Here is a 122,024-nt window from a genome sequence, read left to right on the forward strand (position 1 = left end):
GGGATGAATTAATCCATGTCATGTGACATACAAAGCACCAATCAATTGACAAGTATCCACTCAGCCATTATATAATTACGTCCGCCAAGGAGGTTATGTTTTCGGTTGCGTCCGTTCATTTTTTGGTTGGTTGGTTGGTTGGTTTGTTAGCAGGATTACTCCAAAAAATCCTCAACGGATTTCAATGAAATTTTTACCAGGGGTGTATCTTGGCCTAACTTAGAAGTCATTAAATTTTGGTAATGATCCGGAACATGATACGGATCCAGTAATTTTTTATGGATTCTTTATCATTGCAGGATAGGGCCAGCAATAATTTAGCATTTGTTTCTCCTCATTGAATAAACTTGTTATTAGAAAATAAAAAAAACTTGTGTAGTTCATGCAGTTTCTCTTTATAAATACATTTGCTGAAGATCTAAGGGTTTAACCACTGAATCTGAAACATGACGGTAGATGCGTGAAACGACGTGGAATAAGTCTCTTTGCCAAAGGGTATTCCATGTGACGTCAGTGACCCTATGGCTTTGGCGGAGGTTTGCGCTCTCCAAGTGCTTCTAGTTTACATTATATCTTAATTAAACGTGCCCCAATCACTCTCATATTTGAAGTGAGGTACAGACTGGCACTCACTATTGCCTGACAAAGTTTAATCTGGATCTGATCTTGATTGTGGATTTTGTGGACATTTTAATTTACACTGAAAAGCCCATTTGTTGTACATTTTGCAGTATATCTCAATCAGAAGTGCCTCAATCACTCTCATATGTGAAATGAGGTGCAGACTGGCACTCATTATCACTTGACAAAGTTTGAGCCACATCTGATCTGTATTGCGGATTTAGCGGATATTTGATTTTAACATTGAAAAGCTCTTTTGATTGATATTTTGTATTATATTTTAGCTTACGAAAAGCCACTTATAACAGGACTTTGACCTTGAAAATGTTTTCCAAAGGTAAAAATTTGTGGAATTGGAAACTAGTGTTGGCAGAGGTTTGCGCTCTATGATCGCGGTGCTCTAGTTAACAATTTTGTTGACTTATTTGTGCTGGGTGGGGGTGGGGGGCTCCAAACAAGTGCTAAATTCCTACAATATTATTTATTATTATTAATTGTATTATTGCTATTATTATTATTTTACAATAATAATACAATAATACAATAATAATAACAATAATAATGCAAGTAGTTTTCATGAAGTTGAGTAAAAGCTTTACAAAGTTTGAGCCTATGCTGGAATATGTTTTACATTAAATTTGAAGCCAGGACATTTTTGTAATAATAATGAAAGTAAGTCCCTTTGGCTGCTCCCTTTGTTTCAGTCGAGGTTGCCACAGCAGATCCGAGCTGGATCTGGATGTTTGATATTTCTCAAGTTTTACTCCGGATGCCTTTCCTGACGCAACTAGATATTACATGGAGAATGCGCAGGCTACAGACTGGCCTTGAAAAGGGAACCTTCTGCACTGGAAACAAGCACACTTAACTGACTGGTCACTGCCCCTTGTATAATAATAATAATAATAATAAAAACAAAAATCCTTGTTGCGGTCTGAAATAGGCACAAGTACATTTAGAGATGGATCTGCATAAAGGAGTGAAACCTGGGAATTTAAAAATACTTTTTAAAAATTGTGATTTAAGCAATAAACATATTTTAACAAACCATATTCAAAATGATGTGTATGTCATGGAATCACATGTTGGGTTAGCTCTGGATAACAGGGAAGAGCCAGAAATTTAAGCTGCTAAAAAAAAAGACTACAACAACTTATACAATAAGATGTTTTACAAATTAAGCAAAGTTTGCAAAACCTGATGAAAAATTCGAAGTGCAAAAAGTTGCAAGGTGCCTCTGTAGAAGTATGGACAGCAAGAAGTACCTTTCAAGTGACACCCATGTACAGCAGTATTACTTGCAGGGGGATTTGTTTGTCTGTGTGTCCGTCTGTATGCAAACACAATAACTTGTAGAGTTTTGATCCGATCTGGATCAAACACGGCAGAGTGAGTGAGGGTCAAGGAAGTAGAAAGTGATTTAATTTGGTGAGAAACTATTTGAACTCAGTTCTTACAGTGTATGTGGTATTCTGAGAAAGTCATTAAAGATACACCTGAGGTCATTATTATACACCAATATTGAGTCATATAACACATTTGTATTGGTCATATGACCTTTGACCTTGGGTGAACTTGAAAGGTCAAACTCAAGGCCATAAGAGAAAACAGTTTGAAGCCCATATGGGGTAAAGATGGTGTAAGGTAACAATAAAGTGGGCTAATTTTGAACGGAACTGATTGAATATCAATGCTGCACAGAAACATAAATATTATATTTAAGTTATATTATTAAATCACATGTGATTCATTTAAGTCTTCAGAACTTGTAAAAAATATAATGCAATGCTAAAATACCCTCCGCCGTATGCGCATTGTCGTCTTTATAATTTGCAGTTGTTTAATTGGTATCCCAGTGCAAAGTGTGTGTGTGTGTATATATATATATATATATATATATATATATATATATATATATATATATATATATATATATATATTGTTATTTACATTAATTATTAAGATCCTATATTCTTACATACAGTTTGTACATGTTCAGTAAAGCCCCTCTATCAATCAATCAGTCAATCAGTCATAAACAATATTTAAGTTTTAACGGCATCTGCAGGAGGACATGCATGTGCGCATACAGGACCTTTTGACAAGAGCGGAAGTTAGCTTTGAGATAGTGGAAGTTAGAGTGCACGTTGACACCCGCAAAATGTAAATCACTCCAGAGGTGTTATCAGGTTACAAAAATAGCATTTTCAGTTTTAGAACTGTTTATTTCTCGTTTGCTTTTACATAATATATGACAAAGAGGTTATATTTACATACAAACAAAATGGAGTTTGCAGCTAGCTAGACAAGCCTGTGACGCCACCATGCTAACGTCTGCTAAATGTCTTTTAAATCACTTCAGGGGTGTTATTAGGTTCCAATAACAGCGTTGTCAGTTTTAGAACACTTAATTCACGCAAGCTTTTACTGTATATAATATATCACAAAGAGGATATTTATTTTACACAGAAACAAAACAGAGTTTGCAGCTAGCTAGACCAGCCACTGACATCACAGTGTCACTCTAATTGGCTGTCACCCCCCGCCCATAAAAAAAAAAAGGAACAGAATGAAACACAATATGAATTTTTAATGTCTTAAAATACCTCTTAAATAAGTCAAGGTTAGCATCTCTGAACTTGTCCAAGGTCTGTGTCCCAAGAATGTTCCCTGTGAATTTGAAGACTCTGGCACTAACAGGACTAGAGTTATGCTGAGCACAGACAGATGGACGGACGGACAGACAGACACAAAGTCTTTGCAATACCCGATGACCATATTTGATGGCCTCGGTTAATACACAGATGCACATTTACTTTGTGTTTGAACTTGAGGTTGCATGCATGATGATGGCGGGTGCAAGTTGAAGGGTGTTAATTATTGGATATATGAGGCCTTTATTTTCCACAGAGGGTTGTTGGATTGTATCTATTGGTCCGGCTGTCTGCTCAGCGGTGGCTGCCGTGGCCTCCCTCACTCTCCGTGTCACGCTGTGTGACTTCCCTCCATCACCGACTTTATGTCAGGAAAAATCTGGCCGGGTTAATTTCCCTCGCAGTAATTAATTTAGCTGGGCTGTTTCACATTGTGGTACTTCAGGATCGTCTCTGAAAGCAATCCTCTGCAGACGAGTCTGTGAGAAAAGACAACACAATATTTTTAGTAAGTCTGCAATGTGTTTTGGAATGAAGGGGTATTGAATGTTGTCATGGCAACTGCTAAGTGACGGTCTAGAGCTTGCGTGCGTGCGTGTGTGCGTGCATGTTTCCTCATGATCAGTCACTCAGTCATCCTAAATCATACAGGAGCAGAACCAAGAAGTGACTGCATCAAATTGGATTGTGAATAAATCCAATCAGATAGTTAATTTATGGGGAAAAAAAAAACGTAACAGATGAATGTTTATGAATTCAATGGTGTTAATATTTCATTAAATATTTCATCTTTCACCTCATGAAATATCCGTACCATTGAAAGAATGTAAAAACATTCATTATTTGTTTTATATAATGGTGAAAATAGATCCTTGTCATTTGATACAACCCCAATTCCAATGAAGTTGGGACATTGTGAAAAATGTAAATAAAAACAGAATACAATGATTTGCAAATCCTCTTCAAACTATATTCAATTGATTACACCACAAAGACAAGATATTTAATGTTCAAACTGATGAACTTTATTGTTTTTATGCAAATATTTCTCATTTTGAAATGGATGCCTGCAACACGTTTCAAAAAAAGCTGGGACAGTGATATGTTTACCACTGTGTTACATCACCTTTCCTTCTAATAACACTCAATAAGCATTTGGGAACTGACAACACCAATTGTTGAAGCTTTGTAGGTGGAATTCTTTCCCGTTCTTGCTTGATGTACGACTTCAGCTGTTCAACAGTCCGGGGTCTCCGTTGTCATATTTTGCGCTTCATAATGCGCCACATATTTTCAATGGGGGACAGGTCTGGACTGCAGGCAGGCCAGTCTAGTACCTGCACTCTTTTACTATGAAGACATGCTGTTGTAACACAGCAGGATGTGGCTTGGCATTGTCTTGCTGAAATAAGCAGAGACGTCTCTGAAAAAGACGTTGCTTGGATGGCAGTATGTGTTGCTCCAAAACCTGGATGTACCTTTCAGCATTGATGGTGCCATCACAGATGTGTAAGCTGTCCATGCCATGGGCACTAACACACCCCCATACCATCACAGATGCTGTCTTTTGAACTTTGCGCTGGTAACAATCTGGATGGTCTTTTTCCTCTTTTGTCCGGAGGACACGACATCCATGATTTCCAAAAACAATTTGAAATGTGGACTCATCAGACCACAGCACACTTTTCCACTTTGCATCTGTCCATTTCAAATGAGCTCGGGCCCAGAGAAGGGGGCGGCGTTTCTGGATGTTGTTGATGTTTGGCTTTCACTTTGCATGGCAGAGTTTTAACTTGCACTTGTAGATGTAGTGACAAATTGTGTTAACAGACAGTGGTTTTCTGAAGTTTTCCTGAGCTCATGCAGTAAGATCCTTTACATAATGATATCAGTTTTTAATGCAGTGCCGCCTGAGGGATTGAAGGTCACGGGCATTCAGCCTTGCCACTTACCTCTAGAAAGTTCTCCAGATTCTCTAAGTCTTCTGATTATATTGTGGACTGTAGATGATGGAATCCCTAAATTCCTTGCAATTGAACATTGAGAATCATTGTTCTTAAACTGTTGGACTGTTTTTTCACGCAGTTGTTCACAAAGTGGTGATCCTCACCCCATCTTTGCTTGTGAATGGCTGAGCCTTTTGAGGATGCTCCTTTTATACCCAATCATAACACTCACCTGTTTCCAATTAACCTATTCACCCATGGAATGTTCCAAACAGGTATTCTTTGAGCATTCATCAACTTTCCCAGTCTTTTGTTGCCCCTGTCAAAGCTTTTTTGAAATGTGTTGCAGGCATCCATTTCAAATTAAGCAAATATTTGCACAAAAACAAAAAAGTATATCAATTTGAACAGTACATATCTTGTCTTTGCAGTGTATTCAATTGAATATAGGTTGAAGAGGATTTGCAAATCATTGTATTCTGTTTTATTTACATTTCACACAATGTCCCAACTTCACTGGAATTGGGGTTGTATTATATTAATTTCTAAACAACAGAAAAGGGACTTACATTTTGGTATTCGTCACTGGTGCTTTGACATCAACAGTCCAACACGAACTTTAAATAGGAGTCCAAAATTGTTTTCAGTCGACTTGGAAAAACAGTTAGATAGTTCAAAAATAATTCTGATGATGTGGTCCGTGATATTTCCAAAAAAAAGAAAAAAAAAAAAGAAAAAAGACATTGTGTACTTCCTCAGTCCAGCAAAAAATTGTGTCAGGACTTTGTCCAGGTTTTCATCCTAACAGCTCTTCATGCTTCCAGACGGCTTTTGTCATAGTGGATTTGTTTTGTGTGTGTGTGTGTGTGTTCGAAGAATCAGCACAGTCAATTAGCTCGTTCAAATTCCACCATGTTTAGCTAAACGCTGCCCCCACTAGTGTGTGAGTGGGCAGGGTTTGCAGCGTGCAATGGTACAAAACGTATGTAGCCAAATTTGCATGGAAAATATAGGGGGGCATAATTGTAAAGCGCTTTGAGCATCTGATACAGATGGAAAAGCACTATATAAATGCAGTCCATTTATTTACCATTTAAAATGGAACCATATTTGCACGCTAAATGCAACGCAACACAGATGGGATGAATAATCCATGTCATGTGACATACAAAGTACCAATCAAATGACAAGGATCCACTCAGTCGTTATACAAAAACTTCTATATGCTGCAGCCAGGTGAAACATGGGCGTCCCCTTGGCGTTGGGTCCTCAACACTTGGGCACCTGTGTGGTGGATCGTGCACAGAGAAACGTGCCACATGGCCAAAATGTGAAAGCTGATGATGTTCTTTCACTTGCAGGGTTCGATTCGGGTCTGTGCTCCAGACTGTAGGCTGGTACTCAATGCGTTAGAGCCACCTACTATGCTGCTCATGTAGGTCTACTGAAAATGAAAAATGATTTACCCAAGGCAGATCCCAGTAATGAAACAGATCTCAGTAGATGGGGGTGACTTATGATGAAACCTGGTCATGCTTACAAAGCAAAAATCCACAAAACTCTTTGAATCTCTGAAGACCAACATCATCATGACAGCTGTCTTTTGGGTCGATGTCATCCGATCCAACTGCACAGCAATGAATGGTGATTTTTATATGACCTTCGATGGTGTGTGCACCAGCCTGTGTGAAAGAATCACAGCGGGAAAATCTGCGTGGAATCATCTTCGGAAATTCACAGAGCCACTGCAGTCATACAGGAACGTGAGCCGCTACCTGACTTTGTTATTTCTGTGCAACATTTTTTTCCTGAGACTTTGGCTGTGGTTGAAAATCTGCATTGCTGCCGTACCAAATTCTTGGACCTAGACTGTGCTTTTAATATTTTACAAAAGAACACGACATTCTAAAAACAAATTTATTTTGGCTTCTCCCGTTATGCAAGAGGTTAATACAGCAGAATACAGCACACTCTCGGAGCAGGGAAAAAGTTAATTGCTTTTGCTTATTAACCCAAAAATACACTCAACAAAAATATAAACGCAACACTTTTGGTTTTGCTCCCATTTTGTATGAAGATGAACTCAAAGATCTAAAACTTTTTCCACATACACAATATCACCATTTCCCTCAAATATTGTTCACAAACCAGTCTAAATCTGTGATAGTGAGCACTTCTCCTTTGCTGAGATAATCCATCCCACCTCCCAGGTGTGCCATATCAAGATGCTGATTAGACACCATGATTAGTGCACAGGTGTGCCTTAGACTGTCCACAATAAAAGGCCACTCTGAAAGGTGCAGTTTTATCACACAGCACAATGCCACAGATGTCGCAAGATTTGAGGGAGCGTGCAATTGGCATGCTGACAGCAGGAATGTCAACCAGAGCTGTTGCTCGTGTATTGAATGTTCATTTCTCTACCATAAGCCGTCTCCAAAGTTGTTTCAGAGAATTTGGCAGTACATCCAACCAGCCTCACAACCGCAGACCACGTGTAACCACACCAGCCCAGGACCTCCACATCCAGCGTGTTCACTTCCAAGATCGTCTGAAACCAGCCACTCGGACAGCTGCTGAAACAATCGGTTTGCATAACCAAAGAATTTCTGCACAAACTGTCAGAAACCGTCTCAGGGAAGCTCATCTGCATGCTCGTCGTCCTCATCGGGGTCTCGACCTGACTCCAGTTCGTCGTCGTAACCGACTTGAGTGGGCAAATGCTCACATTCGCTGGCATTTGGCACATTGGAGAGGTGTTCTCTTCACGGATGAATCCCGGTTCACACTGTTCAGGGCAGATAGATAGATAGATAGATAGATAGATATATACTTTTAATGTCCCCATGGGGAAATTTGTCTTGGACTTCTCAAAAATCATGACCCATACAAAGATACAGAACAAGACATAAACAGTTCATAACAATAAATAAATAAATACATAAATAAAGAATAAAAAACAAAACAAAAACAAAAAAACATACAAGTACTAAAACCTCCTAATGTGCCTGATTGTTAGCGGTGTTTATTATGATATTTGTTAAGGGCTATGATTGATATAGGAACAAAAGAGTTCCTATATCTATTCAGTCTGCAGTGGAGGACTCTGAAACGCCGGCCCGATGGTAGCAACTCGTATTGCGTGTGCAGAACATGGGAGGAGTCAGAAAGAATTCTGTCTGCTTCATCACGCACTGATCAAAAATTGACTGAGGATTGTTATACTGTTTCAAACCAATGATTTTCATTGCTGTGTGAACAAGGTAGTTTAATTTTGATCTTAGGGACACAGGAAGGTTCCCAAACCAAGTGGTTATGCCATATCTTAGAATGCTTTCAAGAACTGCCTGATGAAAAGTAACATAATTTTTTGGTCGACTCCATGAAAACGCAAACGCCGTAGAAAATAGAGTCGTTGATTCAAGCGGGAACATAACCAGTCAACATGAGTGTTCCATGTAAGGGAACTGTCTATACAGACACCAAGATATTTGTACAATTGCACCTGTGTGATTGGTTGCTGGTGTATAATTACAGGGTTGTGATTGCCAACTAACTTTGGGTCAAAAATGACTTCCTCTGTCTTTTTAACATTTAAAGTAAGGTAACTGGAATCACACCACTCAACAAACTGCCTCACCTCTGAATGATATATATTCAAATCATCATTCTGTTGAAGTAAGCACAGAAGTGCTGAGTCATCTGAATATTTAAAAATATAGTTCCCAGGGTGCTTGGCTGAACACTCATTAGTATATAAAGTAAAAAGGACAGGTGAGCTCACACATCCCTGTGGTGCTCCAGTACTGATGTCTTTGATTTGGGACAGGCTAGAATTTACCTTAACCTGCTGTCTTCTGTTTGTCAAAAAAAGAGTGAAACCACCGTATAAGTGACGGGTTGACATCCAACGCTTTAAGTTTCTGAATTAGTAAGTATGGCTGAAGCGTATTAAAGGCGGAGCTGAAGTCAATAAAAAGTAATCGGGCATATGATGGCAGACAGCGTGTGTGGCGTCGTGTGGGTAAGCGGTTTTCTGATGTCAATGTTGTGGATCGAGTGGCCCATGGTGGAGGTGGGGTTATGGTTTGGGCAGGCATCTGTTATGGACAAAGAACACAGGTGCATTTTATTGATGGCATTTTGAATGCACAGAGATACCGTGACGAGATCCTGAGGCCCATTGTTGTGCCATACATCCAAGAACATCACCTCATGTTGCAGCAGGATAATGCACGGCCCCATGTTGCAAGGATCTGTACACAATTCTTGGAAGCTGAAAATGTCCCAGTTCTTGCATGGCCGGCATACTCACCGGACATGTCACCCATTGAGCATGTTTGGGATGCTCTGGACCAGAGTATACAACAGCGTGTACCAGTTCCTGCCAATATCCAGCAACTTCGCACAGCCATTGAAGAGGAGTGGACCAACATTCCACAGGCCACAATTGACAACCTGATCAACTCTATGCGAAGGAGATGTGTTGCACTGCATGAGACAAATGGTGGTCACACCAGATACTGACTGGTATCCCCCCCCAATAAAACAAAACTGCACCTTTCAGAGTGGCCTTTTATTGTGGGCAGTCTAAGGCACACCTGTGCACTAATCATGGTGTCTAATCAGCATCTTGATATGGCACACCTGTGAGGTGGGATGGATTATCTCAGCAAAGGAGAAGTGCTCACTATCACAGATTTAGACTGGTTTGTGAACAATATTTGAGGGAAATGGTGATATTGTGTATGTGGAAAAAGTTTTAGATCTTTGAGTTCATCTCATACAAAATGGGAGCAAAATCAAAAGTGTTGCGTTTGTTGTGTGGGCCGCTGAAGAGGAGGTACTGCTGGCCCACCACCAGAAGATGGCGCCCTGCTTGAAGTGCAGGCTTCAAGCACGAGAGGGCGTCGGCTTTGCTGGAGGTGACAGCTGTCATCAATCAACACAAGCTGTCACCCATCACCACCACTACAAAGACCGGACTGCAACTCCACCTCCTCGCCGAGAAATCAACTACCATTCAGGTAATTTCTCTGCTGACTAACACTGTGTGTGTTTAACCTGAACTTCTATTTGCAGCCGTTTTCCTGGAGTGTTTCCTTATCTGGAGGATTGGCGTTTGGTGTGACAGCCACGGCTTCGCCTCACACCCCAACTCAGATAAGTGGTTGACCAGGAGCTGCACGAGTGTGTGTGATTGGAGGTGGAGGTTTTCCCTCCTTTACTTAATACAGACTGTGGGATTACTGAGTGTGCGAACTCACACTCATCAGGACTGTCTCTGTTCTCTGCCAGCAGTACCGGGTCTGACTGCTGAAGACAGCGGCCACCTGGGGCGCAGGGCTTGGCGGCTCCGGTGTTCTTCAGCTCCGTTGGTGGTGGAAGCTGTGTGGGGATCCAGCTCTTCTCTCTCCAGGCGTCTTCTATCGTCGAGCCTGCCCACACGTCACCTGGTGTATGATTGACAGTCCACCATATTGTTATTGTCTGTACGTTGTTGTGCGATTCACAACATTAAATGGTTACTTTTGGCTTATCCATTGTCCATTCATTAACACCCCCTGTTGTGGGTCCGTGCCACATCACTTTCACAACAGGATTTCTCGGCCAGTGTCATGGATCCCGAGGGGCGTCAACCATCGCTTGAACAGCCAATGGGAGAGCGAGGTGCACAGGCAGGAGGCATGTTGGGTGAGCTGCAGCACATCTTAACCGCCTTTGCCGCTCGGTTGGACTTAGTTACCGAGTAGAGCAGTGTTCTCAATCGCAGGATAGAGGCTCTCACCGCCCAGGTGGAAGCGCGTGCTCAGGGCGCTGCTGCAGCACCTCCTCCTGCTGACCGTGTGCCAGAAACAGACATTCCGCTGGTCGTTCAACGACCCTCCCCACCTTCCCCTGAAGCATACATAAGCCCTCCGGAGCCGTACGGAGGCTGTGTGGAGACGTGCGCGGACTTCTTGATGCAGTGCTCGCTCGTCTTTTCACAGCGTCCTGTCATGTACGCGTCAGACGCCAGCCGGGTGGCTTACGTTATAAACTTGCTTCGAGGAGAGGCACGCGCCTGGGCTACGGCGCTTTGGGAGCAGAATTCACGGCTCCTAACGGTTTATACTGAGTTTGTGAGGGAGTTCCGACAGGTGTTCGACCACCCTCATAGAGGCGAGACTGCTTCAAGTGTGCTGCTGTCGATAAGACAGGGGCGTCGGAGCGCAGCGAAGTATGCAGTCGACTTCCGCATCGCGGCAGCGCGAACCGGCTGGAATGCTGTTGCGCTCCACGCCGCCTTTGTAAACGGACTGTCTCTGGTCCTCAAGGAGCACCTGGTGGCGAAGGAGGAGCCGCGGGATTTAGATGGGCTTATCGACCTGGTTATACGGTTGGACAACCGATTAACAGAACACCGACGGGAGCGAGACGAAGGGCGTGGTCAGGCACAATCCGTCCCTCTTCCTCCCGGGTCTGAAAGGGAGCCGACTTCCCCACGCTCCACTGCCAGGGCTCTCCACGTGACGACAGCCCCCCCTGCTGATGTTGCTATGGAAACGAGCAGGGCCAAAAAACGATCAGATCAGAGACAAAGGAGGCTGATCCGTGGAGAGTGTTTTCTCTGCAGCTCTACTGAGCGCACACAGAGAGAATGCCCCAAATGATCAAAACAGCAGCACTCGTCCTTAGAGACTGGGCTAAGGGTGGGTCACAATACCCACGCGGGGAGACCCCGTAAATCTGCACGAATCCCAGTCACGATCCTGAGAGAGGATTTAACCCTTCACGCCCCAGCACTGGTGGACACGGGGTCGGAGGGGAATCTGCTGGATAGCAGATGGACAAAGGAGGTTGGGCTCCCTCTAGTGGCCTTACCGTCACCATTGTCGGTGCGGGCACTAGATGGCACCCTTCTTCCACTAATCACACACCAGACTCAGCCAGTGACATTGGTTGTGTCTGGGAATCACAGGGAGGAGATTGTGTTTTATGTAACACCTTCTACCTCCCGAGTGATTTTGGGTTTTCCATGGGTGTTAAAACACAATCCCCGGATTGATTGGCCGTCTGGGGTTGTGGTTCAGTGGAGCGAAACCTGCCACCGGGAGTGTTTAGGATCCTCGGTTCCACCCGGTGTGACAGCTAAGGAGGAGGTTTTAGTCCCCCCCAATCTGGCGGCGGTGCCAGCCGAGTACCACGACCTTGCTGACGTCTTCAGCAAGGATCTGGCACTCACGCTGCCCCCGCACCGTCCGTATGATTGTGCCATTGATTTGATACCGGGCGCGGAGTACCCATCCAGCAGGCTGTACAACCTCTCACGTCCGGAACGCGAATCAATGGAGACCTACATCCGGGACTCGTTAGCTGCCGGGTTGATCCGGAACTCCACCTCCCCGATGGGTGCTGGTTTCTTTTTTGTGGGAAAGAAGGACGGCGGACTCCGTCCATGCATTGATTACAGAGGGCTGAACGAGATCACGGTTCGAAACCGATACCCGTTACCTCTGTTGGATTCAGTGTTCACGCCCCTGCATGGAGCCCAAATTTTCACGAAATTGGATCTTAGGAATGCTTATCACCTGGTTCGGATCCGGGAGGGAGACGAGTGGAAGACGGCATTTAACACCCCGCTAGGTCACTTTGAGTACCTGGTCATGCCGTTCGGCCTCACCAATGCGCCCGCGACGTTCCAAGCATTGGTTAATGACGTCTTGTGGGACTTCCTGCATCGGTTTGTCTTCGTATATCTAGACGATATACTCATTTTTTCTCCGGATCCTGAGACCCATGTTAAGCATGTACGTCAGGTCCTACAGCGGTTGTTGGAGAACCGGCTGTTTGTGAAGAGCGAGAAGTGTGAGTTCCACCGCACTTCTTTGTCCTTCTTGGGGTTCATAATCTCTTCCAACTCCGTCGCCCCTGATCCGGCCAAGGTTGCGGCGGTGAGAGATTGGCCCCAACCAACGAACCGTAGGAAACTACAACAGTTCCTCGGTTTTGCAAATTTCTACTGGAGGTTCATCAAGGGCTACAGTCAGGTAGTTAGCCCCCTGACAGCCCTGACCTCCACAAAAGTCCCCTTCACCTGGTCGGATCGGTGCGAAGCCGCGTTTAGGGAGTTGAAACGCCGGTTCTCGACTGCACCGGTTCTGGTGCAGCCCGATCCCAAGCGCCAGTTTGTTGTTGAAGTGGATGCCTCTGACTCAGGGATAGGAGCCGTGCTATCCCAGAGCGGGGAGTCCGACAAGGTTCTCCATCCATGTGCCTACTTTTCCCGCAGGTTGACCCCAGCTGAACGGAACTATGACGTCGGCAATCGGGAACTTCTTGCGGTGAAGGAGGCTCTTGAAGAGTGGAGACACCTGTTGGAGGGAGCATCGGTACCATTTACAGTTTTCACGGACCATCGGAACCTGGAGTACATCCGGACCGCGAAGCGTCTGAACCCCAGGCAAGCCCGCTGGTCGCTGTTCTTCGGGCGTTTTGACTTCCGGATCACCTACCGCCCCGGGACAAAGAACCAACGATCTGATGCCCTGTCCCGGGTGCACGAAGAGGAGGTCAAGACCGAGCTGTCAGACCCCCCTGACACCATCATCCCCGAGTCCACTGTCGTGGCCGCCCTTACCTGGGACGTGGAGAAGACCGTCCGGGAGGCCCTGACACGGAGCCCGGACCCGGGGACCGGTCCGAAGAACAAACTGTACGTCCCACCAGAGGCCAGGGCTGCGGTCCTTGACTTCTGTCACGGTTCCAAGCTCTCCTGTCACCCAGGGGTGCGAAGAACCGTGGCAGTGGTCCGGCAGCGCTTCTGGTGGGCGTCTATGGAAGCCGACGTCCGGGAGTATGTCCAGGCCTGCACCACCTGCGCCAGGGGCAAAGCTGACCATCACAAGGCCCAAGGCCTCCTCCAGCCTCTGCCAGTGCCTCGTCGCCACTGGTCTCATAACGGCCTGGACTTTGTCACGGGCCTCCCGCCGTCCCAGGGAAACACCACCATCTTAACGATAGTGGACCGGTTCTCCAAGGCGGCCCACTTCGTGGCCCTCCCGAAGCTCCCGACGGCCCAGGAGACTGCAGACCTCCTGGTCCACCACGTCGTGCGTCTGCATGGGATTCCATCATACATTGTCTCGGATCGTGGTCCTCAGTTCTCCTCCCAGGTCTGGAGGAGTTTCTGTAGGGAACTGGGGGCCACCGTCAGTCTCTCGTCTGGGTACCACCCCCAGACGAACGGGCAGGCAGAGCGGACAAACCAGGAACTGGAGCAGGCCCTCCGTTGCGTGACCTCCGCGCACCCGACGGCCTGGAGTGACCATCTGGCCTGGATCGAGTACGCTCATAACAGCCAAGTCTCGTCTGCCACTGGCCTCTCCCCATTTGAAGTGTGTTTGGGGTACCAGCCCCCATTGTTCCCGCTAGTGGAGGGAGAGGTCGGGGTGCCCTCGGTCCAGGCCCATCTGAGAAGTTGCCGTCGGGTGTGGCGTACCGCCCGCTCTGCCCTGCTCAAAGCCCGGACGAGGGCCAAGAACCATGCAGACCGCCGGCGTGCCCCGGCCCCTGCGTACCAGCCTGGGCAGGAGGTTTGGCTTTCTACAAAGGACATTCCCCTGCAAGTGGAATCCCAAAAGTTGAAGGACAGATACATCAGACCTTTCCCTATCCTCAAGGTCCTCAGTCCAGCCGCAGTGAAGCTGAAGCTGCCAGCTTCACTGCAGATCCACCCGGTTTTCCATGTGTCCCACATCAAACCTCACCACGTGTCACCCCTCTGTACCCCCGGACCGGCGCCGCCTCCTGCCCGGATCATCGACGGGGAGCCGGCATGGACCGTGCGCCGGCTCCTGGACGTCCATCGGAAGGGCCGGGGGTTCCAGTATTTGGTGGACTGGGAGGGGTATGGACCCGAAGAACGCTCCTGGGTGAAGAGGAGCTTCATTCTGGATCCGGCCCTCCTGGCCGACTTCTACCCGGCGGCACCTGGACAAGCCTGGTCGGGCGGGGGGGGGGTCCTGTTGTGTGGGCCGCTGAAGAGGAGGTACTGCTGGCCCACCACCACAAGATGGCGCCCTGCTTGAAGTGCGGGCTTCAAGCACGAGAGGGCGTCGGCTTTGCTGGAGGTGACAGCTGTCATCAATCAACACAAGCTGTCACCCATCACCACCACTACAAAGACCGGACTGCAACTCCACCTCCTCGCCGAGAAATCAACTACCATTCAGGTAATTTCTCTGCTGACTAACACTGTGTGTGTTTAACCTGAACTTCTATTTGCAGCCGTTTTCCTGGAGTGTTTCCTTATCTGGAGGATTGGCGTTTGGTGTGACAGCCACGGCTTCGCCTCACACCCCAACTCAGATAAGTGGTTGACCAGGAGCTGCACGAGTGTGTGTGATTGGAGGTGGAGGTTTTCCCTCCTTTACTTAATACAGACTGTGGGATTACTGAGTGTGTGAACTCACACTCATCTGGACTGTCTCTGTTCTCTGCCAGCAGTACCGGGTCTGACTGCTGAAGACAGCGGCCACCTGGGGCGCAGGGCTTGGCGGCTCCGGTGTTCTTCAGCTCCGTTGGTGGTGGAAGCTGTGTGGGGATCCAGCTCTTCTCTCTCCAGGCGTCTTCTATTGTCGAGCCTGCCCACACGTCACCTGGTGTATGATTGACAGTCCACCATATTGTTATTGTCTGTACATTGTTGTGCGATTCACAACATTAAATTGTTACTTTTGGCTTATCCATTGTCCGTTCATTAACGCCCCCTGTTGTGGGTCCGTGCCACGTCACTTTCACAACAATTAAGCTGCATTTGTATGCAGAAGCTGAGTGACAAGGGGCCGACGGTGCATTTTCAGCAGGAGGAGGTATTTACCATTCAAAGCCTGTGGTCAGGAAAAAGGAACGTGATGGGACACCCAGAGAAATTCACCTGTCACTGAGAGTCTACTCACCAAACGCGTAGGGGTGAAATGGCACAAAGTTTTTCTTTCTTCGATTTTAAGGGCAACTGGCATAAAGCAGCAACAATCATAAAGAAGCACTTCATAAAACACAAAGTACACAGAGAAACACTTCAGACAAAAGCTGGGGAGGAGGAGTAACAGGAAGACAGAGAACGGGAAGGAGAGGAACAGTAGTAGCCAGTAAACCACTAGCGAGCATTATTTCTGGTATTTATGAGGGGATATCAAAAAGTTTTGAACCTCAAACAGAAAGAGCAAGATATTTGGATTTATCATGTTTTATTTTTCAACATAGTCCCCTTCCAACTCCATGCACTTGTTCCATCTAGTGTGCCAGTCACTGATACCCAATCAGTAGAACTCAACATCTTGGTCCCCTAACCAGCCCTCTGCTGCAGCAGCCAGCTCATCGTCATCCTTAAATCTCTGGCCCTGAAGGTATTTTTTGAGCCTGGGAAAGAGGTGGACGTCACTAGGGGCTAGGTCTGGAGAATAGGGTGGGTGAGGAAGAAGTTCATAGCTACACTCGTGCACAGCGTCCATGGCAACCCGATTGGTGTGGACTGGTGCATTGTCCTGGAGAAGCAGAATGCCAGGACTGACACTGGAGGGTATGTCTATTCCACGCAGTGTTATGACTCAACAAGTGGAGTGAGCAATATGATCCTACATGAAATAAGTAGCTAAGGCATTGATGTAGATCAGGTGTGATGCTTTGTAATATCCGACTGGGAAAAAATGTGCGAGACTCAAAACTTTTTGACATCCCCTCGTATAGTTGTGTATTTATATTTGCAAATTGTTTTTTTACTTTCACTTTTGATACTCTGTGCTTCATACCCCGTGTGCTGCTATACAATGCTGCTGGAACCTCAGTTTCCCTGAGGAAGTCTTCCCAAAGGATTAATAAAGTTCTATCTAATCTGATCTAAAAGGCACTTAAATTTGTAGAATCTTCCACCAAATTTGAGGGAATCTGGAATTCTGATTAAAAATTCAGTGCTTGCAATCTTTTTAAAATATTATCTTAATATGCAAATATATGCACCAAATACACAAAAGGCTACTCAGCTCAGCTACCCCCAGTGGGTACCTATAAGTATCAAGGGTGCACTATGCACTATTAATGATTTCCTGTGTTCAGAAGAGAAGTCACTTCATCTTCATTAATATGCAAAAATATGAACCAAACAATCCCAGAATATCATCAGCCCAGCTAGTCCCCAGGGAATGCCTATGGTGTAAGTATCAAGTGTCACCAGAATGTGTCCACCAACAGACATAAGTATAACTGCAAGACATTAAAACAACAAACAAAACCTACATTAATTTGCTTGAAGAGGATTGCCAAACACTCCCTTAGGTGGCTGCAGGAGCCAGTAAGATCTGTACTATGTGAGGCTGGTTTGGCTTTCCGTCGTTCTCACCAGCTCTGATAAACAACAATGTTGTTTATCTTTGGTGGATCTAGAGAATCCCAAGAATTCCTCGAACCAGTCGGACACAGTCGCAGTGAGTGAAACATATTTCACATTTCCTAACAGCACATATGCACACTCGGAGTCTGACTCACCGCCTCTTGAGCATGAGGAGTTCACAGCACGAGTTAAGTGGTCTGAACAGAGTTCATTTAAATTTCAGATCACAGCACTTACAGTATGACAAGAAAACTCCTGAGGCTGCCAGAGACCGAGCAAACACAATCTGTCCCCCAGCATCAGCCCTGGAGACACACACACACACAAAATTCAATTCGACAGGTCAGCAACACACATTCGCTTCTTGTATGGCCCAGACCTCCCGATCCACATAAATGTTTGAGTGCACTGGTGAAATGATTCAGATCTGCTTTCCTCAGTCCAGCGAAAAACTGCAACAGAAATTTGTCGAGCTCTTCATCTGACAACGGTTCTAGTTCAGCTGGAAACGTCCCAACAAATACTGCAAATGTCTCCAGATGACTTGCGGCATAGTGGATTTGTTTTTGTGTGTGTGTGTGTGTTAGAACAATGAGCTTGTTCAATCCCCACCATGTTTGTTTTTAAGATGAGCACCATGGCGTGAGCGTGCGGTGGTCGCAGCGTGCAATAGTACAAAATGTATAGGTAATTGGAACCAAAATTGCATAGTGAATGGAACCAAAATTGCACACTAAATGGAACCAAAATTGCATGGTAAATGGAACCAAAATTGCACACTAAATGACATGGTAAATGGAACCAAAATTGCACATTAAATAGAACCAAAATTGCACAGTAAATAGAACCAAAATTGCACGGTAAATGGAACCAAAATTGCATGGTAAATAGAACCAAAATGACACGGTAAATGGAACCAAAATTGCACACTAAATACACAAAAATTGCACAGTAAATGGAACCAAAATTGCACACTAAATAGAAGCAAAATTGCACACTAAGTAGAACCAAAATTGCACGGTAAATGGCAAATGGTACGAATGATCTATATCGACACACAAACCACCATAATCCCCTTGGAGGCCCCCTGCGCCGTGGCACCAGCAGAATTCCGGCGTCTCACAGCACATGTAAACAATGGCAAAGCGAGGACGTGGATGGCGCTGATTCAGAGAGTTCATGGGCAAGTTGAGAGGGTTATCTAGAGAAGGTGTCTATACATCACGAGGTGTGCCCTGAACTTGAACTCTGCTGAAACTGATCTCTCACGTGAGTCAGATCGCAAGACGGCATGAGTTTCACAACTGCGAAACATCAAATGAACACTTCAGATTCTAATTCTTTTTATCTGATTAAACACAATATTTAGTTTATGTGAAATGACTCAAATGGATTTGCTGCAACAGAAAACAAAATTTACAGATGTCCTGAACCAAATAGGTGCAATATTTTTGCATATACCAGATAACCAAGGCTCTGATTCTTTGTTTACTGCAGAAGTCAAATGTTTTGCTAGGCACAGACCAGCGTCACATCGGCTGTTTTAGTGACCAGGTCAAAGGGCACGGCAGAGTGATGACAGATCAGGTTGCGTTCAGTGTCTATTTTGCTTTCATTTCGCTGTTACATTGCTAATTTGCTTCTGCGGTTTAAAACCCTCAGTGAAACTTCAGCGTTTCATTCCAGCTGAAAATAAAAAATTGGTTAAGACTGAAGCAAAGGCACCGAGCGAGGGAGACGCAGCGTCGCTGAGCATGAAGCAGCTTGATTTCACCAGAGGGCTGCAGCTGTGTAGTGCTGTTTAACGGTAATTACAAAGCAACAAGATTTCCAGAAGCAGGAAAGTAATTTTTATAACCACAAATAAATAAAATAAAATGACTGCTACAACGGGGATAGCACAAAGAAAGCTGTGAATTTGCTATATTGCCATATTCAGATGTCAAACACTGAAATCAATGCATGTACAAGTGCGCTACACAAAACAGGAAAAAAAAAACATATTGAAATAATATTTTACAAGTTTCAGATTTGTCACAGTACTAAAACAGTGGTCGGGACATCAAACAATAAAAAAATATGCATATCACAGTCACATCACAAGTGACGCTACACCATGAAACCATAATTAACTCTCCCCGAGAGAACACACCATGAATTAAAGTCGTAACACCGCCCATGCTGCCTGACACGTTTTGTACTCTGTCACATTTACAGCTGCACAAATTCATATTCAGTCTGCAAAGTGGTTCTGATCTGATGGAAAAGTGATGTAAATTGATTGAAATTAAAATCACAAAGAAACAGCACTGAAAAATCAAATCCATTTTTTTATATAGTCCACAGTGTAGTAAACATTGCAGAGTTATATTGACTCTGCAGCGTGTTCATATTGTCCAACTCCAGTGTTAAATCATCACTATCGTAGTCTGGATTAAAGTTTTTGTTTAAACATCGTGACGATGAAGAATTCAAATTAGTGGTTGATCAACCATATGATTAATCAACCTGATTAAATGGATTTTGGGATAATCAGCTGGGGTTGATGTCTGTGATTATGTCATGAACAGCCCCCCCCCCCCCCCCCAAAAGAAATAAAAATAAAAAAAATCTGTACTTGCCAGTGTGGCTTGTGTGGAATAAGGCTAGGGCTCCTCCTTGTGCCAAGTTACATACAGACTCCAAACAGTTGTGGGTGTTTTGAAACAGTCACAATTGTGTGTATGTATATATATATATATTACATTATATGTACAAAACAGGGGAATTGGAAACTTAAAAAAAAAAATTGTCCAGGTCTTCCTTGTAAAAGAGATCTCAAACTCAATGGGACTAAACCTGGTTAAATAAAGGTTACATTTATAAATCAAAATCAGCTCACCATCGGTCCTTGGAAAATCCATATGTATCGACCACTATTTAACACTTTGAAGAGGGACCATATCTACTCACTGCAGAGTTAATTTAATCTGTATGAGCAAAAATGCTGAAAGACTGAATGGAAGAAACATCTAGCATGATAGAAAACTTTTTTGGAGGGTCAGATGTGTTCGCCGCTCGTCTGCATTCCAACACAATGCACCAAGAATCAAAAATGAAAAAATACTGGATTTGTGGTTGCTCATCCAAGTGTTTGCTCTGCTTTTGAAGGCTTGTTCCCTCATTGCTTGGTGTTGAGTCCATGCAGCATATTTCAGGCCATGCTGGATTGTCACACAAAAGGGCGAGTTTCTTTAAGGCACAACGAGAGACACGACAGCAAAATACAACTGACGTTCGGCATGGAAGAGATGAAAGCCGAACCAGCAACATGGTCTGTAAATTTATATTGAAACTAAGGGATCACTCACTCCACAACTGCTCAAAAACAAAACAGCAGCCTCAAATCAAATTCATTTGGACATAGTAGGCGTAGTCATTGAAGGGTATTAATGCAAAACACAGCCAACATGCAGCTGCGTGTCTCAAACGAGAGCTCATTACACATTTCAAATTTACTGATTTGTTTGTTGTTGTTTTTTTAATGAGGGCAGGAACTAAAAATTATTTCCATTATTTCCATTTCTTGATTGTTGATTTGGAAATTAATAGCTTGATTTGTACATCAAATTATTACAAAATGCCAATCAAATTGCAGCAGAAAGCCTGATGTGTCACCTAATAGTCGCCAAACACCAGATATTCACATCTACTTTGATATACTACAGCAAATGTTCAAAATTCAGAAGATGTAACCATTCAAAATTCGATATTTTTCCATAATAAATAACTTAGGAGTCATAGCATACACTACTAGAGCTCTTGCCAACATTCTGTTGTACCTGCATTAATGGTAAATGTCCACCGATTGGAGATATTGTTCCATTTCAAGAACCTTGGGGCATGACGACAGCTAACCTGTTGCTTATAGTAGTAGATTTCGTTCGTTGTGAGAAATTTCACAGTGAGGCAATGCACAATGCCTCTTAAAAAAAAACTCAAAGAAATTAACCACTTCTGTTACTTTAAATATAGATGGTGCAGATCACTCCCCTCTCCAAAAGAAGGAGGAGATTGAACAATACTGTCTCTCTCCCACAGATTGCATGTGTAAAACAAGCTATTTCAGATCATTTTTGCTTGTAGATTTAAAAAAATGAGCACAACATGACCCCTTTAATTTTTACAGCTAAACATGTTTTAATTTACTTTACATTTCAGTGTTGTTTTTCCTTGCAGGAATTTGCTTTCCCTTAAATCTGTGTGTTTGACGCACCATGGATGAGCTCAACTTGCTGCATCACAGTGGCAGTGGGCGGGGCAAGAGGATGCATTCACATGCCCCTGCATTTTTTTTTTTTTTTTTGGAAATGTGAGCGTTCAGACCTTTTTCGACAGTTGTCTCTACAGTTAAAGAAAATAAAAAAATCCTGCATGAAAGTATTATTTTTATGAGATTATTTGTTTATGCCTCAAAATGTACCTTCTTCAACACCATGTAAAATTTAGCATAGTTAGTCAATTTTGGGTCAGTGATTAGTTTTCAATCAAATCAACGAATAAACCAACTTCGACAGAAGATCTGACTCTTTGTCCAGACTAAATTCATTTCTAATAAATTACTTTGAGCAAATATATATAATGTCTTGACAAATAATAAAAATTAAATGTCATATGACAAAACATATGACATAACTTTTCAATACAGCTGATTCCAGTTTTAATGTGCACATTCAATATTTTGCAATTCCAACACAAAAAATAATTTTACATGATATAGTCAAATTTATATATATTTAGAAAATAAATTACCGTACACCCGGAAAGTATTCACAGCACTTCACCTTTTCCACATTTTGTTATGTTACAGCCTTGTTCCAAAATGGAGTAAATAAATTTTTTCCCTCAAGATTCTACTCACAACACCCCATAATGACAACATGAAAAAAGTTTTCACACCCTTTGCTCAATACTTTGTTGATGTACTTTTGGCAGCCTTTTTACAGCCTCAAGTCTACTTGAATATGATACCACAAGCTTGGTGCACCTATCTTTGGGCAGTTTTGCCCATTCCTCTTTGCAGCTCAAGCTCCATCAGGTTGGATGGGGAGCGTCGGTGCACAGACATTTTCAGATCTCTCCAGAGGTGTTCAATCAGATTCAGGTCTGGGCTCTGGCTGGGCCACTCAAGGACATTCAGAGAGTTGTCTTGAAGCCACTACTTTGATATCTTGGCTGTGTTCTTAGGGACATGGTCCTGCTGAAAGATGAATTGTTGCCCCAGTCTGAGGTCAAGTGTGCTCTGGAGCAGGTTTTCATCCAGGATGTCTCTGTACATTGCTCCATACATCTTTCCCTCAATCCTGACTAGTCTCCCAGTCCCTGCTGCTGAAAAACATCCCCACAGCCTGATGCTGCCACCACCATGCTTCACTGTAGGGATGGTGCTTGATTTCCTCCAAACATGACACCTGGCATTCACACCAAAGTGCTCAATCTTTGTCTCATCAGACCAGAGAATTTTGTTTCTCATGATCTGAAAGTTTGCCACCTGGAGTTTGGCAAACTCCAGGTGGGCCGCCATGTGCTTTATACTAAGGAGTGGCTTCCATCTGGCCACTCTACCATACAGGCCTGATTGGTGGATCACTGCATCCATCTGGAAGGTTCTTCTGGAAGGTTGTCTCCGAGGTCTACAGACAATTCCTTTGACTTCATGCTTGGTTTGTGCTCTGACATGACTCTCCCTACCCACATAGGTGGGTAGGGAGAGTTCCCATGGGATAAAAAAGCTTTTCAACCTACCATCCCTGGTTCTCAAGACCAGGCACCTAAGTGGCTCTATTCTCTTTTTTTCTCTTTAAGATATTTAGGTGTACCTTAGTAAACACTAGTAGAGTTCCCCTTAAATTTGGAATGTATAATAGAAGATATACCTTACTGAATTTTCATGTCCTGTCAACTGTGGGTACTTATATGCAGACAGGTGTGTGTCTTTCCACATCATGTCCAATCGACTGACATTACCCCAGGTGGACTCCAATTAAGTTGTAGAAACATCTTAAGGATGATGAGTGGAAACAGGATGTGCCTGTTTTCTGAGCTTCATGGCAAAGGCTGTGAAACGTATGTACATGTGGATTACTTAGTTTTTTTAATAAATTTGCAAAAATATATACCCCCCCCCCATTCACAATGTCATTATAGGGTATTGTGTGTAGAATTTTGAAGAAAATAAAATAATTCCATCCATTTTGGAATAAGGCTGTAACATAAAAGGTGGAAAAAGTGAAGCGCTGTGAATAATTTCCAGATCCACTGTATGTGTCACAGTAAAAATAGCACAATAAAGCAACCTCTCTGTAAATCCTCGACCGATCTCCCCAAAGCTCATGCTCTGAAGAAAAAACTGCAGCAAGTACAGCGACCTGGGATTGATAATGACACTGAGTTTCAGGTACGGTTAAGCCTCTGTGGAATATCTATACATATTACAGCACGTCGTCTCTGAGCTGCACTCGGCCCTCTGTCTGTCTGCTCTCTCACTGCAGATGGCTTCACAAGTCGCTGCCCTCACCCTCAGCCTTCCCTGACAGATATCACCCTCACCGGGCCGCGCCATCAGTCTGCCGGGGCAGGCCTGCTCACACCACCCACTCCTCTGGGAACTTTTGCCACCGCTCGGCTCCAGGCGGCACACATGGACGGGGGATCTCTGCCACATTCAACCACTTCTCGCACACAGACGACGCCATATTAGAACACGGTGTCCCTGTCACGACGCACAAACCCGAATGATCTGTACATCTATTCAGCCCCTCGAGTTGTCACTGAGATCCTGGAAGCAAGAGACTGTCCTTCATTAGCTTCTGAATCCTTCCCAAAAAGCCTGATATAGTCTCAGCGCCACTGGCAGCTAGATTGGAGTCTGAGGTTGGCGGTGAAAACAAAGCATTGCAGTATTTATCAGTCTGTAAATCTCCAGGTGAAGCACGCGTGGACGGTATCTGGGGGGGTATTTTGCTGTTACTGGAAGCCCACGGGGCTGTCCATGAGTGGGCTGGAACCATACAGGTCAGAAGGATCTTGGAGCTCAGTCTCACGAGTCTGAGCATGGCCTTCCTCGCACTCCTCTTCCGCCGCTGCTCCGCGACTGGAGCTCTGCGACCTGGCCATGGCGCCGTAGCTGTGGTGGGCCGGGGACGGCATGGGAGTCAAACCGAGCTCCGGCTCCAGCAACACGGATGCCACAAACAGCTGAGGGAGGAAGACCAACATGCTGGTTACATCCCTTCATCAACAGAATGAGATTCAGTTATGTAGTTTAACTAAATCAGCAATGTTTTCATTCAAGAAGTGTGTACATGCAGTATTTCAAATGAGTTGATGGTGATTGTCGAGTTGCGGTTTGCACTGTGAGGTCACCTGGATGTGTGTGTGTGTGTGTGCTTCCCAAATTACTCAAAAAACTAACATATTTTAGGTCCGACTCCAAAAGAAAAAGCAGATTATTATTATTATTACAAATATTATTATTGTTATTATTATTATCCATCCATCCAGTTCTATACCTGCTTATTCCAATTAAGGGTTACAGGGGGGTGGAGCCTATCCCAGCAGTCACATGGCACAAGGCAGGGTAGACCCTGGACAGAATGCCAGTCGTCTTCTTATTATTATTATCATTAATATTTTGCATGTTACAAGCAAATAAATAAATAGAATCAGGAACAAGTGAAAAGTCGCTTGATAAAATTTACTGAAATAAGGTCTTGAAAGTTTGAGCTTTATTATGCTCACATTAGTAAGTGTTACATCTTTTACAAAGACAGGAAACAGAATCTTAAAAATCTTATAGTGTGTCAAAAAAAAAAATCCTGCTTCATCTCTGGTATGACTCAAAACAAGATGTTTCCAAGATACTTTATTTTAATAAGATTTTGAAGACATATTTTCTAAAAACAAGTCCTTATATCCTTCTGAAGTTTTACTTAAGTGACTGCTTCTTATATTAAGTAGAAGTAGATATTTTGAGGAGAAATTAGACAAAAACACTTGGTAAGAGCTTGTCTTTTTACAGTGTATCTTGTTACCCTGTGTGTGTGTGTGTGTGTGTGTGTGTGTGTGTGTGTGTGTGTGTGTGTGTGTGTGTGTGTGTGTGTGTGTGTGTGTGTGTGTGTGTGTGTGTGTGTGTGTGTGTGTGTGTGTGTGTGTGTGTGTGTGTAACTAAAAACAGCTGGATGGATTTTCACAAAATATTGTTCAGATATCTCGAGATGATTAATTTTGGAGGAGCATCGGACAAAGGCCAACAAAAACATGATGCAACTAGAAGCACTCGGAGAGCGCAAACCTCCACCAAGGCCATAGGATCGCTGACATCACATGGAATAGCAGAGGGCATTTTTTGGACAGTTCACTCGCCTGGCATAAATGTTTTATTATTGCTGTTAACAGCTCTCCCTGCATCCCACAATCAAGTTTTATGTCTCTTTTTTCAGGACAACCTGTGCTTTCAAAATATATATGCTATAGTTGTGTTTTATAAGTGTAATAAAGGTTTACAATTAGAAATAAGAAAGGAAAAAGTATAGCGGAAAAATTTTCCACACACATTTATTCAAAACACAGAGCAAACTATAATAAACTAGTAACATATCATTCCTAAAAACGATCTTTGGTGTGTCACGTGAGGTGAATCTGCCCTACGATTGGATTTTGGAAAGCCATGTGACAGTGAACAAATTCCGATTGGACACTCACATTGCTCGTCATCACACAGCTTCTATGAGGAGTACAAAGATGGTGGATGGTGGCTCGAAAGTCTGCGGAGTTAACTTTTCAGCAAAAAAAAAAAAAAATAAAAGTACGTTTCTATCTCATATCATTAAAAAGTTATTTATAATTTAGTAAAGCTTGGTCTCAGCCGTCGTATACAACGGCATCAGCCCCAGAGGGTTAAACCCTTAGATCTTCAGCAAATGTATTTATAAAGAGAAACTGCATGAACTACACAAGTTTTTTATTTTCTAATAACAAGTTTATTCAATGAGGAGAAACAAATGCTAAATCATTGTTGTGTCGTAACTTAATTTTTGTTCAGCCTTTGTGACCCATCTTCATGAAGTTAGATGCAAAAATGTTGAAATTGGCCCTATCCTGCAATGACAATCCTTAAAGAATCCTTAAAAAATTACTGGATCTGGATCGTGTTCTGGCTCATTACCAAAATTTAATGACCTCTAAGTTAGGCCAAGATACACCCCTGGTAAAAATTTCATTCAAATCCGTTGAGGATTTTTTGAGTAATTCTGCTAACAAACCAACCAACCAACAAACAAACGGATGCGGCCGAAAACATAACCTCCTTGGCAGAGGTAAAAAACCTATTTCCTGATATTTGCTCCACAACCCATAGGGCAAGAGAGATGATCTAAAGTTTCTAATGTTCTGCAAAAATATTTGTGATTGACTGGCGTGAGTGGTGGTATGAAGTCACCAGGAGGTCATAAAAGGAAGCCATGTTTGTTCAAAGAATACACATCTCGCACTCCATGAGGTTACCGTGCTCCCCATTTGTAAATGAGTCCGGTTTGGGAGTGATAAAACAACAGGAAGTTGTATTAGCTTTCAACAAAATAAAATGATGAAGGATTCTACACAAATTATCACCACCACTTTTTGAAATCAAAATACTGTGCACACGTTTCACCTGCGTTTTAGTGCAGCAGATAAGAGAATATTTACAGAGGAATCCTTCAAATGGTGATGCAAGCACCAAATTTGGCACAAATTCTCTTTCGAAAAAGCAGAGTGCCCACTTGATTTTTCAATAGGTGGCCAAGTCGGGGTCAACTGAAGAATTAGACAGGGGTCAAAATTTAAAAATACATCATATTGAAAGGTATTCCATATTATTTGTCTGATCATAAAGATTTAACAAAGGTATACTTTGGACTATCTATGACTGAATTCTATAGCGTTATGAGGCAAAAAATAATACAAATGGTGAGAAAGCTCCATTTCAATTTGTACAGAGGTTAAAAAAATAAAGTTGCTCCAATTTTGGTAAAAAATGATGCAAATTATTGGTTGAACTAATAGGATTAATAAATGGAATAGTTTTGACTGTGTTGCATGCTTGGTCTGCAAAGTAAAGGTCAAACAATGTCAACACCCATTGGATTCTATGACATGTGACATATGTAAGAGAAACCCGTAACATGACAACTAAGCATGACACATGATGCAAACTATTCCTTTTTAAAACCCTATTAACTCAACCAATAATTTACATTAATGTTTTCCAAAATTAGAGCAACCCTGTACAAACTGAAATTGACCTTTATCACCAGTCTTGCTGTTTTTACCTCATAACTCCATAACATTCAGTCACAGATAGTCCAAACTATACCTTTTTGGAATCTCTGTGATTAGGCAAATAATGTGGTATAGATTTCAATATGACTGGAGCATCTTTTCATTTTGACCCCTGTGTAAATCCTGTGTAATAACTGTCTGCCTATTGAAAATTCAAGTGGCCACCCTACCTTTTCAAAACGGTAATGTCTAAGGTGTATTTGTGCCAAATTAGATGCTTGCATCACAATTTGAAAGATTTCTTCACTTTGCCGCTGCACTATTTCATATGAAGTTTAAATTATTTTGAGTAGAAATTTGACAAATTAGGTAAGATTTTGTGTTTTTTGAAAGGAAACCAGTGGCAAAAAGACAGAAAACCACATTTTAAAACCAAAGCAGATTACACATATATTATCTTTGGTAAGAACCAACATATACTGTACGTCTTCTGTCCAAAAATATACTGTGTAGCATATTGGGTGTATTAAATGTGCAGGTGGGTGCAGGGGCACCGTCAGGGATTTTGGGCCCCATAAAAGGAAATCTTACTGGGCCACCCCCATATTATTTTGTCAGTATTATAATTGTATTAGAGGCCTCTATGGACCCCTGTCAATCGTGGGCTCCTAGAATCCTTCTCAATTTTTCTCCCCTTTTCGGCACCCCTTTGTGGGTGCGTCACTTATTGATATTGTTATTCATTGTGAATAATGTCCTCTCAGAGAAAATATTTCCATCAAGATTCATGAAAAAGAACGTGTAAAATTAACTCAATGGAATTCAATAAAAATGTAGCTGTATCTATTTTTGATTCAATTTTTAAAATCATAATAAACTGGTGCAGAAATTAGTGTACGAGGGCTGTCCGTAAAGTATAGGTCCTTTTTATTTTTTTCTAAAACTATATGGATTTCATTCATATGTTTTTACGTCAGACATGCTTGAACCCTCGTGCGCATGCGTGAGTTTTTCCACGCCTGTCGGTGACGTCATTCACCTGTGAGCACTCCTTGTGGGAGGAGTCGTCCAGCCCCTCGTCGGAATTCCTTTGTCTGAGAAGTTGCTGAGAGACTGGCGCTTTGTTTGATCAAAATTTTTTCTAAACCTGTGAGACACATCGAAGTGGACACGGTTCGAAAAATTAAGCTGGTCTTCAGTGAAAATTTTAACAGCTGATGAGAGATTTTGAGGTGATTCTGTCGCTTTAAGGACTTTTCACGGTGCGAGACGTCGCGCTGCGCTCTCAGGCGGCGTCATCAGCCTGTTTCAAGCTTAAAACCTCCACATTTCAGGCTCTATTGATCCAGGACGTCGTGAGAGAACAGAGAAGTTTCAGAAGAAGTCGGTTTCAGCATTTTATCCGGATATTCCACTGTTAAAGGAGATTTTTTTAATGAAAGACGTGCAGGCGGATTGCAGCGTCGGCTCGCAGCCGCCGCGACGCTCCGCCACAGGAAAAACACCTCTGTTGGAAGCCTTGAGGACAAGTTGGAACATCTCCAGCTGATAAACAATTTCTCATATACTCACTCCACTGAAAGCCATCAAAAGCCGCCTGGATTTTACAAATGGTTATCAACACGGAGGTGTTTTTCCTGTGCTGCCGCACCGCGTCGGCTGCGTCCCGACGCGCGGACCCGTCCGCACGTCTTTCATTAAAAAAATCTCCTTTAACAGTGGAATATCCGGATAAAATGCTGAAACCGACTTCTTCTGAAACTTCTCTGTTCTCTCACGACGTCCTGGATCAATAGAGCCTGAAATGTGGAGGTTTTAAGCTTGAAACAGGCTGATGACGCTGCCTGAGAGTGCTGCATGACGTCTCGCACCGTGGGAAGTCCTTAAAGCGACAGTATCACCTCAAAATCTCTCATCAGCTGTTAAAATTTTCACTGAAAACCAGCTTAATTTTTCGAACCATGTCCACTTCGATGTGTCTCACAGGTTTAGAAAAAATTTTGATCAAACAAAGCGGCAGTCTCTCAGCAACTTCTCAGACAAAGGAATTCTGACGAGGGGCTGGACGACTCCTCCCACAAGGAGTGCTCACAGGCGAATGACGTCACCGACAGGCGTGGAAAAACTCACGCATGCGCACGAGGGTTCAAGCATGTCTGACGTAAAAACATATGAATGAAATCCATATAGTTTTTGAAAAAAATAAAAAAGGACCTATACTTTACGGACAGACCTCGTATACGGACAAAAATGTGATACTGTACACTGGATGCAGTCGAGGATGGAACAGTACTCCTGTCTGCATCACTGAACGTCCCCTCAGCTGGCTGGTCGGACATCTGGAACAAAGAACAAACACATGATGGCACGCCGCTCTGAAAAAATATTATTCATCCAGTATTAGTGCATTATTCTGGAAGAGCTAACCTGGTAGCTGGTCGACTTGTCCGGCCGCTTCCTAAGGCACAAGCGGAAGAAGGAGAGTGTGATACAGGAGAGCAGAGACACGAAGGTGAAGAGGGTGATGGGCTGCATCGGACCTGTGACAGCGAGCAGATCACAGAAGCAATAACACCGTCATTATCTGGTCATAGATAATTACGAGAACTGTATCTGGGTAAGGATGGTGGTGAGGGAGTACCCAGTCTGAGCACGGAAAAGAAGAGCAGCCAGAACATACAGAGGATGGGAGCCACAATGACGTGGCTGATGGCTGCTCTGTGAATCCGCTGGTTGAGTTTGGTGGGAACGTACGCGTAGTAGATGTTGTAGCGGTCCACCATGTGCTTCAGGATCACATAGAGCAGCCCTACAGAAGGACAAGCATGGACTGATCACTACAAAAAGTACAAAAGACACATGCAATTCAGAGATGTTTGCTTTCTCTGTTGCACTTATATGTATAGTAGTGTTCAGAATAATAGTAGTGCTTTGTGACTAAAAAGATTAATCCAGGTTTTGAGTATATTTCTTATTGTTACATGGGAAACAAGGTACCAGTAGAATCAGTAGATTCTCACAAATCCAACAAGACCAAGCATTCATGATATGCACACTCTTAAGGCTATGAAATTGGGCTATTAGTAAAAAAAAGTAGAAAAGGCCACCCAGATCTTGGTGTGCATTTTTTACCTACTTAAAAATGTCATTTTTACCCTGTGTCCATTTTTACCATTATCCATTCCCTCACAATGGAAGAGATACTCCTCCTCTGAGTTTCCCAATGTAAGCTTTTGTTTGACACAAATTCATTCCAGCAGTACCCAAGGACCCTCTGTAGAGACGTAGTACCAAAGACATCTAGTGGTGAGTGGTCAACATCCAAGTCTCACAACCATATAAGAAGACAGGAAGCACTAGGACCCTAAAGACGTGGATCATTGCTCTCCTAAAAAGGTACCAACATCACCAAACTCCTCTGTCCAGCCTCCTCATGACTCCATAAGCTCTTCCCAAGCATCTCTCTATCTCAAAGGCCAATGAGCCAGCAACATGCCAAAGATAAGTGAAAGTGTCTACAGGTTCGACACTTTCACCCCATACAGATACACAAGAAGTCATCGAAAGCCTGGATCTCAGGACAACTGCAAACACATCACTCAGATTGTCCAGTGCTGCAATCACTGATTCCACAAAGATCCCAGCACAGTCCAAGAAATCACGGTCAGTAAAGCTTTCCAGCAAGGGCAAGTTGGTGGTTTCCACACCGTAATGAAACAACAGGCCCATGTAAGCATTAAACAATGTAGGAGCCAGAAAATATCCCTGTGCCATTTGTGCATTGAAACATGTATTTTATATCCATCTGTGATGTCTTATCTAACTTAGAGCAAGACTCCGACACCCACACATGGACTAACATCTCCGAAACAAACTGCTGAACAGGTCGGCAGAGACCTCAGTGGTTCGCTGCCTAATCAAATCATTCATTCATCATCAATCACTAGAGCATAACCTTGTTTGTTAATAAGTGACTATTTCACATTTCTGTTTCATGTTTAACTTCAAACAGATCTGGTGGTTGAGTGAAAATCTTGGCTCCTCTTTTGTGGTTGCGCTTGGTCAGGTTAGGGTTGTTAACAGGAGAACGACACGCCGCCGCCGCAGGGTCGGGTTTATGAAAGAACCCGTTCGGACTGAGGATTCGAGTGCAGAAATAAATAGAATCGCGGCGAGCTCTGGGCAGAGACAGAAACAAGAGTGGGCGTCTGGCTTGCATCTCACTGCGTCTGAGTGTCTGGGACTACAGCAGCAAATTCACACCGTCTGCAACGGGCTGGCAGGCACAAGGTGGTAAGAAGAAGAAGAACTAAATCAAAATCAAATCAATTTTATTTATATAGCGCCAAATCACAACAAACGGTTGCCCCAAGGCGCTTTATACTGTAAGGCAAAGCCATACAATAATTACGGAAAAACCCCAACGGTCAAAACGACCCCCTGTGATCAAGCACTTGGCGACAGTGGGAAGGAAAAACTCCCTTACAAACCCTAGGAACTACAAGTAAGCCTGCAGTCTGAGAGCGAAGCGCTCTACTGGGGTGATATGGTACTATGAGGTCCCTAAGATAAGATGGGACCTGATTATTCAAAACCTTATAAGTAAGAAGAAGAATATTAAATTCTATTCTAGAATTAACAGGAAGCCAATGAAGAGAGGCCAATATGGGTGAAATATGCTCTCTCCTTCTAGTCCCCGTCAGTACTCTAGCTGCAGCATTTTGAATTAACTGAAGGCTTTTCAGGGAACTTTTAGGACAACCTGATAATAATGAATTACAATAGTCCAGCCTAGAGGAAATAAATGCATGAATTAGTTTTTCAGCATCACTGTGAGACAAGACCTTTCTAATTTTAGAGATATTGTGCAAATGCAAAAAAGCAGTCCTACATATTTGTTTAATATGTGCATTGAATGACATATCCTGATCAAAAATGACTCCAAGATTTCTCACAGTATTACTAGAGGTCAGGGTAATGCCATCCAGAGTAAGGATCTGGTTAGACACCATGTTTCTAAGATTTGTGGGGCCAAGTACAATAACTTCAGTTTTATCTGAGTTTAAAAGCAGGAAATTAGAGGTCATCCATGTCTTTATGTCTGTAAGACAATCCTGCAGTTTAGCTAATTGGTGTGTGTCCTCTGGCTTCATGGATAGATAAAGCTGGGTATCATCTGCGTAACAATGAAAATTTAAGCAATGCTGTCTAATAATACTGCCTAAGGGAAGCATGTATAAAGTGAATAAAATTGGTCCTAGCACAGAACCTTGTGGAACTCCATAATTAACCTTAGTCTGTGAAGAAGATTCCCCATTTACATGAACAAATTGTAATCTATTAGATAAATATGATTCAAACCACCGCAGCGCAGTGCCTTTAATACCTATGGCATGCTCTAATCTCTGTAATAAAATTTTATGGTCAACAGTATAAAAAGCAGCACTTAGGTCTAACAGAACAAGCACAGAGATGAGTCCACTGTCTGAGGCCATAAGAAGATCATTTGTAACTTTCACTAATGCTGTTTCTGTACTATGATGAATTCTAAACCCTGACTGAAACTCTTCAAAGAGACCATTCCTCTGCAGATGATCAGTTAGCTGTTTTACAACTACCCTTTCAAGAATTTTTGAGAGAAAAGGAAGGTTGGAGATTGGCCTATAATTGGCTAAGATAGCTGGGTCAAGTGATGGCTTTTTAAGTAATGGTTTAATTACTGCCACCTTAAAAGCCTGTGGTACATAGCCAACTAATAAAGATAGACTGATCATATTTAAGATCGAAGCATTAATTAATGGTAGGGCTTCCTTGAGCAGCCTGGTAGGAATGGGGTCTAATAGACATGTTGATGGTTTGGAGGAAGTAACTAATGAAAATAACTCAGACAGAACAATCGGAGAGAAAGAGTCTAACCAAATACCGGCATCACTGAAAGCAGCCAAAGAGAACGATACGTCTTTGGGATGTTATGAGTAATTTTTTGTCTAATAGTTAAAATTTTATTAGCAAAGAAAGTCATGAAGTCATTACTAGTTAAAGTTAAAGGAATACTTGGCTCAATAGAGCTCTGACTCTTTGTCAGCCTGGCTACAGTGCTGAAAAGAAACCTGGGGTTGTTCTTATTTTCTTCAATTAGTGATGAGTAGTAAGATGTCCTAGCTTTATGGAGGGCTTTTTTATAGAGCAACAGACTCTTTTTCCAGGCTAAGTGAAGATTTTCTAAATTGGTGAGACGCCATTTCCTCTCCAACTTACGGGTTATCTGCTTTAAGCTGCAAGTTTGTGAGTTATACCACGGAGTCAGGCACTTCTGATTTAAAGCTCTCTTTTCAGAGGAGCTACAGCATCCAAAGTTGTCCTCAATGAGGATATAAAACTACTGACGAGATAAATCTATCTCACTCACAGAGTTTAGGTAGCTACTCTGCCCTGTGTTGGTATATGGCATTAGAGAACATAAAGAAGGAATCATATCCTTAAACCTAGTTACAGTGCTTTCTGAAAGATTTCTACTGTAATGAAACTTATTCCCCACTGCTGGGTAGTCCATCAGAGTAAATGTAAATGTTATTAAGAAATGATCAGACAGAGGGGGGTTTTCAGGGAATACTGTTAAGTCTTCAACTAAGGTATGATTAAAGTGGTGGGTGGACTCATTTACATTTTGAGCAAAGCCAATCGAGTCTAACAATAGATTAAATGCAGTGTTGAGGCTGTCATTCTCAGCATCTGTGTGGATGTTAAAATCGCCCACTATAATTATCTTATCTGAGCTAAGCACTAAGTCAGACAAAAGGTCTGAAAATTCACAGAGAAACTCACAGTAACGACCAGGTGGACGATAGATAATAACAAATAAAACTGGTTTTTGGGACTTCCAATTTGGATGGACAAGACTAAGAGTCAAGCTTTCAAATGAATTAAAGCTCTGTCTGGGTTTTTGATTAATTAATAAGCTGGAATGGAAGATTGCTGCTAATCCTCCGCCCCGGCCCGTGCTACGAGCATTCTGGCAGTTAGTGTGACTCGGGGGTGTTGACTCATTTAAACTAACATATTCATCCTGCTGTAACCAGGTTTCTGTAAGGCAGAATAAATCAATATGTTGATCAATTATTATATCATTTACTAACAGGGACTTAGAAGAGCAAGACCTAATGTTTAATAGACCACATTTAACTGTTTTAGTCTGTGGTGCAGTTGAAGGTGCTATATTATTTTTTCTTTTTGAATTTTTATGCTTAAATATATTTTTGCTGGTTATTGGTGTTCTGGGAGCAGGCACCGTCTCTACGGGGATGGGGTAATGAGGGGATGGCAGGGGGAGAGAAGCTGCAGAGAGGTGTGTAAGACTAGAAGGAGAAGGGTGGAGGTGTGCTTACCGAAGGGTGTAATGATGGGACACGTGATGCTGTAGGTCATACTGACTGCAAAGATACACATGGTCCAGGCGTACTCCAGGCCAAACTGGAACTCGTAGGCCTGGCTCTGCAGAGCAGAACCACAAACACAGCTCGGTCAAACGGAAGCAAAGTCCACCCGACATGAAAACAGCACAGTGGGTATGAACGGCTGACCCGTTTGATATGAATGCGTTCAGCCTGCGACTTGGCGACGCAAAGGCGCAGGGCGTAAACTGTCAGCGCCGGGATGCGAAGCAGCTCCATGGCTGTGCCAATTAGACTGGACGTAATCACGTAGTTGACGAAGAATGCCCCGTTGTCTGGAAGAAACACGCACCTGCACAAAGAGAGAGAGATGGTTCAAAGACACCAAAACGAGTCTCGCAGGAACAACTCTGCTCAAGTTCCCCTTCCTTCATAACTGCCTGATTGATACCAAAATTGGTACATATGTTGTAAAAGCCTTCTGCTGAAAAGCGTTACTTGTCAAAGAGACGCTTATTAATGTTTGCTGTGGGTTACTGCAGACTACGCGCTTGTTTTAAGAGATAGAAAAGGGTTTCTTACTGGAATTTGACATCCTTCTCATCCAGGAAGTTGACATCAAAGAGCCATGTGAAGAACAAGTCCAGACTACAGGAAGAATAAAATATGAAAAGACCATAAAGTTATGTTCAAAAATCATTGGTGTAGAAAAAAATAATGCAAATATGCAAAAACTAGAGCGCGCCGTTCATAGAGTGCAAACCTCTGCCAACATTAGTTTCCAGTTCCACAAATTTTCACATTGGTATTGTTTTTTTTACAAAGTCCTGTTAGAAGTGGCTTTTCATAAGCTAAAATATAATACAAAATATAGATGAAAAGGGCTTTTCAATGTTAAAATCAAATAACTGCTCAACCAGTAATACGGATCAGATGTGGATCAAACTTAGTCTATTCATTGAGAGTGCCAGTTTGCATCTCATTGTCACAAATGAGAGTGATTGAGGCACTTTTGATTGAGATATAATGCAAAATGTACATCAAATGGCCTTTTCAATATTAAATTCAAATGTCCACAAAATCCACAATCTGGATCAGATCAGAATCAAACTTTGTCAGGAGACAGTGAGTGCCAGTCTGCATCTCACTTTCAAATATGAGAGTGATTGGGGCACGTTTGATTAAGATATAATGTAAAATATACGAGGTCTGTCCGTAAAGTATAGGTCCTTTTTATTTTTTTCTAAAACTATATGGATTTCATTCATATGTTTTTACGTCAGACATGCTTGAACCCTCGTGCGCATGCGTGAGTTTTTCCACGCCTGTCGGTGACGTCATTCGCCTGTGAGCACTCCTTGTGGGAGGAGTCGTCCAGCCCCTCGTCGGAATTCCTTTGTCTGAGAAGTTGCTGAGAGACTGGCGCTTTGTTTGATCAAAATTTTTTCTAAACCTGTGAGACACATCGAAGTGGACATGGTTCGAAAAATTAAGCTGGTCTTCAGTGAAAATTTTAACAGCTGATGAGAGATTTTGAGGTGATTCTGTCGCTTTAAGGACTTTTCACGGTGCGAGACGTCGCTCAGCGCTCTCAGGCGGCGTCATCAGCCTGTTTCAAGCTTAAAACCTCCACATTTCAGGCTCTATTGATCCAGGACGTCATGAGAGAACAGAGAAGTTTCAGAAGAAGTCGGTTTCAGCATTTTATCCGGATATTCCACTGTTAAAGGAGATTTTTTTAATGAAAGACGTGCGGGCGGATTGCAGCGTCGGCTCGCAGCCGCCGCGACGCTCCGCCACAGGAAAAACACCTCTGTTGGAAGCCTTAAGGACAAGTTGGAACATCTCCAGCTGATAAACAATTTCTCATATACTCACTCCACTGAAAGCCATCAAAAGCCAACTGGATTTTAACAAATGGTTATCAACACGGAGGTGTTTTTCCTGTGCCGCCGCGCCGCATCGGCTGCGTCCCGACGCGCGGACCCGTCCGCACGTCTTTCATTAAAAAAATCTCCTTTAACAGTGGAATATCCGGATAAAATGCTGAAACCGACTTCTTCTGAAACTTCTCTGTTCTCTCACGACGTCCTGGATCAATAGAGCCTGAAATGTGGAGGTTTTAAGCTTGAAACAGGCTGATGACGCCGCCTGAGAGCGCAGCGCGACGTCTCGCACCGTGAAAAGTCCTTAAAGCGACAGAATCACCTCAAAATCTCTCATCAGCTGTTAAAATTTTCACTGAAAACCAGCTTAATTTTTCGAACCGTGTCCACTTCGATGTGTCTCACAGGTTTAGAAAAAATTTTGATCAAACAAAGCGCCAGTCTCTCAGCAACTTCTCAGACAAAGGAATTCCGACGAGGGGCTGGACGACTCCTCCCACAAGGAGTGCTCACAGGCGAATGACGTCACCGACAGGCGTGGAAAAACTCACGCATGCGCACGAGGGTTCAAGCATGTCTGACGTAAAAACATATGAATGAAATCCATATAGTTTTTGAAAAAAATAAAAAGGACCTATACTTTACGGACAGCCCTCGTACATTAAATGGGGTTTTCAATGTTAAATTTCAATGGTCACAAAATCTGTAATGTGGATCAGATCTGGATCAAACTTTGTCATGTTATAGCGAATGCCGGTCTCCACCTCACTTTCAAATTTGAGAGTGATTGGGGCATGTTTGATTAAGATATAATGTAAAATATACATTAAAAGGGGTTTTTAATGTTAAATTTAAATGGTCACAAAATCTGTGATGTGGGTCAGCTCCAGATCAAACCTTGCCAGTCGAGAAAGAATACCATCCTACATAACTCTGTCAAACATGAAAGAAATCTGATCTTTTTGACAGAGTTATGAATTTTTAAAAATTTATTCAATGTTAAAGATAGGGATTTTCCCAATTATTCAAGATTTTTTTTTCCGACTTTGCCCTTTGACGTATTACATTGAAAACTGAATCAGTTCTTGCCTACCAAGATATGAATCTTCAGTAAAAATTTCATAATGATATATGAAAAATTGTGGGCTCCAGGCTGTTCACAAACCTTGGCAGAGGTAATAATGAAAATCTACTAAACAGTTGCAAATTTATGACAAAGAGTGACAAGTACTAAATATAAAACAAATACTCATCTCATGTGACTTCCCTTTACTATAAAAACTGAACTATTTTTGGCAAAGTGACCCGAATAAATCTTTATTCATTGACAATTGTTCTGTTTGTGGTCTTTGTGGAAACATGCCCTGGGCTAGAAACCCTACAATCAATCAGGTTTTCTCAATCTGAAAATATCTTACTTTCTGTAATACACTAGTATTTTAAGAAAATAGGTCAATATAATATTAGTCTTTTCAAGAAAGAAACAAAAAATTGCATTTTAGTCCCTTACAGACTAATAAAGATCAAAAAACATTTATGTTTTATCACATTTATTCATTTAGTTTATTTTAACAAAACACTACAGTAAAAAACATATTGCACATTCATATATAATTAAGTAGATGATTTTTGTGACTGACTTTTTGAATACAAGCGCAACAAAACATGAAATTTAAAATGCAGATATCAGTAATAAGTTTGATAATAAATGAAAATTTAGAGTCGTGGAAATGCATTTATTGGCACACAAACAGAAATTCAAATTCCTTCATTACATCACTCATTTTTATGCCAATTTCTATATTCTGGGACAGACGTGAACACAGGCCCAAAAGCATTTTTAAAAAAATCTCCTCATGTTTTCAGTAAATATTTGGCAACTAAACTGAATAATTTAACAGCCCAGAATGCACCCTTCTGCAATTTTAAAAGTAAGTTATTTATTTATTTTTCAAAAATGCCTTCTCCGGGTGAAGACTGGCTGTTTCAAAACCGGTTCACAATCTAAATGAAATATGTGAAATGCTCAGGGTGATAATAGCAGCAAAGGAGCAAATCCTTTCCAAGGATGCAAACGGACATTTTTGTCTTTCTAATTTTACAATGCAGCTATGTAGGATGGTTTTTGGCTCTGTTCCATCGATTGCATGAACATGCACGCTGTGTTCAGAGCGTTCGACAAGAAGAAGTGAAGAGTTTTCAAGCAGTCTTTGAAGTGTAGAACAGAAAAGCTGAAGGTGGGCCACTGAGTCCAAACAGTTACCGGCCATCTCAGCCAGCAAGCAAAAACACATAATGTCCACCCAGTGAGGCGAGTAGCTGTTACGCCACCTACAGATGGTATTTAATGTGTGAAAGAATGGATGGGCAACAGTGTTCTCTGTGATTCCTTCACCTGAGGAAGAAGTTTAAAAAACCTACATAATGATAATGTTGAGTTTCAATCAGATTCTACTTCTACACAAAGATGATTAAACGTCATTCTAATCCAATTACATTTTTTCCGTGAATCTGATTGGTTAATCATGTGAATTTTCCATATAATATCGGGGTAACGGTGGCAAAATATTCCACCAGTTCACTTTTGGATGTATTACTCTGCACCCTGACCAGTGTTCTGATGAGGTCATTCCTGTTTAATATCATTCCTGTCCTCCGCGCAACTGCGCATGCACATGCATGCAGATGCACATGCATGCACATGCGAGCGCATGCGCAGTTGCGCATAGGACACAACTGTGCACACATGCGCAGTATTGTCGGGATGTGGAATTGTCGATTTATGCGACAAGATGCACAAATCGACAGAACAACAAGCACGCGCGCTGTTAGCTGAGAGCAAGAGAAAGTCACATACCGCTGCTGCCACCACCGCTGCCACCGCCGCTTTAATGGTTGAATTTCTGCACCGCCAAAATGGAATTTATTGATGTGGATTCTGATACAGAATTACCGTATCACATTTGATGGATTTTCACATTTGACAGATTACTCCACGCCCTGACCGCTGTTGGAGCGACGTGGCCTCGGCTCGACGGTAAGACACGCCGATCGAATTACCTACAGAAAAATAAACCATGCAAGCAATGGAATTGAATTAGAATGGGAATAACCCCTTGTGTCTGATGATTTGCGGATGTTCATTCTGTTATACGGTCGCAAATAGCGGTTTTATGGCTCTGCTGATGAGTCGCCGGTAAAGCTCAATTTACGACCATATAATCAGCACGAACGTCCGCAAATCATCAGACACAACAAGGTTATTCTCTAATAGATACTACTGTAGACTATTGATACTATTGTAGCATCTTTCAATAATCAGAATAATCAGGTCCCATCTTATCTTAGGGACCTCATAGTACCATATCACCCCAATAGAGCGCTTCGCTCTCAGACTGCAGGCTTACTTGTAGTTCCTAGGGTTTGTAAGAGTAGAATGGGAGGCAGAGCCTTCAGCTTTCAGGCTCCTCTCCTGTGGAACCAGCTCCCAATTCAGATCAGGGAGACAGACACCCTCTCTACTTTTAAGATTAGGCTTAAAACCTTCCTTTTTGCTAAAGCTTATAGTTAGGGCTGGATCAGGTGACCCTGAACCATCCCTTAGTTATGCTGCTATAGACTTAGACTGCTGGGGGGTTCCCATAATGCACTGAGTGTTTCCTTCTCTTTTTGCTCTGTATGCACCACTCTGCATTTAATCATTAGTGATTGATCTCTGCTCCCCTCCACAGCATGTCTTTTTCCTGGTTCTCTCCCTCAGCCCCAACCAGTCCCAGCAGAAGACTGCCCCTCCCTGAGCCTGGTTCTGCTGGAGGTTTCTTCCTGTTAAAAGGGAGTTTTTCCTTCCCACTGTAGCCAAGTGCTTGCTCACAGGGGGTCGTTTTGACCGTTGGGGTTTTTCCGTAATTATTGTATGGCCTTGCCTTACAATATAAAGTGCCTTGGGGCAACTGTTTGTTGTGATTTGGCGCTATATAAATAAAATTGATTTGATTTGATTCAATGGACAGACACAAAAACGGATGGACAGATGCTGCTGCGTGTGCATAAATATTCACGTTGTGACTCTGCAGAACTGGTGTACCTGGACAGACCAAGTGAGGGCAGGACGATCACCATGAAGACCAGCAGGAAGAAGCACTTGTGCATCGTCACCTGGTTCTCACCCGATCTGAGCAACAAACAAACACACAGGTAAAGACAGATGACTTCTCATGTGAGTTCATGAGCTTAAACTACATGTTGCACTCCAGAGAAAGAGTTAATTTGCACGCAGCACTTCGCACATCACGCCTGCACAACACGTTTGTGGGGGTGGTTATATAAAAAAGGGGGCGATCAAAGGTGCCGTCTCCTTATGCACAGTCACACCGCTCCTCCTGCTGCTAGTCACCATGTGCTGCTCCCTCTGTGCACGGTGGCTACTGTGCATATCATTATGTGCACACAGAGATCTCTATGACAACCTGCCCAGAATAACAGCGCAGCCAGAGTGACAGGGAGAAGGAGGGAGAGAGTTTAAAAAAAGAGATGGATAGAAAACAGAAATACTTGAGAGGAAGACACAATGAAGACGTGAACAGTAACCAGTGCCATGTCAGAGGTGAGGTGAGGGGCGGCTGATGGCCAGTGAGTACCTGGTCCAGTGGGACTCGAAGAAAGCCGAGTAGTAGACGATGAACGGCAGCAGCACCGAAAACGCCCACAGTAGGAGGGTCGAGAAGAACTCTGTAATGACTGGGCTCTGTATGGAGAAAACGGTGAGTTCCCCAGAGAGAAACAGGTTAGAAATCAGGTTCTGACCCAGTTCAAGGAGTGAAAACAAAAACCAGAAACACAAAGCCACAAACGTTACATTTTTATGTTCCGGAACAGAAACATTTATTTATTTAGGGGTGTACAGATCTGTTATTTCAAATCAGTATTGGTCTGATGTTGGCCAAAATTACTGAATTGGATTTTCTGAATTTGGGGGATGACAATCCAGGTCTTCTATTGCACTCCAGTGTAAAACTTGTGGCAAATTTCAATGCAGATGTGCAGATCTCTACCAGATCTGCACATCTGCCGTGGTGACCCTGAGAAACAAAAGGCAGCAAAAAAAAAACAAACAAAAAAAAAAACAACAACAAAAATGAGTGAGAGAGAGATGGAAAGTGAGAGTGAGTAATTTTAAACATTATGACAAAACTGAAAATCAAAGATGCTGTTTTAAATGTGTTTTTAATGACGTCTTACAGCTGATCTGCAGTACTGTCACAGCCCAGGAGGAGGCCACGGCCTGCACTATGAGAATCACTGCCACAGCATACACGGTCAAATTCAGACTTTTTTATGTCTGAAAGATGGATAATTTAATTGAATTAATTTATTTCATTTGTATGCGCCAAATCACAACAAAGTCGCCTCAAGGTGCTTCACACAAGTAAGGTCTAACCTTACCAACCCGCAGAGCAACAGTGGTAAGGAAAAACTCCCTCTGAGGAAGAAACCTCAAGCAGACCAGATTCAAAGGGGTGACCCTCTGCTAGGGCCATGCTACAGACATAAATTACAAAATGAATATACAGAAAATGTTGCTGGTGCACAAGACAGGAGGGTTTCAGAAACAGACACCACACCCATCTCTGGATGGAGCTGCACCGCTCACAGAGAGAAAAAAAACAGAATCGGGCATCACAAAGACAACAAATACAGTATAAATAAGCAGCACGAAGAACAAAAGAAATACTAAGGTGATCGCCGGCCACTAGTCCTAAGCTTCACTAAAAGACCCAGAATTTAGATAAAGTTGAGGTAGCAGCCCGCTCTGTTTACTAATAAAATTAATTTAAAAGGGTAAAAAGCATAGTAGCATACTATGCCAGTATGCTAGCCATACGAAAAGGAAAATAAGTGCGTCTTAAGTCCGGACTTGAAAGTCTCTACAGAATCTGACTGTTTTATTGACGCAGGGAGATCATTCTACAGAACAGGGGCACGATAAGAGAAAGCTCTGTGACCCACAGACTTCTTATTCACCTTAGGGACACAAAGTAGTCCTGCACCCTGAGAACGGCACCGGTACGCAGGGTTTAATTAGGTCAGCTAAGGAGGTGCCAGTCCATGAACAATTTTATAGGCTAGTAGCAGAACCTTAAAATCTGATCTCACTGGGACAGGAAGCCAGTGAAGAGATGCCAAAATGGGTGTAATGTGGTCGCACTTTCTGCTTCGTGTCAAAAGTCTGGCAGCAGCATTTTTAACCAATTGGAGAGCCCTAATGCTGGACTGTAATAAACGAGAAAATAAAACATTGCAGTAGTCCAATTGAGAAGAGACAAACGCATGAATCAGGGTCTCAGCATCAGCCATAGACATAATGAGACAAAGGTGGAAGAAAGCAGTCCTCGTAATATCTCTAATGTGGAATTCAAAGGACAACAAAGGATCACAAATTACCCCAAGGTTCCTCACTTTGTCAATGTGATGCATGACATATGAGCCTAGGTTAAGCGTTAGCTGGTCAAATTGATGCTGATGTCTCACTGGACCAAGAACCATCATTTCAGTCTTATCAGAGTTTAAAAGCAGGAAGTTACAAGACATCCAGCAAGGTTTTTATGTGAATAAGCAGTTATTGGCATGTATATCTGAGTATCATCAGCATAGCAGTGAAAAGTAATCCCAAAACGCCACAATATGTGCCCAAGGGGTGTTATATAAAGGGAGAAAAGCAGGGGGCCTAAGACGGACCCCTGTGCAAACCCAAATTTCATATCACTAAGGTTAGAAGTAGTGTTATTGTACAAAACACAGTGACAATGACTGGTCAGGTATAACGTCAACCACGCAAGGGCATTCCCAGTAATCCCAAAATAAGATCATTCACCACTTTAGTGAGAGCTGTCTCTGTGGATGATGCTAATCACACAGCCTTACTACATAGAACATTATTAAACAATGTATCATTTTGGTTCTAACAGGTTTGTTCTAAGGGGGGAATAACTATAAGGTGGAACCCGAAACCGGAAATATTATAATACACATATTGTTCGGAACTAACATATTGACATAGAAAAAAAGTCTGGTTTGACGCCCCAGTCTTAATCTACCTTAGAGTTAGTTACATGTTTAAAATTTAAAGCTAAGCATGATCAAAGTTCAAAAATTCTGTTTATCCATGCAGAAGCGTCCCCACTAGAAGCGCCTTGTTTAACATTTCAGTGGTTAATATGATCTCTGTAAGTTCATATGCAGTAAAGAAAGAAAACATCTAAGAGAGATGGCAGTGCGTCTGGGGGAAGTTGATGTCTGACCCTGAGGCTCTCCACCGGCCTGGTGACATTGAACTTGTCCATGGTGTTGACGATGATGGCGGGAGTGGTGAGGAAAAACAGCAGGAGAAAGAGAAGGATGTTGAGGAGGACACATCGGAGCCACCAGCGGGATCCACACACGGACAGGTTTTCCCTGGCGACAGGAAAAAAAAAGAACAAACAAAAATGCTTTGCTGTCGGTACGCAGTTTCACAAAAACAGGCCCTGACGTGCTTTTCCAGCATGCACGGTCCAAAACCGGAATTAACAAAACCAGTTTGTCTCTGCGTTCTGACTAAAGCCCACAGCCGGCAGCCAATCGGGCATGAAGTGCACGCAGCGAGCGTTACCATCTCACTGGTTAATCTCACATACATATGCATCAGTCATCTGTTACATAATGCCGTCTGGACCGCTGTAATTTGCCTTTTTGGAATCTGCACAATACCGTGTATCACATGTATTAATAGAGATCAGTGGAGTTGTTTTTGAGAGGTTGACTAAAATCTCAGTGAGGGAATCATCTCCACATCTAAATGTCTGGATCCTGATGAAGACCAATATCCATCTGGACAAGACTGAGTTAAAGATTAAACCCAGTCAAGTCAGTGATTGACACCGTGGTTACACACCTATGTTCTGATTTTCACGGAAAAAAGCATGACTTTTCTTTTTTAAGGATTTCATAGGTCTGCGAAAATGAAATAAAGGGATATTTTTCTACATTTGCCTCAGTTTAATTCAAACCCAATATTCCAGAACAGCTTTCTGCTGCACGTTCCTGGTTTCTCTGTCTTAATATTGTGACATTTTGTGTAACTGAAATTAAAAGTACAAAAGTAAATGGCAGCACAGTGGATAAGTGGTTAGCACTGTTGTCTCACAGCAAGAAGGTCATGGGTTTGATTCCCTCCTGTGGCCTTTCTCTGTGGAGTTTACATGTTCTCCCAGTGTTTGAGTGGGTTTCCTCCAGGTGCTCTGGTTTCCTCCCACATTTAAAGACATGCAGGTTAATTGGAAACTTGTCCAGGTCTCCTTTGCAAAAGAGGTCTCGATCTCAGCAGGACTAACCTGGTTAAATAAATAGTTTTTAAAGCAACAATTTGACTCTTGTTCATCATTTGAAAGGTAATTGGACTGCATCTCTGTAGCGCTTTTCCATCTGAAGCAGATGGTCAATATGCTTTACAATGATGCCTCATATTCACCCATTCACACCCTGATGTCAGTGTGCTGTCATGCAAGGTGCTCAACTGCACACCAGGAAAAAGCTGTGGATTAACGCCCTTGCCCAACTGTGTTTTTCTGGTCTGATGGGGATTTGAACCAAGGATCATCTGTTCTCACGTCCACCACTTTAATATCACCTCCCTGCATTTAAGGCCCAAAATCTCCTCAGTTTGGTGAGAAGAGAGGGTATCATCATTCCACTGACATGACTGGGAGAGTAAGTTTGTTTACAGTGATCCTGCTGACATATTTAGGTTTATTAAAGCTTAAGAAGCAGCAGATAAGTGTTTTCCACAGGTGTTGGCACTGACCAGATGATGTCAGAGGGAGCCGGGGCGTAGCTGACCAACCACTTTTGAGACTGGACCACGGTGGTGATGCTGGACTGCTGGGGTCTTCGGTGGCAGCGCACCCAACTGTAGTCCTTCACAATGCTACGAAACAAAAGAAGACGTGCAACTTTTAACTGCGCAGCAGGCGATCTGCAGAGGTCACGTGACGGACATGACCTCACGCCGTTGTATACTCACGCGGCGGTCATCCTCTCATCACGGAACGTCACAAAGGCTATGCCCAGCCTCTTCATGGAGGTTCGATTCTTCTCGGCGTTAAACTCGTCTGTCCACTTCTCTTCTAACTCGCTGTAGTACTGTTCTGCATCTACCTGCAGGAAAACAACAATTACAAAAAAAGTCACAGCAGGCAAACGTTACTCACCTAGTCTCAAATACCAAATTTTAGGCATTTAGATTGCACCGCCATCTGGTGGTGAAATCCTATGCAGCAACCACCAAAAGTCTGATGCTGCAGCGTGACAAAAACAAACCTTTTCAAAGCCACAAAAGTCACAGCAGAATATCCGAGCGCACGGATGAGTCTTGATCATGATCTTTCCCTCTTTCTGAGCCTTTGTGGTGAAATACAGTCGTCCTTTCATCGCTTTGCGCCTGCAAACAGCAAAACACTCACATCCTAATCATTAACTCTGCTATTCTGATCCATGCTTGGGCCTCCCTGTGCCTTATTTCACCCATCTTACCCCCATCTCAGTAGGTAAAGCTTGTATTTTATTTTATTTTTTTAAGACTGGGTGTCTCCTGGTTCTTTTTACTGGCAGTGCAGGGAAGCCCAGGTGCAGGATGGATGATGGGTAACCAGAGCGGTTGCTACTGTACCTTTCCAAGTCCAGCCTCATCAGCTTGTGGACATCAAAGCAGAAACGGATGTCAGTGACGGTACAGCTGGGGTAGGCTTCACTGGAGGACGGAGCAAAATCAGCACATGAAGAGTTCAGATACAAAACCCAGTATCTCCAAAACCATAAATTTTTAGTTGAGGCCAACATGTATTTGGCTGTCAAGGGGTCCATCAGTGTGCAAAATATGAAAGAATTTGAACAAACTGCTTTCATTTTATTGATGAAAGTCTGTGCATTTCCGAATATGTTTCCTTTAAATCTCCATTTTCAACTGCATTTTTCTCCATTAAAAAAAAAAAAAAAATACTTACTGGGTTTTGCATCTGAACTCTTCACATTTTCCCTGCGTGTTTGATTTGTAACAGAGACACCACAATGGTGCAGCTGGTTACTGCGCATGCTTCTAAAACCAAAAGCTCAACCTATGCCTGACTGACCATTGACACCTGGAGTTGCATCAGTATGAACATCAAACATTTTTTAATAACTAAATCTTGTGCCAAATGAACACACAGATAGATACACATCATACACAGAGGTCAAACTTTAAAAATGCTCCAATCATGTTGAAAACTATATCACGTTACTTGTCTGATCACAATGATTCCAAAAAGGTATAGCTTGGACTACAACCCCTGCCAAAAATTATGGAATCACCGGCCTCAGAGGATGTTCATTCAGTTGTTTAATTTTGTAGAAAAAAAGCAGATCACAGACATGACACAAAACTAAAGTCATTTCAAATGGCAACTTTCTGGCTTTAAGAAACACTATAAGAAATCAGGAAAAATAATTGTGGCAGTCAGTAACAGTTACTTTTTTAGACCAAGCAGAGGGAAAAAAATATGGAATCACTCAATTCTGAGGAAAAAATTATGGAATCACCCTGTAAATTTTCATCCCCCAAATTAACACCTGCATCAAATCAGATCTGCTCATTGACATTGACCCTATGTGTGTTTTTGCAAGGAATGTTTTTGCAGTTTTTTGCTCTATGGCAAGATGCATTATCATCTTGAAAAATGATTTCATCATCCCCAAACATCCTTTCAATTGTCCAAAATATCAACATAAACTTGTGCATTTATTGATGATGTAATGACAGCCATCTCCCCAGTGCCTTTACCTGACATGCAGCCCCATATCATCAATGACTGTGGAAATTTACATGTTCTCTTCAGGCAGTCATCTTTATAAATCTCATTGGAAAGGCACCAAACAAAAGTTCCAGCATCATCACCTTGCCCAATGCAGATTCAAGATTCATCACTGAATATGACTTTCATCCAGTCATCCACAGTCCACAATTGCTTTTCCTTAGCCCACTGTAACCTTGTTTTTTTCTGTTTAGGTGTTAATGATGCCTTTCGTTTAGCTTTTCTGTATGTACGAGGTCTGTCCATAAAGTATCGTACCTTTTTATTTTTTTCAAAAACTATATGGATTTCATTCATATGTTTTTACGTCAGACATGCTTGAACCCTCGTGCACATGCGTGAGTTTTTCCACACCTGTCGGTGACGTCATTCGCCTGTGAGCACGCCTTGTGGAAGGAGTGGTCCCGCCCCCTCGTCGGATTTTCATTGTCTGGAAATGGCGGAATGAAAAGGACTTTTTTTCCATCAGAATTTTTTCAGAAGCTGTTAGAGACTGGCACCTGGAAACCATTCGAAAAATTTATCTGGCTTTCAGTGAAAATTTTACGGGCTTCACAGAGAATAAGGACTTTAACTACAGGTTTAAGGACCCCTTTAAAGGACGGTCGGTGCGCCGCGCTGCAAGCTGCGACGATGCGGCACAAACCACTGGATCATTTCTAAGCTGATGGCTCTGTGGATACGAGACCGTCGTATGCTTTTTCTCTGGTTATCACAAGACCTGGACATCAGCCATTTTCCGGCAGATTTCACTTTTAACAAGAGATTTTGTCATGGAAAGCCGCGCGGAGGCTTCGCGCGTCACGACCGATTCGCTGATGAAGCGAGACAAAGGAACACCTCCGTTTCGGAGTGTTAGAGGACAAGTTGGGACATGTCCAGCTCTCCACAAGTTCTTTTATACTCACTCGACTGGTAAGCACTGAAAGCCGAGATAGACATGTCCCAAGCCAGATAAATATGAACTAATGAAATCCATATAGTTTTTGAAAAAAATAAAAAGGTACGATACTTTATGGACAGACCTCGTAAATCCCATTTCCTTTAGGCGGTTTCTTACAGTTCGGTCACAGACGTTGACTCCAGTTTCCTCCCATTCGTTCCTCATTTGTTTTGTTGTACATTTTTCGATTTTTGAGACATATTGCTTTAAGTTTTCTGTCTTGACGCTTTGATGTCTTCCTTGGTCTACCAGTATGTTTGCCTTTAACAACCTTCCCATGTTGTTTGTATTTGGTCCAGAGTTTAGACACAGCTGACTGTGAACAACCAACATCCTTTGCAACATTGCGTGATGATTTACCCTCTTTTAAGAGTTTGATAATCCTCTCCTTTGTTTCAATTGACATCTCTCATGTTGGAGCCATGATTCATGTCAGTCCACTTGGTGCAACAGGTCTCCAAGGTGTGATCACTCCTTTTTAGATGCAGACTAACGAGCAGATCTGATATGATGCAGGTGTTAGTTTTGGGGATGAAAATTTACAGGGTGATTCCATAATTTTTTCCTCAGAATTGAGTGATTCCATATTTTTTTCCTCTGCTTGGTCTAAAAAAGTAACCGTTACTGACTGCCACAATCTTTTTTTCTTGATTTCTTATAGTGTTTCTTAAAGCCAGAAAGTTGCCATTTGAAATGACTTTAGTTTTGTGTCATGTCTGTGATCTGCTATTTTTCTACAAAATTAAACAACTGAATGAACATCCTCCGAGGCCGGTGATTCCATAATTTTTGCCAGGGGTTGTATCTGTGATGGAATGTTCTGGAGTTATGGGGTCAAAACAGCAAAAATGGTGACAAAGGTCAATTTCAGTTTGTATAGGGGTCAAAAGTTAAAGTTGCTAAAATTCAGTAAAAAATGATGCAAATTATTGTTTGGGTTAATAGGGTTCTAATAAGGAATAGTTTGCACCATCTGTCATGCTTAGTTATCATGTTACAGGGTAACATATGTCACATGTCATAGAATCCAATAGGTTGACCTTGTTTGACCTTTACCTTGAAGATCAAACATTCAACACAGTCAAAACTATTCCTTTTTTTTCAAGCAGTAATTTGCATCATTTTGTACTGAAACTGGAGCAACTTTAACTTTTGACCCCTGTACAAACTGAAACTGACCTTTGTCACCATTTTTGCTGTTTTTACCCCATAACTCATAAACATTAGTCCAAACTACACCTTTTTGGAATCATTATGACCAGACAAGTAATGTGATATAGTTTTCAACATGATTGGAGCATTTTTAAAGTTTGACCTCTGTGTAATTCTTCATTGACCCCAATCTGGCTACAGCTACCACCCTAGGATGGCTATCATATGTTTTTGTGTAGGCATGATACACTGAGGCTGGATTCTAAGTGTTGTTTATTCCCCTTAAGTGGTACCGAAAACCTGCTTGGCTCATGGACTATAACAAAGACTGAACTTGTTTTGTGTAAAACTGCGCTGAAGAGTAAACATGATAAAGTGTACTGGAAGTGTTTGGTGATGAGTCCTGGGTCGGTGATCTCTTTGGGATATGGAGGTAACCATCAGAGTCCTGGCAACCTGAAACACATAATGCAGATGTGATGAGTGGTTATGCTAGAATGTTGGGCCAGGATGATTACCGAGTGGTTCCCAATCCTGGTCCTTGGGGGGGGGGGGGGGGGGGTGCTAGCCTGCACATTTTGCACCTGCGCCTGCTCTACCAAAGGCTGGTCAGCTCATTCAGTTGTGCTCAGCCAAAACAAGAGACAACAAATGCCTGAATGGGGCAATTAGATGTTGGCAGAGCACGAAGAGACGGCCCCTGAGGTTCATGGTCCCTGAGGACCAGGATCGGGAACCGCTGGATTATGTACTCAGTTTAACATGATGACGACAAACCTTCTCGTCCTCTTTGTAATCCAACTTCATGGAGTGGTGAGCCATGCACAGCAACGTGATGATGAAGTAGACCAAGGCAAAGATGCTGTGGAGCCACAGGAAGTGGTCCCTGTGAGGGACAAAAAGAGGTGTTTTTATTCTCTGTGAGATTTCACAGGATCCACTGCCCTTCGTGTCGTGTTAGACTTACCTTGCACTAACATTCGCCAGCGTCGTTTTCCCAAAATCTGCAGGACTGTCTCCTGTAGAAATAATGAAATGTGACAGTGGGAACCATTTTCATTTCATTTCATCTCATTTCATCTGCCATAACGGAGCATTATTCCAAGAAATATGCTTTCCACCCTATTTAATGACATCGCACTCATCTCAATTAAATTTCACAGATAATTAAAACCCTGCAGCTTTAATTGCAGCACCCTTGGTTTGCTGTTGCCATGGCAGCCTGTCTGTTGGTGTATTTAATGACGGGATGACATGCTGCTCCATAAGATGAAAGCCAGCAGTAATAAAAAAAAAAAAAACTTTTGGTGGAACACCCGGCTCCTTTCTGCACGGCTTAGTCAATGCTTCCTGTAAAATAAACACCCAGCTGCTATTTAGGCCCTGGTTTGTTCCACCCCTGACACCTATACGTTAATGCTACGAGGAAATGAAGCACTTTCTGCTCCTATAATCCTGGTGGGCCAAATGCTTAAAGAATTCCCGCAGGTATTCTAGGGAGTTGTTAAAGTCTTACTCATAATATTGTTTCATGCTAGGATTACAGTGGAAGTCACTTTTTGAGAAGTGTTTATTTTTGCATTCTACCACTTTTTGTCACAGCTTTTCTTTTTTAAAATCTGGACTTAATTTTAGTTTTAAGGGAATTTAACAGTGTGTACATGTGTGTGATGATTTCTGTGTGGCCTGGCCTCACGTGAGATTAAAGTTGTCCCTAAAGCTTTTTTTTTTTTTTTTTTTTTTAACAAATGGTCAAATGATGCTCAAATCACAATGTGAGAACTAAAATACCCAAGAGGTTGCCGGAAAAGTTCACTGGCAGAATCACGGCCAGAGAGAGCAGGCACACCGCCGACATCAGCAGGATGATGTGGCGCTGGAAGGACAGGTACGTGACGGCGTCGATGCCGCATTTACTGCGGATCTCCTCGTCCCTGCAGGAACAGAGAGAAGACCGTGAAAGAGGACATACTCCGGCTGCTTTTCCACCAAATCAAACAAACAAATAAATAAATCAAAAGCTGTTAGAGCTCATTGCTACTCATCTCTGAAGGTGTTTTGTCTGATTAAAAGATTAAGTAAAAATTAATCCATAGTTCTCCTCATGCTCAGTCTATTAACCAATATGGAATATGTCGAACAGATTAGGGCCCTGTGTCCATATTCTCCCCCCGCTGAGCGCCTTTTTTTTTCAGCTGCTCTAAATTAGAATGGATTGTTTGTGGTTGCAAGAAGTTGTTGCCAGAAAAGACACTGCATCCAGTATTTCATCTTTTTTTCTGAGGCCACTCAGAGCACTTTTAAGTTACAATTTCCTGAACTTTTCAGAAAGACACTGTGATGTCACTGCAGTGCCTTTTCAGGCAATTGGGAGGTTTATTTTTTGTAGATTTTTACTCAAATCTGTCACAGTAAAGAAAAAAACTACACTGTGAAAGCAATTTGGACAGACGCTTGGTTCTTTGCTGAGGGTGAGTACTTTTTAATCACCATAAATTATAAACTACTCATTAGCTATTTATTGTTATCATAGAAACAAATCCCATAAGGAGCCCCCCCACTTAAAACACTGAAATTGTGGTATGTGGGCCATCTCTCAGCGCTTTTCCACCAGATAAAAAATTGATATACAGACACAGGGTCTTTATCATTGACATTTATCATCCTGGTTCCAAAATTTAGTAATGGTGGTGCTCATTTTTTGACTTGTAATGCCTCAGTAGACAGCAGCGCTGTGAAAAGGTGACGAGGCTGAGGTGCTGACATTAGCAAGATCACATGATGTTGGAGACTGTATCAATAATATGTGTGAACAGAGTAATTAGACAGAAATTCCATTTAAGAAAAACTCATGTGAATATGTCAAATCTCTGTCATTGCTGGGTCCACTGTGAAAGGTCTTTATAAAACTCTGATTGTGCACGGTGTACAGCTCTGTTCCATCTGACTGCATGAACATACATCTATACTATGTCCAGAACATTCAACAAGAAGTAGCAAATTTCGAAGATTGTCCAGTAAGCTGCAGAAATCCAAAGAGGTGTCTTAAATTTGAACAATCACTGGTCCATTGGACAAAAACCCCTGAAATGAAACTTAACGTCCAATCCTGGACAAATGAGCCTAGGATTGTACCGCATCGTGTGTAAATTTGCAGCTGTGCCTTCAAGGCAGGTGGTTCAACAAACCCAGCGGCAGAAAATAGAACCCCAAAAAACTGAAGAAGTAAAGTGGTGCATGCCGAACGTACGACGGCCCACACAGTGAGAACTTGCATGGTGGGTTTGCACTTTCCCAGGGATCCCAGGGTGAACCACCGGCGTGAGAGCTAAAAAGAGGAGCGCCCAAACTTCACCATAATACTATAGAAACCATGGACACTGTGGAAATCCCTTTTTATGGCCCTAAATCTGTTGTGTGCAGTCAAGCAAGTGCAAATTTTCAAAGTGAAACCACTGCACCAGTGAGCCCAGGCCTGTTTGTTTTTGCTGCTAATTGATATATGTGATGAGAGCTTACATTTGACAGTGACATCATCTTCGAAGAAAGAAGGCCAATAAAACGACGGCAGCACAAATGAAGAGAAAAAAAATGATTGCAAGGGCAAGGGTTTTGTGGACTTACTTCATCTGGTAAAGTGATGTCAGCCACGAGCAGAAGCCCTGGGAAAAGAGGACAATCAGAAAACATCAGATAGACTGCACATTTAGATAATAAACAACACGTGCATGCTCGACTGTGCACAAGGAGATATTTGCATAGTAATAATGTTTCCAGAGTGACATACCGATGGAGGTTTAATATGTCTAGCCTGGAGCAGAAACTGTTTTACTGCAGTTTCATCTCTGTGTAGAAATTAGCCCATGACTCTCGTCTGACTCTGCTGCTATAACCGCGATAGGAGTGATGTCACCGTAACACACAGAGGTCATCGAGTCCCAGACTAGGCAGATGAGTCATGCTCCACACTTTCCTCTTAAAAGCATTCCCACAGTGCTGTTGCTGACACGTGGAGCTTTTTTTAAACATCAATATATCATCAGTCAATTCGGTCCAATGCCAACAAGAAGTAAGATTCAGGAGGGCCTGCACATGTTAGCGTCGCGCCAGTCTCCACGTGGTCTCCATGTGGTTTCAAACTGGGTGAATGTTTTTACACAGTGGTTGGAGGCCTAATCCATCAATCACGGTTGGTGGGAGGAAACCAGAGTGACCAAAGGAAACCCACACAGTCACACGGATAATACGATGGACCCAAATCTACAGCCTTCTACCTGTGAGGCAACAGCACTGACCACTGCACCACCATGTTTCCCATCAAATAAACATGCAATTATGTGAAAATCTGAATGAATCTAAAACCAAATGGACTAAACCTAAATTAATCTAAATCTAACTCAATATGAAGCTAACTGAATCCAAAATTAGATTTAAAACTGACAACTGAAACTAGTCGAATGCAAAGGTAATAGATAAGCTAAACTGAATGAATGGATGAATTTATTCGGCACAGACACATCCAGAACAACAAAAAACTTACAAAGAAAGAAAGAAAATAGTCCAACAATGCACCCAGGTGCCCAAAAGGGTGTAGGCAGAAGTAAAAGTTTGTAAAGGCCTATCCCTTTAACAAAATTGAAAATTATGCATATGTATATAAAATTAGACATATACCCATCATAACTAATACAAAGTATACATTGATCCATGAATTAGAATAAAAAAAACAACAAAAAACATGCAAACAGCAGTGTACCAACCCCCCCCCCCCCCCCAAATAAAAACAGAATCAATAAACCTAATTTAACATTCTATAGCATGTAATCAAATAATTTTTATAGAGCCTTTTAAAACTGACCAAACTACCAAGTGATTTTATGTTATCCGGGCAATTATTACAAATATTTACACCTTTAACAGAAATACAATGACTTTTTACGGTAGTTTGAATCTTCTGAAATAATAATGTTCCTCCTAAATTATAATTGGAGTCCCTCATTTTAAACAGGTCCTGGATGTGTTGTGGCAGAAGTCTATTTTTCACTTTGAACATAATTTGTATTATGATGTAATCAATCAGGTACCAGAATTTTCAAAACATGTAAATGGATAAACAAAGGATTAGTTGGCTCATTATTTTCTTACTAATAATTCCTATAGTTTTCTTTTGAAGTAAAAATATAGGATTTGTGTTAGTTTTTAATCTAAAGTTAATCTAAAAGTAACTGAATGTGTAGCGAAGGGAATCTGAAACAAAGTGAATATAGAGCAAGCAGAATATAAAGCAAACGGAAAATCTAAAAACAATATAAACTGCAGAAAATTATAAATACCTGAAGCTAATGCTAATGGGTTATAAAGCTAAGCAAAAATAAAGCAAGCCGAAAACCTAAATTAATCTAAAAATAATAACATAAACCTGTGGAAAAATAAAAATACCTGAATCTGATGCTAACTGGCTACAAATCTAACTGAAAACCTGCAGTGCATCCAGAAAGTATTCACGGCACTGCACTTTCCCCCCACATTTTTTTTTTATGTTACAGCCTTATTCCAAAATGGATGATATTAATTTTTCCCCCCAAAATTCTGCACACAACACCCCATAATGACAACATGAAAAAAGCTTCTTTTTTAAAGATTTTTGCAAATTTATTAAAAATAAAAAACTAAGAAATCACATGTACATAAGTATTCACAGTCTCTCCACTGATCATCCCTGAGATGTTTCTACAGCTTAACTGGAGTCCACCTGCGGTAGATTCAGTTGATTGGACATGATTTGTAAAGACACACACCCGTCTACATATAAGGTCCCACAGTTGACAGTGCATGTCAGAGCACAAACCAAGCATTAGAAACATAAACTGTGCAAATGATAAACGTTTTACTGGCTCCACTAATGCGTTGCCGGTAAAACTCAATTTGCGACCATAAAATCCAGCATTAATGTCCACAAATCTTCAGACACAACAGGGTTATTCCCTAATTTATATTGTTGTTTGTTTGTTTTTTGTTTTTTTTTCTTGGTGGAGTGGGGGTGGGGACTATATTACCTTCAACTAACTAAATAAAAGTCGCCAGATTTGTTGCTATTCGCTAGAGAGGATTTTTAGTTGCTAGGAAGGTCAAAAAGGCAGCTAAATTTACTGACAGAGTGGGAAAATTGGCAACACTGGAGGCACAGTAAGCAACAACTCCTTTCCATTTAAAGTGACAGGACCAGAGCAAGTATCACCTCTGAGTGGAAGTATAGCTTTTACTAGAAACATTTTAATGACCATAACTGTCAAACTCACCACGTCTTTAGTCTCAGAGTCAGAGGGACTGGATTCTGACGGAGACTTCTCCTTCTCACTCGGCTCTCCATAAAACAGGGACGTGAGACTGAAGTGGGCAGACAAGATCCAAAAAGAAAGTGATCACGACTCAGTATGACCTTGTCATGTGCCGTAAAGTCGAATTAGATCTCCTGCAAGCAGCCTGAGTTTTTATCTAATAAAGTCAATGTGATTTCTGTGCAAGTGCATCTCCGTGGACGGTACCACTCGTAGTTAAACACTGTTAAATTCAGCAGGATAATTAAATTAGTATGAGAGAGAATTGTTCAGTGAAACAAACACACATGCTGCTTGCTGTCCTGCGACATGTCAGGGAGAACTAATCCTGGGAGACAGGACTGGGTGAATTTTAAACTAGTTGTCCAGTATCTTCCAGACAATAATCCAGCATATGCATGCATGAATATGTTATTTCACAGGAAAAAGTACAGTCATCATTCAACTAAATAATGAATATCAGAAGCACACAGTGCAGCAGATAACAGAATATTTACAGAGGAATCCTGCAAATGGTGATACAAGCACCAAATCTTGCATAAATTCTCCTTAGACATTACTCTTTTGAAAAAAACTGACTGGCTACTTGAATTTTCAATAAACGGCCAGGTAGGGGTCAACTGAAGAATTACACAGGGTTCAACATTTTAAAATGCTGCAATCATATTGAACACTATACCACATTATTTGTCTGATCATAAAGATTCCAAAAAGGTATGGTTTGGACTATCTATGACTGAATGTTATGGAGTTATGGGGTAAAACAGCAAAAATGGTGTCAAAGGTCAGTTCCAGTTTGTACAGGGGTCAAAAGTTAAGTTGCTCCAGTTTTGGTCAAACATGATGCAAATTATTGGTTGAGTTAATATGGGTTAAAAAAAGGAATAGTTTGCACCGTGTCATGTTTAGTTATCACGTTATAGGGGAACATATGTCATAGAATTCAATAGACGTTGACATCGTTTGACCATTACTTTGGAGACCAAACACACAACACAATCAATCTTTTCCATTTATTAATGCGATTAGCTCAACCAATAATTTGTACCAGTTTTTACTAAAATTGGAGCAGCTTTGACGTTTGACCCCTGTATAAACTGAAACTGACCTTTGTCACCATTCTTGCTGTTTTTACCCCATAACTCCATAACATTCAGTCATAGATAGTCCAAACTATACCTTTTTGGAATCATTAGATCAAGTGAATAATGTGATATAGGTTTCTACATGACTGGAGCATTTTTATATTTGACCCCTGTGTAATTCTTCAATTGAACCCTACCTGGTCACCTACTGACAATTCAAGTGGCCAATCGTTTTTCTTCAAATTCATGTCTAGGAGTCTTTGTACCGGATTTGTTGTGTGTGGGCCGCCAGAAGAGGAGGTACTGCTGGCCCACCATCAGAGGGCGCCCTGCCTGAAGTGCGGGCTTCAGGCACGAGAGGGCGCTGCCGCCATGGACGCAGCCGGGGGTGGACAGCTGTCACTCATTACTCTTGACAGCTGTCACCCATCTACTCAACGTCCTCTCACTCCATAAAGACCAGACGTCATCTCCACCTCGTTGCCGAGATATCATACTCATTGGAGGTAATATCCTCAGCATTTGTGATTGCAATATTTGTATATTGTGACTGTTTGCAGGAGTACTGGTACCTCGTCGGTGAAAGCTGACTGAGAGCGTTGAAGGCACTCTTTTCCCCTGAGGAATCTACAGTACTCTGCAGGTTATGAGTGAGAGGTGGACGGTGGCATTCCCACCGCTGTTGTTGCTGGGTGTTCACAACCCACACTTGACTGTCTTTGTTCTCGCCAGCCAGTACCAGATCCGACAGTCGGGGACGGTGATCACCTGGGAATTCGGGACTTGGCGGCTCCACTATCACCAGGTTCTGTGGCAGCGGAAATCGTGTGGTTCCGGCTCTTCTCAGGACAGACGTCTTCTATCCGCGAGCCTGCCCACACGTCACCCTTTGTGGATTGACTGTAATTATATCTGAGATTGTCTGTATGTTCGTTGTGCACATTTCACAACATTAAATTGTTACCTTTTGGCTCATCTATTGACCGTTCATTTGCGCCCCTGTTGTGGGTCCGTGTCACTACACTTTCACAACAGGATTGGTGCTTGCATCATCATTTGAATTATTTCAGCTATCTGCTGCACTAACAAGCAGAGCAGAAACTTCATGCAATTTAAATTACTATGCCGTAATATGTACGATCAGCAGAGGGAGCTGCAGGCTGCAAAACCAGCACACAGGCATGTTTCAGTGGGGATTATTGTTACTCCATTTTAAATGTTGACTCAGCTCACAAAGCAGCAAGTGCATCAGTGGTTATTCATCTCTGAGGAGATTTTATTTTCATCTGCACAGATTTTTACTGGGATACTCAAAAACTCTTCACAAAACTCTGTAAACATTTTAAACTAGCCAGGCACACACATGGATATGTGAGCAGATGGGCCTTAATTGGCAGAGGAGTACTATTCATTTGTTTTTCTGTTCATGTATGTTCATTTTTAGACCGTTACTGTCGTTTTCCATCAGCAGGGCCAGCCGGCCGTAATCCCACGCAGCCTTCCTCAGGCAGGAGAAGATGAGTAACAGGAACTATAATAAAACCATAAACACAAATGCATCACTCCTCAAAGTCAGAATTATGTAAAGAAATTATTTTATCAAACAATCCACAACGAACTGGGAACTGAAATGACTTAAATCTATTTCAAAGAGTAGAAATAGAAATCTAAACTACTACACTGGGAGCTGTTTTTAGAGAGATAAATGGATGTTAGATATGGCATAAGCATCTACGTATAAATGGGGTATAGTTTTGCTTTTTCACAAATATGATAGACTGTTTTATGTGAGGTCAAGGAAACTAAACTGAAATGGATTTGGTTTTGTAATGTCTTTATATGTGAGTTTTTACTGCAATAAAACTGATTAATATTGTAGAATAAAGCCAAAACGCTGAAAAGTCTTTGCACAGAATACATATTTGTGGACTATTTTATTTTATTTTATTTTTTTTTAACTAAATTGCACAAATTAAAGCAAGCAATTATTAATAATTTACTGCACATTTGTATACTAGAAATGCTTGAAAAGTGACCCTATAGAGCCATTTAATGCTACCAATAGAGTATTTAAAAATAATGAAAGACAAAAGTGTTTATAAGATTATTTAGTGAGTGCAGTTGAAAGGTATACTGACACTGTTTTTTTAAAGATTTAAATCATAAAAATAATTTTCTTTAGCACCACTCTAATGTATTCCTTAACATTTAGATAAGGGCAGTCATAATATGACATTCCTAATTGATCAAAATTCATGCTGTCTGGAAACAATTTAGGATTTCAACCCCTGAGGGGGAAAAATTCAAAGGATCAGATGCTATGACCAACATGTGTAGATCTGGAAGTGATTTATAAGAAGATATCTTATGGATGGGATGTAAGATGGGTCACAGGTAATCTCAAAACCTCATGCATGCGCACATCCGCCCGATGTAGTAATATTGGTAGGATTGGGTATTTAGCTAGCTACCATAGAGCACAGCCACTACAGATGAAAAATTAACAATATTCAGTGTGATTATTTTCTGTGATTCGCAGTATGTGCATAGATTAATGGAGTCAGTCAGCTAGTAGTAGTGAGTCATTGAGTAAGTCCACAACATTTCTTGAACTAACTGCATAAAAATTGTTGCATGTTCACTTCTGACATTTTGGGTTTTGATAGATGCAGGTGAGGACCAGCATGCTTTCTACTTTGGACCCATTTTGGTACCTTTTAACCATTGTTTGTGTTTATTGTGAAGCCTACTTGCAGGGTCATGGTGGCCCAGAGGCTGCTGTTTTACTAAATGGAGGAGAAGCCAACCTCAGGGGATCTACTTTTTTTTCTTTCAAAGAGGTGTGCAGGTAAATTAGAGGGATACTTTTTTACGGTTTACATTTTTTCACGTATACGTTCAATTCCTTGTAAGCCTGGTTTTACTGCTCAGACTCTGTGCATGGAGCTGCATATAGATTAGACTGTTCAGTATGCTGCCCCAACCCAAAAAATACAAATCAAAACTCTTATCACAGTGTATTGTGAGTCTAATATAATTAAATGTCTGCGTGATCTGAATATTTTAATAAACTGAAGATGAAATCCAACATGTAGCAGCAACAGCGAGCAATCTCGCTTTCTTTAGAGTAGTAAGTTGGTGGTCGTCTTGGAAACTGCCCGGGACATGTCTGCATTCACCTAAGAACAGACACTGTAGAAGACACTGTGCACAGATAAAGAAAACCTCTGATCAAGTGCATGAATAACTAAGAATAGCTTCCAGTGTGCCACAAAAAAAAAGCAGAATAATCATCAGAGTGAAGTCAAAAATAAAAATCTGTTCATGGAACTGCTTCATATATAAACGCTTTTCAATGAGGAAGTTTTCCTGTAACCTGTTGCATCTATCTGTCTGTTCATACTTCTGCCTATCAATCAATGCTCCTGCTTCGCCTACTCAAAATTCTTGGGAGATTTGTGCCTAATAAATTAGGATACAAGTGAACTTAAAGGGTGAACTACAAGGTTTTACTAAATGTGAAACAAGAACCCCCTGCCCTCTCAATCATCTTATCATGCACTAAATGTCCATGCACAGTCAGACCAAGAATGTAAACACAAGAAGAAAAAAGCTCAGGGAACAGAGGGAGTGTTGTTTCACTCTCTGCACAGGATGCCATTAAGCCACTCAAGTTTAACAGAGAAATAGCTGCTGGCTGCCACATTAATATGCATTTAATTTTTGAACTACCGATCATGCCACACTAGTTTCAAAACAAAAACAGTGCTATGGAGCTGAAATGTAAGATTTGGAGCACTGTTTCGACCCTTGAGCAATTATGAAGCATAAAATTTAAATATCCACACATATATCAGCATCAATAATAATGATTTTGATGTTTTCTGTTTCTATTTGTTCATATATGCTGAGAATATGTGGACTGTGGCTGCCCACTGCTCCTCGTGGTTGGATTGTTGAACTGTAATTAGGACGGGTTAAATGCAGAGGACAAATTTTGTTGTAAGTGTAACGGAGGCCAGCAGGTGTCGCTGTGCAGATATAGTTAGTAAACCTCACTCCCAACAGCTCAAAGGATTCTCTGGTCACAAGGCCAGAGCCCTGGGTTTTAGCCTTCTGATTAGAGAGTCCGACTCCATGCCGGAGCTCGCGAGTTTGCGTCCCGAGGGGACGCGATACATGGGCGGAAGTCATAACAACACAACGCAGAGTGCAGCCGCTACAATGGTGCCGTGTTACCTGGATGGGAGTGAGTTTAGGGGGTGAGTGTAACGGAGGCCAGCAGGTGTCGCTGTGCAGATGTAGTTGGTAAACCTCACTCCCAACAGCTCAAAAGGATTCTCTGGTCACAAGGCCAGAGCCCTGGGTTTTAGCCTTCTGGTTAGAGAGTCCGACTCCCATGCCGGAGCTCGCGAGTTTGCGTCCCGAGGGGAGCGAATGGGTGGAATCATAACAACACAACGCAGAGTGCAGCCGCTACAATGGTGCCGTGTACCTGGATGGGAGTGAGTTAGGGGGGTGAGTGTAACGGAGGCCAGCAGGTGTCGCTGTGCAGATGTAGTTGGTAAACCTCACTCCCAACAGCTCAAAAGGATTCTCTGGTCACAAGGCCAGAGCCCTGGGTTTTAGCCTTCTGGTTAGAGAGTCCGACTCCCATGCCGGAGCTCGCGAGTTCGCGTCCCGAGGGGAGCGAATGGGTGGAATCATAACACACAACGCAGAGTGCAGCCACTACATATGTATGTACATATGTGCAATGACAATAAAGATTCTATTCTATTGTATATACGAGGTCTGTTAGAAAACTATCCGACCTTTTTATTTTTTTAAAAAACTATAGGATTTGAATCATGTGTGCTTGCATCAGCCAAGCTTGAACCTTCGTGCGCATGCTTGAGTTTTTTCACGCCTGTCGGTTGCGTCATTCGCCTGTGAGCACGCTTTGAGTGAGCAGTGGTCCACCCCTCCTCGTCGGATTTTATTGTGAGGAAAATTTGGAAGATTTAGATGGCTTTCAGGGACAATTCTATGGGGATCACATAGTCTTTTCATGACCAAAACTCCTGTAACAGTAGAATGTGCCAAAAAGTGCTATGTCCACATCTTCTGCCATTTCTCTGGTAGTCAGACGACGTCCCAGATCAACACAGCGTTCAGTTTGGAAATGATCTGGTCGTTTCAGCCTGTCGATCGCCGCTCGGAGCGCAGCGCGCCCTCCGCCATTGTGCGCCGTCTTCAAACCGGTTGTAACACTCCTTAATCTGTGTGATCCCCATAGAATCGTCCCTGAAAGCTGTCTGAATCTTCCGAATGGTGTCCACCTGGAGGTCTCTCACAGTTTCTGGAAAAATTTGATGCAGCAAAGCTCCAAATCGTTCAGACATTTTCCTCACCATAAAAATCGACGAGGAGGCTGGACCACTGCCTCACTCAAAGCGTGCTCACAGGCGAATGACGCAACCGACAGGCGTGAAAAAACTCACGCATGCGCACGAAGGTTCAAGCTTGGCTGATGCAAGCGCAAATGATTGAAATCCATACAGTTTTAAAAAAAAATAAAAAGGTCAGATAGTTTTCTAACAGACCTCATATATAAAAAAACAACAATCCATTGCACAACTTTTTAAATGTGTCCTTCCTTAGCAAGACTAGCTAACAATACATAAAGAAATATTATATCAGATATAATTAAAATATAAAGACTATTTACCAAACTGAAAGTACACAAAAGCATTGAATATAGTCATGTTATCACATTTGTAATATGTGTTTGGACTTTTCTTTTTTGACAAGTACAACTATAATGATATACATGCTTTGTATTTGCAAGGTGCAAAGATGTTTTTTTATATTTTAAAAATGCTAATGAATAGTCATTGTTCTTTACAGTATTGTCTTTTAATATTGTGTTGATGTGTGGGCAAGTTCTCAAGTGATTTATTCTGTATGATGACGGAACTGTGTGCTGGTTCCTATTTTCAAGAACAAGGGTGATGTGCAGAGCTGCAGTAACTACAGAGGCAATAAAGCTGATCAGCCACAGCATGAAGTTATAGGAAAGAGTAGTAGAAGCTAGGCTTAGAAAACAGGTGAAGATCTGTGAGCAGCAATATGGTTTCATGCCGAGAAAGAGCACTACAGATGCAATGTTTGCTCTGAGAATACTGTTGGAAAAGTACAGAGAAGGACAGAAAGACTACATTGTGTGTTGTGGACTTAGAAAAGCTTATGATAGGGTGCCAAGCGCAGAGTTGTGGTATTGTATGAGGAAGCCTGGAGTGGCAGAGAAGTATGTTAGGGTAGTGCAGGACCTGTACAAGAATAGTGTGACAGCGGTGAGATGCGCAGTCGGAATGACAGACCTCATTCAAGGTGGAGGGTGGGATACACCAAGGATCAGCTCTGAGTCCTTTTCCTCTGTTTGCAGTGGTGATGGACAGGTTGACGGATGAGATCAGACAGGAGTCCCCAGACTATGATGTTTGCAGATGACATTGTGATCTGTAGTGAGAGAGTAGAGAGCAAGTTGAGTCTAGTCTGGAGAAGGGAGATCTGCTTGGAGAGAAGGGGAATGAAAGTCAGTAGAAGCAAGACTGAGTAACATGTGTGTGAATGAGAGGGAGCCCAGTGGAATAGTGCAGTTACAAGGAGTAGAAGTGGTGAAAGTAGATGAGTTCTAAATATTGGGGTCAACTGTTCAAAGTTAATGGAGGTGTGGTAGAGAGGTGAAGAAGAGAGTGCAGCAGGGTGGAGTGGGTGGAGAAAGGTGGCAGGAGTGATTTGTGACCAAAGGATATCAGCAAGGGTGAAGGGGAAAGTTTACAAAACAGTAGTGAGACCAGCTATGTTGTATGGTTTAGAGACAGTGGCACTAACAAAAAGACAGGAGGCAGAGCTGGAGGTGGCAGAGCTGAAGATGTTGAGATTCTCTTTGGGAGTGACAAGAATGGACAAGATTAGGAATGAACATATCAGAGGGACAGCTCAGGTGGGGCGGTTTGGAGACAAAGTCAAGAGGTGAGATTGAGATGGTTTGGACATGTGCAGAGGAGGGACCCAGGGTATATAGGAGAAGGATGCTGAGGATGGAGCCACCAGGCAGGAGGAGAAGAGGGAGACCAAAGAGGAGGTTCATGGATGTGCTGAGAGAGGACATGCAGGTGGTTGGTGTGACAGAGGAGTACAGAGGACAGGGTGAGATGGAAATGATTGATCTGCTGTAGCGACCCCTAACGGGAACAGCAGACAAAGAAGAAGAAGAAGAAGACGGAACTGAAGCAGAGGCGTCCTACTGTCACCTGGGGGGTGCTCTGACTCATGCTCGTCATTAGGAGACATTGCTCAACCTTCTGTGTTGTCTTGGCAACCAGGCAGCCATAAAAAGAGCCAATTAAAAGCCCGAGATAGCAGACGGAGAGGGATCTCAGTGCAGACATCAAGCCTGACTACAAAACCAAGGTAGATAAAATGTGTGGGACTCAAGAGGAATTTTTTTTTAGCTAAAATAAATACAAATCCAATATTTTTATTACAAAAGAAAGCTGTATAAACCACACTGTGAGCCAATAAACCACTATTTGTCTGTTGACACATTTTGAAAATCTGGGACTTGGTTGATTATATAACAATACAATCATGTATAAAGTTAAAAATAAACTTTTACCTCAACATGTCCAGGATCTGTTAAAAATGAAGGAGTCCAGCTATAATTTGAGAGGAACATTATTATTCAATAATTAAACACTCGAACTACTGTAAAAAGTCCTTGTGTTTCCATATAAAATGTATAAAATTTGGAATAATTGTCCTGATAAAATTTAATTATCTGGCACCTTAGTTGGCTTTAAAAGACTTGATAAAAACAATATAATTACTTGTTATAGTGTGAAGAATTAGGTTTACTAATTTTGTTATTGGGTTTTTTTTTGGATTGTGCACTATTGTTTGTTCTGTTGTGTTGAGAAATTTTAGTTAATTAATTAATCTATTAGTCTGTGCTTTTTCAGTATTTTTGTATAATTAATGTATATATTTTTTTAATGGTAAAAGGGGTGGGTTTTTGTTTTACGAGTTTTTTTGTTAAGTGTGTGCGCGCTGAATAAATTCATTCATTCATTAAAACACACTGTACAAAACTAAGAGCTGGGGAAAAAAGAAGTTTAATTTAAAGTTTCAATGGGCCAAGAAAATGGTCAATGATGAAAAAAAGTCCATCACCCAAAAAACTAAATGAAGGAAACCAGAGTGACAATAGAGAAAATGGAAACACTGGAATTCTGAATTGATCATTGGTGGATATAACAGATGATAAGTGAACCTGTCTGAGTACAAAATGCAACAGTTGACAGTTGTGTTAAAATGTTGTGTAAAATGCATGTGTTTGTTGGTGTGTGGCACGTACCATCCAGAGTACTACATTGATGGCGAGGACAGTGGGCACGCCTCCAAAAGGCAAACCCTGCAGGACACTGCTGCGGGAGTGCGAGCGGTAGCACCTCACCGCTGTGCTGTTTTCATCCTCAGGAGGGTCCAGGAAACCTAGAACATCCAGGCCCACACCCCTCCCATCCACAGAGGGCGCCATGCTTGCAAACAGCTCCGAGCGTGCCATCTGCCCTGCACCAAACAAGAAAAAGCAAAAAAGAGAGATATCTGGATAAGGAAATATGTATGTTAATGGTAAATAAACAGGGCCCAAACTGGTACTCATGGTGCTCATGTGTGCTAAACATCATTGATGACAAGCAGAGGACACTTTTCCTACAATATGTCATTGCTTTCCTCTTATGAAGCACTTTGCTTGTGTTTTCTGCTGCGCATCATTTATTTTTAGCATGCACATGCACCATGAGTACCAGCTATGTGCATGTCTGTTTATAACACAAGACAAACATGCTAAAGCTTCATCATGTGATTTAATTCTGTAGAATCAATTTTTTTTCTTTTGGCATTGTCACCCTGTTCAATCTGTTCAAGTGCAAAAACTGACAATTGTATACACACACACACACACACACATATATACATATATATATATATATATACAGTAGTGTTCGGAATAATAGTAGTGCTATGTGACTACAAGGTCTGTTAGAAAAGTATCCGACCTTTTTATTTTTGCAAAAACCATATGGATTTGAATCATGTGTGATTGCATCAGCCAAGCTTGAACCTTCGTGCGCAGTTTTTTCACGCCTGTCGGTTGCGTCTTCGCCTGTGAGCAGGCTTTGTGTGAGCAGTGGTCCACCCCTCTCGTCGGATTTTTATTGCAAATAAAATGTCTGAACGATTTGGAGCTTTGCTGCATCAAATTTTTCCAGAAACTGTGAGAGACCTCCAGGTGGACACCATTCGGAAAATTCAGATGGCTTTCAGGGGCGATTTTATGGGGATTACACAGATTAAGGAGTGCTCCAGCCGGTTTAAAGACCGCCCGCAGTGTCTGAGAGTGCGGCACACTCCGAGCGCCGATGGACAGGCTGAAACCCCGCTGAAACAACCAGATCATTTCCAACGTGAAGGCTTTGTTGATCCAGGACGTCCTCTGACTTCCACAAAAATGGCAAGACGTGGACATCAGCACTTTTTCCGCACATTCCACTGTTACAGCAGTTTTGTCATGGAAAGAGAAGCGGAGGGATGGGCCACAGAGCCACGAATGGTGCGGGACAAAAGCACCTCCGTGTTGGTCACACAGGACGGCTTTCAGATGGCTTTCAGACGGCTTTCAGTGGCTTTTCAGTCGTGTGACTATCCAAGAAATTGTGCATGAGCTGGACATGCCACAACATGTCCTGTGAGGCTTCATCACGGCGTTGCTTTGCGCCATGCGGCTCTGTCCCGATGCACCTCTTTCCATGACAAAAACTCCTGTAACAGTGGAATGTGCGGTTCATTTCCAAACTGGACGCTTTGTTGATCCAGGACATTGTCTGACTACCACAGGAATTGCGGAAGACGTGGACATCAGCACTTTTTCGGCACACTGAGACAGATGTACGGAGGAATTCCACGCGTTGGGATGGAGCCGCATGGTGCAAAGCAACACCGTGATGAAGCCTCACAGGACATGTTCTGGCATGTCCAGCTCATGCACAATTTCCGGATAGTCACACGACTGAAAAGCCACCAAAAGCCATCTGAAAGCCGTCCTGTGAGACCAACACGGAGGTGCTTTTGTACCGCGCCCGACAGGCGTGAAAAAACTCGCGCATGCGCATGAAGGTTCAAGCGTGGCTGATGCAATCAGACGTGATTCAAATCCATATGGTTTTTGCAAAAAATAAAAAGGTTGGATACTTTTCTAACAGACCTCGTAAAAAGATTAATCCAGGTTTTGAGTATATTTCATATTGTTACATGGGAAACAAGGTACCAGTAGATTTAGTAGATTCTCACAAATCCAACAAGACCAAGCATTCATGATATGCACACTCTTAAGGCTATGAAATTAAGCTATTAGTAAAAAAAAAGTAGAAAAGGGGGTGTTCACAATAATAGTAGCATCTGCTGTTGACGCTACAAAGTCAAAAATTATGTTCAAACTGCTTTTTTAGCAATCCTGTGAATCACTAAACTAGTATTTAGTTGTATAATCACAGTTTTTCATGATTTCTTCACATCTGCAAGGCATTAATTTTGTTGGTTTGGAACCAAGATTTTGCTCGTTTACTAGTGTGCTTGGGGTCATTGTCTTGTTGAAACACCCATTTCAAGGGAATGTCCTCTTCAGCATAAGGCAACATGACCTCTTCAAGTATTTTGACATATCCAAACTGATCCATGATACCTGGTATGCGATATATAGGCCCAACACCATAGTAGGAGAAACATGCCCATATCATGATACTTGCACCACCATGCTTCACTGTCTTCACTGTGAACTGTGGCTTGAATTCAGAGTTTGGGGGTCGTCTCACAAACGTGGCCCTTGGACCCAAAAAGAACAATTTTACTCTCATCAGTACTCTCATCAGTCCTCTCATCAGTCCGACAGAAACTTAGCCCTGTGCGGTAAGACTCGCGGTGGAGGACTGTGTGTCTACATCAACACAGAATGGTGCAAGAACTCTGTACTAGTCTCCAGTCACTGTTCATCTCTGGTGGAGTTCATGGTCATCAAATGCAGACCTTTTATCTCCTGATGGAATTCACCACAGTGCTGATCATCAGCGTTTACATCCCCCCGCCGCCAACGCTAAAGGCGCGCTCTGTGACCTGTACAGCACTATCAGCAGGCTGCAAAAACACACCCCGATGGACTGGTTATTGTTGCTGGAGATTTCAACCATGTGAATCTCAAGTCAGTTCTCCCTAAATTCCACCAACATGTGAACTTTGCAACAAGAGGAGCGAACGCACTGGACCTCGTTTACACAAACGTTCCCAGCGTGTACCGGGCAGAGCCCCGCCTTCACCTCGGATACTCAGATCTCTGTTATGCTGATTCCAGCATACAGACCGCTCGTCAGACGCTCATAACTGGTTCTGAAGCAGGTAAGAACCTGGCCATCAGGACCCATCTGCTCTCCAGGACTGCTTTGAGCACACTGACTGGCAAATGTTTATGGAGGCTGCAACCTACAGTAACACCATAGACTTGGAGGTGTACACTTCATCTGTAACCAGCTACATCAGCAAGTGCATAGATGATGTGACTGTCTCCAAGACCATCATTGCATGTCCCAATCAGAAGCCGTGGATGACTGCGAGGTGCATGCTCTGCTGAAGGCTAGAGACTCTGCCTTCACAGCAGGAGACAAGGCAGCTCTAAAAAAAGCAAGGGTCAAACTGTCCCGGGCCATCAGAGAGGCAAAGCGCGCACACGGTAAGAACATCCACAGCCACTTCAGAGACAGGGGAGACACATGGCGCATGTGGCAGGGCATCCAGGCCATCACCAACTACAGGGAAACACCACCTGCCTGTGACGGTGATGCCTCCCTTCCAGATGCGCTGAATGACTTCTACGCTCGGTTCGAGACACAGAACAGTGTGGCAGCGAGGAAGACCACCCCTCCTCCTGATGACCAGGTGTTGTGCCTTACAGCAGCTGAAAGCTGCTGGACCAGCCACATTCCTGGTAGAGTGCTCAGGGAATGTGCAGACCAGCTAACAGATGTCTGCACTGACATCTTCAACATCTCCCTGAGCAGTGCCACCATCCCAATGTGTCTCAAGGCAACCACCATCATACCTGTGCCAAAGAAGTCTTCAGTGTCCTGCCTCAATGACTACTGTCCCGTCGCACTCACATCCATCATCATGAAGTGCTTCGAGAGGCTTGTCATGAGGCACTCAAGACCCTGCTGCCTCCTTCACTAGACCCTATGCAGTTTGCGTACTGTCCCAACCGCTCAACAGACGACGCCATATCCACCACCCTTCACCTGGCCTCACCCATCTGGACAACAGAGACACTTATGTTCGAATGCTGTTCATAGACTTTAGTTCAGCATTCAACACAATCATTCCCCAGCACCTGATCAGGAAGCTGAACCTACTGGGCCTGAACACTTCCCTCTGTACCTGGACCCTGGACTTCCTGACTGGGAGACCTCAGTCAGTGCGGATCAGACCTAACACCTCCAGCACCACCATGCTGAGTACTGGGGCCCCCCAGGGCTGTGTGCTCAGTCCACTGCTGTTCACTTTGCTGACTCACGACTGTGCAGCAATCAGTGCACAGCTCGAACACATCATTAAGTTTGCAGATGATATGACTGTGGTGGGTCTCCATCAGCAAGAATGACGAGTCAGCATACAGAGAGGAAGTGCTACGGTAATGGACTGGGCAGAACCAACAACTGTCTCTGAACGTAGACAAGACCAAAGAGATGGTTGTTGACTTCAGAGGGACAAGGCATGATCACTCTCTATGCACATCGACAGCTCTGCTGTGAATATCGTCAAGAACAACCGTTTCTTGGGGTTCACCAGGCAGAGGATCTCACCTGGTCCTCAACACCAGCACCATAACCAAGAAAGCCCAGAGAAGTAACTAATGAAAATAACTCAGACAGAACAATCGGAGAGAAAGAGTCTAACCAAATACCGGCATCACTGAAAGCAGCCAAAGAGAACGATACGTCTTTGGGATGTATGAGTAATTTTTTGTCTAATAGTTAAAATTTTATTAGCAAAGAAAGTCATGAAGTCATTACTAGTTAAAGTTAAAGGAATACTTGGCTCAATAGAGCTCTGACTCTTTGTCAGCCTGGCTACAGTGCTGAAAAGAAACCTGGGGTTGTTCTTATTTTCTTCAATTAGTGATGAGTAGTAAGATGTCCTAGCTTTATGGAGGGCTTTTTTATAGAGCAACAGACTCTTTTTCCAGGCTAAGTGAAGATTTTCTAAATTGGTGAGACGCCATTTCCTCTCCAACTTACGGGTTATCTGCTTTAAGCTGCAAGTTTGTGAGTTATACCACGGAGTCAGGCACTTCTGATTTAAAGCTCTCTTTTCAGAGGAGCTACAGCATCCAAAGTTGTCCTCAATGAGGATATAAAACTACTGACGAGATAAATCTATCTCACTCACAGAGTTTAGGTAGCTACTCTGCCCTGTGTTGGTATATGGCATTAGAGAACATAAAGAAGGAATCATATCCTTAAACCTAGTTACAGTGCTTTCTGAAAGATTTCTACTGTAATGAAACTTATTCCCCACTGCTGGGTAGTCCATCAGAGTAAATGTAAATGTTATTAAGAAATGATCAGACAGAGGGGGGTTTTCAGGGAATACTGTTAAGTCTTCAACTAAGGTATGATTAAAGTGGTGGGTGGACTCATTTACATTTTGAGCAAAGCCAATCGAGTCTAACAATAGATTAAATGCAGTGTTGAGGCTGTCATTCTCAGCATCTGTGTGGATGTTAAAATCGCCCACTATAATTATCTTATCTGAGCTAAGCACTAAGTCAGACAAAAGGTCTGAAAATTCACAGAGAAACTCACAGTAACGACCAGGTGGACGATAGATAATAACAATAAAACTGGTTTTGGGACTTCCAATTTGGATGGACAAGACTAAGAGTCAAGCTTTCAAATGAATTAAAGCTCTGTCTGGGTTTTTGATTAATTAATAAGCTGGAATGGAAGATTGCTGCTAATCCTCCCCCGGCCCGTGCTACGAGCATTCTGGCAGTTAGTGTGACTCGGGGTGTTGACTCATTTAAACTAACATATTCATCTGCTGTAACCAGGTTTCTGTAAGGCAGAATAAATCAATATGTTGATCAATTATTATATCATTTACTAACAGGGACTTAGAAGAGCAAGACCTAATGTTTAATAGACCACATTTAACTGTTTTAGTCTGTGGTGCAGTTGAAGGTGCTATATTATTTTTTCTTTTTGAATTTTTATGCTTAAATATATTTTTGCTGGTTATTGGTGTTCTGGGAGCAGGCACCGTCTCTACGGGGATGGGGTAATGAGGGGATGGCAGGGGGAGAGAAGCTGCAGAGAGGTGTGTAAGACTAGAAGGAGAAGGGTGGAGGTGTGCTTACCGAAGGGTGTAATGATGGGACACGTGATGCTGTAGGTCATACTGACTGCAAAGATACACATGGTCCAGGCGTACTCCAGGCCAAACTGGAACTCGTAGGCCTGGCTGCGAGCAGAACCACAAACACAGCTCGGTCAAACGGAAGCAAAGTCCACCCGACATGAAAACAGCACAGTGGGTATGAACGGCTGACCCGTTTGATATGAATGCGTTCAGCCTGCGACTTGGCGACGCAAAGGCGCAGGGCGTAAACTGTCAGCGCCGGGATGCGAAGCAGCTCCATGGCTGTGCCAATTAGACTGGACGTAATCACGTAGTTGACGAAGAATGCCCCGTTGTCTGGAAGAAACACGCACCTGCACAAAGAGAGAGAGATGGTTCAAAGACACCAAAACGAGTCTCGCAGGAACAACTCTGCTCAAGTTCCCCTTCCTTCATAACTGCCTGATTGATACCAAAATTGGTACATATGTTGTAAAAGCCTTCTGCTGAAAAGCGTTACTTGTCAAGAGACGCTTATTAATGTTTGCTGTGGGTTACTGCAGACTACGCGCTTGTTTTAAGAGATAGAAAAGGGTTTCTTACTGGAATTTGACATCCTTCTCATCCAGGAAGTTGACATCAAAGAGCCATGTGAAGAACAAGTCCAGACTACAGGAAGAATAAAATATGAAAAGACCATAAAGTTATGTTCAAAAATCATTGGTGTAGAAAAAAATAATGCAAATATGCAAAAACTAGAGCGCGCCGTTCATAGAGTGCAAACCTCTGCCAACATTAGTTTCCAGTTCCACAAATTTTCACATTGGTATTGTTTTTTTTACAAAGTCCTGTTAGAAGTGGCTTTTCATAAGCTAAAATATAATAAAATATAGATGAAAAGGGCTTTTCAATGTTAAAATCAAATAACTGCTCAACCAGTAATACGGATCAGATGTGGATCAAACTTAGTCTATTCATTGAGAGTGCCAGTTTGCATCTCATTGTCACAAATGAGAGTGATTGAGGCACTTTTGATTGAGATATAATGCAAAATGTACATCAAATGGCCTTTTCAATATTAAATTCAAATGTCCACAAAATCCACAATCTGGATCAGATCAGAATCAAACTTTGTCAGGAGACAGTGAGTGCCAGTCTGCATCTCACTTTCAAATATGAGAGTGATTGGGGCACGTTTGATTAAGATATAATGTAAAATATACGAGGTCTGTCCGTAAAGTATAGGTCCTTTTTATTTTTTTCTAAAACTATATGGATTTCATTCATATGTTTTTACGTCAGACATGCTTGAACCCTCGTGCGCATGCGTGAGTTTTTCCACGCCTGTCGGTGACGTCATTCGCCTGTGAGCACTCCTTGTGGGAGGAGTCGTCCAGCCCCTCGTCGGAATTCCTTTGTCTGAGAAGTTGCTGAGAGACTGGCGCTTTGTTTGATCAAAATTTTTTCTAAACCTGTGAGACACATCGAAGTGGACATGGTTCGAAAATTAAGCTGGTCTTCAGTGAAAATTTTAACAGCTGATGAGAGATTTTGAGGTGATTCTGTCGCTTTAAGGACTTTTCACGGTGCGAGACGTCGCTCAGCGCTCTCAGGCGGCGTCATCAGCCTGTTTCAAGCTTAAAACCTCCACATTTCAGGCTCTATTGATCCAGGACGTCATGAGAGAACAGAGAAGTTTCAGAAGAAGTCGGTTTCAGCATTTTATCCGGATATTCCACTGTTAAAGGAGATTTTTTTAATGAAAGACGTGCGGGCGGATTGCAGCGTCGGCTCGCAGCCGCCGCGACGCTCCGCCACAGGAAAAACACCTCTGTTGGAAGCCTTAAGGACAAGTTGGAACATCTCCAGCTGATAAACAATTTCTCATACTCACTCCACTGAAAGCCATCAAAAGCCAACTGGATTTTAACAAATGGTTATCAACACGGAGGTGTTTTTCCTGTGCCGCCGCGCCGCATCGGCTGCGTCCCGACGCGCGGACCCGTCCGCACGTCTTTCATTAAAAAAATCTCCTTTAACAGTGGAATATCCGGATAAAATGCTGAAACCGACTTCTTCTGAAACTTCTCTGTTCTCTCACGACGTCCTGGATCAATAGAGCCTGAAATGTGGAGGTTTTAAGCTTGAAACAGGCTGATGACGCCGCCTGAGAGCGCAGCGCGACGTCTCGCACCGTGAAAAGTCCTTAAAGCGACAGAATCACCTCAAAATCTCTCATCAGCTGTTAAAATTTTCACTGAAAACCAGCTTAATTTTCGAACCGTGTCCACTTCGATGTGTCTCACAGGTTTAGAAAAAATTTTGATCAAACAAAGCGCCAGTCTCTCAGCAACTTCTCAGACAAAGGAATTCCGACGAGGGGCTGGACGACTCCTCCCACAAGGAGTGCTCACAGGCGAATGACGTCACCGACAGGCGTGGAAAAACTCACGCATGCGCACGAGGGTTCAAGCATGTCTGACGTAAAAACATATGAATGAAATCCATATAGTTTTTGAAAAAATAAAAAGGACCTATACTTTACGGACAGCCCTCGTACATTAAATGGGGTTTTCAATGTTAAATTTCAATGGTCACAAAATCTGTAATGTGGATCAGATCTGGATCAAACTTTGTCATGTTATAGCGAATGCGGTCTCCACCTCACTTTCAAATTTGAGAGTGATTGGGGCATGTTTGATTAAGATATAATGTAAAATATACATTAAAAGGGGTTTTTAATGTTAAATTTAATGGTCACAAAATCTGTGATGTGGGTCAGCTCCAGATCAAACCTTGCCAGTCAAGAAAGATACCATCCTACATAACTCTGTCAAACATGAAAGAAATCTGATTCTTTTTGACAGAGTATGAATTTTTAAAAATTTATTCAATTTAAAGATAGGGATTTTCCCAATTATCAAGATTTTGTTTTTCCCGACTTTGCCCTTTGACGTATTACATTGAAAACTGAATCAGTTCTTGCCTACCAAGATATGATCTCAGTAAAAATTTCATAATGATATATGAAAAATTGTGGGCTCCAGGCTGTTCACAAACCTTGGCAGAGTAATAATGAAAATCTACTAAACAGTTGCAAATTTATGACAACGAGTGACAAGTAATAAATATAAAACAAATACTCATCTCATGTGACTTCCCTTTACTATAAAAACTGAAACTATTTTTGGCAAAGTGGACCCGAATAAATCTTTATTCATTGACAATTGTTCTGTTTGTGGTCTTTGTGGAAACATGCCCTGGGCTAGAAACCTACAATCATTCAGTTTTCTAAATCTGAAAATATCTTACTTTCTGTAATACACTAGTATTTTAAGAAAATAGGTCAATAGTAATATTAGTCTTTCAAGAAAGAAACAAAAAATTGCATTTTAGTCCTTACAGAACTAATAAAGATCAAAAACATTTATGTTTTATCACATTTATTCATTTAGTTTATTTTAACAAAACACTACAGTAAAAAACATATTGCACATTCATATATAATTAAGTAGATGATTTGTGTGACTGACTTTTTGAATACAAGCGCAACAAAACATGAAATTTAAAATGCAGATATCAGTAATAAGTTTGATAATAAATGAAATTTAGAGTCGTGGAAATGCATTTATTGGCACACAACAGAAATTCAAATTCCTTCATTACAATCACTCATTTTTTATGCCAATTTCTATATTCTGGGACAGACGTGAACACAGGGCCCAAAAGCATTTTTAAAAAAATCTCCTCATGTTTTCAGTAAATATTTGGCAACTAAACTGAATAATTTAACAGCCCAGAATGCACCCTTCTGCAATTTAAAAGTAAGTTATTTATTTATTTTTCAAAATGCCTTCTCCGGGGAAGGACTGGCTGTTTCAAAACCGGGTTCACAATCTAAATGAAATATGTGAAATGCTCAGGGTGATAATAGCAGCAAAGGAGCAAATCCTTTCCAAGGATGCAAACGGACATTTTTGTCTTTCTAATTTTACAATGCAGCTATGTAGGATGGTTTTGGCCTCTGTTCCATCGATTGTCATGAACATGCACGCTGTGTTCAGAGCGTTCCGACCAGAAGAAAGTAGTGAAGAGTTTTCAAGCCGTCCTTTGAAGTGTAGAACAGAAAAGCTGAAGGTGGCCACTGAGTCCAAACCGTTACCGGCCACTACTCAGCCAGCAAGCAAAACACATACTGTCCACCACAGTGAGGCGAGTAGCTGTTCACGCCACCTACAGATGGTATTTAATGGTGAAGAAGCATGGATGGGCAAACAGTGTTCTCTGTGATTCCTTCACGCTGAGGAGAAGTTTAAAGAAACTACATAATTATAATGTTGAGTTTCATCAGATTCTACGTCTACACAAAGATGATTTAAACGTCATTCTAATCCAATTACATTTTTCTCCCGTGAATCTGATTGGTTATCATGGTGACTTTTCCATATAATATCGGGGGTCACGGTGGCAAAATATAGTCCACCAGTTCACCTTTTGGATTGTATACTCTGCGCACCCTGACCAGTGTTCTGATGAGGTCATCCTGTTTAATATCATCCTGTCCTCCGCGCAACTGCGCATGCACATGCATGCAGATGCACATGCATGCACATGCGAGCGCATGCGCAGTTGCGGCATAGGACACAACTGTGCACACATGCGCAGTATTGTCGGGATGTGGAATTGTCGATTTATGCGCACAAGATGCACAAATCGACAGACAACAAGCACGCGCGCTGTTAGCTGAGAGCAAGAGAAAGTCACATACCGCTGCTGCCACCCACCGCTGCCACCGCCGCTTTAATGGTTGAATTTCTGCACCGCCAAAATGGAATTTATTGATGGGATTCTGATACAGAATTACCGTATCCCATTTGATTGATTTTCACATTTGACAGATTACTCCACGCCCTGACCGCTGTTGGAGCGACGTGGCCTCGGCTCGACTGTAAGACACGCCGATCGAATTACCCTACAGAAAAATAAACCATGCAAGCAATGGAATTGAATTAGAATGGGAATACCCCTGTGTCCTGATGATATTTCGGATGTTCATTCTGTTATACGGTCGCAAAGAGCGGTTTTTTATGGCTCTGCTGCTGAGTCGCCGGTAAAGCTCAATTTACGACCAGATAATCAGCACCACGAACGTCCGCCAAATCATCAGACACAACAAGGTTATTCTCTAAATAGATACTACTGTAGACTATTGATACTATTGTAGCATCTTTCAATAATCAGAATAATCAGGTCCCATCTTATCGTAGGGACCTCAATAGTACCATATCACCCCATAGAGCGCTTCAGCTCTCATAACTGCAGGCTTACTTGTAGTTCCTAGGGTTTGTAGAGAGTAGAATGGGAGGCAGAGCCTCAGCTTTCAGGCTCCTCTCCTGTGGAACCAGCTCCCAATTCAGAGTAAGGGGAGACAGACACCCTCTCTACTTTTAAGATTAGGCTTAAACCTTCCTTTTTTGCTAAAGCTTATAGTTAGGGCTGGATCATGTGACCCTGAACCATCCCTTAGTTATGCTGCTATAGACTTAGACTGCTGGGGGGTTCCCATAATGCACTGAGTGTTTCTTCTCTTTTGCTCTGTATGCACCAACTCTGCCATTTAATCATTAGTGATTGATCTCTGCTCCCCTCCACAGCATGTCTTTTTCCTGGTTCCTCTCCCTCGAGCCCCCAACCAGTCCCAGCAGAAGACTGCCCCTCCCTGAGCCTGGTTCTGCTGGAGGTTTCTTCTTCCTGTTAAAAGGGAGTTTTTTCCTTCCCGCTGTAGCCAAGTGCTTACTCACAGGGGGTCGTTTGACCGTTGGGTTTTCCGTAATTATGTATGGCCTTGCCTTACAATATAAAGTGCCTTGGGGCAACTGTTGTTGTGATTTGGCGCTATATAAATAAAATTGATTTGATTTGATTCAATGGACAGACACAAAAACGGATGGACCAGATGCTGCTGCGTGTGCATAAATATTCACGTTGTGACTCTGCAGAACTGGTGTACCGGGACAGACCAAGTGAGGGCAGGACGATCCACCATGAAGACCAGCAGGAAGAAGCACTTGTGCATCGTCACCTGGTTCTCACCCGATCTGAGCAACAAACAAAACACAGGTAAAGACAGATGACTTCTCATGTGAGTTCATGAGCTTAAACTACATGTTGCACTCCAGAGAAAGAGTTAATTTGCACGCAGCACTTCGCACATCACGCCTGCACAACACGTTTGTGGGGGTGGTTATATAAAAAAGGGGGCGATCAAAGGTGCCGTCTCCTTATGCACAGTCACACCGCTCCTCCTGCTGCTAGTCACCATGTGCTGCTCCCTCTGTGCACGGTGGCTACTGTGCATATCATTATGTGCACACAGAGATCTCTATGACAACCTGCCCAGAATAACAGCGCAGCCAGAGTGACAGGGAGAAGGAGGGAGAGAGTTTAAAAAAAGAGATGGATAGAAAACAGAAATACTTGAGAGGAAGACACAATGAAGACGTGAACAGTAACCAGTGCCATGTCAGAGGTGAGGTGAGGGGCGGCTGATGGCCAGTGAGTAACTGGTCCAGTGGGACTCGAAGAAAGCCGAGTAGTAGACGATGAACGTCAGCAGCACCCGAAAACGCCCACAGTAGGGAGGGTCGAGAAGAACTCTGTAATGACTGGGCTCTGTATGGAGAAAACGGTGAGTTCCCCAGAGAGAAACAGGTTAGAAATCAGGTTCTGACCCAGTTCAAGGAGTGAAAAACAAAAACCAGAACACAAAGCCACAAAACGTTACATTTTTATGTTCCGGAACAGAAACATTTATTTATTTAGGGGTGTACAGATCTGTTATTTCAAATCAGTATTGGTCTGATGTTGGCCAAAAATTACTGAATTGGATTTTCTGAATTTGGGGGATGACAATCCAGGTCTTCTATTGCACTCCAGTGTAAACCTTGTGCAAATTTCAATGCAGATGTGCAGATCTCTACCAGATCTGCACATCTGCCGTGTTGACCCTGAGAACAAAAGGCAAGCAAAAAAAACAAACAAAAAAAAAAAACAACAACAAAAATGAGTGAGAGAGAGATGGAAAGTGAGAGTGATAATTTTAAACATTATGACAAAACTGAAAATCAAAGATGCTGTTTTAAATGTGTTTTTAAATGACGTCTTACAGCTGATCTGCAGTACGTCACAGCCCAGGAGGAGGCCACGGCCTGCACTATGAGAATCACTGCCACAGCATACACGGTCAAATTCAGACTTTTTTATGTCTGATAGATGGATAATTTAATTGAATTAATTTATTTCATTTGTATGCGCCAAATCACAACAAAGTCGCCTCAAGGTGCTTCACACAAGTAAGGTCTAACCTTACCAACCCGCAGAGCAACAGTGGTAAGGAAAAACTCCCTCTGAGGAAGAAACCTCAGCAGACCAGATTCAAGGGGTGACCCTCTGCTAGGGCCATGCTACAGACATAAATTACAAAATGAATATACAGAAAATGTTGCTGGTGCACAAGACAGGAGGGTTCAGAAACAGACACCACACCCATCTCTGGATGGAGCTGCACCGCTCACAGAGAGAAAAAAAACAGAAATCGGGCATCACAAAGACAACAATACAGTATAAATAAGCAGCACGAAGAACAAAAGAAATACTAAGGGATCGCCGGCCACTAGTCCTAAGCTTCACTAAAAGACCCAGAATTTAGATAAAGTTGAGGTAGCAGCCCGCTCTGTTATCCTAATAAAATGAATTTAAAAGGGTAAAAAGCATAGTAGCATACTATGCCAGTATGCTAGCCATACGAAAGGAAAATAAGTGCGTCTTAAGTCCGGACTTGAAAGTCTCTACAGAATCTGACTGTTTTATTGACGCAGGGAGATCATTCTACAGAACAGGGGCACGATAAGAGAAAGCTCTGTGACCCACAGACTTCTTATTCACCTTAGGGACACAAAGTCGTCCTGCACCCTGAGAACGGCACCAGGTACGCAGGGTTTAATTAGGTCAGCTAAGGAGGTGCCAGTCCATGAACAATTTTATAGGCTAGTAGCAGAACCTTAAAATCTGATCTCACTGGGACAGGAAGCCAGTGAAGAGATGCCAAAATGGGTGTAATGTGTCGCACTTTCTGCTTCGTGTCAAAAGTCTGGCAGCAGCATTTTAAACCAATTGGAGAGCCCTAATGCTGGACTGTAATAAACGAGAAAATAAAACATTGCAGTAGTCCAATTGAGAAGAGACAAACGCATGAATCAGGGTCTCAGCATCAGCCATAGACATAATGAGACAAAGGTGGAAGAAAGCAGTCCTCGTAATATCTCTAATGTGGAATTCAAAGGACAACAAAGGATCACAAATTACCACCAAGGTTCCTCACTTTGTCAATGTGATGCATGACATATGAGCCTAGGTTAAGCGTTAGCTGGTCAAATTGATGCTGATGTCTCACTGACCAAGAACCATCATTTCAGTCTTATCAGAGTTTAAAAGCAGGAAGTTACAAGACATCCAGCAAGGTTTTTATGTGAATAAGCAGTTATTGGCATGTATATCTGAGTATCATCAGCATAGCAGTGAAAAGTAATCCCAAAACGCCACAATATGTGCCCAAGGGGTGTTATATAAAGGGAGAAAAGCAGGGGGCCTAAGACGGACCCCTGTGCAAACCCAAATTTCATATCACTAAGGTTAGAAGTAGTGTTATTGTACAAAACACAGTGACAATGACTGGTCAGGTATAACGTCAACCACGCAAGGGCATTCCCAGTAATCCCAAATAAGATCATTCACCACTTTAGTGAGAGCTGTCTCTGTGGATGATGCTAATCACACAGCCTTACTACATAGAACATTATTAAACAATGTAGCATTTTGGTTCTAACAGGTTTGTTCGTAAGGGGGGAATAACTATAAGGTGGAAACCCGAAACCGGAAATATTATAATACACATATTGTTCGGAAACTAACATATTGACATAGAAAAAAAGTCTGGTTTGACGCCCCAGTCTTAATCTACCTTAGAGTTAGTTACATGTGTTAAAATTTAAAGCTAAGCATGATCAAGTTCAAAAATTCCTGTTTATCCATGCAGAAGCGTCCCCACTAGAAGCGCCTTGTTTAACATTTCAGTGGTTAATATGATCTCTGTAAGTTCATATCAGTAAAGAAAGAAAACATCTAAGAGAGATGGCAGTGCGTCTGGGGGAAGTTGATGTCTGACCCTGAGGCTCTCCACCGGCGCCTGGTGACATTGAACTTGTCCATGGGTGGTTGACGATGATGGCGGGAGTGGTGAGGAAAAACAGCAGGAGAAAGAGAAGGATGTTGAGGAGGACACATCGGAGCCACCAGCGGGATCCACACACGGACAGGTTTTCCCTGGCGACAGGAAAAAAAAAGAACAAACAAAAATGCTTTGCTGTCGGTACGCAGTTTCACAAAAACAGGCCCTGACGTGCTTTTCCAGCATGCACGGTCCAAAACCGGAATTAACAAAACCAGTTTGTCTCTGCGTTCTGACTAAAGCCCACAGCCGGCAGCCAATCGGGCATGAAGTGCACGCAGCGAGCGTTACCATCTCACTGGTTAATCTCACATACATATGCATCAGTCATCTGTTACATAATGCCGTCTGGACCGCTGTAATTTGCCTTTTGGAATCTGCACAATACCGTGTATCACATGTATTAATAGAGATCAGTGGAGTTGTTTTTGAGAGGTTGACTAAAATCTCAGTGAGGGAATCATCTCCACATCTAAATGTCTGGATCCTGATGAAGACCAATATCCATCTGGACAAGACTGAGTTAAAGATTAAACCCAGTCAAGTCAGTGATTGACACCGTGGTTACACACCTATGTTCTGATTTTCCACGGAAAAAAGCATGACTTTTCTTTTTAAGGATTTCATAGGTCTGCGAAAATGAAATAAAGGGATATTTTTCTACATTTGCCTCAGTTTATTCAAACCCAATATTCCAGAACAGCTTTCTGCTGCACGTTCCTGGTTTCTCTGTCTTATATTGTGACATTTTGTGTAACTGAAATTAAAAGTACAAAAGTAAATGGCAGCACAGTGGATAAGTGGTTAGCACTGTTGTCTCACAGCAAGAAGGTCATGGTTTGATTCCCTCCTGTGGCCTTTCTCTGTGGAGTTTACATGTTCTCCCAGTGTTTGAGTGGGTTTCCTCCAGGTGCTCTGGTTTCCTCCCACATTTAAAGACATGCAGGTTAATTGGAAACTTGTCCAGGTCTCCTTTGCAAAAGAGTCTCGATCTCAGCAGGACTAACCTGGTTAAATAAATAGTTTTTAAAGCAACAATTTGACTCTTGTTCATCATTTGAAAGGTAATTGGACTGCATCTCTGTAGCGCTTTTCCATCTGAAGCAGATGGTCAATATGCTTTACAATGATGCCTCATATTCACCCATTCACACCCTGATGTCAGTGTGCTGTCATGCAAGGTGCTCAACTGCACACCAGGAAAAAGCTGTGGATTAACGCCCTTGCCCAACTGTGTTTTTCTGGTCTGATGGGGATTTGAACCAAGGATCATCTGTTCTCACGTCCACCACTTTAATATCACCTCCCTGCATTTAAGGCCCAAAATCTCCTCAGTTTGGTGAGAAGAGAGGGTATCATCATTCCACTGACATGACTGGGAGAGTAAGTTTGTTTACAGTGATCCTGCTGACATATTTAGGTTTATTAAAGCTTAAGAAGCAGCAGATAAGTGTTTTCCACAGGTGTTGGCACTGACCAGATGATGTCAGAGGGAGCCGGGGCGTAGCTGACCAACCACTTTTGAGACTGGACCACGGTGGTGATGCTGGACTGCTGGGGTCTTCGGTGGCAGCGCACCCAACTGTAGTCCTTCACAATGCTACGAAACAAAAGAAGACGTGCAACTTTTAACTGCGCAGCAGGCGATCTGCAGAGGTCACGTGACGGACATGACCTCACGCCGTTGTATACTCACGCGGCGGTCATCCTCTCATCACGGAACGTCACAAAGGCTATGCCCAGCCTCTTCATGGAGGTTCGATTCTTCTCGGCGTTAAACTCGTCTGTCCACTTCTCTTCTAACTCGCTGTAGTATGTTCTGCATCTACCTGCAGGAAAACAACAATTACAAAAAAAGTCACAGCAGGCAAACGTTACTCACCTAGTCTCAAATACCAAATTTAGGCATTTAGATTGCACCGCCATCTGGTGGTGAAATCCTATGCAGCAACCACCAAAAGTCTGATGCTGCAGCGTGACAAAAACAAACCTTTTCAAAGCCACAAAAGTCACAGCAGAATATCCGAGCGCACGGATGAGTCTTGATCATGATCTTTCCCTCTTTCTGAGCCTTTGTGGTGAAATACAGTCGTCCTTTCATCGCTTTGCGCCTGCAAACAGCAAAACACTCACATCCTAATCATTAACTCTGCTATTCTGATCCATGCTTGGGGCCTCCCTGTGCCTTATTTTCACCCATCTTACCCCCATCTCAGTAGGTAAGCTTGTATTTTATTTTATTTTTTTAAGACTGGGTGTCTCCTGGTTCTTTTTACTGGCAGTGCAGGGAAGCCCAGGTGCAGGATGGATGATGGGTAACCAGAGCGTTGCTACTGTACCTTTCCAAGTCCAGCCTCATCAGCTTGTGGACATCAAAGCAGAAACGGATGTCAGTGACGGTACAGCTGGGGTAGGCTTCACTGGAGGACGGAGCAAAATCAGCACATGAAGAGTTCAGATACAAAACCCAGTATCTCCAAAACCATAAATTTTTAGTTGAGGCCAACATGTATTTGGCTGTCAAGGGGGTCCATCAGTGTGCAAAATATGAAAGAATTTGAAACAAACTGCTTTCATTTTATTGATGAAAGTCTGTGCATTTCCGAATATGTTTCCTTTAAATCTCCATTTTCAACTGCATTTTTCTCCATTAAAAAAAAAAAAAAAAAATACTTACTGGGTTTTGCATCTGAACTCTTCACATTTTCCCTGCGTGTTTGATTTGTAACAGAGACACCACAATGGTGCAGCTGGTTACTGCGCATGCTTCTAAAACCAAAAGCTCAACCTATGCCTGACTGACCATTGACACCTGGAGTTGCATCAGTATGAACATCAAACATTTTTTAATAACTAAATCTTGTGCCAAATGAACACACAGATAGATACACATCATACACAGAGGTCAAACTTTAAAAATGCTCCAATCATGTTGAAAACTATATCACGTTACTTGTCTGATCACAATGATTCCAAAAAGGTATAGCTTGGACTACAACCCCTGCCAAAAATTATGGAATCACCGGCCTCAGAAGATGTTCATTCAGTTGTTTAATTTTGTAGAAAAAAAGCAGATCACAGACATGACACAAAACTAAAGTCATTTCAAATGGCAACTTTCTGGCTTTAAGAAACACTATAAGAAATCAGGAAAAATAATTGTGGCAGTCAGTAACAGTTACTTTTTTAGACCAAGCAGAGGGAAAAAAATATGGAATCACTCAATTCTGAGGAAAAAATTATGGAATCACCCTGTAAATTTTCATCCCCCAAATTAACACCTGCATCAAATCAGATCTGCTCATTGACATTGACCCTATGTGTGTTTTTGCAAGGAATGTTTTTGCAGTTTTTTGCTCTATGGCAAGATGCATTATCATCTTGAAAAAATGATTTCATCATCCCCAAACATCCTTTCAATTGTCCAAAATATCAACATAAACTTGTGCATTTATTGATGATGTAATGACAGCCATCTCCCCAGTGCCTTTACCTGACATGCAGCCCCATATCATCAATGACTGTGGAAATTTACATGTTCTCTTCAGGCAGTCATCTTTATAAAATCTCATTGGAAAGGCACCAAACAAAAGTTCCAGCATCATCACCTTGCCCAATGCAGATTCAAGATTCATCACTGAATATGACTTTCATCCAGTCATCCACAGTCCACAATTGCTTTTCCTTAGCCCACTGTAACCTTGTTTTTTCTGTTTAGGTGTTAATGATGCCTTTCGTTTAGCTTTCTGTATGTACGAGGTCTGTCCATAAGTATCGTACCTTTTTATTTTTTTCAAAAACTATATGGATTTCATTCATATGTTTTTACGTCAGACATGCTTGAACCCTCGTGCAGCATGCGTGAGTTTTTCCACACCTGTCGGTGACGTCATTCGCCTGTGAGCACGCCTTGTGGAAGGAGTGGTCCCGCCCCCTCGTCGGATTTTCATTGTCTGGAAATGGCGGAATGAAAAGGACTTTTTTTCCATCAGAATTTTTTCAGAAGCTGTTAGAGACTGGCACCTGGAAACCATTCGAAAAATTTATCTGGCTTTCAGTGAAAATTTTACGGGCTTCACAGAGAATAAGGACTTTAACTACAGGTTTAAGGACCCCTTTAAAGGACGGTCGGTGCGCCGCGCTGCAAGCTGCGACGATGCGGCACAAACCACTGGATCATTTCTAAGCTGATGGCTCTGTGGATACGAGACCGTCGTGTGCTTTTTCTCTGGTTATCACAAGACCTGGACATCAGCCATTTTCCGGCAGATTTCACTTTTAACAAGAGATTTTGTCATGGAAAGCCGCGCGGAGGCTTCGCGCGTCACGACCGATTCGCTGATGAAGCGAGACAAAGGAACACCTCCGTTTCGGAGTGTTAGAGGACAAGTTGGGACATGTCCAGCTCTCCACAAGTTCTTTTATACTCACTCGACTGGTAAGCACTGAAAGCCGAGATAGACATGTCCCAAGCCAGATAAATATGAACTAATGAAATCCATATAGTTTTTGAAAAAAATAAAAAGGTACGATACTTTATGGACAGACCTCGTAAATCCCATTTCCTTTAGGCGGTTTCTTACAGTTCGGTCACAGACGTTGACTCCAGTTTCCTCCCATTCGTTCCTCATTTGTTTTGTTGTACATTTTTCGATTTTTGAGACATATTGCTTTAAGTTTTCTGTCTTGACGCTTTGATGTCTTCCTTGGTCTACCAGTATGTTTGCCTTTAACAACCTTCCCATGTTGTTTGTATTTGGTCCAGAGTTTAGACACAGCTGACTGTGAACAACCAACATCCTTTGCAACATTGCGTGATGATTTACCCTCTTTTAAGAGTTTGATAATCCTCTCCTTTGTTTCAATTGACATCTCTCATGTTGGAGCCATGATTCATGTCAGTCCACTTGGTGCAACAGGTCTCCAAGGTGTGATCACTCCTTTTTAGATGCAGACTAACGAGCAGATCTGATATGATGCAGGTGTTAGTTTTGGGGATGAAAATTTACAGGGTGATTCCATAATTTTTTCCTCAGAATTGAGTGATTCCATATTTTTTTCCTCTGCTTGGTCTAAAAAAGTAACCGTTACTGACTGCCACAATCTTTTTTTCTTGATTTCTTATAGTGTTTCTTAAAGCCAGAAAGTTGCCATTTGAAATGACTTTAGTTTTGTGTCATGTCTGTGATCTGCTATTTTTCTACAAAATTAAACAACTGAATGAACATCCTCCGAGGCCGGTGATTCCATAATTTTTGCCAGGGGTTGTATCTGTGATGGAATGTTCTGGAGTTATGGGGTCAAAACAGCAAAAATGGTGACAAAGGTCAATTTCAGTTTGTATAGGGGTCAAAAGTTAAAGTTGCTAAAATTCAGTAAAAAATGATGCAAATTATTGTTTGGGTTAATAGGGTTCTAATAAGGAATAGTTTGCACCATCTGTCATGCTTAGTTATCATGTTACAGGGTAACATATGTCACATGTCATAGAATCCAATAGGTTGACCTTGTTTGACCTTTACCTTGAAGATCAAACATTCAACACAGTCAAAACTATTCCTTTTTTTTTCAAGCAGTAATTTGCATCATTTTGTACTGAAACTGGAGCAACTTTAACTTTTGACCCCTGTACAAACTGAAACTGACCTTTGTCACCATTTTTGCTGTTTTTACCCCATAACTCATAAACATTAGTCCAAACTACACCTTTTTGGAATCATTATGACCAGACAAGTAATGTGATATAGTTTTCAACATGATTGGAGCATTTTTAAAGTTTGACCCTCTGTGTAATTCTTCATTGACCCCAATCTGGCTACAGCTACCACCCTAGGATGGCTATCATATGTTTTTGTGTAGGCATGATACGCTGAGGCTGGATTCTAAGTGTTGTTTATTCCCCTTAAGTGGTACCGAAAACCTGCTTGGCTCATGGACTATAACAAAGACTGAACTTGTTTTGTGTAAAACTGCGCTGAAGAGTAAACATGATAAAGTGTACTGGAAGTGTTTGGTGATGAGTCCTGGGTCGGTGATCTCTTTGGGTATGGAGGTAACCATCAGAGTCCTGGCAACCTGAAACACATAATGCAGATGTGATGAGTGGTTATGCTAGAATGTTGGGCCAGGATGATTACCCGAGTGGTTCCCAATCCTGGTCCTTGGGGGGGGGGGGGGGGGGTGCTAGCCTGCACATTTTGCACCTGCGCCTGCTCTACCAAAGGCTGGTCAGCTCATTCAGTTGTGCTCAGCCAAAACAAGAGACAACAAATGCCTGAATGGGGCAATTAGATGTTGGCAGAGCACGAAGAGACGGCCCCTGAGGTTCATGGTCCCTGAGGACCAGGATCGGGAACCGCTGGATTATGTACTCAGTTTAACATGATGACGACAAACCTTCTCGTCCTCTTTGTAATCCAACTTCATGGAGTGGTGAGCCATGCACAGCAACGTGATGATGAAGTAGACCAAGGCAAAGATGCTGTGGAGCCACAGGAAGTGGTCCCTGTGAGGGACAAAAAGAGGTGTTTTTATTCTCTGTGAGATTTCACAGGATCCACTGCCCTTCGTGTCGTGTTAGACTTACCTTGCACTAACATTCGCCAGCGTCGTTTTCCCAAAATCTGCAGGACTGTCTCCTGTAGAAATAATGAAATGTGACAGTGGGAACCATTTTCATTTCATTTCATCTCATTTCATCTGCCATAACGGAGCATTATTCCAAGAAATATGCTTTCCACCCTATTTAATGACATCGCACTCATCTCAATTAAATTTCACAGATAATTAAAACCCTGCAGCTTTAATTGCAGCACCCTTGGTTTGCTGTTGCCATGGCAGCCTGTCTGTTGGTGTATTTAATGACGGGATGACATGCTGCTCCATAAGATGAAAGCCAGCAGTAATAAAAAAAAAAAAAAAACTTTTGGTGGAACACCCGGCTCCTTTCTGCACGGCTTAGTCAATGCTTCCTGTAAAATAAACACCCAGCTGCTATTTAGGCCCTGGTTTGTTCCACCCCTGACACCTATACGTTAATGCTACGAGGAAATGAAGCACTTTCTGCTCCTATAATCCTGGTGGGCCAAATGCTTAAAGAATTCCCGCAGGTATTCTAGGGAGTTGTTAAAGTCTTACTCATAATATTGTTTCATGCTAGGATTACAGTGGAAGTCACTTTTTGAGAAGTGTTTATTTTTGCATTCTACCACTTTTTGTCACAGCTTTTCTTTTTTAAAATCTGGACTTAATTTTAGTTTTAAGGGAATTTAACAGTGTGTACATGTGTGTGATGATTTCTGTGTGGCCTGGCCTCACGTGAGATTAAAGTTGTCCCTAAAGCTTTTTTTTTTTTTTTTTTTTTAACAAATGGTCAAATGATGCTCAAATCACAATGTGAGAACTAAAATACCCAAGAGGTTGCCGGAAAAGTTCACTGGCAGAATCACGGCCAGAGAGAGCAGGCACACCGCCGACATCAGCAGGATGATGTGGCGCTGGAAGGACAGGTACGTGACGGCGTCGATGCCGCATTTACTGCGGATCTCCTCGTCCCTGCAGGAACAGAGAGAAGACCGTGAAAGAGGACATACTCCGGCTGCTTTTCCACCAAATCAAACAAACAAATAAATAAATCAAAAAGCTGTTAGAGCTCATTGCTACTCATCTCTGAAGGTGTTTTGTCTGATTAAAAGATTAAGTAAAAATTAATCCATAGTTCTCCTCATGCTCAGTCTATTAACCAATATGGAATATGTCGAACAGATTAGGGCCCTGTGTCCATATTCTCCCCCCGCTGAGCGCCTTTTTTTTTCAGCTGCTCTAAATTAGAATGGATTGTTTGTGGTTGCAAGAAGTTGTTGCCAGAAAAGACACTGCATCCAGTATTTCATCTTTTTTTCTGAGGCCACTCAGAGCACTTTTAAGTTACAATTTCCTGAACTTTTCAGAAAGACACTGTGATGTCACTGCAGTGCCTTTTCAGGCAATTGGGAGGTTTATTTTTTGTAGATTTTTACTCAAAATCTGTCACAGTAAAGAAAAAAACTACACTGTGAAAGCAATTTGGACAGACGCTTGGTTCTTTGCTGAGGGTGAGTACTTTTTAATCACCATAAATTATAAACTACTCATTAGCTATTTATTGTTATCATAGAAACAAATCCCATAAGGAGCCCCCCCACTTAAAACACTGAAATTGTGGTATGTGGGCCATCTCTCAGCGCTTTTCCACCAGATAAAAAATTGATATACAGACACAGGGTCTTTATCATTGACATTTATCATCCTGGTTCCAAAATTTAGTAATGGTGGTGCTCATTTTTTGACTTGTAATGCCTCAGTAGACAGCAGCGCTGTGAAAAGGTGACGAGGCTGAGGTGCTGACATTAGCAAGATCACATGATGTTGGAGACTGTATCAATAATATGTGTGAACAGAGTAATTAGACAGAAATTCCATTTAAGAAAAACTCATGTGAATATGTCAAATCTCTGTCATTGCTGGGTCCACTGTGAAAGGTCTTTATAAAACTCTGATTGTGCACGGTGTACAGCTCTGTTCCATCTGACTGCATGAACATACATCTATACTATGTCCAGAACATTCAACAAGAAGTAGCAAATTTCGAAGATTGTCCAGTAAAGCTGCAGAAATCCAAAGAGGTGTCTTAAATTTGAACAATCACTGGTCCATTGGACAAAAACCCCTGAAATGAAACTTAACGTCCAATCCTGGACAAATGAGCCTAGGATTGTACCGCATCGTGTGTAAATTTGCAGCTGTGCCTTCAAGGCAGGTGGTTCAACAAACCCAGCGGCAGAAAATAGAACCCAAAAAACTGAAGAAGTAAAGTGGTGCATGCCGAACGTACGACGGCCCACACAGTGAGAACTTGCATGGTGGGTTTGCACTTTCCCAGGGATCCCAGGGTGAACCACCGGCGTGAGAGCTAAAAAGAGGAGCGCCCAAACTTCACCATAATACTATAGAAACCATGGACACTGTGGAAATCCCTTTTTATGGCCCTAAATCTGTTGTGTGCAGTCAAGCAAGTGCAAATTTTCAAAGTGAAACCACTGCACCAGTGAGCCCAGGCCTGTTTGTTTTTGCTGCTAATTGATATATGTGATGAGAGCTTACATTTGACAGTGACATCATCTTCGAAGAAAGAAGGCCAATAAAACGACGGCAGCACAAATGAAGAGAAAAAAAATGATTGCAAGGGCAAGGGTTTTGTGGACTTACTTCATCTGGTAAAGTGATGTCAGCCACGAGCAGAAGCCCTGGGAAAAGAGGACAATCAGAAAACATCAGATAGACTGCACATTTAGATAATAAACAACACGTGCATGCTCGACTGTGCACAAGGAGATATTTGCATAGTAATAATGTTTCCAGAGTGACATACCGATGGAGGTTTAATATGTCTAGCCTGGAGCAGAAACTGTTTTACTGCAGTTTCATCTCTGTGTAGAAATTAGCCCATGACTCTCGTCTGACTCTGCTGCTATAACCGCGATAGGAGTGATGTCACCGTAACACACAGAGGTCATCGAGTCCCAGACTAGGCAGATGAGTCATGCTCCACACTTTCCTCTTAAAAGCATTCCCACAGTGCTGTTGCTGACACGTGGAGCTTTTTTTAAACATCAATATATCATCAGTCAATTCGGTCCAATGCCAACAAGAAGTAAGATTCAGGAGGGCCTGCACATGTTAGCGTCGCGCCAGTCTCCACGTGGTCTCCATGTGGTTTCAAACTGGGTGAATGTTTTTACACAGTGGTTGGAGGCCTAATCCATCAATCACGGTTGGTGGGAGGAAACCAGAGTGACCAAAGGAAACCCACACAGTCACACGGATAATACGATGGACCCAAATCTACAGCCTTCTACCTGTGAGGCAACAGCACTGACCACTGCACCACCATGTTTCCCATCAAATAAACATGCAATTATGTGAAAATCTGAATGAATCTAAAACCAAATGGACTAAACCTAAATTAATCTAAATCTAACTCAATATGAAGCTAACTGAATCCAAAATTAGATTTAAAACTGACAACTGAAACTAGTCGAATGCAAAGGTAATAGATAAGCTAAACTGAATGAATGGATGAATTTATTCGGCACAGACACATCCAGAACAACAAAAACTTACAAAGAAAGAAAGAAATAGTCCAACAATGCACCCAGGTGCCCAAAAGGGTGTAGGCAGAAGTAAAAGTTTGTAAAGGCCTATCCCTTTAACAAAATTGAAAATTATGCATATGTATATAAAATTAGACATATACCCATCATAACTAATACAAAGTATACATTGATCCATGAATTAGAATAAAAAAAACAACAAAAAACATGCAAACAGCAGTGTACCAACCCCCCCCCCCCCCCCAAATAAAAACAGAATCAATAAACCTAATTTAACATTCTATAGCATGTAATCAAATAATTTTTATAGAGCCTTTTAAAACTGACCAAACTACCAAGTGATTTTATGTTATCCGGGCAATTATTACAAATATTTACACCTTTAACAGAAATACAATGACTTTTTACGGTAGTTTGAATCTTCTGAAATAATAATGTTCCTCCTAAATTATAATTGGAGTCCCTCATTTTAAACAGGTCCTGGATGTGTTGTGGCAGAAGTCTATTTTTCACTTTGAACATAATTTGTATTATGATGTAATCAATCAGGTACCAGAATTTTCAAAACATGTAAATGGATAAACAAAGGATTAGTTGGCTCATTATTTTCTTACTAATAATTCCTATAGTTTTCTTTTGAAGTAAAAATATAGGATTTGTGTTAGTTTTTAATCTAAAAGTTAATCTAAAAGTAACTGAATGTGTAGCGAAGGGAATCTGAAACAAAGTGAATATAGAGCAAGCAGAATATAAAGCAAACGGAAAATCTAAAAACAATATAAACTGCAGAAAATTATAAATACCTGAAGCTAATGCTAATGGGTTATAAAGCTAAGCAAAAATAAAGCAAGCCGAAAACCTAAATTAGTCTAAAAATAATAACATAAACCTGTGGAAAAATAAAAATACCTGAATCTGATGCTAACTGGCTACAAATCTAACTGAAAACCTGCAGTGCATCCAGAAAGTATTCACGGCACTGCACTTTCCCCCCACATTTTTTTTTTATGTTACAGCCTTATTCCAAAATGGATGATATTAATTTTTCCCCCCAAAATTCTGCACACAACACCCCATAATGACAACATGAAAAAAGCTTCTTTTTTAAAGATTTTTGCAAATTTATTAAAAATAAAAAACTAAGAAATCACATGTACATAAGTATTCACAGTCTCTCCACTGATCATCCCTGAGATGTTTCTACAGCTTAACTGGAGTCCACCTGCGGTAGATTCAGTTGATTGGACATGATTTGTAAAGACACACACCCGTCTACATATAAGGTCCCACAGTTGACAGTGCATGTCAGAGCACAAACCAAGCATTAGAAACATAAACTGTGCAAATGATAAACGTTTTACTGGCTCCACTAATGCGTTGCCGGTAAAACTCAATTTGCGACCATAAAATCCAGCATTAATGTCCACAAATCTTCAGACACAACAGGGTTATTCCCTAATTTATATTGTTGTTTGTTTGTTTTTTGTTTTTTTTTCTTGGTGGAGTGGGGGTGGGGACTATATTACCTTCAACTAACTAAATAAAAGTCGCCAGATTTGTTGCTATTCGCTAGAGAGGATTTTTAGTTGCTAGGAAGGTCAAAAAGGCAGCTAAATTTACTGACAGAGTGGGAAAATTGGCAACACTGGAGGCACAGTAAGCAACAACTCCTTTCCATTTAAAGTGACAGGACCAGAGCAAGTATCACCTCTGAGTGGAAGTATAGCTTTTACTAGAAACATTTTAATGACCATAACTGTCAAACTCACCACGTCTTTAGTCTCAGAGTCAGAGGGACTGGATTCTGACGGAGACTTCTCCTTCTCACTCGGCTCTCCATAAAACAGGGACGTGAGACTGAAGTGGGCAGACAAGATCCAAAAAGAAAGTGATCACGACTCAGTATGACCTTGTCATGTGCCGTAAAGTCGAATTAGATCTCCTGCAAGCAGCCTGAGTTTTTATCTAATAAAGTCAATGTGATTTCTGTGCAAGTGCATCTCCGTGGACGGTACCACTCGTAGTTAAACACTGTTAAATTCAGCAGGATAATTAAATTAGTATGAGAGAGAATTGTTCAGTGAAACAAACACACATGCTGCTTGCTGTCCTGCGACATGTCAGGGAGAACTAATCCTGGGAGACAGGACTGGGTGAATTTTAAACTAGTTGTCCAGTATCTTCCAGACAATAATCCAGCATATGCATGCATGAATATGTTATTTCACAGGAAAAAGTACAGTCATCATTCAACTAAATAATGAATATCAGAAGCACACAGTGCAGCAGATAACAGAATATTTACAGAGGAATCCTGCAAATGGTGATACAAGCACCAAATCTTGCATAAATTCTCCTTAGACATTACTCTTTTGAAAAAACTGACTGGCTACTTGAATTTTCAATAAACGGCCAGGTAGGGGTCAACTGAAGAATTACACAGGGTTCAACATTTTAAAATGCTGCAATCATATTGAACACTATACCACATTATTTGTCTGATCATAAAGATTCCAAAAAGGTATGGTTTGGACTATCTATGACTGAATGTTATGGAGTTATGGGGTAAAAACAGCAAAAATGGTGTCAAAGGTCAGTTCCAGTTTGTACAGGGGTCAAAAGTTAAAGTTGCTCCAGTTTTGGTCAAACATGATGCAAATTATTGGTTGAGTTAATATGGGTTAAAAAAAGGAATAGTTTGCACCGTGTCATGTTTAGTTATCACGTTATAGGGGAACATATGTCATAGAATTCAATAGACGTTGACATCGTTTGACCATTACTTTGGAGACCAAACACACAACACAATCAATCTTTTCCATTTATTAATGCGATTAGCTCAACCAATAATTTGTACCAGTTTTTACTAAAATTGGAGCAGCTTTGACGTTTGACCCCTGTATAAACTGAAACTGACCTTTGTCACCATTCTTGCTGTTTTTACCCCATAACTCCATAACATTCAGTCATAGATAGTCCAAACTATACCTTTTTGGAATCATTATGATCAAGTGAATAATGTGATATAGGTTTCTACATGACTGGAGCATTTTTATATTTTGACCCCTGTGTAATTCTTCAATTGAACCCTACCTGGTCACCTACTGACAATTCAAGTGGCCAATCGTTTTTCTTCAAATTCATGTCTAGGAGTCTTTGTACCGGATTTGTTGTGTGTGGGCCGCCAGAAGAGGAGGTACTGCTGGCCCACCATCAGAGGGCGCCCTGCCTGAAGTGCGGGCTTCAGGCACGAGAGGGCGCTGCCGCCATGGACGCAGCCGGGGGTGACAGCTGTCACTCATTACCTCTTGACAGCTGTCACCCATCTACTCAACGTCCTCTCACTCCATAAAGACCAGACGTCATCTCCACCTCGTTGCCGAGATATCATACTTCATTGGAGGTAATATCCTCAGCCATTTGTGATTGCAATATTTGTATATTGTGACTGTTTGCAGGAGTACTGGTACCTCCGTCGGTGAAAGCTGAGAGAGCGTTGAAGGCACTCTTTTCCCCTGAGGAATCTACAGTACTCTGCAGTTATTGAGTGAGAGGTGGAGGTGGCATTCCCACCGCTGTTGTTGCTGGGTGTTCACACACCCACACTTGACTGTCTTTGTTCTCGCCAGCAGTACCAGATCCGACAGTCGGGGACGGTGATCACCTGGGAATTCGGGACTTGGCGGCTCCACTATTCACCAGGTTCTGTGGCAGCGGAAATCGTGTGGTTCCGGCTCTTCTTAGGACAGACGTCTTCTATCCTCGAGCCTGCCCACACGTCACCTTTGTGGATTGACTGTAATTATATTCTGAGATTGTCTGTATGTTCGTTGTGCACATTTCACAACATTAAATTGTTACCTTTTGGCTCATCTATTGACCGTTCATTTGCGCCCCCTGTTGTGGGTCCGTGTCACTACACTTTCACAACAGGATTTGGTGCTTGCATCATCATTTGAATTATTTCAGCTATCTGCTGCACTAACAAGCAGAGCAGAAACTTCATGCAATTTAAATTACTATGCAGTAATATGTACGATCAGCAGAGGGAGCTGCAGGCTGCAAAACCAGCACACAGGCATTGTTTCAGTGGGGATTATTGTTACTCCATTTTAAATGTTGACTCAGCTCACAAAGCAGCAAGTGCATCAGTGTTATTCATCTCTGAGGAGATTTTATTTTCATCTGCACAGATTTTTACTGGGATTACTCAAAAACTCTTCACAAAACTCTGTAAACATTTTAAACTAGCCAGGCACACACATGGATATGTGAGCAGATGGGCCTTAATTGGCAGAGGAGTACTATTCATTTGTTTTTCTGTTCATGTATGTTCATTTTTAGACCGTTACCTGTCGTTTTCCATCAGCAGGGCCAGCCGGCCGTAATCCCACGCAGCCTTCCTCAGGCAGGAGAAGATGAGTAACAGGAACTATAATAAACCATAAACACAAATGCATCACTCCTCAAAGTCAGAATTATGTAAAGAAATTATTTTATCAAACAATCCACAAAGAACTGGGAACTGAAATGACTTTAAATCTATTTCAAAGAGTAGAAATAGAAATCTAAAACTACTACACTGGGAGCTGTTTTTAGAGAGATAAATGGATGTTAGATATGGCATAAGCATCTACGTATAAATGGGGTATATTTTTGCTTTTCACAAATATGATAGACTGTTTTATGTGAGGTCAAGGAAACTAAAATGAAATGGATTTGGTTTTGTAATGTCTTTATATTGTGAGTTTTTACTGCAATAAAACTGATTAAATTATTGTAGAATAAAGCCAAAACGCTGAAAAGTCTTTGCACAGAATACATATTTGTGGACTATTTTATTTTATTTTATTTTTTTTAACTAAATTGCACAAATTAAAGCAAGCAATTTATTAATAATTTACTGCACATTTGTATACTAGAAATGCTTGAAAAGTGACCCTATAGAGCCATTTAATGCTACCAATAGAGTTATTTAAAAATAATGAAAGACAAAAGTGTTTATAAGATTATTTAGTGAGTGCAGTTGAAAGGTATACTGACACTGTTTTTTTAAAGATTTAAATCATAAAAATAATTTTCTTTAGCACCACTATAATTGTATTCCTTAACATTTAGATAAGGGAGTCATAATATGACATTCCTAATATGATCAAAATTCATGCTGTCTGGAAACAATTTAGGATTTCAACCCCTGAGGGGGAAAAATTCAAAGGATCAGATGCTATGACCAACATGTGGTAGATCTGGAAGTGATTTATAAGAAGATATCTTATGGATGGGATGTAAGATGGGTCACAGGTAATCTCAAAACCTCATGCATGCGCACATCCTGCCCGATGTAGTAATATTGGTAGGCTTGGGTATTTAGCTAGCTACCATAGAGCACAGCCACTACAGATGAAAAATTAACAATTATTCAGTGTGATTATTTTCTGTGATTCGCAGGATGTGCATTAGATTAATGGAGTCAGTCAGCTAGTTAGTGAGTCATTGAGTAAGTCCACAACATTTCTTGAACTAACTGCATAAAAATTGTTGCATGTTCACTTCTGACATTTTGGGTTTTGATAGATGCAGGTGAGGACCAGCATGCTTTCTACTTTGGACCCATTTTGGTACCTTTTAACCATTGTTTGTGTTTATTGTGAAGCCTACTTGCAGGGTCATGGTGGCCCAGAGGCTGCTGTTTTACTAAATGGAGGAGAAGCCAACCTCAGGGGATCTACTTTTTTTTCTTTCAAAGAGGTGTGCAGGTAAATTAGAGGGATACTTTTTACGGTTTTACATTTTTTCACGTATACGTTCAATTCCTTGTAAGCCTGGTTTTACTGCTCAGACTCTGTGCATGGAGCTGCATATAGATTAGACTGTTCAGTATGCTGCCCCAACCCAAAAAATACAAATCAAAACTCTTATCACAGTGTATTGTGAGTCTAATATAATTAAATGTCTGCGTGATCTGAATTATTTTAATAAACTGAAGATGAAATCCAACATGTAGCAGCAACAGCGAGCAATCTCGCTTTCTTTAGAGTAGTAAGTTGGTGGTCGTCTTGGAAACTGCCCGGGACATGTCTGCATTCACATAAGAACAGACACTGTAGAAGACACTGTGCACAGATAAAGAAAACCTCTGATCAAGTGCATGAATAACTAAGAATAGCTTCCAGTGTGCCACAAAAAAAAAGCAGAATAATCATCAGAGTGAAGTCAAAAATAAAAATCTGTTCATGGAATTGCTTCATATATAAAAGCTTTTCAAATGAGACGTTTTCCTGTAACCTGTTGCATCTATCTGTCTGTTCATACTTCTGCCTATCAATCAATGCTCCTGCTTCGCCTACTCAAAATTCTTGGGAGATTTGTGCCTAATAAATTAGGATACAAGTGAAACTTAAAGTGTGAACTACAAGGTTTTACTAAATGTGAAAACAAGAACCCCCTGCCCTCTCAATCATCTTATCATGCACTAAATGTCCATGCACAGTCAGACCAAGAATGTAAACAAAGAAGAAAAAAGCTCAGGGAACAGAGGGAGTGTTGTTTCACTCTCTGCACAGGATGCCATTAAGCCACTCAAGTTTAACAGAGAAAATAGCTGCTGGCTGCCACATTAATATGCATTTAATTTTGAACTACCGATCATGCCACATAGTTTCAAAACAAAAACAGTGCTATGGAGCTGAAATGTAAGATTTGGGAGCACTGTTTCGACCTTGAGCAATTATGAAGCATAAAATTTAAATATCCACACATATATCAGCATCAATAATAATGATTTTGATGTTTTCTGTTTCTATTTGTTCATATATGCTGAGAATATGTGGACTGTGGCTGCCCACTGCTCCTCGTGGTTGGATTGTTGAACTGTAATTAGGACGGGTTAAATGCAGAGGACAAATTTTGTTGTAAGTGTAACGGAGGCCAGCAGGTGTCGCTGTGCAGATATAGTTAGTAAACCTCACTCCCAACAGCTCAAAAGGATTCTCTGGTCACAAGGCCAGAGCCCTGGGTTTTAGCCTTCTGATTAGAGAGTCCGACTCCCATGCCGGAGCTCGCGAGTTTGCGTCCCGAGGGGAGCGAATGGGCGGAGTCATAACAACACAACGCAGAGTGCAGCCGCTACAATGGTGCCGTGTACCTGGATGGGAGTGAGTTTAGGGGGGTGAGTGTAACGGAGGCCAGCAGGTGTCGCTGTGCAGATGTAGTTGGTAAACCTCACTCCCAACAGCTCAAAAGGATTCTCTGGTCACAAGGCCAGAGCCCTGGGTTTTAGCCTTCTGGTTAGAGAGTCCGACTCCCATGCCGGAGCTCGCGAGTTTGCGTCCCGAGGGGAGCGAATGGGTGGAATCATAACAACACAACGCAGAGTGCAGCCGCTACAATGGTGCCGTGTACCTGGATGGGAGTGAGTTTAGGGGGGTGAGTGTAACGGAGGCCAGCAGGTGTCGCTGTGCAGATGTAGTTGGTAAACCTCACTCCCAACAGCTCAAAAGGATTCTCTGGTCACAAGGCCAGAGCCCTGGGTTTTAGCCTTCTGGTTAGAGAGTCCGACTCCCATGCCGGAGCTCGCGAGTTCGCGTCCCGAGGGGAGCGAATGGGTGGAATCATAACAACACAACGCAGAGTGCAGCCACTACATATGTATGTACATATGTGCAATGACAATAAAGATTCTATTCTATTGTATATACGAGGTCTGTTAGAAAACTATCCGACCTTTTTATTTTTTTAAAAAACTATATGGATTTGAATCATGTGTGCTTGCATCAGCCAAGCTTGAACCTTCGTGCGCATGCTTGAGTTTTTTCACGCCTGTCGGTTGCGTCATTCGCCTGTGAGCACGCTTTGAGTGAGCAGTGGTCCACCCTCCTCGTCGGATTTTTATTGTGAGGAAAATTTGGAAGATTTAGATGGCTTTCAGGGACAATTCTATGGGGATCACATAGTCTTTTCATGACCAAAACTCCTGTAACAGTAGAATGTGCCAAAAAAGTGCTATGTCCACATCTTCTGCCATTTCTCTGGTAGTCAGACGACGTCCCAGATCAACACAGCGTTCAGTTTGGAAATGATCTGGTCGTTTCAGCCTGTCGATCGCCGCTCGGAGCGCAGCGCGCCCTCCGCCATTGTGCGCCGTCTTCAAACCGGTTGTAACACTCCTTAATCTGTGTGATCCCCATAGAATCGTCCCTGAAAGCTGTCTGAATCTTCCGAATGGTGTCCACCTGGAGGTCTCTCACAGTTTCTGGAAAAATTTGATGCAGCAAAGCTCCAAATCGTTCAGACATTTTCCTCACAATAAAAATCCGACGAGGAGGCTGGACCACTGCTCACTCAAAGCGTGCTCACAGGCGAATGACGCAACCGACAGGCGTGAAAAAACTCACGCATGCGCACGAAGGTTCAAGCTTGGCTGATGCAAGCACACATGATTCAAATCCATATAGTTTTAAAAAAAAATAAAAAGGTCAGATAGTTTTCTAACAGACCTCGTATGTAAAAAAAAAACAATCCATTGCACAACTTTTTAAATGTGTCCTTCCTTAGCAAGACTAGCTAACAATACATAAAGAAATATTATATCAGATATAATTAAAATATAAAGACTATTTACCAAACTGAAAGTACACAAAAGCATTGAATATAGTCATGTTATCACATTTGTAATATGTGTTTTGACTTTTCTTTTTTGACAAGTACAACTTATAATGATTATACATGCTTTGTATTTGCAAGGTGCAAAGATTGTTTTTTTATATTTTAAAAAATGCTAATGAATAGTCATTGTTCTTTACAGTATTGTCTTTTAATATTGTGTTGATGTGTGGGCAAGTTCTCAAGTGATTTATTCTGTATGATGACGGAACTGTGTGCTGGTTCCTATTTTCAAGAACAAGGGTGATGTGCAGAGCTGCAGTAACTACAGAGGCATAAAGCTGATCAGCCACAGCATGAAGTTATAGGAAAGAGTAGTAGAAGCTAGGCTTAGAAAACAGGTGAAGATCTGTGAGCAGCAATATGGTTTCATGCCGAGAAAGAGCACTACAGATGCAATGTTTGCTCTGAGAATACTGTTGGAAAAGTACAGAGAAGGACAGAAAGACTTACATTGTGTGTTTGTGGACTTAGAAAAAGCTTATGATAGGGTGCCAAGAGAAGAGTTGTGGTATTGTATGAGGAAGTCTGGAGTGGCAGAGAAGTATGTTAGGGTAGTGCAGGACATGTACAAGAATAGTGTGACAGCGGTGAGATGCGCAGTCGGAATGACAGACTCATTCAAGGTGGAGGTGGGATTACACCAAGGATCAGCTCTGAGTCCTTTCTTGTTTGCAGTGGTGATGGACAGGTTGACGGATGAGATCAGACAGGAGTCCCCATGGACTATGATGTTTGCAGATGACATTGTGATCTGTAGTGAGAGTAGAGAGCAAGTTGAGTCTAGTCTGGAGAAGTGGAGATATGCTTTGGAGAGAAGGGGAATGAAAGTCAGTAGAAGCAAGACTGAGTACATGTGTGTGAATGAGAGGGAGCCCAGTGGAATAGTGCAGTTACAAGGAGTAGAAGTGGTGAAAGTAGATGAGTTTAAATATTTGGGGTCAACTGTTCAAAGTAATGGAGAGTGTGGTAGAGAGGTGAAGAAGAGAGTGCAGGCAGGGTGGAGTGGGTGGAGAAAGGTGGCAGGAGTGATTTGTGACCAAAGGATATCAGCAAGGGTGAAGGGGAAAGTTTACAAAACAGTAGTGAGACCAGCTATGTTGTATGGTTTAGAGACAGTGGCACTAACAAAAAGACAGGAGGCAGAGCTGGAGGTGGCAGAGCTGAAGATGTTGAGATTCTCTTTGGGAGTGACAAGAATGGACAAGATTAGGAATGAACATATCAGAGGGACAGCTCAGGTGGGGCGGTTTGGAGACAAAGTCAGAGAGGTGAGATTGAGATGGTTTGGACATGTGCAGAGGAGGGACCCAGGGTATATAGGGAGAAGGATGCTGAGGATGGAGCCACCAGGCAGGAGGAGAAGAGGGAGACCAAAGAGGAGGTTCATGGATGTGCTGAGAGAGGACATGCAGGTGGTTGGTGTGACAGAGGAAGATACAGAGGACAGGGTGAGATGGAAATGATTGATCTGCTGTAGCGACCCCTAACGGGAACAGCCGAAAGACAAAGAAGAAGAAGAAGAAGACGGAACTGAAGCAGAGGCGTCCTACTGTCACCTGGGGGGTGCTCTGACTCATGCTCGTCATTAGGAGACATTGCTCAACCTTCTGTGTTGTCTTGGCAACCAGGCAGCCATAAAATGAGCCAATTAAAAGCCCGAGATAGCAGACGGAGAGGGATCTCAGTGCAGACATCAAGCCTGACTACAAAACCAAGGTAGATAAAATGTGTGGGACTCAAGAGGAATTTTTTTTTAGCTAAAATAAATACAAATCCAATATTTTTATTACAAAAGAAAGCTGTATAAACCACACTGTGAGCCAATAAACCCACTATTTGTCTGTTGACACATTTTGAAAATCTGGGACTTGGTTGATTATATAACAATACAATCATGTATAAAGTTAAAAATAAACTTTTACCTCAACATGTCCAGGATCTGTTAAAAATGAAGGAGTCCAGCTATAATTTGAGAGGAACATTATTATTCAATAAATTAAACACTCGAACTACTGTAAAAAGTCCTTGTGTTTCCATATAAAATGTATAAATATTTGGAATAATTGTCCTGATAAAATTTAATTATCTGGCACCTTAGTTGGCTTTAAAAGACTTGATAAAAACAATATAATTACTTGTTATAGTGTGAAGAATTAGGTTTACTAATTTTGTTATTGGGTTTTTTTTTTGGATTGTGCACTATTGTTTGTTCTGTTGTGTTGAGAAATTTTAGTTAATTAATTAATCTATATAGTCTGTGCTTTTTCAGTATTTTTTGTATAATTAATGTATATATTTTTTTTAATGGTAAAAGGGGTGGGTTTTTGTTTTACGAGTTTTTTTGTTAAGTGTGTGCGCGCTGAATAAATTCATTCATTCATTAAAACTTACACTGTACAAAACTAAGAGCTGGGGAAAAAAGAAGTTTAATTTAAAGTTTCAATGGGCCAAGAAAATGGTCAATGATGAAAAAAAGTCCATCACCCAAAAAACTAAATGAAGGAAACCAGAGTGACAATAGAGAAAATGGAAACACTGGAATTCTGAATTGATCATTGGTGGATATAACAGATGATAAGTGAACCTGTCTGAGTACAAAATGCAACAGTTGACAGTTGTGTTAAAATGTTGTGTAAAATGCATGTGTTTGTTGGTGTGTGGCACGTACCATCCAGAGTACTACATTGATGGCGAGGACAGTGGGCACGCCTCCAAAAGGCAAACCCTGCAGGACACTGCTGCGGGAGTGCGAGCGGTAGCACCTCACCGCTGTGCTGTTTTCATCCTCAGGAGGGTCCAGGAAACCTAGAACATCCAGGCCCACACCCCTCCCATCCACAGAGGGCGCCATGCTTGCAAACAGCTCCGAGCGTGCCATCTGCCCTGCACCAAACAAGAAAAAGCAAAAAAGAGAGATATCTGGATAAGGAAATATGTATGTTAATGGTAAATAAACAGAGCCCAAACTGGTACTCATGGTGCTCATGTGTGCTAAACATCATTGATGACAAGCAGAGGACACTTTTCCTACAATATGTCATTGCTTTCCTCTTATGAAGCACTTTGCTTGTGTTTTCTGCTGCGCATCATTTATTTTTAGCATGCACATGCACCATGAGTACCAGCTATGTGCATGTCTGTTTATAACACAAGACAAACATGCTAAAGCTTCATCATGTGATTTAATTCTGTAGAATCAATTTTTTTTCTTTTGGCATTGTCACCCTGTTCAATCTGTTCAAGTGCAAAAACTGACAATTGTATACACACACACACACACACACACATATATACATATATATATATATATATATACAGTAGTGTTCGGAATAATAGTAGTGCTATGTGACTACAAGGTCTGTTAGAAAAGTATCCGACCTTTTTATTTTTTGCAAAAACCATATGGATTTGAATCATGTGTGATTGCATCAGCCAAGCTTGAACCTTCGTGCGCAGTTTTTTCACGCCTGTCGGTTGCGTCATTCGCCTGTGAGCAGGCTTTGTGTGAGCAGTGGTCCACCCCTCTCGTCGGATTTTTATTGCAAATAAAATGTCTGAACGATTTGGAGCTTTGCTGCATCAAATTTTTCCAGAAACTGTGAGAGACCTCCAGGTGGACACCATTCGGAAAATTCAGATGGCTTTCAGGGGCGATTTTATGGGGATTACACAGATTAAGGAGTGCTCCAGCCGGTTTAAAGACCGCCCGCAGTGTCTGAGAGTGCGGCACACTCCGAGCGCCGATGGACAGGCTGAAACCCCGCTGAAACAACCAGATCATTTCCAACGTGAAGGCTTTGTTGATCCAGGACGTCCTCTGACTTCCACAAAAATGGCAAGACGTGGACATCAGCACTTTTTCCGCACATTCCACTGTTACAGCAGTTTTGTCATGGAAAGAGAAGCGGAGGGATGGGCCACAGAGCCACGAATGGTGCGGGACAAAAGCACCTCCGTGTTGGTCACACAGGACGGCTTTCAGATGGCTTTCAGACGGCTTTCAGTGGCTTTTCAGTCGTGTGACTATCCAAGAAATTGTGCATGAGCTGGACATGCCACAACATGTCCTGTGAGGCTTCATCACGGCGTTGCTTTGCGCCATGCGGCTCTGTCCCGATGCACCTCTTTCCATGACAAAAACTCCTGTAACAGTGGAATGTGCGGTTCATTTCCAAACTGGACGCTTTGTTGATCCAGGACATTGTCTGACTACCACAGGAATTGCGGAAGACGTGGACATCAGCACTTTTTCGGCACACTGAGACAGATGTACGGAGGAATTCCACGCGTTGGGATGGAGCCGCATGGTGCAAAGCAACACCGTGATGAAGCCTCACAGGACATGTTCTGGCATGTCCAGCTCATGCACAATTTCTCGGATAGTCACACGACTGAAAAGCCACCAAAAGCCATCTGAAAGCCGTCCTGTGAGACCAACACGGAGGTGCTTTTGTACCGCGCCCGACAGGCGTGAAAAAACTCGCGCATGCGCATGAAGGTTCAAGCGTGGCTGATGCAATCAGACGTGATTCAAATCCATATGGTTTTTGCAAAAAATAAAAAGGTTGGATACTTTTCTAACAGACCTCGTAAAAAGATTAATCCAGGTTTTGAGTATATTTCATATTGTTACATGGGAAACAAGGTACCAGTAGATTTAGTAGATTCTCACAAATCCAACAAGACCAAGCATTCATGATATGCACACTCTTAAGGCTATGAAATTAAGCTATTAGTAAAAAAAAAGTAGAAAAGGGGGTGTTCACAATAATAGTAGCATCTGCTGTTGACGCTACAAAGTCAAAACTATTATGTTCAAACTGCTTTTTTAGCAATCCTGTGAATCACTAAACTAGTATTTAGTTGTATAATCACAGTTTTTCATGATTTCTTCACATCTGCAAGGCATTAATTTTGTTGGTTTGGAACCAAGATTTTGCTCGTTTACTAGTGTGCTTGGGGTCATTGTCTTGTTGAAACACCCATTTCAAGGGAATGTCCTCTTCAGCATAAGGCAACATGACCTCTTCAAGTATTTTGACATATCCAAACTGATCCATGATACCTGGTATGCGATATATAGGCCCAACACCATAGTAGGAGAAACATGCCCATATCATGATACTTGCACCACCATGCTTCACTGTCTTCACTGTGAACTGTGGCTTGAATTCAGAGTTTGGGGGTCGTCTCACAAACGTGGCCCTTGGACCCAAAAAGAACAATTTTACTCTCATCAGTACTCTCATCAGTCCTCTCATCAGTCCGACAGAAACTTAGCCCTGTGCGGTAAGACTCGCGGTGGAGGACTGTGTGTCTACATCAACACAGAATGGTGCAAGAACTCTGTACTAGTCTCCAGTCACTGTTCATCTCTGGTGGAGTTCATGGTCATCAAATGCAGACCTTTTTATCTCCTGATGGAATTCACCACAGTGCTGATCATCAGCGTTTACATCCCACCCGCCGCCAACGCTAAAGGCGCGCTCTGTGACCTGTACAGCACTATCAGCAGGCTGCAAAACACACACCCCGATGGACTGGTTATTGTTGCTGGAGATTTCAACCATGTGAATCTCAAGTCAGTTCTCCCTAAATTCCACCAACATGTGAACTTTGCAACAAGAGGAGCGAACGCACTGGACCTCGTTTACACAAACGTTCCCAGCGTGTACCGGGCAGAGCCCCGCCTTCACCTCGGATACTCAGATCTCTGTTATGCTGATTCCAGCATACAGACCGCTCGTCAGACGCTCATAACTGGTTCTGAAGCAGGTAAGAACCTGGCCATCAGGACCCATCTCTGCTCTCCAGGACTGCTTTGAGCACACTGACTGGCAAATGTTTATGGAGGCTGCAACCTACAGTAACACCATAGACTTGGAGGTGTACACTTCATCTGTAACCAGCTACATCAGCAAGTGCATAGATGATGTGACTGTCTCCAAGACCATCATTGCATGTCCCAATCAGAAGCCGTGGATGACTGCGAGGTGCATGCTCTGCTGAAGGCTAGAGACTCTGCCTTCACAGCAGGAGACAAGGCAGCTCTAAAAAAAGCAAGGGTCAAACTGTCCCGGGCCATCAGAGAGGCAAAGCGCGCACACGGTAAGAACATCCACAGCCACTTCAGAGACAGGGGAGACACATGGCGCATGTGGCAGGGCATCCAGGCCATCACCAACTACAGGGAAACACCACCTGCCTGTGACGGTGATGCCTCCCTTCCAGATGCGCTGAATGACTTCTACGCTCGGTTCGAGACACAGAACAGTGTGGCAGCGAGGAAGACCACCCCTCCTCCTGATGACCAGGTGTTGTGCCTTACAGCAGCTGAAAGCTGCTGGACCAGCCACATTCCTGGTAGAGTGCTCAGGGAATGTGCAGACCAGCTAACAGATGTCTGCACTGACATCTTCAACATCTCCCTGAGCAGTGCCACCATCCCAATGTGTCTCAAGGCAACCACCATCATACCTGTGCCAAAGAAGTCTTCAGTGTCCTGCCTCAATGACTACTGTCCCGTCGCACTCACATCCATCATCATGAAGTGCTTCGAGAGGCTTGTCATGAGGCACATCAAGACCCTGCTGCCTCCTTCACTAGACCCTATGCAGTTTGCGTACTGTCCCAACCGCTCAACAGACGACGCCATATCCACCACCCTTCACCTGGCGCTCACCCATCTGGACAACAGAGACACTTATGTTCGAATGCTGTTCATAGACTTTAGTTCAGCATTCAACACAATCATTCCCCAGCACCTGATCAGGAAGCTGAACCTACTGGGCCTGAACACTTCCCTCTGTACCTGGACCCTGGACTTCCTGACTGGGAGACCTCAGTCAGTGCGGATCAGACCTAACACCTCCAGCACCACCATGCTGAGTACTGGGGCCCCCCAGGGCTGTGTGCTCAGTCCACTGCTGTTCACTTTGCTGACTCACGACTGTGCAGCAATCAGTGCACAGCTCGAACCACATCATTAAGTTTGCAGATGATATGACTGTGGTGGGTCTCATCAGCAAGAATGACGAGTCAGCATACAGAGAGGAAGTGCTACGGTTAATGGACTGGTGCAGAACCAACAACCTGTCTCTGAACGTAGACAAGACCAAAGAGATGGTTGTTGACTTCAGAGGGACAAGGCATGATCACTCTCTACTGCACATCGACAGCTCTGCTGTGAATATCGTCAAGAACAACACGTTTCTTGGGGTTCACCAGGCAGAGGATCTCACCTGGTCCCTCAACACCAGCACCATAACCAAGAAAGCCCAGCAGCGTCTCTACGTCTTGCAAAGGCTGAAGAAGGCACATCTCCCACCTCCCATCCTCACCACATTCTACAGAGGAACCATCGAGAGCATCCTGAGCAGCTGTATCACTGCCTAGTTTTGGAACTGCACCGTATCAGATCGCAAATCCCTGCAGCGAGTAGTGAGGATGGCTGAGAACATCATTGGTGTCTCTCTTCCCACCATCACAGACATTTACACCACACGCTGCATCCGCAAAGCAACCAGTATTGTGGATGATCACACACACCCCTCACGCTCTCTCTTCACCCTCCTACCGTCTGGAAAAAGGTACCAAAGCATCCGGGCCCTCACATCCAGACTGTGCAACAGCTTCTTCCAGCAAACAACCAGACTCCTCAACAATCAGAGTCTGGTCTGAACAGTCACACATATTTCAGTGACTGGACTGAACACGCACACGCACGCACACACACACACACACACACACACACACACACACACACACACACACACACACACACACACACACACACACACACACACACACACACACACACACACACACACACACACACACACACACACACACACACACACACACACACACACAATCTCATCTTTTAAGAGTGCAATGCTTATGGTCAATAACTGCTACTATGCTTTTCACTTTATAAAAATGGTCACAACTGCACTTTACTGCATACCTGTATTTATTATGGTTTATCGTGATAAACCATAATAATATTCTTTGTAGCACCTTTGGTCCTGGAGGAATGTTGTTTCATTTCACTGTGTATATGGTTGAAATGACAATAAATCTACTTGAACTTGAAATATTCCTCCATTTCTCTTTAGGCCAGTTGATGTGTTTTTTGACAAATTGTAACCTCTTCTGCACATGTCTTTTATTTAACAGAGGGACTTTGTGGGGGATTCTTGCAAATAAATTAGCTTCACACTGGCGTCTTCTAACTGTCACAGCACTTACAGGTAACTCCAGTCTGTCTTTGATCATCCTGGAGCTGATCAATGGGTGAGCCTTTGCCATTCTGGTTATTCTTCTATCCATTTTGATGGTTGTTTTCCATTTTCTTCCACGCGTCTGTTTTTTTTTTTTTTTTGTCCATTGTAAAGCATTGTAGATCATTGTAGATGAACAGCCTATAATTTTTTGCACCTGCGTATATGTTTTCCCCTCTCCAATCAACTTTTCAATCAAACTACGCTGTGTTTCTAAACAATGTCTTGAACGTCCCATTTTCCTCAGGCTTTCATTGAGAAAAGCATGTTCTCTCTCTCTCTCTCTCTATATATATATATATGTGGTATTTCACACATTTTAATTTGTTTGTTATTTCAAATACAAAAACTTCTCAATGTAGAAATTTCTAAAATTATGAAAGAATGATTCATTCATTCAAAATGTCTAAAATTCTCTTCCTCAAACTAAGCAAATCTCTGCAACATGATACACATTAGTTAAAAATATAAAAGGCAAGATGATAGGTTGCATAAGTAATGGGCCCCTTTGGTATACTATGTCAGGGTTTGGGCTTCTGGGATGTGTTTTTTTGTCTTATGCATTTGAGTGTTTTGTTCAGATCATGTTCTGTGTGGTGATTTTTCTTGTCTGTCTTTTTCTGCTTGGGGTTTTCTGTCTCTGTTTCTCTTGTCTGTCATTTGGTGCTCTGTGGTGGGCGTTTCCCACTGTCTTTCCACGCCCACACCCTGGCTCTTTCCCTCACACCTGTTCCTCATCTTCTGCTCATCACCTCTCTGTATTTAAGCCTCACCTTGCTCACTTTTTTCCCTTTTAGATAGTTGTGCTCCATGCCTTTATTTTGAGTCTTGTGCTTTGTATTTTTCTCATCCTGCTTGCTTCCCAGTGTTTTTTCATGACCACCTGCTTGTTTTTTGGACCATGTCTCTGCCTGATGAACATGTTACTGTTGTTTAATGTGAACTGCATTTTTGTGTACCAAACCCTGCTTGTTACTCCAGTAAAGTTTTATGCACAAATCCACTCTGTCTGAGCCAAGCAATTGTGTCCAGCCATTTCATGTTGCAAAGCCTGAAATAATAGTTTTGCTCAAATGTTTACATTCCCTGGCAGAATTTTTGATTTTTTTATTTTTTTTTTTTTGGCCATTATCAGTGGCAGTTTTACCATCAGAGCCTCGTCCACAACTACCACAAAAGATTCCAAGCTGTCATTGATGTTAAAGGGGGCAACACAGGGGGATGTAAACTTTTTATCAGGGTCATGTGGGTAGTTTCTGTTGTCATTATGATTTAAAAAGAGTAAAAACAGTTGTTTTACAATAAATGGCTTCATTCAACCACTAACCATGAGTGATTTTTTTTTTAAATCATTCATATTCTCTGAAAAATGGCTAAAAAAGTCAAATGTTCTGCCAGTACATATAAACTTTTGAGCCCAACTGTACCTGTAAATCACTTTTATTGCCATTATTGTACAGCGATGTCAGGGGATGGATACATGAACATTTCCATGTCACTGAATATGTCTTGGATTTTATTTACATCAGTTATGAATAAATACAAATAGTATGGCACTCTATGGTAAATTTGTGTGGAGTAGACAGTTCTCAAAAATTGCGTGACTGTGCAAGAAGAAGAGTGAAGAAAGCCACCAAGACACCCAGACAACCCAGAAGAAGTTACAGGCTTCTCTGGCTGTGACTGGAGAAATTGTGCACAGTGCATGTTTTGCATTTTGTATCACCAGTTATACAGCTTCATGATGAGGTGGCACAGAGGAGGGTTTTCTGTCACCAAAACATCAAATTGAGACTTGCATCTCAGATGTACCTTCTGGCAAACTGTAGCTGAACCTCCAGGTTTTCTTAAGAAAATCCTCCTCTATATTTTTATGTATGTTCTGTGTGTGTGTGTGTGTGTGTGTGTGTGTGTGTGTGTGCCAACAAACTGACTGGTAGACATGACCTTGGACCCAATATTGACTTTTTAACTGGGTAATTCCACAACCCACCTACACACTGCATATGCATCACGTTCTAAAGTCATTTATCCCCACGTTGATCCTGGTGTGCAGTTGAGTGTCTTGCATGACCAACCCAGTCTCACGGATTGGCGTAATTCAGCATCACAAAATATACATTAATCTATTGGTTCGTCATATTGTCACAAAAAGTGCAAAATTTTTGTCATGGCAGCACCAATTCATTCTAATTTATTCCGTGATGGCTACACTTAATTAGAAGTGCAGCGGGGGGGTGGGGGTGGTTAGGGTTAGGTTATGGTTAAGGTTAGGGTTGGGGGTAGGAGTAGGGTTAGTAATAGGGACTTTAAAAACCCCCGTCACGAAAACTTGAATAATTTCGTGAGGGCAGGATAAAAAGAAAACCTGTGAGACTGAGCTGGTATGACAGTACGCTGACACTGTGTGGGTAAATAGGTGAATGTGAGGCATCTTGTAAAGCGCTTTGACCTTCTGGTTAAGATGGAAAAGTGCTACAGAAATGCTGTCCTTTTACCACGTTTTGGCAAAATGTAGTTAACAACTAAAATTTTGACCTATGATCCAGAAGACCTTCTATTTATTTAGTTAGTTTATATCACACCAAATCACAACAAAGCTGCCTCAAGGTGCTTCACACAAGTAAGGTCAAACCTTACCAACCCCTAGAGCAAGCACACAGGTGACAGTGGTAAGGAAAAACTCCCTCTGGTGATATGAGGAAGAAACCTCAAGCAGACCAGACTCAAAGGGGTGACCCACTGCTTAAACCATTCTACCAAAAAGGTTTACAATACAGAACACACACTGTTGGATCTGTTCCTACAACGGAGTCCATCCCCAATGACTGACGGTTGGCAAATCCAATCATGTCCAGCACTGCAGACCCCACGTTCATATGTGTCACTTTTTGTAGACATTGGAGTGAAGGAAAAAAAAAAAAAATCAAAACTTTGGCCACTGACCCCAATGGGGTTAACCGCTTTCCACATGTCAGGTTTGGTGGAAATCATCCAAAGAACCTTGGAGGGACAGGGGAACAAACAGACCAACAATGCTCATGTGGCATAATTTTACAGAAATCAAAGCAATTTATAATAAATTTCAATGTGAAGTAAATTCAGCAAATTTTTGAAATATCAAAAGGGATGACACCTTTAAGAGATTAATCTTTAATGAAAACATTTATTTTTTGTTGACTGTGTAACCAGATATCTGACTTATAGTTTCAGCTCTACTGCAGTCCAGGTTCAGAAACCAACATAAGTAACTTGATAAATGTTGTGAATCTAAAAGCTGAGATGAGCTCATTGGCCTGTTTGAACATCTGGTTGAGGTTTGGGGTTTACTGCCACTCTCTGCCTGGAGATGCATGCAGAGGAAATGACACCAACATGACCGCAGAATGGAGGTCTGAACCATCTGTCCTGCAGTGGTGCACACACACACACACACACACACTCCATCTCAATCATTGCAAACCTGACATCCAACTGCTCGCCGTGTTTGTGCACCTCACAAAACAGTGCAGTTGACAAAAGCTCTACATCAATAACACCGTTTCACATGAAACATGATGCCGTAACATGTTGTGAGAGTGATGCAGTACGTGTGCCATGTTCATTGTTAAACCTGCCTTAGAATGAAGACCAGAGTGTGACATCAAACTCTCCAAAATGGCACAAGAACCTTTGTGAGATTTCTCACTGCATCAGTGACATTACTCCCTGAGAAGGCGCTCCATCACAGTGACACCACTTCGCTGTGCAACGGGAAGATACAACAGGATGCCTGCTGCAGCCGAGCTGATGAATGGCCACGTCCAGCATCCAGACTGCAAAACGCTACCGTTAGCAGGCGACATTCAAACCATCTGCATCTCTCACCGTGAGGCTGGATCACACAGAAAATCCATAGTACACAGGACAGGATTGTGTTTCTACAGCAGCTGGCAAAGATGAAGCACTTATCACATATCCTCTCTGCAGGAACTAATTATGCAAAACTAGACTGTGCAAAAGAAGACTTAGAGTGTGCAGAAACCTCTGCAAACAAATTTACAAATCAAATTTACAACCCAGCTGTTGTTATGAGACATATTTTGAAATTTTTATCTTATTTACAAATGAGAAGAAATTTCACACTAGAATTCGGAGACTTCCTTTAATTTTTTATTTTTTTTTTCCCACCAAGGTGTTGTAAAGCCAAAAAGCAAAAGCGGAGCTAAACACAACTGGAGCACAACTGAACCTTTGATGAACATTGTCAATTGATGAGGTATGTGGGCAGTTACTATTGTGAGGGGCAACAATTTCACAGGGGTGGACTCGTGCACGAAACATGTACACACAGCCAGCCCAGCCGTGACGACAAGGAACCCGAAAAGCTCAGATTATAACAGACACAGAGGGAGTGCTGCTTCATTCTCGGCGTAGGACACTTACTTCTTTACAAAGAAAAAAATGTTTCAGGCTGCTTTATCAATATTCAACTAAACATAAGATGAGTAATGTTTGAGGTTTTTGGGGTCAAAGATCAAGGTCACAGTTAAAGGTGAAAATATTGGTCCAATGCAAATTTTTAAAAGGCCATAAGCCTTTAATGAAACAGAGATGACAGACCTGAAGTTAGAGGAATAGGAAGTCATAGGTTCAAAGTTTCTTTTTAAAATAATACCAATAATATAATAATAATATATAATATAATAATATAATACAATATAATATAATATTGTATATAATACAATAATATAATATAATAAAATAATACCATCAGAAGGTCATATCAAGGTCACTCAAATTGTATTCACTTGCAGTGACTTAACACTGTCATAAAGACCCATAAATGCTATCAGACATGAACAGGAAGTCATATATGGACTACCACAGTATACCATCAAATTTGACCTTGAAGACTGAAACCAAACTTTGATCACTTACAGTAACTTAATAGCATTAAATGGACCTATAATTTAACATGAATAGGAAGTCATTTTCCACAATATACAATTGCATTTGACCTTGAGTAACCTCAAAGTTCACAGTCAGGGTTCATCACTTATTATGAATAATGGTGCCAAATCAGTCCACTGTTATTACTGAACAGAAAATCATACATGAATTTGCAAAATATGCAATTACACAGCACTGGTCCTTGAACTTGCTACATTAATCAAACATAAATAAAGAGACTCATTGGATGAGCTTGATTCAATTTTGTACACAATTTACATCTAAAAAATATATATGTGGCCCCAACTCAGAGTACATCAATGAAATATAATTTAATTTGAGTTGGGGCTACATATATTTATTAGATGGATGTCCTGCCCAAAATTAAACTGAATTCATCCAATGAGTTTTTTGTTGTTGTTGTTGTTGTTGAGTTTATATTGCCCTATATTGAGAAACTCCATTAAAGTGTGTAAATTTTCACTCATAATATTCTATGAGAATACAGCTACTATGCTTCAAATGTGTCAATCAAACCAAAATTAGTCCTTTACGAGGTCTGTTAGAAAAGTATCGGACCTTTTTATTTTTTGCAATAACCTTATGGATTTGAATCACATGTGATTGCATCAGCCAAGCTTGAACCTTCGTGCGCATGCGTGAGTTTTTTCACGCCTGTCGGTTGCGTCATTCGCCTGTGAGCACGCTTTGTGGGAGGAGTGGCCCAGTCCCCTCGGTGGATTTTCATTGTCAGGAAAATGGCCGAGCAACTGCCGCTTTGCTGCATCAAAATTTTTTCAGAAACTGTGAGAGACAGCCAGGTGGACACCATTCGGAAACTTCAGATGGTTTTTGGTTAAGATCTTATGGGCATCACACAGATTAAGGAGCATTACAACTGGATTAAAGATGGCCCACAGTGGCTGAGGGCGCGCCGCGCTTCGAGCGGCCATCGAAAGGCTGAAACGACCAGGTCATTTCCAAAGTGAAGGCTGTGTTGATCCGGGACATCGTCTGACTACCAGAGGAATGGCAAGAGAGGTGGACATAGCACTTTTTCGGCACATTACACTGTTACAGGAGATTTTGTAATGAAAGACATGCGGCGGAATTCACGCATCAGGACGGAGCTGCTAATGGCGCAGAACAAAAAGCACCTCCGTGTTGGAAGTCTCATGGGACAGCCCAGCTCTTCCACCATTCGGAAGATTCAGACGGCTTTGGTTGGCTTTTCAGTCGAGTGAGTATCTGAGAAATTGTCGAAGAGCTGAGCATGTCACATGTCCTGTGAGACCAACACGGAGGTGCTTTCGTTCCGCGTCATTAGCGGCTCCGTGGCGAATTCCTCCGCTCCTGTTTTCATGACAAAATCTCCTTTAACAGTGGAATGTGCCGGAAAAGTGCTATGTCCACCTTTTCTGCCATTTCTCTGGTAGTCAGACGACGTCCCGGATCAACACAGCATTCAGTTTGGAAATGATCTGGTCGTTTCAGCCTGTAGATCACCGCTCGGAGCACGCGCACCCTCCGCCATTGTGTGCCATCTTTAAACCGGCTGTAACACTCCTTAATCTGTGTGATGCCCATAAAATCGTCCCTGAAAGCCATCTGAATTTTCTGAATGGTGTCCACCTGGCTGTCTCTCACAGTTTCGGGAAAAATTTGATGCAGCGCTGCTCCAGCCGTTCAGACATTTTCCTCACAATGAAAATACGACGAGGGGGGAGGACCAGTGCTCACTCAAAGCGTGCTCACCAAGCCGGTTCTGTAGTGTGGTGGATGTGGTGAAGTGCAACACCAACACATGCTCCCAGACCTCATCTAATAGCGGATGAATCTGGGCGTTTTGAACCAATACCATGGTAACACTTCACTTTCTCAGTGTCAAATTGCAGCCCATAGAAAAGTGTAACTTGCGAATGATTTGACGCCAAAAGAAAGACCACATGGGCAGAACTTCCTGACATATGAGAACAACTATGCAAGAACACCCAGAAACAGGGGGTCTACAGTGCTGATGTTTATCAGTGACATCACCGGAGGTGTATGCCTTTGCAATCAGCGTAGTAACCATGTAATGTTTGTATGTGTATTAGTATGAGATCCAAAGCATATTGTGTGCTAAGGCAAGTGCAGTGGGCCTAGGGAGCAGAAGAAGACATTTGATTTTGGGTGGTATCAGTCAATGGTTAATTTTCTATTCCAACTTCCAAGTCCAGTTAAGGGTCACGGGGGGTTGGAGCCTATCCCAGCTGTCACTGGGTGAGAGGTGGGGTACACCAGTCCATTGTAGGGCCATTATTGAATCCCCACCCCCAACATTTCTGATCAAAAACTTTATTCAGTTTTGCCACATTTTATGTTACAGCCTTAATCCAAAATGGATGAAATTCATTTTTCCCCCTCAAATGTCTACACACAATACACCATAATGACAATGTGAAAAATGTTTTTAGGAGATTTTTGCAAATTTATTAAAAATAAACTAATAAATCACAAGTAAATAAGTATTCACAGCCTTTGCAATGAAGCTCAAACGTGAGCTGAGGCGTATCCTGTTTCCACTGATCATGCTTGAGATGTTTCTACAGCTTAACTGGAGTCCACTTGGGGTAAATTCAGTTGATTGGACATGACGTGGAACGACACACCTGTCTACATATAAGGTTGCACAGTTGACCGTGCGTGTCAGAGCTCTGAGACAGGATTGTCTTGAGCCACAAATCTGGGGAAGGGTACAGAAACATTTCTGCTGCTTTGAAGGTCCAAGTGCACAGTGGCCTCCATCATCTGTAAATGGAAGAAGTTTGGCTCCACCAGGACTCTTCCTGGAGCTGGCCGCTCGTCTAAACTGAGCGATCAAGGGAAAAGGACTTGGGTTTGATAAGGTTAGATCTTACCTGTGTGAAGCACCTTGAGGCAGCTTTGTTGTGATTTGGCGCTGTATAAATAAATTAATTAATTAATTTAATTAAACATCGAAAACCCCATTTAACGTATATTTTACATTATATCTTCATCAAACGTGCCCCAATCACTCTTATATTTGAAAGTGATGTGCAGTCTGGAACTCACTATCGCCTGACAAAGTCTGATCACATTTGACAAATACCCAGTCAGCAGAGAGACTTGTGGATAGTTTAAACGCAGTGCTCAAAACTACACTCGACATGATTGCACCACCTGTGTTAAAACCGCGCTCCCCCAAATAACAGTCACCTTGGTTCAACGATTATCTGTGTGACCTCAAGCATAAAGTAAGAGGTCTAGAACGGAAATGGCGTTGTTCAAAATTATAAGTATTTCACCTTGCGTGGCGTGATGCTATCTTAGACTATAAGCATGCATTACTGGCTACAAAGCAGACTTACTACTCTGATTTGATCAACAAAAACAAGCATAACTCAAAGTTCTTGTTCGACACGGTGGCAACACATATGCATGGACAACCACCTGTAGTTCACTCTCCTTTTACAGCACAAGATTTCCTGGATTACTCTGAGAAGAAAATAGAAGACATCAGGTTAAACATATCCCAGCATGCCTTAACCCAGCCATTACACCCTGCTACTGAGGTGGGCACCACCACTGAGGTATTACCTAGATTTACAGAATTTGACAGTATCTCACTAGGCATGTTGACAAAACTCGTAATGTCAACAAAAAGCACAACCTGTTTATCTGATCCTATACCAACAAAACTGTTTAAGGACCTGTGGCTCACTCTTGGGCCGACTGTGCTGGAAATTATTCATCTTTCTTTAACTTCTGGATCTGTTCCTAAATGTTTCAAATCTGCAGTGATTAAACCATTACTTAAGAAACCTAATCTTGACCCTAGTGTGTTGACAAACTATCTGCCGATATCAAATCTATCATTTTTCTCTAAAATTCTGGAAAAAGTGGTGTCACGGCAGCTCGTAGACTATCTTACTAAGAATAATCTCTTTGAGGCACTGCAGTCTGCTTTTAGAAAATATCATTCCACAGAGACGGCTCTCACTAAAGTGGTGAATGATCTTCTGCTTACAATGGATTCGGACACCACTACGGTTCTGTTGCTGTTAGATCTCAGTTCTGCATTTGATACAGTGGATCATCATATTCTACTTGATAGGCTGGAAAATCATTTTGGGATTACTAGGAGTGCCCTTGCATGGCTCATACTTGACCAGTCGTTCTTACTGTGTTTTGCACAGTAACACGACCTTTAACCTTAGTGACATGAAATTTGAGGTTCCACAGGGGTCTGTCTTAGGCCCTCTGCTTTTCTCCCTTTATATAGCACCCCTTGGGCACATATTGCGGCATTTTAGGATTACCTTTCACTGCTATGCAGATTATGCTCAGTTATACATGCCGATAACTGCTGGTAATCTTGTTCACATAAAATCCTTAGAAGATTGCCTTGCATCAGTGAGAAGTTGGATGTCTAGAAACTTCCTACTTTTAAACTCTGATAAGACTGAAATGATGGTTCTTGGTCTAGTGAGACATCGGCATCAATTTGACCAGTTAACGCTCAGCCTCGGCTCATGTGTCATACATCACACTGACAAAGTGAGGAACCTTGGGGTAATTTTTGATCTTTCGTTGTCCTTTGGCCTCCACATTAGAAATATTACTAGGACTGCTTTCTTCCACCTGCGAAATATAGCGAAGATTCATCCCATCCTGTCTATGGCTGATGCTGACACCCTGATCCATGCATTTATCTCATCTACATTGGACGACTGCAATGTTCTATTTTCTGGTTTACCGCAGTCTAGCATTAGGGGTCTCCAAATGCAGCCAGACTTTTGACACAAAGCAGAAAGTTTGACCACATTGCACCCATTTTGGCATCCCTTCACTGGCTTCCTGTCCCAGTGAGATCAGATTTTAAAGTTCTGCTACTAACCTATAAAATTATTCATGGACTGGCACCTCCCTAATTAAACCTTACGTACCAGCTCGGGCTTTGCGTTCTCAGGGTGCAGGACTATTTTGTGTCCCTAAGGTGAATAAGAAGTCTGCGGGTCACAGAGCTTTCTCTTATTGTGCCCCTGTTCTGTAGAATGATCTCCCTGCATCAATAAAACAGTCAGATTCTGTGGAGATTTTCAAGTCCAGACTAAAGACGCACTTATTTGGCTAGCATACTGGTACAGTTTTGTTTTACGCTTTTTACTCTTTTAATTCATTTTATTAGTAATTGGAGTGGGCTGCGGCCTCAACTTTACCTAAATTCTGGGTCTTTTAGTGAAGTTTAGGGCTAGTGGCCAGCGATCACCTTAGTATTTCTCTGTTTTTCTTGTTTAATGCTGGCAAATTATACAGTATTTTTTGTCTTTCTGATGCCTGATTCTGTTTTTTCTCTCTGTTTAAGGTGCAGCTCCATCCAGAGATGGGAGCTGTATTTGTGTTGGCGATCCTCCTGTCCTGTGCGGCAGTAGCATTTCTTGTATATTCGTCCGTGAATTGTTCTGTAATTTATGTTTGTAGCATGGCCCAAGCAGAGGGTTACCCCTTTGAGTCTGGTCTGCTTGAGGTTTCTTCCTCAGAGGGAGTTTTTCCTTACCACTGTTGCTCTGGGGGTTGGTAAGGTTAGACCTTTCCTGTGTGAAGCGCTTTGAGGCAACTCTGTTGTGATTTGGCGCTATATAAAGGAAATAATTGAAAATTGAAATTGTATTTTGTGTACATTTGAAAGTAATATTGAAAAGCCCATTTGATGTACATTTTGCATTATAGCTCAGTCAAAGTGCCTCAATCACTCTCATTTGTGACAATGAGGTTTTGAAGTTTGATCCGCATCTGATCCGTATTGCGGATTTAGATGATATATGATTTTAACATTTAAAAGCCCTTTTGATCCATATTTTGTATTATATTTTACCTTATGAAAAGTCACTTCTAACAGGACTTTGATATTGAAAATTTTTTCCAAGGTAAAAATTGGAATTGGAAAATAGTGGACGAGGTTTGCGCTCTTGTTTCCAAATATTTTCATGCCACTGTTATATGTACAAGACAAACAATACAAACAGGTCTTGCAGTGATTCTGACAGTCGTGGGTTTCTGACATCATGTTGAGCTCTGTGCACCCGCAGAGCAACACAGGGAACAAAGAGATTTCATGTTTTAGCTGTTTAACACGTTTGACGATACTGCAATAAAGAAATGTGATTAAAGGGCAGCAGTTTCAGCTTTTCTTCAAGCCCTTCACAAACATTATGTTATCTTCTGTGTGTGCACAACATCGCACTCACAACTGTGCAATCTTTTTTCAATCACAGCTTTGAGTATCCTGGGATTCTTGAAGACCCACATTTACAGTATTTGCTTGCTTCTCTTAAGAGGTTTTCTTCCTTGTGCATTTTTGGATTCAAATTTTAAAAAGTACACATCTGCACTGACAAAAGCAAAAAAGCTAAATAAATTGCTTCAGATGGCAACACAAATGAATTAGTTAAGATGCTGGCATAAATACTACTTTATAAGTTGGAGCAACTTAAACTGCTTCATATTATAACAAATGAATTATTAGGTTGGTGTAATAGTTCCCTTTTTCACTGTATTTTTACATGAGGCCAAAATATGGCCACTGTGTATTGTGAAGACTTTGTGTTTGTCCGTCTGTCCATCCATCTGTCTGTCTGTGCTCAGTATAACTCCAGTCCTATTACTGCCAGGGTCTTTAAATTCACAGAGAACATTCTTGGGACACAGACCTTCGACAAGTTCCAAGATGGCTAACCTTGACCTATTCTAAGAGGTTAAAAGGTCACATTCTTTCTACACACTCTTTCACTGACTACATGTTCATATGGCTGAGGGTACTTTAGCATTGCGTTCTATATTTTTTTTCATCATCAAAGTCAACATGGGGCAGGTTCAAATTGATGATACATTTTTTTTTTCCACACACTCATTAATTTTAATTACTTTGACTTAATTATTATAATTTGATTACTCAATACTATAGTTTGAGAAAAGTATGTCCGCCCATCTGTTTGTTCCCCTACTCCTTCCATGTCCATGGCCGATTTCTACCAAACTTTATATTGTAAGGCAATGGTGTGGTGGAAATTACATTTACAAGGCCAATAGTGCCTGTAGTTAAAGAATCACCCTAAAACGAATCATCTCTAACTACACAAATGTAAAACTGTTTTTACTAGTGTTTTGAAGTTATCTGTACCAGTTTAAATATATATATATATATATATATATATATATATATATATATATATTTGAAACTTTACATATACGTTCAAAGCATCCTATTATCGGTGCACAACAGCTTATCTCAAAACATTAAAAAGCATGAATTTATTGTTTAATAAATTAGTAAAACAATGTATTAATCAAATCATTCTTTTTTTTTTTAAGTATTGTAAGGTTTAGTGAAGTCAACAGGTCAAACCACCTGCTCCCTTAATGAGGTGTGTTTGTATGTATGTGTGTATTTGTTATTTCCTAAACGAAGCGCGGTGATTCAACACTGCGTAAATATAACGTCATAAAGCTTTCTTTGTGTGACACAGACCGCCTAAAGCAAGGAACAAAAGCTGCTGTTGTAAGGAGTGTTTGGGATGCGAAGACCTGACACGTTTCCAACAAAATCCTGACCAACACCAGAAAACAGAGTCACAGTGACGCACTTATTCACCTCACAATCACCGCGATTTCGTTTTATAAGCGTAAAAACATTTGATTTTGTATTTTTAGGAAGGTTATTATTGTGATTTTTATTTTAATCGGTGAGGTTTCAGTGGGATCCTGTGTTCTCACTGCAGCCCACACCTTCATCATCATCATCCAGCTCTGCAACTTCAGTGAAACGATTGCGCCACAAATTGCGCCGAATAAAGCCCACAGACCTCCATCACATCGGCCCTGAATAAAAGACGCAAGAAAAATGCGCATGGCTCACCTCTGAAATCTTCCTCGCCGCTTTTCGTCTGGTGGTGATGAGGAAGCTGATGATGCTCGTGTGTGTGTGTGTGTGTTTCTGCAACACAGACAAACGAGAAACTCCCACCTGCTCGGGGACTGTCTGACAATTCAACACCTGCTGTGAGCGCAGATTAAGGGAGCGTCGAGTTATGTCTCTTAATTTAAGAGGCACGATAAAATTAACATGCTGAAATTATTTATTTGTTTTTAAAATAAGATTCAGGATTAGACCACAATATGAGACAGATTACCTACAGAGGAATATAACAGCAAAACAATAAATGCAAATCCCCAATGTGAGAACACACTCAAATAATTGAGGCTGCACTGCCACCTATCGGAAAGTCACCATTCCTGCAAACATTAATCCAGATGTATTTAAAAAATAATGTTCTCTTTTAATTTAATTTCTTATCACCAGGTACAGCTATCAAGCTATATTTAAAGGCATAAACCAACACTAAAATTTCAATAATGTATAAAATCGTCATTTTTTTTTTTTTTGGAAGAACCCAGCGCACATCCGTGTCGAAAGCAACGATGTCTCAAAGCAAATTACTTTTTCTTGAATAGTTGGATGAGGAATAGGATAATGCAATGGTTAGGGTAATTTTTTTCTGAAACAAATACAAGTTTAAAAATGTGACCACTACTTCATGGCTCTTTCAGAAGCATTATCAGAGTTACAATATCGTACAATTCTGCAATGT

General features: G+C 42.0%; 2 protein-coding genes across 2 annotated transcripts; both read right to left on the reverse strand.

Moving 5' to 3' along the window:
- Window positions 1–24,239: 24,239 nt before the first annotated feature.
- On the reverse strand, window positions 24,240–66,210 carry LOC117532344 (calcium permeable stress-gated cation channel 1-like). The gene is given in 23 exon segments (XM_034195661.1): window positions 24,240–24,827; window positions 30,155–30,229; window positions 30,318–30,430; window positions 30,532–30,699; window positions 35,276–35,381; window positions 35,471–35,633; window positions 35,864–35,929; window positions 41,252–41,338; window positions 41,805–41,911; window positions 44,466–44,619; window positions 46,007–46,129; window positions 46,226–46,359; window positions 46,522–46,642; window positions 46,871–46,951; window positions 50,527–50,570; window positions 50,572–50,601; window positions 50,923–51,031; window positions 51,113–51,164; window positions 51,937–52,079; window positions 53,770–53,807; window positions 56,445–56,535; window positions 59,023–59,099; window positions 65,970–66,210. Coding segments are annotated over 23 exon segments (2,523 nt in total). The 5' UTR covers window positions 66,180–66,210; the 3' UTR covers window positions 24,240–24,596.
- A 4,134-nt stretch (window positions 66,211–70,344) lies between these two features.
- On the reverse strand, window positions 70,345–121,338 carry LOC117531945 (calcium permeable stress-gated cation channel 1-like). Its single transcript, XM_034195132.1, is given in 25 exon segments — window positions 70,345–70,415; window positions 72,078–72,177; window positions 72,270–72,432; window positions 72,662–72,727; window positions 78,069–78,097; window positions 78,099–78,159; window positions 78,625–78,677; window positions 78,679–78,696; window positions 78,698–78,730; window positions 81,282–81,299; window positions 81,302–81,328; window positions 81,331–81,439; window positions 82,822–82,944; window positions 83,041–83,173; window positions 83,331–83,455; window positions 83,684–83,764; window positions 87,346–87,419; window positions 87,741–87,849; window positions 87,931–87,982; window positions 88,756–88,898; window positions 90,591–90,628; window positions 93,265–93,352; window positions 95,848–95,927; window positions 102,828–103,037; window positions 121,292–121,338. Coding segments are annotated over 24 exon segments (2,004 nt in total). The 5' UTR covers window positions 121,292–121,338.
- Between the last annotated feature and the right edge of the window lie 686 nt (window positions 121,339–122,024).

This window comes from Thalassophryne amazonica, chromosome 19, assembly GCF_902500255.1.
Source record: "Thalassophryne amazonica chromosome 19, fThaAma1.1, whole genome shotgun sequence".
Lineage (NCBI taxonomy): Eukaryota > Metazoa > Chordata > Actinopteri > Batrachoidiformes > Batrachoididae > Thalassophryne > Thalassophryne amazonica.